At 42.0% G+C, this 121,896-nt stretch overlaps 1 protein-coding gene and 1 long non-coding RNA gene across 9 annotated transcripts; both read right to left on the minus strand.

Moving 5' to 3' along the window:
• Window positions 1-9,792: 9,792 nt before the first annotated feature.
• On the minus strand, window positions 9,793-110,066 carry LOC103048924 (protein FAM169B). 8 transcript variants are annotated; one of them, XM_088139183.1, is made up of 9 exons: window positions 109,936-110,066; window positions 97,100-97,233; window positions 93,114-93,213; window positions 85,802-85,887; window positions 80,000-80,174; window positions 73,233-73,415; window positions 70,672-70,800; window positions 66,180-66,281; window positions 9,793-13,391 (listed from the first exon to the last, which is right to left on the minus strand). In XM_088139183.1, the coding sequence occupies exons 1-8, from the start codon at window positions 109,976-109,978 to the stop codon at window positions 66,196-66,198; spliced, it is 936 nt and encodes a 311-aa protein (XP_087995309.1). In that variant the 5' UTR covers window positions 109,979-110,066; the 3' UTR covers window positions 9,793-13,391; window positions 66,180-66,195. The 8 variants fall into 8 exon arrangements, with proteins under 8 accessions (XP_087995309.1, XP_025023265.1, XP_087995308.1 ...); XM_007429516.3 differs by lacking the exon at window positions 9,793-13,391 and adding an exon at window positions 63,823-64,336 and having other exon boundaries at window positions 66,205-66,281; XM_025167494.2 differs by lacking the exons at window positions 9,793-13,391; window positions 109,936-110,066 and adding exons at window positions 63,823-64,336; window positions 109,516-109,880 and having other exon boundaries at window positions 66,205-66,281.
• A 1,149-nt stretch (window positions 110,067-111,215) lies between these two features.
• Window positions 111,216-118,346, minus strand: LOC148216142 (uncharacterized). Its single transcript, XR_015795868.1, has 3 exons — window positions 118,205-118,346; window positions 115,084-115,243; window positions 111,216-112,351 (listed from the first exon to the last, which is right to left on the minus strand). It is a non-coding gene; the product is annotated as an uncharacterized LOC148216142 (long non-coding RNA).
• Between the last annotated feature and the right edge of the window lie 3,550 nt (window positions 118,347-121,896).

Here is a 121,896-nt window from a genome sequence, read left to right on the forward strand (position 1 = left end):
AGAGGGAAGCCAAAATCTCTCTCTCTATCTATCTTGCTGAAATAAACTGAGGTGGGCTGAGGGATTCATTATGTGAAGGACACATTATCCTTTTTTATTTCTATGATTCAGCATGGTAAGTAGTCATACCTAATTGGCTTAGAACTTAGTATGATATATTAGAATGCTGAAGGATATGATGACACAGCCAAATTCCTGTGGGAGACCTGCAAGACTAATCGAAGAGCGAAGAAAAGACAAGTTTATGGAAGAATCATGGAACTTCAGACATAACGGTGGATTTCGTAGCCGCATTTCTCTGCTCAATAGATTGGCGGGTCACTCTCTTTGTGATGGAAACAAGATACCTTTCACAGGATTCCTGATTGGCTAGGATCATCTATATAATAAATCTGGCACTAAGCAGCCATTACAGAATAGCATGTATCAGTGAGGGTTTAAAGAAAAAAGTTAATATTTTCATCATTAAAGTATTTGGAGACGTACACCATAATGATGTGATTAATCTCTCTTCGAGAAACCAGACTGGATGATTTTCAGTGCAGCTGTACTTAGAAGATGCAGACAGAAGGGTGTCCTGAGACATGAACAGAAACTTACAAAGATACTACTACTTAAAGATAGAGACAGGCAGATATAACACTCCAATTTGACCTCACATTCTTATGTCTGCTTGAGACTGGATCTCACCATTGAAATATAAGAAGCTCTATACTGGATTAGGTCAAGGATCTCCCTAGTCAAGCATTCTGGGTCACACAGTAGTCAACCAGATGCACCTGAGAAGCTTATAAGCAACAGGGGAAATCTTAATGGGCAACACCAGTGTACATTAAGTGTACATTAAATACAGTGTCGTAGTTGGGATATAGGACTGGGGAGACCCAGGTTCAAGTCTCGGGTCAGTCATTCTTTGTTCCTTACACCAACCTACCTTACAGAAAAGGAGTGAAATAAATGCAGTGAATTAATAGGGAACCAATCTTTTTCACAAACTTTTAGACCAAATAAAGAAATGGTGATTGTGAATGGTGACCTTCCATCTGATGACATGCCAGAAAGCAGTATCATAATGAAAAGAAAAGAATATGTCATTCTTTGCACATCAGGAACAAAATCGCCATGCACACAGAACACTACTGTGTCAGATGGTGTTTATTCCTAATACCTCTGCAGGGATCACATTCCTATTTTGAGAAAAAAAATTGCATGCATATTAATTCTGGACAGACCAGGGTTATGTTCTTAACCAACTTTCCATTTTAAACCAGCTCTTAAATATTCTGGCATGTTCATTTTATACTGTCCAGAACCAACAGCTCCTATACAACTTCAGCATGATAAGTCGAATAATCACGTCTGCAGAGTTGATGGAAAAGATTCCAATTTATGTAAGTTCATTATCTTTTGCTTATCCCTCTTCATACAAGTAGGAGCAGGCCTCTGCCTTAAAACAAAACAAAACATTGCTTTGGATCAAAATTATAAATTAGTATCCAGAGGAATGTCTTCTGTCTTATACCAGTGTGCCCTCGGTCTACTGTACATAGGGAACTTCTCCACGTTTTCCTTTAAGCAGACACTGTTCTGTCGAGTTTTACCTGAACCAACAAAGGAGTTGCAGAAAACAGGGTGCAATTAACTGTGATTAAAAGGACTTTCCAGTTTCATAAAACATCCTGCTCAGACCCATTATAATCACTTAAATGAGAGGCAGTAAATGCTACTGCTTTGGCACAGAAACCTAGTAGCACCTGGCAAGGAAGCATGCTTGTCGTAGCCATGGTTTATCATGTGAAGTGTCTGATATATTGAAAACAGGGTGGTACAGAACCTAACCGACAGAGAAGTCCACAAAGGAGAACAAAGTCAGCAATTTTATTTGAAGCATTTACAGTTTTGGAATGTTGGACAGATGTGATATGAAAACCTCTCAAGGTTTTTATGGTTTGGCTGCATGGTTCATCCTTTTCTCCCACCATACTTTCCCAATCTGTAAATATGAATGCACAGATTTCTGCAAGGAACTAAAGAGATGTGTACTGCTTTGTCCTCTAAGCAAGTATTAATGCTAAGTCAAAAATGCTTACTTTATTTAAGAGAGATTTCAGAAAGGGTGCAGGGGGTGGGAAAGGAACAAACCTTTACAAAAAAAATATTATTCTCTTAATTTAAATTGCCCTAGCTTAATAACAGAATTTCAGAAAAGGGGTACAAACTAGAAAAAAGCTAAATATGATTTCATTTAACAGAATGCCATGGCTGATGGCACCATCTAGACCAGTGTTTCTCAACCTTGTCAACTTGAAGATGTGTGGACTTCAACTCCCAGAATTCCCCAGCCAGGCTGGCTGGGGAATTCTGGGAGTTGAAGTCCACACATCTTAAAGTTGACAAGGTTGAGAAACACTGGTCTAGACTATCTTGGCTGAACTTGAAAGACTAAGCAGAGCCAGACTGGTTAGGAAACCACCAGGAGGTCCCAGAGCTGTAAGCTAGACTGAGAAGTTGAAGAACTTCCCAGAAGATAACAGCGGCAACCCTGTACTCCAAGGAGATGTCCATGAAGTTGAGGGTCAAACTGAACTCATGTAAGTCTTCACCTGAACATGCCCCACGTATTTAACAATACCCTGCTTATACATTAAATATTGCAGTTTGGTGGCAACCTTTGGAGAATCTCTGGGACCCCACGTAAAGCTTCTAGAGACCTCATGGAATTGTGGGGCTTAACATAAATGTTTTAGTCTCCATCCTTGCAAGTGGCTTATTTAAGACAATCAGCACATCTCTCTGAAGAATGGAACTTGAATTGTTGGCAAAGTACCTCTGAAAACAACATGAGCTCCACAACTATGCAGAAGCTTTAGTCTATCACTAAAACTTTGCTCTTAATAGCCACTGACCCAAAAGCACTATCTGATCAAAAATATCCACCGATGAATGAAAGGAAGGTTAAGCTTGCAATCAACCCTGAGTGATGATATTCCCCTAATTGCTATTTGTCTTTAGGTTCAAAATCCACAATTTCCTTTTCAGTGACTGAATGTCACTTGAAATCAGATTAATGGGGAAGGGGTAGGTGAAGATTTTCTGAACCTGTTTCTTTCTTTGCATCACACCTTAATCATCTTCTGGCCTTATCCTCAAGTGAGGGGAGGGGAGGGGAAGGGAGGGGAGGGCCAGGCAGAAGTGCTAAAACTTCTCTAGCATTTCTTTAATGAGATGTGTGTTTGTGAGTGTGATATACCTATATTTTTAAAGTGTGTATATACATGTACGTATGCCTGTAAATAGATCCAGTAGTCCCAAGACTATGTGTTTCATAAATCAATACATTAATCAGCACTGCTTAACACTTTAGGGATAATAAAATATAAACAAACACAAGAAGTACACACATCCCTTCCCCAAACAGCTTTAGAAGTTCACTTAGGCAGTCCAAATTACCTTAAAGTTTTATAAGCCAGCTTTTTGAACAAGCCCTTTGTACTTATTACTGGTGACAGAGAACATTAGAACAGGTACTCAACCCTGCCTGACATCCGACCCCAATAAGGTAGAGCATGGTTATCAAGGGAAATATCGGAATCAGACCTTGTATATTACATTGAGGTCTTGCCTCCTAGAAGGGCTCCCTGAAGACTCTTCTAAGGAACGTCAATGAAATAAACAGCTAATATTGTGAGACATCTACGTACATGGCCCCGCAATATGGTGGCTTAACTGCTTGGCGGAGTAACCTTCAGTTTAGGGCTGGAGTGGGGTGGGGAGAGAGCCAAACAAATGGCTAATACTGGAAAACTTAGATGCATTTAGAGTTCTTGCTCCAGCTCTCCTCTGAAGAGGGCAACAACAGCATATATATAAGTGTCCAATATGAACGCCAAACTTGTTTCTGTTCAGACCTGGAGGTAGAATCTGTCTCACATGTGCTATTAAAATGTCCATTGTACACCCAATGGCAATCAAGCTTAACACTCCCAACTGTTAATAATTCTAACTGCTATTGTGAACGAGAGGCTGTTATCCTTATCCTGGGTGACCACTCTTCAGAAACCTCTAAGAAGGTTGCAAAATGTTTATCAATAGCTATAGCTGTTAGAAACCATCTGGTTCCTCCTCAGTGTTATTAACTGTTAGCTGCTAAATGTTTTAGGATTTTCTTGCCGTTTTCACATAGATCTTGGACTGTGTGCTGGTCTTTTATTGTGTTTGGTCTTGAATCATAAATAATTGTTGAACTTGAACTTCTCTGAAGCCTTAATTTTATCTTCAACAAACACACCAATATACATCCATTCTTACCACTGCAAGAAGTCAAGCAGTGTTAAGTCCTCCTCTTAAAGCTATCGGTGGGCTTCATTTATCTAGTGGTAGCCACAAGCAGGCATGGAAAAGCAAGAGGAGGGTCTCCAAATTGGCAGGCTTCATGGAGCAGCCCCCAGAGATGCTTTTGCATTCTTGAGAACTGGAGGCTGCTTTGCAGTTACAACCCAACTACAGGATGGAGATTAGAGGTGGGATTTGCGTCTCACAAAAAAAGAAGCTGGATCTATTGGTATCTGGAAATGACCTTGGGAGACTGGGCCCAGAGACGCTACCTAAGGAATGGTCAGATAAGTGTAGCCCACAGCTGGATAGTGGGCAGGGCAAGAGGCTCAGGAGGGACCCTCCCTAATTTCTCAGGATGTAAAGGAGACAGGGAGAATCACACTTTCAGACTTGCAAGATTCTGTTAATGTAGCTTTACAATAAAGTAGAATTAGCTTATCTGGTCGTGTTTCTTGTCTGGTCTACTTAGTAAGGCTGACACTCGGCTTTTTCACCTTTATCATGGACTACTTGTAGCCCTTGGAAGCTCCAGTGAAGAAGAAATCATCATCAGATCTATCACTCCTTCACTAGCTGATTATTGTTTCCTCCCACACTTCCATTACTCATTATGTCCATTGACTTCATTGGACATAAAACAATAGGGAAGGGAAGGGAAGGGAAGGGAAGGGAAGGGAAGGGAAGGGAAGAGAAGAGAAGAGAAGAGAAGAGAAGAGAAGAGAAGAGAAGAGAAGAGAAGAGAAGAGAAGAGAAGAGGTGATGCAGCAAATAATAAATAAAACCAACCAACCAACCAACCTAATACACCTGTAAGCTCTCACTACTTTTGTTGGAATGACAAATGCAGCATCATGGTGTCAGCTGCAAGCTCTGCATGTATCATCATAACACAAGTGGGAAAGGAGGAGGAGGAGAGACTTTCCATTATATACCATGATGCTGTTTTTGTCACTCTGACTCCCCCTGAAATAATTTTCTTTCTCTGTTCCTCAGGTAGGAAGAGGCTCTTCTGTTCTTTAAGGTCTTTATTTTTCTGTTCCTCTTCCCCTTCTCTATCATCCAAGAGCTTTTGTTCCTGTATAGCATGGCTAAAATGCCCTTTATCTGATTTTACCTGCACTGGTGGAAATGCTCTCGGCCTAATTATTTTTTCTAGTCTTCATCCCTTCCCTCCCTTGAGACACCTCAATTAGCATTCCTTTTTTTCTTTGCTGACTGTCATTTTTGGAAGCCCAAGGTGGATCTAAGTCCAACTGAAGCCATGCAGAAAATAAATGAGGCACCCATTCTTGACTCTTCAGAAGATGGTGTCCCTTTACAAACCAGTATACCTTTAATAAATGATAAATCAGCTGAAAGAGGGCCTTGTTAATGTCTCAACCCTTGAGTTGGTTGGCAGTGGCACACAGTATTCCTTCATTATTCAAAGATAAGAGCAGAGACCAGTTATCCTAAATCTGCGGCGATGTATTTCCATGCAGAGAAGACAAGTGGTGTCTGATTAACATTGCTCTGGACAAAGACAAAAATGAACTCTTGTCTTGGAAGTCTGGAGCAAAAACTCTCATTTGCCTTTCTCATAATTACATTTATAGGCAATTAGAAGAGTAACAGCACGCCAAATGAAACTTGGGTGGGTGGGGTGTCTTTAACAGTATCACTCCTCTTTCACTCTATAGCCGGCAGAGGGAAATGGAGGAGAAAAAAAAGGACAGAAGCAAAAGTAATATTTTATTCAAACTATAATTTTGAAACCACAGAGACACACATTTCAGTTTAGTGACATAGTTTTCTTCTCTGCAGCCATGCAATGGGAAAACAGAGTGTAATACTCCATGAGTCTGACTTTAAAAATACCAAAGAATGTTTTCAAGCTTTGGAAGAAGCCAACTGACCAGTTATTGTCAACTCACTTCCATCATATTGGTTGCCAGTGTAATATAAGTTAAAGATGTCACCTATAGGTAGTCAGGGGAAGGGGGGGGAGGAGGAGGAGGAGGAGGAGGAGGACGGGGGAAGGGGGGAGGGGGGAGGTGGTGACGGCAATCATCTCTATATGCCAAGTTCTCTTGTTCAATAGAAAGGCTGTGTGGCCACCTGGGCCTGGAAGGAGGAGAGGAAAATAAAGGAGTGACAGCACAGAAAGTAGGAGATATTCAGTTAGAGAAGGAAGACTACTGACCATTACCACTATGCAGAATAATTATCCTGATTTTTCCTGTCACTCCTCTTAAGCTGATGAAGAGCATTCTTTGAATTTTCAAAGAAGAATTTATCCTAGGTTCTCAATGTTATAACATGGGTTCTTTGCACATACTTATGAGGAGGTCAAGGTATCTGTGTGAATGTCCTGTTCTTCACTAGGTATCTCTCCAATGGTCCAAACCTCCTTGCATTCCCACACTTCAACAGAACCCCAAGGGAAGACATCATGAGGGAACTAGAGCGCAGTAAATTATAGGGGAGTGCTGTTTTGGGGGTGCCATGAGGTGTAGTTTTTGTTAGCATCATTTTTTTACATTTGTTACGTTGTGAACCACTCTGGATTATTGTACATAAGGTGGGTGGCCATCAATCAATCAATCTTTCCCTCTTTGGCCTTTTCAAGTCCCGAAGGAGGGCAGCCAGGGAAGTTTCACAGGGATCAAATGAAGCGTGACAAGATACTAGACCTCCACCTCTAGCTACCTTCTCTACTTCCAAAAAGAAGACAAGCTGCAAAGCACCCCCAAGAGAATTTGGAAAGCAAACCCCCATGGACCTGAGAATAAGATAAAAAGAAAGAAAACCTCTTGCATTGGGGAAGAAAACATTTGAGAAACTGAAAAGCCTCTTTGGGCATATCTTGCCAGAAGTCCCCCCCAAATCTGGAAGGTGCACTTCTAACCCCACAGGAGAACCTGGCATTGCTAAGCTGACCATCAAAACCAAAACCATCCCCCCCCATTCCAACTTCTGCAAGATTGACATGCTGAATTAGACAGGGGGGCTGTTAATAATTACCTTTTTTCTCTGTTCCTCGTGGAATGAAAGGGATTCTGCAAACAGCTGCTTAATATTTTCATACACACACAAATGACAATTTATGAGGAAGGACCTCAGCCTGCTGGAATGCTAATCGATTTGATTGATCCCTTTTTTATTAAACAAAAACCTGCTTTCTAAATAGAGCTTTTCCTAAATGCCATCTCTTATCATATGCCATATGTATGTGTACACACGCACACACTCTCTCTGTCTCTCACACATACCCCCGACACGAACTTCTTCAACCTAAGTTTGCACAGCCAGACAAACTTCAGATCTGTGGAATCTATTTTGTGATTTATGGTAACCTTGGAATCCACCAGCTGGGAGCCAGGTACAAAATAACCATACAGGTATGCAGATAGGTTATGGAATAGGGCTTCAGGGTGACTTACCATTTGGTACCCTAAAATAAATTATGTTAGGCAACATACATCATGTCCCCCCTCAACTGTCCACATGTCCCAGTGTCCAGATAGGCCACTTCACTAAGGTTAAAGCTCGTAAATCTCCAAGGGGCTAGTCACCCTAGACATGGTTCTAGCACCAGCTTGAAAAATCCATCTGCGTGTTTGTTCTATCAACTTTCATTTTGTTGTCAAAAAAGAATTTGCTGTCGACATTTCTTTCCAAGGAGAAAAACTGGGTGGAATTCTCATGGGTGAGAAGCAGCTTTCCTGCACTTAATGAGAGGATGACTAAGCAGTCACTACAGAATGTGGCCTTTCCAGGGAACTGCACCCTCCCTCTTCCCATCTTTCCATTCAGTCCCAAGGGAGGATGTTCCAGAGGGAACTGTTCCCATGAACTTCTTCAGAACGGGAAATGTAGCCAGTCAGTTATGGAAAAACAACAGCTGAAGGAGCACCTCCAGCATCTCCAATACTACAACTCAAGAACCACTACCAAGAGAAATTGGAAAGAAATTCTCAAGCATCCTGAGGTGAGGGTAGAAAAAGAGAAGCCTCTTTAACAGGGGAAGAGACTTTTCAAGAACTGCAAGGCAGATCCCAGTGCACCAATCCTTCCCATTCTGAGCAATGCCCCCATGGCAACCACAGAGCAGGCAAAGAGTGGCCCTGCTGGCCACAGCAAAGAGTTTGTTGTCAGCCCAGGAACTGGTACCTAGAACCAGAACTGAGATCACAGGATTTTTCACACAGATCAGTTCTTGATTAACATTGTTTTTCAGTTCTATAACTGAAGAAAGAAAGTAGCATTCAGAGTTTGACCTTCTTGCCAGTCTAGCGCAAATCTGCTTATGTATTTATTTAGTTATTAGATTTGTAGCTTGCCTTTCATTCAGGAGGTCAAGATGGCATACATAGAATTCTCTCCTCCTATTTTTCCCCAAAAGAACCCTGTGAGGGAGATTGGGTTGAAAGGGAGCCCCCGCCCCAAAGTTCCCTAGGGGGCTTCCATGACTGAGAGCAGACTGGGACTTGGGTCTGCATAGCACCTGTCCAGCTTCTTCGCCACTGGGCCACACCGGCTCTCATCTGCTCATGGACTTTCCTCTACCTGTAATATAGATAATTTTGAGCTTCTCACCTCAATCCAAGTCAAAGGAGATGCACTCCGCGTCTCCTAAGACGACATTCCCCTCATCAAGGCTGGTGAAAAGCTTTCAATCCATGTTAGCAACAGCTGACTCATTTCTCTAAGCAGAAGACATCATGGCCAGGCCAGCTGAGACTATCAGGAAATGAGCTGCTGATCATTTAAATTACAGGTTATGCATGATTTAAATTCTGCAGTACTATTCAACTGATCTGCCTTAGATCAACGCCGATTTAAGAGGAGAACTGGAATTCAGCAGGCCAGGGACTAGTGAAGGCAATGCTTGATAGAGAGCTATACAGATATATATGTAGTTTCTCTGTGTGTGTGTGCATACACACACACATTAATGCTGTGTATGCTTTGAAAGTGACTCAGTAGCACTTGGGAGCTCAGGCCCAAGTCCATCCCCTTTTGGCCCTTCATTAAAGTAGCCTGGCTTTTTTCAGGATCATTAAACAAGGATGCTGCTTTAAGATGTGAACTCATTCAACTTAATGCAACTCAGATAGATAGATAGATAGATAGATAGATAGATAGATAGATAGATAGATAGATAGATAGATAGATAGACAGACAGACAGACAGACAGACAGACAGACAGACAGACAGACAGACCCAGTTCAGTCATTCAATCAGAGATCCAATAGACAATCTTAGCACAATCAAACATGGCATAGCTGGGCTGCCATCTTGTGGATTACTGAGAAAGTTATGTTGTCTTACATGAGAGCGTCCCTGCATGTGAGGAAAAAGAGTATGGCTGTATTCCTACCATCCACTTAAGCAGGTTGGTTAAAGACCTAGCCATGTGAAACTTGGTTAGTGATGATCTTAGTTAGGGTAGAAAATAGATGAACTCAGTTGATGAATTAAATAAGTGATTGTATAAATAGCACAAGTGATCCCAACCTCTGAATAAAGGAGTTAGCATTTGAGAAGGCTCTCTCAAAATCAGAATCCAATGTAGGTTATAAGGCGATTTCCATAGCAGAAAGCAAACATCTGAATAATAAAAAGAAAGTCTAGGGTCTGCAGCATTTAAGAGAAAGGGGGATAAAGAGAGGTGTCTTCCCAGAGCCAAAGATTATAACTAGCCGCTGTTTTGCTGGGTGCAGTAAATCTGCTTTTACTTGTCACTTGTCAAATCTGAGACACAGAATTAAATCCTCAGCTATTTGGGACAAATGAGTGGCAGGTACCTCAGAAGAACCAGTCATTTCACGGACTATTTCAAAGACATCATACTCCACAAGCTGAATCTTAAACGCTGCCATCATTTAATGAAGTGCCATAAGAACATGTGAAAAGCACAATCTTTCACCCTCCAAACAACATCTAATCTAGCTTGGGGAAAAGGAAAGGAAACTAGAAGAAAAAGCATCAAAAGACCAATTAAATTAAAGGAGGAAGAGTTTGAAGAAGGCTGTGATACAAGAAATTAAGTTTAATAGATTGGAAGAATGCATTTTCGATGTCTGGGCTCCCAGAAGCATCTAACTGGGCAAATCTTGAAATAGGAAGGTGCTGGTGAGTCTTGGATCTGATTCTGAGCCCTACTTTTTATGACATCATCTATATTAATGTTCCTGAAGGGCGCAAGTATTTTTTGTGACTGGGGAGGTCACAAAATGCCTCTGCAAAATAACAGGAAAAAGAAAATAGAGCTGATGGGAGAGTTAAGGATGCAACATTTGGAATAATAACCCATTAATAATATTATGTATTATATAATAAATATATTTATTCTAATATAATATAAGAATAAATAATAAAATAACCAAGTGCCCGTGAGTAAGGGCTCCAGAACAAAAACCAACTTTGCTTTAAACTTAATTAAAGTTAATACGGTTGAACCAATAGTCCCTGTACATTTAATAATTTCCCCTTCGCCATAAAGGATTTCCCTTCCCTTTGCCATCACATCTTTCTAGGAAATGGTAAGCAACAGAAAACTGTTGCCAACTTTCTTTCATTATTGTCTGCAAACTGCTAGTGCCTAGAACTAGAACTGAGCAAACAACATCATGCCAGACTAAAAGCTAATAAATCCAGACATGGTTAACCTTCAGTAGAATGACCCTTGGTCCTAGTGTTTTGACAGCATCTTTTCATACACCTTCCCCATGTCATACCTTGATCCCATCCCCTCTCAGTTATCCACTTTTCCAAGCTAAACCGTCTCAAACTTTCTAGCCTTTTCTTATAAGAAACGTATTTGAACCTCCTGTTCATTCTGGTGGCCCTCTTCCAAGCTTTTCCCAACTGTGTTATGTCCTTGTTCAGATGGCCCCTTCGCTATCAATCTTGCAAGGGAATGATTCATCAAAGATGACACATTTCATGCAGAAGAAGAAAAATCATCAGGACAGAAGCTGTGTTCTCCATGACAGTTCAGGCAGTCATGAAAAGTATCGCTGGGCTTTTAAGAAGTTAAGGGAATAATCTCAGCATTTATTTATTTTGCAATATACCTGCCCCCTCCCCATCCCACACTAAATCAAGTAAAATAGCCCCCAGGTGGCAATTGGACCGAAACAGGTAACAGTTTGCTATTGAAACTCTTGGAAACGAGATTAGAACACGCTGCAGGACCCTGTCGAATTTTCTTATTCACCATGAAATCTGAAAAACTCTCAGAAGTTACTCATGGACAATTTTACAGAGTTGCATCTTCCAAAGGAATCCAACCATCTCATTTTTTATTTTTAAAAAAATGTTATTTATTTGAAAGCGGTGCTATGCCTCTTTCTCCAAAATTGCTCAAGTATATTTTTTACCAACCAAAAATTTAAAGGGGGTGGTTCAAGAAAAGTCAAGCTCATGGATTTCAAAAATGGAATGGGCTAATCCTGTGCTGTTTTCAGCACCTTCCTGCCAAGATCCCAGGCAATTATTTTATTTATATGAACAATCAAAGAGCATGATGTAATACATGAATTGCCGAAATAACCAGATAACTCTCCTGCTCTTCTTCTGAGAATATCTAGGCAGCATTTCTCATACTTTCTCTACTCCTTCTACTTTTTATGAAGATCTGAATCTTGAAGTCCTTGGTCGAGAATCTCTCTTCAGCCTGAAATGGCCTTTATATTTTCTTTTTCCTTTTACTATTTTATTATATTGTGAAATAGAAACAACCATAACTCCAAAGAACATAATAATAATAATAATACAGTGATGGTTATAGAATGAAATAACCTACATACACTAATATACAAAATAAAAAGAGATCCATATAATATCCATTTGTATCACAATGGGATTAATTCTATCCTTATACTTATCATTAAATCTAGACATGCAGAAACACATTATTTCATCTTCTCATTTTTAGACGATAAAGACTTCTCCAGAACAGATAACGGACTCATATCCTGAACCCATTCCCTTAATATTAAGAGAATAAGTTTCTTTCCATTTATATAAGATTATCTTCTTTGCTGAGCCCCACTCTCAGCTGAGCCAAAGTTCTTCATAAAATGACAAATTCCATATTTTAGGACTATCATTTAACATCACATCTAAATCTTTAAATATTATCTTTATTTCCCAAATTAAATTAACTTACTGTATGTTATGATTTGAAATGAAAATGAAAAGACTGAACAGGACTTTGTGGAAAATTACAACTGCCTCAACCTCAGTTCTTCCATCTGCAATATGGGATTAATATCATGGTTTACTAACCTGTAATAAGACAAACTATGATTATCTGTGAATAGCCTGACCACTCCAAAGTCAAAAATTTCGTGAATACCTATATTACCACACTCTTCTTCCCAAAGCTTATATGGCTCTCACAACGGTTATCTCCCTTTGGATTATAACATGTGGAGTTGCCACTGAAGAAAACAAACACACCCTCATGTGTTTAGCAAGGAAAAAGGGTTGCCTGTTCCCACTTCAGTCTTTCAACTGAAGGCCTTGCTTAGTTGCTGTCAAACATTCACCTTCTGTCCATGCGCTGCTTCTGGTGCTTATTCATGGAGGTAATGAGGCAGATCTGAAGAGGAAAGGCCTTCAACCATCTCCGTAGCAGCGGGAGCTCATTTTATCTCTACGCAGGTGAACAGCTCTACCCAAGCTGGTGAAAAAAAGGCTAGCTGATTTGTGTGCAAATATTTAGGTTCATTAGAGAGGTAAGCTTTCTACCCCAGCACGATGCACAGCCGCTCTCATTAAGGTCAGCTTCCTCTGACAATCCTTCAACTCCAAGCCTTAGGATTCACCTCATCCGTTGCTGCTGTTTTACTCCCGGCCATTTCAAGAACTCCTGAAAAAACACGGGGCGTTGGGAAGGTATCGTGTCAGGTGAAGGTGTCCAAGGGCTTCTTCGATGACTGAGAGAGGCAGTGCAGAGGCTGATGGTACCTGAGCTTCAAATGAGCCACCCCTGCAGCTCCAGGCAGCTCATAAACTCTGCTGCACCATCAAACATCTCATTTCATCCATGGCAGTAGCAGCGCCTGTCACAGCAGAAATAACAAAGGAAGCCATGTCATCTGAAAAGCCAAGAAAAGCATACAGAGTCATAAGCCTATTAGCTCCTGAATCGCCTCACTGCTTTTGGACTTAAAAAGTATTGGGGGGGGGGACTCTGAAACGTGGAGTGTTTAAGCCTTTCTAGAATGAGCCAACGCAATTTAAATATACTAACTTGGTTCCGGCCAGGTTTTCTAGAATTAGAGATGGCATCTTTCGAGCCAGGAGGTTGATAAAGGCAAGAAAAGATGCTGTTTCTGTGTGACTGTGGCGGTCCAAACATTTCAAAAGTTAGCATCAGGCAGATCTTTAAGGGAAGCGGGAAGAGGTTCATGTGGCCCGGCTCTGTGAATAAAGCAATAAAGGGGGATGTTTAAATGTCAGGGTTTATATCAACAATGCAGCGAGGCTCCATCAGAACCTCAAGACTAAATTCCAGGACTTCACAGCCAGGGGAAGAAGCAGATGTTAATGCAGATGTAGCAGCCATTAGGCATGATCTCCATACCAGGACAGAAGAGGCAAGGGTGGCTTATTGAATAAACTATGATTAAACAAGTCATGGCGAGATGCGAGCGAGGCACTAGCTGACTGGTATATGCCCTTACTTAGCTTGAAAGCAGCAGCCACCTGGGCATCAGCAGCACCATGGACAGATCCTGAAATACAACTAACTGGGTTTCATTTGTCTCTTGGGTTCTAAATATCCAGACAAGGTCCTTTCCTTGCTTATAGCAAAGTCATCAAAGTGACCATTTACTGGACAGGGATAAGCATTGCACTCTGTTTCCATTATATCCTGTTTTAGCCAATGGGATGGGTCTCTTGCCCTAACTTACTTCACAGATAAGGAAATTTCCCATATCCTTGGCATTTTCTCATAACAGAGATGTCTGGGATTCTGAAATTGTATACCCACATCCAAAGGGTCTATATTCTGTATATGTTCACAGCAGAGTGAATATTTTACTTAAGATTAAAATAGCAGGTGTCCTGTAAATCTCCAGGGAAAATCACCTTAGGTGATCCAAAACTTGCTGAGCTATCCATTAAGTAACAAGAAAGTATGCTGATCCGGAGGCAAAAGAATCTTGAAGCTGCGTAAGAATAACTTACAGGCAATCGTAGTAGTTTAGTGAGCAGAGGAAAATTATATTAGATACTGAAATGTGCTAAGGCAGGGATAGATAATATTTGGGCAATTCTTGCAAAACATCCCGAGCGCATATGATGGACATTCGTCAGCACTTTTTTTAATTAAACGGTTATGAAAAGAGCAATGCCCATGGAGCAGATAGCTTGACAGGTCCCAAGAGAAGTCTTGATGGTCACCATGTTGTTTGCCCCATGCCATATTTCAAACAAATTTCATTATCCTCCCATCAGCTCATAAACAAGATTTCTAATATTCCAAATGTTTACATTCTACTCATTCCTTAGAAGAACCACTCAGATTGGGGGCCAAATGGTGAACACAAGGACTATGAGTTTTGAGTTTACTCAGCTTGTTATGGTAGAATAAGAAGACACAGATACCTTCATTCTCTTTTAGAATCACATCCTCTGAACCAAGCATATCGTGCTGCCCAGTTTATTCCAGCACTAGAGCTGGCAGGAGACCCTATTGAAAAGAATCTAAAATGCATTATTTAGGGTGACAAAATCACCAGAACCTATGAGCAAAGAAGCCACATTTCAGAACTGTCCATTCTGGGGGACACAATTTTTAGAGCTTGGCTTTGGTATGCCATAGTGCCTGATGTCTCAGAATGGAGCCAAATAAATAAAATAAAATAAAATCTGTAATGGGCTGGGCCAACTGTTCATGATACAACGGGAAGGAGGTAGAGAGAGATTTTCTGGTGTTTGAGGCCGTGGTGTTGAGAGGCAACTTTAGAATTGTAGTCTTGGTGGGAAAGAGGTGGTTGCACTTGTTCTCCACATTTCAAGAGGGTGTATCAGCACGTGCAACACGTGAATAGGCCAGTGTGGAAGGAAAGCCTTGCAGTGGCCAGTGTGAATTCTTCTCTCCCTTTGTTTTTTCCCCTGGGGCTTTAAGGCAACCTGAAAAGACACCTGCAAGACACCTCTTTTCAAAGTATAAAAGGAAAATGCTGAGAGCAGTGGAGTGTGGGTGTGTAGGTGTGTTTGGAGGAAGATTTGTGTTGTGCCAGACAGCAGAAAGGAACAATTTGCAGCTGTCAGGGCCACTGATGGTAAAGGTGGAGCAGGCCTGGATTTCACCAAACCAACAGTGGACAAAATGAAAGGAGAAGCAGAACCCAGCAGCTTCACCACTCCAGCAGCCACGCCGAGGAACTACAGCCAGCCTTCAGCTGGTAAAGCACCTTCCTTTTCTCACCCCAGCACAGACTGAGAAACTACTAAGCCAATGCTTCTGCAGCAGTTTAGAACAACAGCTGACAGCAACAGAAGCCAACTTGAAGGTGGCTGAATGTGGCTAAAGACTTTGGTGTAAGCTCGTGCAACAAAGAAGAATAGACAATTGAGGAATAAGATGTAGACACAGATGTGAGCATAGGTATGTATAAGATTGAATAGGCATATGAATAAGTGGTAAGGTAGAAAATAAGTAAGTTTGTTCATTTTTTAAAATAAAATCCTCCCAGGGACAACACAGGGAAGGTAAAAACAGCTGCTAGTCTGTACCATTGGCAGAAAGAACCTTCCCACAGCCAGGACGACTTTTAAAAAAAGAGAGTGTGCCCGTTGCTAGTCATTTGTGACTTCATACATGAGGAGGCTTTCACACTACAGAAAAAGCAAGCTAATAACGTCCAGGTCGGAGGGAATCAGATACACAAGTACATTAATATTTTGCATGTTACAGTATATGATTGTCAATCTAGCTCCTGCAAGTATTAATGCAGCCCCACCACCTGGTAGTTATCAAATGCTATTGATGGTTATCAAAACGTTCTGCTACTTCATCATAACCCAGGATCACAGGAAGCTAACTATTTCCTGGAATTGCAGAATAGACAACATAATTATGAGACTTGTGTGGACATTCAAGATGCCATCTAGTCTCAAAGGGGGAAATGACAAACATGGAAAAGTGCTAATAATTACCAATAGGTAAAGGTGTTAAGAATTACTCACAAATAAATTGCTGAACTGACAGGTTTTTAAAATAAAAAGCTCCTAGGAAAAAGCTGAAATATTGCAAAAGGAACTCTTGCTAAAGGTAACTCCAAACATATCACGGAACGAGGCGAAAAGCAGGAAGCAAGAATTGTGGTTGAAGAAGCTGCTAGAACGAGACATGTATGGAAAATAGGGGTTAGTTAAGATGATCTATGTAAGCAGAAATATGTTAAATGTTGTTGATTGTTGCAAAATATTAGCAGAACCAGCAGTTAGAGATCCCCCTATAAGGAAAGGTCATGCTATTACTACAAGGAGTTAGGTTTGTGCAAGGTTTGTGGTGACTGTACTATAAAGTACAACAAAGTGGTTACACAAGCTTTGAGAGAGATCTCCTTGTGTCCTTTCTCTGCGCAGAATAAAGTTTGCTTCAATCTCAGCATAATTTGTTATTTGCAGCCAAGCCATTGACCTCACAAGGGTCCTTATAGGAGGGCAGAAGACATTGCTGCTTGTTTCCAACAAAAAGGATGGGTTTTTAAGAGGCCGAGACCACCCCATCAATCATTTTGGGACCAGGCAAGTTTCTTACAGTGTCCATTTTATGAACGCACTCAGCACACACTCTCAAAAGTTGAAATGTGCCAATGATCCCAAAATTGTTCTTCTCCCTGGCACTAGCAAGGAACACAACACTGATCCAACCCTATTGTGGACATTTGATTCATCCTTCATCTCCTCTTTCCAGGCACTCATATCCTCCTGCCTTCCAATTAAATCCCAAAATAAGGCATGAGATGAGAAGTCCTGACATGCAGTTTTTCCAGATCAAGAAGTGTGAACCTCCAGTGAATGTGCAGGGGAGGGGGAGAGCACTTTTTCCATAATTTGGCACCGATCAGCTCCAAGTCTCCAAGAAAAATTGCCCAAGAAAATTCTAAGGTCACCTGAGATTCAGGTTCACAATAAACTACTTCTGCTGGGGAAGAAAACTTTTGGGCAACTGGAAAGCAGATTTCAGGACAGTATGAGATATACAAGAGATTGAATTCAATTTTTCATTTTTCCATTTTGCCTTGGGCAAACCAGGTCAAGCTCTTAGGAGGGTGGAAACGAGCAGCAGAACACACAATAAAGGGCAGTCCCAGGCAAAAGGAATTATGATGATAGCATGTAAAACAACAGAAACTATCATTTCTGGTGATGAAGCCAGCCAAGGTGGTGAAGGTGCTGGACCAGAACCTCCCTTCAGCCATGGAAGCTTCCTGGGTGACTTTGGACCAGGTCAATGTACCTCACAGGGTTGTAGTTGTGAGGGAAAAAATGGGAGGAGAAGGTACTATATACCCTACCCTGAGCTCCTGAACGAAAGGGAAGATAGAAAGCAAATAAATAAACAGAATCCCAACTGAAAACAGGCACAGCATTTCATCCTAGACTTAATAGTGATAAAGCAGCACATGGTGAGAACCCAAACAGAAGCAGACAAGTTATTAAATGAAATGAATATTCTAACTAGAGCAAGGGACTTTTCAGCCTCCTAGAAAGCTTCCTCCATTTACATTCTCTCCAAATTGCAGAGAGTTATTTCTGATTGGGACGGGAGGTTGACGCAATGCAAAAAAATAAAAATCCTCATTTATCCATCATCTGTTACCCCACCAAGAAACAGAGTTCATCTAGGAAGAGCAAAAGGAGACACAATTCCTTCCTTCCCACCTGGTCTGCCTGCCCCCCACACGATTTCAGATCATATAGCAACATCTCTGAGAACACATATATTTGGGAAACCTGATAGGCGCATAACAACAACTGGGGCTCACAACAAAATGTTGTAATTCAGAGTAAGGATTTAAAAAGGGAAAAGAATCCTACAAGCATTTGTAGTATATGTAGTTCTTAAAATGCAAGACTTCGAAAGAGTAGGGATTTTCTCCCACCCACCCCGTGCCTTTTCAAGAGGAGTTTAACTCTCTTTTGCTGCAAACAAAGACAGAATTCCTGAAGTCTTCAAAAAGGAAGAGATTGCAAGTTTTTCATTTTGCCCTGTAATCTGCTCCCTGCTCTCACTATACATGACTGCAGAGGTCAGAAAATTCAGAATCAGTTTATCCTTTTGTTGGAGAGCATGGAGGGTAAGAGGATGTGGAGTGAAAAAGAATCAGAGCATGTCGAGCCTAAACCATCTCTATTGAACCATTAGCATTAGGCATCTGTAGGATTGGTGCAAAACTAAAGATTAAAGAGAATCCCAGCACACCTCAAATTAAGCTTTATAGAGGCAAGTCTTCACCAATCCAGTGACCTCCAGATGCACTGGAATTGTTCCCTTGATTTCCAGGCAATAAACTGAAATGTGAACAACCCATTTTGGTAGTGTGACCCCTGGCATATTGTGCAAAGGGCAGATCTGGACTCTACCCTGGAAAAAAGTTCCCAGTAGCTTCTTTCTAACAAGGATTTTATATAGACAGCAGAACACAGGGAGGCTGGGTCACACCCACCTTGGGCATCATATCAAATTGCAGAGTTTGAAAATGACTCCATCCATTTTCAAACACCTTTCTCAACAGTGGACCCAGACTGAAATTGTATTAGAGCCATCACCTGAAGAAGATTGAAAATGTTTTTATCAAAGTGATGCTCCAAACCTGGAAGAACAAATATATTGTCTTGATAAAGGATATTTCTCCTCCTTTAATAACATATGTAAAACAGGACAATCATTATAGTCTGGCTCAAATGACCCTTTTGAGAGGAGATGACCTTTACAGAATAAAGTTTTCTATAGCAATAGGGGACCTCTGAATATAGAATAATAGAATAACAACTAGGTGTCAAAGTTACCATGGGTTGTTTGGTGTCAACTTTAATCTCTACTGGGCAGTAATAACTTTAGAGCTTCAGAAATTTGGCTTACACCAGTTTTGAGAATTTAATACTTAATTATCTAGAACAACCAAAATGAACAATCTCAAAAATGTATAGACTACTGTTGCAATTAAAAAGAGGAGGTCCACCCCACACTTAGGATACTGATCTTGGTAAACCCATACAGGGGACAAATTAGCAGGAATGATGGAAATCGGATGGATTCATCTCAGCTCAATTCATGCAAGAATTGCAGTGGAAGATTATGCACGACTGGACTTGACTCCAGTCAGATTGGCCCATCTATATCAAAATTATCCTTCCAAATGCTGGAGGGGCTGTCAAAAAAGAATCACATTCTTTCATTTGTGGTAGTCATGTGATAAAGTTATATCCTTTTCACATTAAATTTTTGGAGTGATAAGTATCATTACTAAATAAAGAGTTGAATGCTCCCCAGAGTTAGGCTTACTATATTATTTACAGGATCTCAAGCTTAAAAATAAGGAACTTATTATCTATTTAATTTCAGCAGCTAAAATAATAATGGCCCAACATTATAATTATGCCTTCATAATGTAACAGTTGAACTGTGGATTAATAAGGCTTCCTCAATTGCTACTTTTAAAAATATCCCAAAGTTCAAATAATGAAACATCAGAAGCAGGAACCAGAATTCTATCAAATTTGGATGGATTTTATAGTTTACCTGAACAGCAACAAACTTACTATTGGTAATATTTTAGATACATGGTAAATTATCTTACTTTTTAGTAAGGTTTTTTGTTGGTATTTTCTATATCTTTTTTCTCCATGCATCATGGATTTGTGTTGTTTCGTAACTTGCCAATGTTTGTTAATCATAGTTCAATTTTTAAAAATCCAACAAGTAGCCTCTTTCCAACAAGTGCTAAAACAGGACATTTTCTTTAAGTTAAAATGGCCGGTGCCAGGAAAGAGGATCAGCTTAAAGGCAGAAAACACCAAGAGCATAGAATTAGCAAGATTTAATCTCCCTTGCCCTGGACACTGTACATCATCTCATCCTGAAAAAAGTCCCCTGGAAGTCACACCTCTAATTCTATACTAACAGCAACCTTCTGTCACCTGTTTCAGATGTGCTGAATTCAATTCTCAGAATTCCCCAATCAGCAGGACCATTTTTGAGAATGCTGGCTGTTGGTGTCCATACAAGGGCATTCATGTCAGAGGAAATGTTCTCCCTTTCACTACCACCTGATGTTGTTGCTAAGGCCTTCAGCAACTCAAGGATGGACACTCATTTCCAAGAACAGCTAGGATATATTTGGTATATCTAATACAAAGTACCTTGGTTCTGTTTTCTGTTCTAGAAGCTTTTCAATATCATTCTGTCAGCCCTTCAAGGTAAGCCACGTCTCGAAACAGACCCCACAAGAACTACTGGATATGTATTGTAGGATATCACAACAGAATCTCGAAAGCCTGGCCATTCTTCTCTCCCTCTTCTCATACCCAAGAGAATCAAGGCAGGGCAATCTTGAGTTTCTTTTTAATCCCCTCTTCTTTCTCAAGGCTGAGCTGGCATTTCTATAACCAGCTTCCCATAACTCAATATATTGTATAATCTTTCCCTCCATTTTTTTCTTCCCCCTCCCCTTTTTTCTTCTTCTTAAATATACACATACCATTCTGTTTTATTTTGCTCTTTCTTAGTTGCAGTTGGTTGGGTCATAACTATCACAATCCCAGCAAACACTAGTAGGGTTTCAGCAAGTATTAGACTCAAGATAAGTTAGCATAGCTTTACATTTTCATAGCGTTTTACAAACCCTAGCACTTCTTATCTCTTTTTATAGTTATCTTAGTTATCTGTAGCATTCAGACTATTGATCATAAAATTGATCGTCATTTTATAGGTCTCTCCCGGGTTTTAATCCCTGTACTTTGTAATTTTATATGAATAACATTATTTTTACTTTATTTTATTCTGTCAATATGATTTTTTAATTTTTATTTCTATTTTAGAGTGGCTTCATTCGTTTTATGCTGCCTACAACAGAAATAAACAAGCAAACATATATTCTTTCTCAAGGCTGAGCTGATATTTATATAACTGCTTTCACATTTATTGTTCAAGGTTATCTCTGTACACTTCCAGCACAGCAAATCAAAAGGATGCCCAGTATACATCTCTGTTCCATTTTGTTCTGGAGTGGTCCTATCACTCTGTCACTATTTTTACAGGGTTTTTTTCCCTTCAAGTCATTCTTGACTCCTGGCAATTGCCTGGACAAATCCAGTTTCTTGGCAACATCTTTGGAAATGGTTTCTCCTCGCCTTCTTCCTAGAGCTGAGAGTAAATGACTGGTCAAAACCACCCAGGTGGGTGGGTGAGGTGGGACTAGAATTCACAGTATCCTAGTTTCTAGCCCAATGCCTTTAATGCCTGGGTTCTCATTTTTACCATGAGAAATATGGAAATGAACACAGGGCTTGCACATCTGCAAGCACGTTAGCCTCACAACACAGCTTCCACGGCAAGAATGTCCAATCACAAGACACTTGTTTACCAAGGCAAACTGGTGAGATTGCTTTCCCCTTTGTTTCTAGCCCTCTGTTATGTCTCTTATTTTACCTTTGTCCTTTTTTTTCTGGACAGGTGAGCATACTTCCAAACAAAACACTGCTACCACACTCCATTTTTATTTTCTACCAATAGCTTTATGCCCCATGGAAGGTAAGAACTTCCAGGCCCAACAAGCTAAACGTATGTTCCAGATGCCATTCGAGCAACACCAGTTTAGAGAGTTTTCTCACCTGGAATCCCACTGAGCTCCAGGCAAAGTTCAGCTGCCCTTGATCTTTAGAGTTCTTGAGACCTTTACCCACAAGGAAATTTCTTACTCTTGAGTAGCTCTCTGCTTTTAAGCTCTTGTGTGAGCACATGTGTACCAGCTGGGTTCATTGGCATGCCCTAGGGTTGAGGAGTAGCTCTGATCTGCCTCCTGCATCAGCTAGGGAGATCATCATGCCTTGAAGGTCCTTGTAAAGCATTTTCTGAGGCCTGCTCCAATAATCTTCTCCAGGGGAACCAGAACCTTCTTGGCCAGCCTCAGTTAGCTACTCAGGATTTTCTGAACTGGAAACTCCTTCTTCTGCTTCAAAATAGGGCACAGCTGGAGAGGTCACAACAGTTACAGTCAGTATAATCAGAGCAAATTTTATTGTCTGGACTAAGGCTTGATTTATTCATTGTCAAATTGTCTTCCTCCCCAGACACAATGTAATGCCAACTGAAAGTACAAATGTAGCCTTCAGTCATGTGGAGCACACAGATGCTGGAGGCACGCAGTTTGGCTGAAGACTCCAGATGGCACTGGCCATTTCATTGTACTGTGAAAAGCCTCGGATGCCTGACCACGCACAGATTTGGGGGGATTATGGGCAATTCAAAACTGACTCACACAATACCCATTGCCCTTCCACAACATGAAACCAATTTTATTCTCTCTTCACAATATTATCTAGTACGAACAAATATGTGTGTGGAATGTGTGCAGAGAATGCAGGTATTATTCTGCTATTGTTCAAAGTACAAACCATCCTCTTTTTATTTAAAGATCCCTGTAGCGTATTATTAATGACAATCTAGCTAGAAAGAGATTTATTTTTTCACCCTCGAAGGTAGCTGGATGAAGGTGTGAATGCCCGTATAGCTAACCTAGGACATTTTACTGCTCAACTTTGAGTAGAAAATGGCTTTTCCTTTGTCTACCAAGTTAATGTGCATACTATCCAAGGTCAGCCAAGCTATTTTGACATGCTGAGACAAAGAATTCCTGAAGCATCTTTTTCCTACTAGAGTGCCAAAAATACAACACTAACGAAGTCAATTACTAACAATTTGCAGGCCTTTGTGATCATCCAATTTCCTCTCTGTGGCAGCCCCTTATTCTACCTGATCTCTGATAATTTACATCTCTCCACCTGTCCATACATCATCTGCTCTCATTCATGAGTTTTATGGAGTATTTGCAGCACTTCAAAAGCTGAGAAATGAGTTCAACCAAATCCTTCCCACTGTTATAAACCTACAGAGAGACTCCAGCTTGGATGGCCTTGTTTTCTTCCTCTACAGTAGAATGTGAAAGTTCATATTTGTGTACTCCTCATTTCAGAAGAGATTTGAATATTGCAACTGCCTGACACCCAGTCCAATAGGGCTTCTACCCTAGTCTCAAGCCAAATGGCATTAACCAATAAAATTGTATTCTGCCAGATATGGATATCAATAGAAAGTCAAGAAGCATCATGTTTCATAAGGCACCACCCATCACCTTCCAGATTCCACCTGGCCTTGACTCCACCTGCATCTTAGATTCCATTCAGGTCTCTTCTCCTTGGTCTGCCAGATTTCGCCAGCTTCCATCTCCCGGTCCCGGTATTGCAATCCAAGCCCACCTCCTCCTTTTGTATGTGCTTCCTCACCAGCATATACAAAACCACCATCTTGCTTGTTTTGACCTGCTAGATTCCTGACTGTAGTGAAATGCAGAGTTAACCTTAACAGGTATGCAAGAGCCATTGAGGGGAAATAAGAGATCATTCAGTCCTCAGAAAGTAGAAATCATTATTGTACGCAGCCCAGAGTCAATTTGGAGTTGGGCGGTACCTGAACTGAATAAATTAAATTAAATTAAATTAAATTACAACTCTAAATAACCCAACCTTGATTTTGTTTGGTATAAGAGGGGGCAAAGGGATACGCTGTCAAGCTTTCAGGATTCGCTTGTTGTACCCTACAACAATAGAGTTCCAGTAGTTCATGGGGTGTCTGATTCCTGACCTGTCCTACCTTGAAAGCTGACATCAGCTAATGTTTTCTCATCCAGCAAGTATTTGTGCAATCAGTTAACCATGGGAAGGAGAAGGCTAGGAGCACAACAGCAGTAAATTGGACCATTCCCAGCATATTCAAAAAATATGTAAGTGGGCAAGATATAAAATAATTGGCTGAAGTTAGGGCGACACACAGCAAAACTCCAGCTTGCTCGTGGCATCCCGGCTCACGCTGAGCAAATGACTCTTAAGCACACCACACCATGTCCCTCCTTCCACATTCACATACCCAACACATTGCAAAAAGGTAGACTCCATGCCAACCTCATCAGTGTGGCAGGGTAATAAGGTCAATGTGAAAACAACTGGAAGGCACATTTCCCAGTAAACATGTGCTGAGTGAAAACAGCCCGACCTTATGTTGTAGAATCCAAACCCATTGAGTCAATTGCCAGAAAACATGATATGACCTTTCAGATTCATTGAGCATCAGCTCCAGGAACAGGCTGCTCTGCTCTTTTCCATTCCATTGCTGCCCCTCAGGGCCTCAAGTCACCGGAAATAATAACTCGGGCCTCTAAATCTGCACTCCTTTAATGAAAAAATCTATATATACACATGGCACCCAGTTTGACCTGGTGGCAGATCCTTTTTCCTGCATGCTTAGCTCAATTTCTTTAAACTTAACCACCTTCTTGTGGGTACAGAGACATGCACACACGTAACTTGCTTTTTGTTGAATATTGCTGTACATTTCGGGGTTTCTCTTATCCTTGCCCTATGTTCCCTCTCCCCCTCTTTTTTAAACTTAATTTGGAATGTGGCAAAGGGATGAAACATTTGTTAAGGTGGATAAAGAACAGCCTTTCTCAAACAGGGCCCTCTCCTGATGCTGTGACATCAGCTTCCAGAATTCCCCAACCTGCTTGGCCATTGCTGAAAACTCCAAGTCCAAAGAGCTAGGTAAACCCCCAAGTTGGACAAGGATGAAGTGAGCAGGTTTTACCAAGTGTGAAGTACACAAGGACATAGGAACCAGCTTTATACTGCATTTGATCTTACTTAATATGTTCTAGGACTTTCTTGGTCATTTCAAGAAATGACATTTGAGGTCTTTTAAGGCCAAAGTTGGGTCTTAGAGGGGAGGGGAAGATTGTATCCTCATATGGGCCATACATATTCACCTACATGGAATCAGGGATGGAGTTACCTCATCTCTCCTTCCTCTGGAGCTGCATGCTAACCCATGGTTAGCTAAATTAATCCAATTCCTGAGTTCAAGAACACACTGAAGAAATGTTTCTCAATGATGGCAACTTCCAGATGTGAGCACTTCAACTCCCAGAATTCTCCAGACAGCATGGCCATTGCTCAGAATTCTGAGAACTGAAGTCCATACATCTGGAAATTTCCAAGAGTAAGAAATGGTACTGAACCATTAAGTAGCCACACTAGCTACATTTGCATACTTACCAAGCCATAAATTAGCCAACTTTAATTTAGTCTAGTATGGTACATAAATTCTGTTTGATTCTTTGCCTTTCTACTTTTTTTGCCCATTGGCGAACCAGGGGAGGGATAGATCACTCTTGTCAGTGTTCAGGGAAAAAATTTGAAATTTTTATTAAGTGTCTCATCCCTTGGGCTTTTATCCAAACCATTGGATACACTTCATGTTCAGGTCCTCTAGAACAAACCCCTGTTCTGCCTTATTGCGTGCCCATTTTTAAAAAAAACACAGAAAGCCTGTTTTGGAACAGTGAGATCCATTCTATTTTAGAACAGCCCTCTCCTCATAAAGACAGGAGGACCTCCGACTGATTGGTTCTTGGGTTTATTTCAATCCTCCCTAATCTTGCCCTCTCAGAAAATGTGAAGATTGCAGCTCATTAGAATTCCACAGCTGGACACCTCATGTGGAGGGCCTCTGGTTGATGGTGGCTGACCTACATAATCCAGGATCCTATTTCTCATGACACCAAGCAGGGGACTATAAAAAGCCCCACAGCTGGACTGAACATTTCCAGCAACCAATATTTAAAGGCATGTGATGTGCCTTAACCATTACCTTAGCATCCCCTTCTAAAGCTTTTCGAGGTGCTGCTGTTAAGTCAAAAATTCCATCATTCAAGCATTCACGAGGGCCCAACTCCCAGCCTTTTCCAAACACCACAGAATCAGAGTTGGAAGGAGGCATTTAGGCTGTCAAGACCAATCCTTGGCTCACTGCAGACATCCAAATTAAAACATCCTAAACAAGTGACTCTTGGCCCTCCACCTGAATTGCTAGTGTTAATAATGACAAAAAGAAAATACAAGGGCCCTAACCATATTCACTCTATTAATTTAGCTATTGTCTTTGTTCTACCCATTTTTATTTTTATTTTTTTGGTCCTGGCCTTGCCTCCCTTGGTGAGGGCAGCCCCCAGCAAAGATCAAATGCCATAAAAATATTGAGCCTCAACCTCAAAAAATATTCTGCACTCCTGAACTGTGGGGTGCATGAAGAAATCCCTTCCTTTCTTCTGTCCTGACTCTCTCAACGTCCTGCTTTAATGAATGACCCCCATTGGGTTCAGTATTATGAAAGTAGGAGACAAATATCTCTCCGCTGACTTCCTCTGTACTACAAGTCTGGCCTGGGGCCATAATAATTGCAGAATAATAGCAGCAGTAAAGACAGAATACACTCCCTGCATTAGGCCATTCTGGGACTGGGAAACACAGTATGTAGCAAATAGACAAGATGATGTCTGTCTTCTTATGCAGCCCTCTACAGCATCTCTTATCCTTGGATACCAGCAAAGAAGAAATGGAAAGTTATATACCTCTCTCTTTCCTAGAGAACACCATTCAGCGTTAGTATCCTGTGTCGTTAACCCACCGGCTAAGACATTTGACCAGGTGGCAATTAGCAGCCACATTCTACATTTCAAGTATCACCTTGATTTGGAATGTGGGAAGTCTTAGATTTTTTTTTTCCTCCCTATTTGCTTTGGTCCTCGTCTACACAGTAGATGCCCATATGTTGTCAAACACCACTTGCGTTTGTGGGAATTGTAAATCAGCATCCAAGTTAAACACAGGTCAGTTGCCCTGCAAAGACTCTCTTTACCAGATTCTGCTCTCAGTGGCTGCAGAAAAAAAATATCTAAACAAATCAGATTTAAAGAAATCAGAGGCATAACCTAGTCATGTTCATCTGTTGCAGATGGAAGTTAGAAGTCTTTCTGCAAAATGAGGAAGACTACAAAAGAATAACCAGACTTTAACACATAACATTCCTAAATTTAAGACTTGGCCTTTTCCAAACCTGCTCTGAACAACTGACTTTTATTACAGCTGGATGGAACATCTTGGCTTTTAAAAAAGCTTTTGAAAGTGAACCACAGCATTTAATTCACAGGCCACATAGAGATCCCTGATTGATGCAACATTATCTTTTTTCAATTTTGTCTTTGTTTTTTATTTTGCAAAAAATTACAAGCAAACCCCCCCCCCCATTTTGCTTCTAAAAAAAGTACAAATAAGAAACCCCAAATTGTAAAAGAAGCTGCTTCCAGCAATAGCACACCTTTAGAGGCCAATTGTTGTTGTTGTTTTTAAAAAAAGTATAGTCCTTCCTCTAAAAAAATACTTGGAAAATTAACCCTAACCCTAACCCTTGGAAAATTCAAGGACCTTCAGCTATGACTCAGCCATGCCTGTGACTCTTGACCACCCACCCAAAAATTACACTCCTAAAAGTGACTCACTTCTTCTCTAAAGCAATTGCATTCATTTGCAAGTTTGAGCAATACAGGGATTGCTCACATAACCTCACATAACATTTATTTAACTGGATGGTACAAAGATTGATGCCAGTCTGAATAGGCTACACTGAGTGAGATGGATGCACCATCCCTTTGCAGCTTCTCTGTTCTAGGTGAGTTTGCTTAAAATTACAGCCTAAACCACTGAATGCAAAAATTGTGAGTTCTCAAAATGTTCCATTTTTTAAACTTTGATTTCATAAGAAGCAACAACAACGCTAAAGAATAAGAGATTTAATACAAAAGAATTGCCTTCTCCTGGAGTTTCCAGAAAAATGGAATCTATCCTGGAAACTTTCACTTTTGCTTTATTGTATCTTGCTATGTGCTGGTCATTGACTGAAATAAAATAGCTTTGTTTCTCTTGAATTACAAAAGGCAATTTTCCCTACTGATACTTCGGTTAGAAAGGCAAGGAGTTGGCAGAAGTTCAACACTATACCACTGCTTGAATTACTGCACCACTGAGCCAAAGAATTTACCCCAAGCCAAAATTAGTTGGATGAAATACGGTGTGCCAGTTAATTGGCAGAATTAAGAGGAGATTTTCAGTGGCGTGCTTCCTACTGTATCCTTCCTCCCTCACAGATCTGGAAGTGGAGTGGGATTCTCATTCAGGCTTTGTGCAAAGCATCTCAGTTCCACAGAACTTCTGTGGTGGGAAAACGTGAGCATGTTGTTGGAGAACAGGTTGGGCAAAACTTACTTAGAATAAAAAAACAAGAATAAGAAAGAGTGGAAGGAGCACGACTAAAGCTAAAAATTGTATCATGTTGTCCTTCCACATTTTCATACCATCACTTCCAACTGGTACCACCAGAAGTTAGCAAAAAGTTGTTTGGGAATCCTCAAAAAGCAATCTTCCAAGCATGTTGCTGCAAGGATTGATTGACTAATTATGTGAAATCAAATAGTTTTCAACTCCTAGTGACCACATAGATAGATCATACTCTGGTTTCTCTTCAGATTGTCTGTCATAGATAGATCTTCTCCATGACGATCTGCCCTAATCTGGTCTTACAGGTCTCCCAATGGTGTACCCGTCCCCACTGTAACTGAGTCTATTCACCTTGTTGCTGATCCTCCTCTTCTTCTCTTTTCTTCCAACTTTCCCAGGGAGGGAGGGAGATATTAGCAGCTGGAGGGAATAGAGTTGAGGAAGTGCTTTGGGGTTAGGGTTAGGGATTCTGAAACTTAGAACCTCCACCCAATCTTTTATTTAGATCTTGGACAAATTATTTGTCTTTTCACTTCCACTTCTTGTTTTTCCTTGTTTGTAACTAACTGTTGTTGGGTTCTTTGTAGCTGCCACAAGAGAAAGGAATTCTTCTGGGCAAAATTTTCACAGAGTCTTCTTTAACAAAATTTGTTGAAATGAAAGATATAGGATTACAGGAGTTCAGCAACTGAATTATTCCCAATTTATTCCCCCAAAACTTTAGGGTGGAGTCTTTCTTAATTCTTTTCTTTCCTACAAATCAGCAAAAAGCCAGTTCTTTTCACTAATAACTTATTATGCCACTTGCCAGTCTAGGCATCCACATATACAACATCCACAATTTCCCAACCAGTGTGGCCATTGCCACAAATTCTGAAAATTGAAACCTACAAATCCGGAGAGAGATGAGGGTGGGGAAGGCTTTTCTCTGCTAAGTTCTCATTTATGAAGTTTTGATGGGGTGTTTTCTCTCTCCCTCTCCCTCAGTCAAATATATACATATGTATGTATGTATGTATGTATGTATGTATGTATGTAAAGGTAAAGTCTCCTTGACATCAGGCTTGACTCCAGGTGACTTCATGACCTTCTCAGCCAGGCCTAACCCTGGTATTTTCTGGAGATCTCCCATCCAAATACTAACCCTGCTTAGCTTTTGAGCCCAGACAAAGTCAGCAAGACATAAGTATTTGAACAGCCTTTACTTAAGGTGGAAATTTTTAAGAAGGGGGGGGAGTCAAAACAACAAAAATCCATTGACCCCATGGTCGCAGCCCACAGCCTGTTGATGCAATTACTACTTGACCTCAACTACATCTTTCTTGTCACAAGGTTAGGGGATGGAAGAAACTGCTAGTATCTGTCCCAGAGGACCAAGTTGGTTTGGATCCTATAGCTGGTAAACTCTCTGGTGTTGCAAGAAATATTGTCATGCAAAAACCAAGGAGGCAAATAACAAAAATGCTCATTAAGGAGTCCTCCTGTATATTTGAAAGAAAAATTGAAGGCATTTTACTAAATTGGGAATTCTGATGGAAAGAGGAAACTGGTTACAGCTCATAAGCATTAACTTCACTCCATAAACAGCTTAATGTCTGTGAGTTTTGACATAATTGCTGATTTCCTCTGCTGATTTCAAACACCGTCTCTGCGTTAATCCAATTTCATGCCCAGAAAGCAAGCAGAACAGCACAGAACATCTTCCTTAACCTTGCAATATTATTAATTATTGCCTCATATTGGGACTTTCAGCACGGAGCAAACAGGTTTTTACGTAGAAATAATCTGTCTCGGAAGGAGGGGCTGATTTCTCCAGCTTGATTCCCAACAGATCTCCAAATAATCTGTTTTCACAAAGACTTTCCCTCATGACCCAAGAATTCAGTGGGAGGCCTCTACTGGTCTCACACAACCACTTTGGAAGGAGATGGCAATTTGTTCCCTTAATTGCAATAGGGTGGTTTCCCTTTCGCATCATTTTAACAGATTTTATTCCTTCTCAAGCTTAGGGCATTTGGTCAGGTTTCCCAGCGATTTTCTGCAAACAGAGATCCCTTAACTCATTAAAAAAATAGATTAATTGACCGGTTCAGAAAGATGCCGCAGGCCTCAATAAACTTTACAAAGGGTACGTTTCAATACCAGTGGGCTCAGCAGGACCTTGAGAAGTAAGCCAGCATAATCTTTTCCCAACATTAAGAAACTTTTGAATATATACAGTATATATACACAAACACAGACACATTCATACCACTTTCTGGCATCTTGCAGTACCACTCAACCACTTGCTCTTCACACTGCCAGCAAATCTGGCAAATCTTCCAGTAAACATTGCACATGCATGGTGGACCTGTGAAAAAGTAAAGAAATTTTGGGTGCAAATTCATACAATAATGCAAAAGATATTGCAGATTAACATTAACCTGAAATCAGAACTATTGCTATTGGGTTTTATGGATGATTAACTAGAAAAGAAATATGGGAAATTAATATTGAATATGGTAACTGCAGCTAGATTATTGTATGCACAAAGATGGAAGAATAGTGAAATACCCACAGTAGAAGATTGGATTATAAAATTGACAGAGCTTGTGGAAATGGCAAAGTTGACCAGTTTGGTCAGGGAAAAAAATATATAAAGACTTTTTTGAAAGACTGGAAACCTTATAAGTGTAAGGTTTGCCCCGTTCGACAGAGAAACTCTCGTGACACGTGTGGTTCACAAGGAAGGTTTACTCATGCGTAACGTAGTAGTCACAAGCAAAGCCAGGACTGGCTTGGTACAATTGCATCACTTGTTATATTCCCCCCTTCCCGCGCTTTTTCCCGCCTCATGATCGCGTTGCAGCTGTGGACTATTGGGCCCCCCAATGTCCCCCTTGATTGTTCATGATGGCAGGGTCGGTCAGAGTCCATTGTCCTTGATTGCCAGTCCCCCTCCGGCTGGGTTGATTCCTCCCCGTTACGTGCAAGCCCGCGGGTTCTGTGCTGCGTTGCGATCTTGTTTCGCTGCCTGCGGCCCCATTCATTGCTTGCTCGCGCCGTTATCAGTTTATAGTTAAAAGCTTCCGCTGCGGTTTTCCGGTTTGGCTGGGCGCAGGTGGCCCGTTAACTAGCGGCGCTTTCAGTTCCTCTTTTCCCCGCTAGCTACCGCCGGTGGATTCCGCGTGGTCTGGCTGCAAGCTTCCCTGAAGCCCCGTGCTTCCCTGAAGCCCCGTGCTGACCGAACCTGACATACCGCCCCCCTGAAGACAATTCCCCCCCCCCGGCTCTATTTCGGCTTCCCGGGGTATTTCTTGTAAAAGTCCCGCACTAGGTCCGGTGCCCTTATGTGGGTTTTACTCACCCATTCGCTGTGGGACTTGGGGAAATGTTTCCATTGCACTAGGAGCTGGGTCTGCCCCTTGTGCCTCCGGGCGTCCAGTATCTGGTTGATCTCGAAATGCTGCTCCCCCCCGACCATGATGGGTGGTGGCACTCCCTCTGTCTTGTGCCAGGCGTTCCCCGGCTGGTGCAGCTTTAGCAGGCTGCAATGAAACACCGGGTGGATCTTTCCGAGGCTTTTCGGGAGCGTCAGCCTGACGGTTACTGGATTGATGACCTCTGCAATGGGGAACGGCCCCACAAACCTCGGGCTGAGTTTTTTCGATGCCTGGTGCGTATTTAGGTTTTTGGTTGACAGATACACCTGGTCCCCCACTTTCCACGGCTCCTCGGGGAGCCTCTTGTGGTCCGCGTGTTTCTTGTAGTCGGCCTTGGCTCTTTGCAATGCCGCGTGCGCCGCTCGCCAGGTCGCGTCGATTTGGGCGAACCAGGCGTCCAGGGAGTTGATCTGGGATTCCGGCTGAGGCAGCTCCGGCATGGGGACGAAGTCTCTCCCGGTGGCTCCTTTGAACGGAGAGAACCCGGTACTCTTGTGGACGGCGTTGTTGTATGCCACTTCCGCGAATGGTAGTAGCTCTGCCCAATCGTCCTGTTGGTGCCCCACATAGCAGCGCAGGTACTGTTCGAGCCCCCCGTTCAGGCGTTCCGTGGCTCCGTCCGTCTGCGGATGCGCCGCGGAAGAAAGGGCTTGTTTCGTCCCCACCCGCTTCAGGAACTCCCTCCAGAACCGCGCGATGAAGTTGCCGCCCCGATCGCTGATGACCCGTCGGGGCGCGCCGTGGAGCCGGTAAACATGTTGCACGAACAGTCTTGCCAACCCCTCTGCTGTGGGGACTCGCCGGCACGCTACAAAGTGCGCTTGTTTAGAGAATAAGTCCGTAACCACCCAAATGGCGGTCTTCCGCTTACTCTCCGGGAGCTCTACTATGAAGTCCATGGCGACCTCTTGCCATGGGCCGTCGGGTTCCGCTACCGACTGGAGTAGCCCTCTAGGTTTGCCTTTGGCCCCTTTCGCCGTCGCGCACACCGGGCAACCCCCCGAGTACGCCTCCACGTCCTTACGGAGCGTGGGCCACCAAAATTGCCGCCGGATTAAGTGGAGCGTCTTTACGAAGCCGTAATGCCCTGCGCTCCGGCTGTCGTGGGCTCTTTCCATGACCTCCCATCGGCAACCCTCGGGCACGTACAGCTTTCCTTCGTGCCACCACAACCCCTCTTGGCTGGTTAGCGCCTCTCGGTTCTGCCTGAGCCAAGCGTCCCGCTCCGCCGCCTCCGCGAACCCTTGCCTTACTTCAGGCGCCGCGTCCCGTCGCTCCCCCTTGGTCTGGCTTCGGGTCACCGCCTTTGCAGCCAGTCTGCTGGCAGGGATGATGGAGTCCACGATCTCCTCCTGTAGGCTGGCATGCTGGGGCATGCGAGACAGTCCATCTGCTAGGAAGTTGCGCTTCCCGGGGATGTGTTTTAGTGTGAACCTGAACCTCCCGAAGTACTGGGACCACCGCGCCTGTTTGGGGGATAGCTTACGCGGGGTCTTCAGGGCCTTGAGGTTCTTATGGTCCGTCCACACCTCGAACGGTTCAGCTGCCCCCTCCAGTAGATGCCTCCACGTGGCCAGTGCCCACTTGACTGCGTACACCTCTTTCTCCCACACCATCCACCTTCTCTCCGTCTCGGTGAATTTGCGGGAGGCGTAGGCGCATGGGTGGATGGCCCCCTCCGGGCTGGGCTGGAGCAGGACTGCCCCCGTTGCCACGTCTGACGCATCTACTTGGATTATAAACCGCCGATCTGGGTCAGGATGGCGCAGGATCGGCTCCGCAGTGAATCGCCGTTTTAGCTCCTCAAACGCCCCCTGGCATTCTGCAGTCCACGCAAGTGCCATGCTGGGCTTGGGGGGGTTCCCAGTGCCCTTGGTCTTCAGCAGGTCGGTTAGGGGAAGGGCGATTTGGGCGAAGTTCGGGATAAACTGTCTATAGAAGTTCGCAAACCCTAGGAAGCTTTGGAGTTGCCTCCGGGTTCGCGGCGCTTCCCAGCCCAGGACATCCTTCACTTTCGCCGGGTCCATCTCAATTCCCCGGCTGGATATTCGGTAGCCGAGGTAGTCTAGTTGCTCTCGATGGGACTCGCATTTCGATAGCTTCGCGTACAGCTGTGCCTTCAGCAGTCTCTGGAGCACCGTGCACACCAGGCTCACGTGCTCCACCAGGGTTTCGGTGTAGATGAGGATGTCGTCCAGGTAGACCAGGACGCCCCAATAGAGTAGGTCGTGCAGCACCTCATTTATTAGCTGCATAAATATCCCCGGGGCCCCTTTTAATCCGAACGGCATCACAGAAAACTGGTAGCTTCCGAGCGGCGTGTTGAACGCCGTCTTCCACTCATCTTTTGCGCGGATCCTGACTCTGAAGTAAGCTTCGCGCAAGTCCAGTTTTGTGAACACCCTCCCCTTAGACAGATGTGACATCAAGTCCTTCATCAGGGGGAGGGGGTATTTGTACTCCGTGCTGATTGCGTTCAGCCCCCGGTAGTCCACGCACATTCGAAGCGAGCCATCCTTCTTCTCCCGGAATAGTACCGGGGCCGCTAATGGCGACTTCGCGGGTTGGATGAACCCCCGTGCCAGGTTCTTGTCTATGAACTCCCGCAGAGCCCCCATTTCTCTCCTTGACAGGGAGTACATTTTCGGCTTAGGCAGGGTCGCCCCTGGCTCTAACTCGATGGCGCAATCACTGGGCCGGTGTGGTGGGAGCTGGTCGGACTCCTTCTCCCCGAATGCTGCCGCCAGGTCTCGATACTGCCTCGGGATTCCGCCGCCCGTCGTGGGTTCCCCGGGCCCGGCTTCTCTCTTTGCGGTTGTCTCGCCAGTCGCCGCTGCCTCCCCACGCCTCGGGATCGTTGCGGGTCTCCGGGGTCCCGGCGCTGCTGCTGCTGCTGCTGCTGCCGGCTGGGTCTCAGGCTCCGTCTGCTCTCGCCCCGTCTCCCGGTGTCCCGGACCCTCCACTTGCCCGTCTGTGGTTGCGGCCGCACCCGTCTCCACGGCTCGGTCCCCTCGGCTCCCGCACTTCGCCGGCCTGTCGACCCCGAACCGCACTGCCTCCGCCGTCCAGTCGACCCGTGGGTTCCGTCGTCGTAGCCACGCCAAGCCGAGTACCACCGCGTAGTCGGCCACCGGGACCACCACCAATCTCAGTTCTTCCCGGTGACTCCCGATCGTCATCTGGACCGGCTCGGTGTAATACTGAGCTGCCCCCCTGCTGCCAGCGTGCCGTCTAGCTGGCTGAATGCAATGGGCTCCCGGAGGCGCCTCAGCTGTAGTCCGAGCCCCGAGACCACAGCTGGGTGCATCAAGCAGTGGGTGCAGCCTGAATCCAGTAGCGCCCGCAGCTGTGCCTCCCCTCCGGATCTCACCCCCCGGATGTGTATTCTCACCCGGAACGGAGGGCAGTCCTCATCTCCTATTGGGTCCGCGCGCCTCGACTCCTCTGCTCGCACTGGGACGCCGTTCAGTGCGAGCGCGCCTCATTTCCCGTCGGCTCCGAGTCCTCTCCGGAGGACGCCGTCTCCGGGGTCGACCACCCCCCGCGTCCTTTCTCGGTCACCGCCGCCACTGCCCCCTTCCGCGGTCGGTCGCCGGCCCTTTTCCCGGTCGCACGCGGGGGCTTGACTTCAGGCCATGGTGGGGCTCCTTCCCGCTCCGTCGGGCACTGCGCCGCTCGGTGGCCTCTGCCTCCGCACCGGAAGCACAGGTTCGGGGCTCTGGTCGCCTCTCGCACCCCGGTGGACTGCCGCCGACTGCTCCGCCTTTCCTCGGGGGTTCTCTCCTCGGCTGGTCCCTCGTCTGATCCCGTTGCCTCGCGCTCTGTTGGATCTGCCGCCACGCCGATTCCGCCGTTCCGGCCAGCCAGATCCAATCTTTCACTGTGGACGGGTCATCCCGCCCCAGTGCCCGCTCCAGGATCTCTGGATTGAGCCCCCTCTTAAAATACTTCACCCTCAGGGACTCCGGCCAGTCCGTGAGCTTCTCTGCCAATCTCCGGAACTCCAGGGCGTACTCTGATACCGACTTGCCCCGCTGTCTGAACTGCAGGATGTCGTCCTCCGCCCGCTTGGTGCTCAATGTGTCCTCGAATCTGTCCCGGAGCGCCTGCATGAAGTCCGGGAAACTCCGTAGTTCCGCCGCGTTGGCATCGTATAGTCCGATCACCCAGCTAGCTGCTTGACCATCTAGCAGCTCGGCCACGTAGGATACTCTATCCTCGTCCCTAGCGAATAGGTGACCACCCCTCTGCATGAACCCCCTAACGTGCGTCAAAAAGTGCGGCAGCTGTTCAGGGTCCCCTGAGAACTTCCCAGTGATACCTCGAAGTCTCAGGGCGTCTGCCGCCCGTCGGTCCACCGACCGGGGCGTCGTGGGCGGTGCCGGCTGAGGTGCCGGACCGCCACCCCTGTTGCTCGCCCCCTCGCTCACCGCAGGTGGTCCCACTCTCTGTAGCAGGGTCTGGAGCATTGCCTCCATGGCGTCTAGGCGCCGCTCGACTCTCTCCTCTAGTCGGGCGAACTTCTCGTCCCACTCGCGGTTCCGGGACCCTGAACCTCGGGTCATCGTGACGCCTGAACCGTCTGGCCCTTGGTTCACGCCCATCGACCACCGCTCGGCTGGAGGGCGCCCGGTCCTGGCCGCTGTCCCGTCGCTCCCAGGTGGCTCCAACCGTCCCTCCTCGAGCCTGGGTTCCTCGTGCTCCAGCTGACCCACGGATTCCTCGTCGCTGGTCATGCCTGTATTGGAAAAGGAAACGCTCCTCGGTGGTACCGGGTAGCGCTAACGGTGAGTCCTGGCTTTATGTAAGGTTTGCCCCGTTCGACAGAGAAACTCTCGTGACACGTGTGGTTCACAAAGAAGGTTTACTCATGCGTAACGTAGTAGTCACAAGCAAAGCCAGGACTGGCTTGGTACAATTGCATCACTTGTTATATTCCCCCCCTTCCCGCGCTTTTTCCCGCCCCGCGATCACGTTGCAGCTGCGGATATTTGGCCCCCAATAATCCCCCTTGATTGTTCATGATGGCAGGATCGGTCAGGGTCCATTGTCCTTGATTGCCAGTCCCCCTCCGGCTGGGTTGGTTCCTCCCCGTTACGTGCAAGCCCGCGGGTTCTGTGCTGCGTTGCGATCTTGTTTCGCTGCCTGCGGCCCCGTTCATTGCTGGCTCGCGCCGTTATCAGTTTATAGTTAAAAGCTTCCGCTGCGGTTTTCCGGTTTGGCTGGGCGCAGGTGGCCCGTTAATTAGCGGCGCTTTCGGTTCCTCTTTTCCCCGCTAGCTACCGCCGGTGGATTCTGCGTGGTCTGGCTGCAAGCTTCCCTGAAGCCCCGTGCTGACCGAACCTGACAATAAGGACTTTTTGTTGAAAGAAGAAAAGACTGAATTGATGATTTATGGATTTGGGGACTAAAAAGGATTAAAGTGGGGGGGGGAAGAGTAAGATGGCAAGTACTCAATCGAAAGAAGGGTAGAAGTCAAAATTCTACGTTTTCTTTATTTTTTCATTTCTTTTCTTTTTTTTTCTCTTTCCTTTAATCTTTTATACTATTTATACTTTTATGGTATTCAAAAATTCTAATAATACATAAAGAGTAAACATCGCACACGATAAGATAGAAAACTACAAAAGATTCCCCCAGGTTGGACTGAGCTCAGTCCAGCTCAAGACAAGCACGAGGGTATAAGAGGCAGGAAGCCAAGCATACTCTTGGCCCTTGCTCCAAACTCCACAGTCCTACCAGGCTGGCCTTTAGAGGAGTTCGATGCCTGTTCTGCTTCTACAGACATAGATGTCTCAATGCAATGGGAAAATCCTTCAACATTCCCAAATCTCTGGTGGCAATCAGGGTTCAAGCAAAGAACAACAAAAGTCTTCTTCAGACATCCCAGTGGGGGGGGAGGGGAGTTTAGTCAGAACTTTGGAGGGATGAAGGGGTGAAGCTTAGTAGGGGCTTTGAAGGTGGGGCTAGTACACACACACACACACACCTCCCTGCCTGATCAGGAATAGCATTTGGTTCTTCTCATGGTGAGGAGCCTCAGATTCTAGATGTAAGGATGGAGCCAGAAAGTTGGGAAATGAAGAACTTGGGAACAGACAGGTCTGCTTTATAAACACAGGCTAGGTGCAACCAGCTGGCCAGCCAGACTGAGAAATGAACTGTAAGCAGTTTTAACAAAAGGGCAGGAGAAAGAGATTTAAACCTTGAGGCATACTAGTCTTCTAACCTTTGCAGAAGTTGATCTGTGTTGTAACTAAAGTCGCTTGTATCTGCCATGAGGTATCTTACCTACTGAAGCTGAGTCCTTGATTTCCTGGGGGAGACCGCTGAGTTCCTAGAAGGCTAAAAAAATCACTGCAGCTCTCTAGATGTGGCTGGACTACAACTCACAACTCCAGCCAGCACAGCCCACCATGAGGGCAACTGAAAGTTGTAGCGCAGGTCTAGATCAAGGTATCACATGAGCCACTCAGAGATGCAGCTCAGTGCTAGAAATATTCTAATTTAGATTTTTCTTCTCTCTTTCTCCATTTTATCAATGCTTACTTTTTAGTAATTCCTGAAAATTGCTAGCAAAATTATAATTTAGGGCCTTCTAATTCAACACAGAGGCTCTCTAATACAGAGGCTCTCTAAGGTGATGGCTTTGTTCTTAGACATGTTTAACTGTGGTGCACTTAACCACATTTTACCCAATGGACTCGATTTTCTGCATTTGTACAACAAACTAAACCATAAACAAACCTCACAGTGTAGGCAAATAAAATATGCTTATCCAAAATGGGACTGAATGAAGCTTTTTATTTCTTCGCTTAAGATGCTTTTATGTTTCCAGGCAAACACATCTCAAAGTGCTTTACAAGATGATTATAAAATCATCCCCCCCCCCCCAAAAAACCATTTAAAAAATAGAAAAACAGATGCATAAAAAAACAGGGGAGGGGGAAGCAGAATCATTTGTGCTCTGTTCACCCAAGATGCTTAACCAGGTCAGCTAAAAACTCAGAAGCTACATTCAAAACCAATGTGCTTTCTTGTGGCTTATGATTCAAAGTCTCATGCAAACCCCAAGAAACGGTCATTTCAGTAACCTAGTTATGCATGTTATGTGAATGCAAACACACAGAGACTGCAAAATGACACTTGGTTAATCTGCAGATGCAACCCGACTGCTTTATGTATGAATGTAGCATCCAGCTGTGTCAAGATTGTCCCTGACAAACATCTGCCCAGGTTTTAGCTTTGACTAGGATTTCAAAGAAGAGTTATATTCCCATAACTGGAATCCTAGTCTTATTTGTTCAAACTGAAAATAAGTGGGTAAGAAAGCTCTTTATGTAAGCCTAGATAACAACTAGGCAAGTATCCTTTGGGGCCGGGGCCAAAAAAGTTTCAAGGGCCAGGTTGCGTTCATGGGCAATCAGTTGCTGATGACTGTCCAACATGTATAAGCATGCAAGTAGCCATTCTTTCAGAGGAAAGCAAGCTTTCTTCATGGAAATCAGCATGATCCTCTGTTAGCCAATGAATCAGATTTATAGATACCTGTCACTTTTCCTGTTGCTTTCTTAATCAGATGTCACCCAAAGGCGTCAGTGTAATTAGGGATGAGATATGGAGGTTGGGGAGAGGGAAGAAAATGTCACAACCCCTCGCTCGTCATTGTAATGCCTTGTTCTGTGATCGCCACTTAAGCGCTCTGTTCTTCCGGTAACATGACATTTGCTAAAGACAAAACCTCCTTCACAATCCTCTGCAGTCCCATATACAGTGTCGCCATGAAAGCTCAACAAAAGGCCGTATTTATCCCCAGGGATGCTGCAGTGTACTAATATGACATTTTGTCACAAATTAATTTCAAGCCGTGGTAATATCCTTGACTTGAAAGAGGAGGTGGATACTGAAAGGTGATTCCGAGGACTAAGCAACTTGTCGTTTCGCTCGTCTGAGCCAAAATACCTGCTGATTGGCCAACAGCAAGAACAGAATGAAAACTTTTCCTATAGTTTTCCTACTGAAAACCAACTTTTCCTATGGATTGGTTGAATTAGAACCAAAGATCCTGGTTCGGTAGAGCTTGGGTGAAATGTCCTTTTGATTCCAAAGGTGTCCATCCAATTTGGCTGGAACTGAAGCCACTGAGAGAGAAGGGTATGTCTATACCAAACTCTTACAACCATATCTCCTACATGGCATTATTCAGAACACCAGACAATAAAAGTTCCACAAAAAAGTAACTATGATTTATGGTGTGTTGCCTCCTGTCCATCAAATCAGCTTTTTTTCTGTATCATCTGGAGTCAGTGAATGGCTCTACTTTATGCCGCATGTGACCAGTGGTAAAGATAAAATCCCTCAAGTCAAGTCTGACTCTTGGCTACTTCATGGACACATCCATAGTTTTTTCTGGCAACAATGTGGAAGTGGTTAGCTCTTGTTCCTTTGACTTCCCACTCTAGCCTTCAGCCCTGGAGTTCCCTCTCATCCAAGGACTAACCAGGCCCAATCTTATTTAGCTTCCAAGCCAAGCTGTCACCTGTTGAAACCAGATACATCTATCCAAATGCACATGGCTCTAAAAGCTCTCTTGTCCTCTTGCCCATGACAATAAGAAACAGAGCATGAGAGAAATCAAAAGGCATAGACACCAAACCCAGAACTGATAAAACATACCTTATTGCCTGCATCTTACTCTCTCTGGCTGCTACAACCAACTTGAAAAACAAAGCAAAACAAATTTTTGTAATGTCATTCAGGCATCCAACTCCTACCTTCCTACTGTATTTCCACTGTATCTAAAATGAGACCAAAGTAGATTATTTCTACCCACTACATGGAAGGCCCACTAGAACCTAGGCCAGTTTCAACATCACTTTCTAAATGTAGGACCTCTGACCTCCAGAGCACATTCTCCACTGAAATATGGCCCTGAATGAGCCAGGATGAAAATAAAGTAGAAATACATCCAAAAATTTCCTGAACATTCAGGAAGGGGGATGAGAAAAGAAGCCATTAATAACTAAAAAAAGAGTAACACACATTGCACTAGGCCATTGTCAGCCTTCCCAGGTAGACCAGACAGGAAACACAACCAGATGAGTAATTCTACTTTATGGTAAGGCTACATTAACAGAATTTTGCAAGTCTGAAAGTACAATTCTCCCCATATCCTTTACACCCCGAGAAATTAGGGAGGGTCTCTTCTAAGCCTCTTACCGTGCCCATCATGCAGCTGCAGGCTATGCTGCTTCTTATCTGTCTGTTCCCTAGGCAGCATCTCTAGTGCCGGTCTCCCAAAGTCATTTCCACACACCATTACAGCCATAAATTATGTTTTCAAAACCTCAGTGGCAGAGTTCATACAACAAGCAAAACCAAGACCAAATAAAACACCTTATGCTTTACTGTAGTGTGATGTGCAAACCCACTTCAGTAGCCTTCATACGTATATCAGAATTGTTCCAGTATTGGAAACTTGGAGAAAAGGGCAGTAGGAAAGATGTGCATAAGGCCAATTAATGAATTTATTGGAGATTTGAGAACTGAATACAGATTTTCCAACTCCTATTCTGACACTTTACTATCCTAAATAAGAATGGCCAACACTCAGTTCGCTGTTGATCACAGAGTTGGAAGAGACCACAGAGGTCACCTGCTTCAACCCTCTGCTTGGTGCAAGACAACCCTTTAGATATCTGAAGATTATTTCAAATCTTCCTTCACTTCCCTCATTTGCAGACTGAACATACTAAGTTCCTTTCACCATTCTTCATAGGTCTTGGTTTTTAGACTGTTCTTGGGAACCTTACACCAGTTTGCCAATGTCTTTAGCCTGGCTTAGGACTGGACACAATATTCCAGGTCAATAATCCTTATTATCAATACAGTGAGCAGAGCCAATGTGGTATAAGGTACTGGACTGGGACCTGGTCAAGTCAACTCTCAGCCATGGAGGTTCACTGGATGATGTTGGGCCAATCACATAATCCAACCTACCTCACTGAGGAGCAGTGTGGGGGGGGGGGACTAGATTGAGGGTATGTAGTCTACCCCACCTTGAGGTCTTGGAGAAAACATGGAGTATGCTTCTAGCAAATGCATGAATGAATAACCCACCCAATCCTATGAGTACAGATCCTTGAGAAGAGCCTTCCCCAGTCTGTAGAAATAGTTCAAACTCCTACATGGAGTGGGCATTCCTATGGACCAATATATCTGGGAGGCCCCAAGTTGGAAAAGTCAAGTAGACAAATAACGATCAAAAGGCATTTTCAAGAATGTATTGGCCCATCCCTTCCAAACATTAGCACGTGCATAAACTATGACCCCCAACCTATACAGAATTGACATCAGTCTGAAAGAGATTCCACAACTGTGTGTGCACATGGGATTCCCTGCAAGACATCAGAATTCAGATCAACTCTCCATACATGCCAACAAAATGGTGCTAATTACGTGTTGGATACACACACATACAAACACACACACACACACTAGTACAGAGCTTCCTGGCATGTTCTTGGAAGCCCATTCGTGGACTCTGTACGCAGCTGGAGGGATCCCAAAGTCAACCAAGCATTTGGTGCATTCCCATCCTTGTTTCCCCCAGGTTGAAGTACCTCTAGTGCTCCGAGGGGGATCCACTGCTCAGAAAGAGATTCTCAGAAAGAGATTCTCCTTAATATAAAGTTCCCCCACACAACATCAAGTGTGCACGTTTAATTTCTTCTCAGCTGAATTCCTTGGGTGGCCTTCATTGGTATCGGTAAAGAATGTACAAGTATATTTCTGGGGCAACCAAAATACCCTTGCAACGAGAAATTAATTGCCAAGAATGGTTAATATGACAGGAGAGTACATAAAACCCTATTATATTTCTTTGAGATTCTATTCAGTAGTGTATACTATTGCTACATTCAAAGGCCAGGGCGATCTCCCAGGGTAAATTGCTACATTAGTTTGACATTTCTGGCTCCAATTAACCTTACATTTGAGCTATTTTCTGAGAGTTTTTTTTTCCTTGTCTGAATTTGTGAGAAGGTTATACGTTCACTCTCCCCAATGCCATTACAATTGCTGATATACAGGCTGGAGGATAAGCAAGAGAGATCTTTCTGTACTCACCCCAGGTAAAGGTGCTAAATCTTGTATTTGTATAAAATGGAGCTGGACCTATTATATTATGCGCACACAGAGACGGTGCTGAAAACATCACCCATGCTTTTTGACCTCCCCCACAACGCCCTTGTAATGTGGCTGGCAATTCAACCCAGGAAAGGGTGTTAATTTTTTTTTGCCAACAGGGCTGAATCTATTTTACTATACATATCACTTTTGAAAGTGGCTGCCACGTGCTTCGTTCTCTACCAAACCCCTACATAATAACCTAGTCTATTAATTCCAGTGAAAGTTGTTAAATCTTGTGTTTTCCATAAAGGCATCTTGATCTATATTATTGGATACGAATGGCTGCTGCTGAAAACACTTCAGCTTTCCTTACTGACACACTTGTAACATCCCAGACAATTTATGTAGGAATTACTGTTACAACACAGAACATTTCATGCCCACTAAAGCGGTAGTGACAGATGAGAAAATCTGTCAATTTCAATTTCTCTCCATTTCTCCATTTGGTAAGTATCTTAAGTTAATGTTGTTGCCATTAAAATGTATATATATTTTCATGCGCATTCCTTCCAGCCCATGCATTTTTGTGCAATTTAGCCTACTGAGCATGTTTTTCCAAACAAACCTCCCTAATATACTGCATTTCTGTAACTTGTTTTAAAGCAATTTATGTATTTTTGTAAGGACATTATTATAAAGCATGGGGAAGATTATTGGCAAACTGCATTACAAAATTCAGAGAAGTGCAAATTCTTCATTAGTGGCATTTTAGCAACTGAAGTATAGATCTATTGTGTGTGTGTGTGCATGCACACATGGGCATGTGCCTAAGAAAAAGCACACGATTCTCAATGACATAATAATACTCAGGGAGAGGGGGAAAGCCCAGGGTTCAGCTTCTTATTTCCAGTGTCTAAGATTACAACTTCCATAAGCTACAGCCTTCATGGATCTTCTGAGTAAGAATGGTTGGAATTGTGATCAAACACATCTAGAAAGGATCAAGAGGAGAAAGATCTATGTAAACCATACTATGTAGACAGATAGTTTGAGAGCTGGCCTAAAGTAATTTCATAAGTTGTTAAGTAATAAAAGTAAAGTCTCAACTGAGTTGACCTCCATTTCTGATGACTTCATGGACCTATCCATGGGCTTTTCTTGGCAACATCTATGTGGTCACTAAGAGTCAACAATGACTTGATGGCATATCACCAGTTAATTAATTTCTTGGTAACAATACAGAAATGGTTTGTCACTGCCTCCTTCTGGAATATTTTTCAACTTTCTAGTTTAATTTATAGTCTCAGACTTGCAGATAGTCTCCCATCCAGATACTAGTCTGTCCTGGTCCTGCTTAGATTCCAAGTCCAGTTGAAGTCAGCCAAACTCGGCCACCTGCTAAAACAAAGTTGCCATATAACTGCAACTTCAGCAATAGACTTCGACCTTATCAGCTGACCATAGACAATTGAAGAAGAAGTAACTTGAAGCAGTCTATGTTTAACCTCCACAATTGCCAATGCATTTCACCAATTGGTAAAATTAGTAAAATGGCAAAGATCTCAAAAAGATTTTAGCAATTTCACTCTTGAAATATCAGAAGATTTGGGGTGGAAACAATCCACATTTAATTGTGTTGATTTTTATTTAACGTTGGAATCCTGCCAACTACAATGGTGTTGGGAGACCACACATGGCTGACTTTTGTAAAAATCAGTAATCCTTCCCACTGAATTTTGAAGAAGTTTGTTTGCAGAGCTTAAAGTCAAGATAAACCCTACAATTTCTCTTCTCTGATGAGGAACACACACACACACACACACAAAGTTTTCTGCACAATATAGTTGGCATGAATTCCTTTGAGTCCCCATGCATTGAAAGTTGTATCATTTATTAGGCCATCTAAAAATTACCTTTACAACTAAAAATATGTTAGACTGTTAAAGAAAAGAATGAGAAAGGAACACTGAAATTTAGATCAGCAAGGAGGGGATTAGTCTTAAGGGGGGAAAAAAACTTCTACATTCCTTAACACCCAAAAAAGCATTCTATTTTTCAGCTGAAGGATAATTTTTTACATAATTACAGCTCTGAAATTTTAATTGTACCTTCCTTGGACAAGACTCTAGGGGGAAAGAAGAAAACAGGAGGAAGGTATGTATTTATTACCTGCAATTATATGGTATAAAACCAATTATTTTTGTTTAGGGAAATTTTGCAGAACTATTTACTGTATTTCTTGCTTTTGATTTCCACTCAGGATCATTCAGAGGACAATCAATCAATCAATCAATCTAAGCAATCAGAGGACAATCAATCAATCCAGCAATTAATCTAAGCATTCTGTGCTTTTGACCAGGGCCAACTTTAGGCTATGCCCGAGTAGACCCTGGCCTAGGGTGCCAAAGCCTAGAGGGTACCAACACTGGCCCTCCTTCCAGATCATCTTAAAAATGCAAATTTTCACATTGTTGGGAGGTGCCATCATCAATGTGGGCAGCGGTGCTAAAGACCCTTGAGCCAGCCCTGGTTTTGACCTTGCTAGCAAAACTTTAATGTGTGAATTCAATTGGACAAGACTTTGCCAGAAGTGCTCTTGGATTTACTTCTTGACTTTTACTATGTTTCCAGAATTAAACACCAGAAAGGGGAAGCCCTTGTATGGATGGGAATCTTTAATCACAAGATTTGATAGAGTTCAACGTTTCTTAAAAAGGAACCCCCAAATGTGGTACAAGCCAGCAAGATGATAAAGGTCAGCTTCAAACAGAGAAGCTAAACTCCACCCATAAAGAAAGGTATTTATGCAATTTAGCACAAATAAAAAGAGTTCTAATTAGTACAGTACAGGAAATAGACTTTTTACTTCTAGTTTAGCTCTGTTTAGTAATACAAAACTTACACCGGCTTCCATATTCAGTGGGGTCTCTCTTCCACACAAGCTAAAGGGTGTACATTTGTGAGAAGCTGTAAGAACGAAGTCTTCATAATTAATGTATTTTCCCCACATTTTTTCATTTTCTGTGGCCTTATAGCATTTTTATCACGTCCTCTGTGCACTTATGTGGGCCACCTGAATCAATTTACTAACAAACTATTAGAGGCTTTTGTAAGCCATGAATTAGCTTCAGCTAGAGTTATGCCATTGTCATCACTTGGTCTGCGCTTTTGCTCATTAAGAATCAGCACTTCCTTAACTTGCTAGCAGGGGCTAGAAAAATTGACCACAAAGCCTTCGTAGGCTGACCACAAACACTCTACACGTGGACTAGCTGGCAGATTGTTGCTCTGACACCTTGCTAAAGAAGTTTTGTACGTGAGCCCATTGCTGGAATAAAGAAGAGACGTGGCACTCAGCTCCAGCTGCGGTTAGACGTGTCCGGACAAGGGTCTGGAGGTGAACCAAAGTTTATCATGAGCATGCTAAAAAGCACACCCAGAGGTGGAAATCTCATATGCTGATATTCCCCCCCCCACTGGACTATTATGGGATAGAATGCTTTTGTGTGCATGTCTAAGATGTGTACCAATCAGCTTATTACTTCCTTGCTTAAACTATAAAAGATGGTTTGGGCTTCTTGAAGGGACGCTCGATTTGGACTTGGGTCCCAAGGGTATCTCTTCGCTTCTGCGCAGAAGTAAGGTGTCGGAATCCACTTTCCTCGACTCTGCGTGATTTATCGGCTCATCGCACCGGGTGAAAACAAACCCAGTGTTGGGTTGGGCCAACACTTACATAAAACACACCCACCCAAGTCACAACTTAATTATATGATTTATTATTTCTTAAATGATGGATGTAGAGTTATAGCCCTAATGAATCTAATAACTCTCCTCGATCCAGAAACATTAAAAGAATATGCATGAATAATGAAAATCCTTGCCTCCCTTCCTGAAAGAATGCCATACACTTTCGGTTTCACTTTAATTTTCACCAGAAAAAGGGAAAATAGCTCAGCATAGGGAGGGGAGGTTTAAAAACCACCTTGATCATAAATCAGCCCAGATATAAATTTCAAAAACATTGCAACAGCACACAAGGTGGGAAAAGATCACTTCCTATTCCAGAGAATGAAGACGACTTGAGATCAATGAGGCAATGGATCAGAATACGAGTCGGCCAACGTGCTGGGTTAAGTTTCAAAGGAGGGAAAACAAAATTGCTGAGAAACTACAAGCATTCTGAAGGACAGAATACATAGGAGATGATTCAAAATGGAACACCAGTTCTGGAATGGGGAGAAATTAGCACACATCTGAACGCAGACCTTTTTCATTTCTGATTTTCAACCCAATATACAAACCAAAACTCAGTTATCCTTCAAGTTTCACACCTTTCTGACTTTTGCAATATAGAAAAAGTATTTGCAAAATGAGTATAGGCAAGGTTTCCAGCAAAAACGTGCACACTAGGGGAAGGGTATGAAAAAACACAGACTGAAGTGAAGATCTCACATGGGCACAGCCGTGGAATGAGCTACATTTACAAACAGAAAAGTGAGAAACTAAGAGAAACCAAAATTGACAAATTTATCCATCCCGGCACCGGACTGAAACCAAAGAACAGAATGTTGCGTGAAAAGAAGAGTCTTTGAAATGCAAAGCAAAGATCAGATTAATGGCTGCTTCCAGAATACCTGAGAGAGAAAACATTCAACTTTCGGGGAAGAAACAGCGAACTGAAGATGCCTCTGCTAAAAGCAGAGCCAATGACTGCAGTGGAATGAAGAACCGGGGAATAGACCAGCTCTTCGTAATTCCTCTCTGAACAAGGAGAGGACCTGAGATCACCCACAAGTGCTCCATACGGTTGTTCCTTCCAAGGAGACCACAAGACAGCAATCTCTGGTGGGTTTAGAGCTCTGGAAGATGAGGGAATAGCCATCTTGCTGAAACCACGGTTGGTGCCTTTAAGGACACTGGGTTCACATGCTTCCTTTTCTAATCACTTTTGGAAATTGCATGTTAACTGCTTTTTAGCTATTAGAAACCTTTGGATCGACAAGTTTTACAGCACCCAGTGAGTCTCCTTCAATCCTTAGTGAAAGAAGTTTGAAATACAAGTTTAAGGACATAAATTTGGAGGGGGGGTGGAATAAACATCGAAAGGATGATTAGAACTTTGATTTTGAGGATCCAGATGGATTTGAAATCAGATTCTGAAATTAATTATAAAAATCCTTCCTGTGGGGAAATGCTTTTGTTTTGAATGCTTTAAAAAAAATGATAGGATGGGACTTTGAAGGTTGGACACTAGAGGGAACCAGAAGAAACTAAAGATTATAATTAAAAGAGAAGAACATTTAAATTCGACTTACAAATACAGAATGAAGCAAAATATTTTAACATTGGACATATTGAAGGGTATTTTTGAACAACGGACCCAGAAGTTAATTTTAAGAGTGTCTGCCTCTATAAATAGACTGTGTTTAAAAGATGTTATGGAACAAGTTTTACCTGACAAGATTGAGACTGATCTGAAAGTGGATTTAAAAAAGACAGGCTACAAGAATGATATGGAAAAAGATGCTACACTGGACATACAAAAGAAACCGGCTGATGTCTTAATAATTAAAAGGGATATACAAATAACAAACCAAGAGAGTAACCTGGGTAATTTTCCTATACTGGATTTACAAAACAGCCTTGTTAAAGGCTTTGAAGAATTTTGTGAGAAGGGACAAATAAAAAATGAAAAGAAATCAAGTTCTAGGAAGGGACTAAAGATCAAGATTGTTGGAAGTAAAATCAAGGAATATAAAGTTGGTTTATTTGATCAAGGTAACCCTTAATGAACTTTTGCTGACATCAGGCCTGAAATGACAAGTTTTTATGGATTTATTTATAGATAAGAGATAGGATTAAGCATGAAACTGAGCAAACTCATGGAGGCAGTGAAGGACAGGAAGGCCTGGCGCAATATGGTTCATGGGGTCACGAAGAGTCGGACACGACTTAACGATTGAACAACAACAAAGAGATAGGATACAGGAAGAGATCATTTGTTGTATGTTAAGAGAAGGTGATAAGTTACTAAAATTGTTTATACTTGTGATGAAGGGGGAAGTCATTTCTTTATATATTTCTTTTCTTTTTCTTTACTATATTGTTTTTTTTCTTTTCTGTTTTCTATTTTTTCTTTTCTGCACCTTCTATTTTTCTTCTTATTCTTTTTTTAGTTTGTATTAGATTGTATTGTTGCAATTGTAATTTTTAATAAAATTTCTAATAAAAAAAGAATACTTGAGGGAGAAAATAGAATTTAGTCAGATTCCATACAATTTCCAGATTGTAAAATTCCTACATTATCCATTGTTTTCAGGAAATACCCGCTTTCTCGTTTTTTAACTTTTCCCTTTTCATTTTATTTTCCTCAACCTCCTTTCTGTTTTCACCTTAGCTGTGTTTTGAGTGTGCCCCACTAATGTAATAAGATAGTGCTAGAAATGACAGAACAGGTTGTCCTTAAGAAAAATAAAAATGCTTATTTCGGGCAAATGCAGATCTCTGATTCCCCTGAATATTCAGGGGGAGAGAAAGAAGCAAATCTGAAAATAAGGCAGGAAAGGATGTCGATTCTTAAGGTGATTTAACAATTCTGTCTGTTTTTCTACAGGTTAGGGCTATTGATCACAGAATCCGAAGGGCCTGATGTATGATCAATACATTATGACCCACGCCACTTCTACCATCATCTATAAGAACTGGAAACCAGCAGAAAAGAAAAGGAAAGGGGGAATAAATTTGGCATAACACTTCTATTAGGAATGATAGAAATGGCTACTCAAAACTTGGGGTCATTTCAATTCCCTGCCATGTACCCACTCTAAGATTCAAAGAGGCGTATTCGTCACCACTCCAAAGACTCAAACGTTTTAATTATGCCTTTTTACTATACTAAGAAATAGGACAGGGGCCTAATTAGCTGTGAGAACACTTGACAGGTATGTTTAAAACTGATTTTGTTCTGATCACACAGACCAAGAAGGGTTGGCTCTTTTTTTTATTAATGCTTAACAGAAAAAAGGATTCTCTGACCCACCCATATATATCAGACAGAGGCAAAGGTCTTCTTAATGATGGCACCACGATTGCAATCCCATTGCTGATTTGCCACCCTTCCTATTTTGGAAAGAAATTCTCCAGCAAAGATAAAATACACTGGAATCGGGGTTTAAGAAACATCTAGTTCATATATCTTGTTTAGTTTATGGTTGCTTAATTTTCTTGGACCCAGTACAGAAGCAGTTTGCCTTATTTGAGGAGGTCTTCCTTCCTTCCTTTCATGTACTAATCTAGCCTACGGTCCTGGGGGACAAATAAAACTAGTTCTACTGATGCTGGTGGTATAGCCTGGTTTTTCCAGGGATTCCCTAGTCTTTTGTCCAAGTCCTAACCAGCTCTGACCCAGCTTAGCTTTCTCCAGATGAACCATGGTCAGAGCTAATCAGCTTTTACAGAATAAATCACAATTGCACACAACTTATTGTATCATGATTGTGTCTCCCAATCCTGCACAACAGAGTGCTACTAATATTAACCTGTGGCAATTGCTTACTTCCAACACTCTCAAGTATCAGTCCAATCTGGACAAGTTGGAAGACTGGGCTAAGAGAAACAAGATGTCCTTCAACAAGGAAAAATGTAAGGTATTACCTTCAGGGAGGAAAAATATAGGGCATATATGCAAGGTTTATGGCTTGAAAGCACTGTGTCAGAGAAGGACTTGACTGTGGTCATTGACCACACACTGAACCTGGCCCAACTGTGGGAGCCAGCTGATAGAAGGGTAGCAAAGTTTTAGGCTGCATCAGAAGATGCACTGTATCATAGAGGTGTGAAGTCCTTATTCCCTTTACTCTGCACAGGTGAGACCACATCTGGAGTGTTGTATATGATGCTGGGCATTACATCTCCAGGATATCGCTCCTGGAGATGTGATCACTCCTGGCCTTCCGTAGGGCTTTGAAGACCTGGTTCTGCCACTTGGCCTGGGGTGGGGAGGGAATACCTCAAGCATGGGGATGGCTAGCCCCATAGAGGCCTGCTGTCTTCAACCCCAGATTTTTCATCTTCTTGGACTCTCCTTCCCCTTTTTCAGAAATGCTTTTAAACTGATGTTTTATGTATTTATATATATTTATGTTTTTAATGTTCGGTGTGAGTCGCCCAGAGTTCCCCCATTGGGGGGAGATGGGGGGGGTGAGAAATGTGATAGATGGATGGGTGGATGGATGGATGGACGGACAAGTTAGAAAAAATGTAAAGGACAATGACAAAAGATGATACATGGACTTGAAGAACTTGGGACATTCAATCTAGAGGAAAAATGATTGAGGAGAGACACGGCAGCTATGTTCAAGTATATAAAGGGAAGCCACAGAGAAGATGGTCAGGAATTATTTTTCATGGCCACGAAACTAGGAGCAGAAATAACGGGTTTAAGTTGTAGCTACAAATAGTTTGTTTACATATAAAACTTGCTGATGTTTAAGATCTGCGCAACAGTGAAAACGTCCACCTACAGAGGTTCTGGGTTGTCCGTCCCTGCTTCTTCTGGATCTCTTAAGGGCGTTTGTCTGGCAACTGGGAGAAAGTAGGTAGATTCTTTGACCTGCAGAAGGGCCCATGAGAGACCCAGATCATTTACTACTGTGGTGGTGTATGTTCTTCCTCACACCCCACCTTGTCATTGTTATCCTGTTTCCCCAGTGGATGCAAAGGAGTAATTCTTGGGGCAAAGCCATATTATTGCCATCTCAGGATCTGACCGTGCTTCTGCCAAATCTATCTCCTTGCCCTTTGCCTGACATTTTGCAAAGGTGCAACCAGAGAAAAGGCCAAGGAGACATGAAAATCTACAAGGAAATAGAGAAAACTGAATTTTCTCACACAGAGCAGCTACCACGATGCATTTCATTTCCCCACAACATCCAGGCATTAATTTCATACTTTCATTGCTCCATCCTCACTGTCGGTCCAGCTCTGAAGCAGTCTAGACCAAAGTATTTAGCGCAAGCAAAACACTATATAACACATATGCTTCCAACACACATACACACAGTCTTCTGAAATTGAAAGCATCTTTCAAGTCTCTATTGTGTCAGTGCCAATTGTGCAACAAACATGGATCGACAATGCTGAGATGTTTACAGTCCTTATTCAATAAACTATCAAATGACTGGGATCTCTGATTTCCTCTAGGGCTAAAGAGACACTGAAGACAGAGAATCCAAGTAAATCCAAGTAAATGTGTGTGTTCCTTTTTGTTAGCAAAGCTTTTTTTTCCCCAGACATCCTTATTTCCCAGTCCTGGGATGAGAGAACATGAGAGTCTTTAGGCCTCTTATCATGTTCCTTATTCATGTATCAAGATATAAAGAGCTCTTCCTTGAGGTGAAGAACTTTCACACTCTTGGATAGCTATTCTTCTACTCCATCCTCTTACTATGAGGGCATCCAGCCCTCATAGCAGATATTTTCATATTTTGCATAGTTCTATGCCTGCCCTCTCCAGGTGAGGAATGACACCTTTACTGAGCCTCCCCAAGCTTCCAAAATTAGCAAGCTCCTGGCTCTTCCAACATCCCACAGAGCACTCACATTTTTGTGTTTTTACATTCTCCCCTCAGCAACACTTGCAGGAAGATACGAGACTCCTCCAATCAATGACACTGCTAGGAAGGATACTCCATGTGCTATTGAATTGTCTCTGTAGGGACATCTGTAGAATCTTGACAGCCCATCGTACAACAACACGGCCATTTCTCCAGAGGATTTTTATTTAAATCATCTGCTTGCAGATAAAGATCCTAAAAGTACACAGCAAGTAGAAAATGTGACCTGTGGCATGCTGAACATGGCACTGTCACGTGGAAAAGAACAAGGTCTAGTCTAGAGTGATAGGAATTATTTCCATTGCTTTTATGAAATCTTACATTTTTGACATGGGTCTGCAATCTCCATGAAGTGACTGTTCCACCAATGGATAAATAACTTTATCTTTTAAGTATTATAATATTTTAGTAGTTCAGTAATTCTGTTACAGCATCAGAGTAGCTTACTGTTTTAGTGTCTGATACTTGAGTATTCTGCATGCATAATACTGCTTTAGTATCTGATACTTTTATATGTATGGTAATTGAGCAATTTAGGAATTTAACTTTCATGTATTTTAGATTATTTTCTCCATTTACAGTATATTATATTTTAGTTTAGTTTTATCTTAATCCTTGTACTCTCTTTAATTTTCTTGGGAACCCTGTACCTTTCTATAAAATTGTCCACCGTTTGGGGTAGAGACTTCAGTAAAGGTGGTTAATTGCAAAAAACCACTTTCAGAAGCAAATAACAAAGTGTGAATTTCAGTAAGAGGAAGAATGGGCCATTATTCAAATCAGGGCATCTGCATTCAGCTACAAACTCAAAGCAGAAACCATGCAAAATCATGGTTTACTCAGTAAATCCTGAATGGCTGAGTTAATACAAGATGTTAGTCCCAGGTGAACCACCAGCGGGGTGTATGTGGTACCCCAGCACCCCTCTGCAGTCCCCCAAATTCTCTGAGATCACGCAATCAAAACTCAGTTGCAAAATGGCTAAATTTTGACTGTGCAATTCCCCAGTGATATAAGGGGAGGGGAGACCATGCACAGATCCAATGCTTCCAGTCCCATCCTTCAATTGCTCCCCAGCCCCCCCCCCCCAAATGCTCCCACAGTGTATCACGGTTCTTTTTTAAACCATGACCAATTAGACTGACCCAGACTCCAGAGCACAGGACCCTACACCAGGTGGTTCTTTATATTTCCCTATATAAGATATATAGAGATGTTTTATGATGCAATCAAAGATATAAAAGTGAGATGTGAAACTTACAAACCTGGTAGGTAGGTAACCTTTTATTGTGGTCTTCAACCAACATCTACTTTTTCTTGTAACTGTAAGCATATTTATTCATTTACTACCTAACTTTCTCAGGCTCCAACTGCAGTTGACTTGCTGTGGTTTACTAGCATGAAATATATATTTCAGGAAAGCAATAAAATAACCCAACTGTATAAATCATCCTCCCTTGGAACTGCAGCATTGCGACCAACATCTGTAAAGGCTCTACAAAAAGTGCATTCTTGAGTTGCCAAATATCTTACAATCATGAGCCCCCCAAACAAATGCATATTTACCTGCTTATCTAACTAAAATCCCAAAACATATTTCACTGTACTGATTTAAATATTTACAGACCACTTTCATTCATGTTGATGAACAGAAGACAAGTAAATGGCTTGAGTCACGCATTATCCTATATCACGATGTGGCTTCTCTGCTCTTGGTTTATGGTGTTACATAAATTGCCCCACTGAATCTTGTTATGCTTTGAGTATTACATGAACACAGACAATTGTAGTTTAAGGGTAAAGAAACCATGGCTTGGTGCTGTATATGAGCCATGTCATTCTGTGTAAGTAGGTCCATGCAAATTATATAGGTTCACTATGGCTAAAAGTAATTGCAGACAGCAGAACATTGTTCTTCTAAGATAACACTGTTCTATTAACACATCCCATTGCTTCTTCTAACTTGCTGTGATCTACACTAGTGAGTAGCATTTTTCCATAGTTTTGAGCAGGAGTTTTTCCTCGTCCTATACAAGGGTTCTCCAAAGTGGCCAATATTGACTTCCAAGGGTCAATGGGACTGTCCAAGGAGGGTGGTGGTTATTATTTGTAGTACTATTAATTAAAGTAGTATTTATTAAATTATTTTCATATAATAAATATTTGGGGTCGATGAACCATCTGAAACTTCCTAAACTTCATGAAGGGGCCAATGAGCTGAAGAGTTTGGGGACCCCTGTCCTATACAGAAATGCTGAAGAAAAAAATCTGGAGCATCTTGCATGCAAGATCCACGTGCTACCACCGAGTTTTGGATAGCAAATGACACTTCCAGTCACAGTGCCTAGCTTTCAAAGCTGATTGAATTGCATCACAGATACACTGACGCTGTTTTCTTGGGAACAGTACGAGAGAGGTTTGCCACTGCTTTCATCCATGATTTTAGAAAAATTTACAATGTAGCCTATGGCCTGGGGATTGCCTAGTTGTCTCCCATCCAATTACTAGCTCCAACTCTGCTTAGCTTTTGGAGATCAGTCAAGGTAAGCTGGATGCCGCCACCAGCTGTAACATAGATATCTAGCTATGATAAATCTCATTATTCAAGATCCACCACAAGTATCTTCAGAACCTTGAATTTAATTAGAGTTATAGAACTTTATAACCGACTCTTCAGGTGCAGAGACATCACTAAGCATCTGCCTGGTTGCAGTGTCTACCTTTGATCACCAGGTGCTATGCAGAAGCTAGAAAAATAAAAACACCTTTGAGTGGTGAATGTTGTTTTATTTAATGTGTTTAAGACCTGTTTAATATACTGTGCGAGGTTCAAAAAAGAAAACACGCTCTTGGAAGCAAAGAGGAAAAGTTCACGGCCTGTGTTTGGGGTGAATTTGGGAAAGGAAATTAAATAAATTCAAATGAAGTACAATACCGTCACCTTGTGGCCAAGATAAAAAAAGGTTCATCCTTTTCCTACACATTTAATGGTGGGAGAGATCAACGCTTTCAGGATGAGGAATCTTTTCTAGCTAATGAACGTGTGATCCTGCCTGATCCAAGGTCACATTAAATTAATACCATCTTCAAAGCTTTTTCTCATAATGCAATTAATGATTTGACACCGTATCATGCCAAGGACTGAGGTCTTAAAAACCTTTCAGAGTTTTGACCCATTTCGTTTTGATTTTCAGAATAACTTCAGAGCAAAATGGTTCTCCTCCTGTCTATCCTGAACCAACCACCCCATTTTTATAGTTCCCTACTAATAAGTTTTAGATTAATTATCCATCTAGTGGCTTATTCTACTTTAAATTACTAGATTGGATGTAACGTAGATGTTTGTGCTCATGCTGTTTGGCTGATTAGCAGACCTGATGAACTTATAAGCCATGGCAGCTCGGTTTATAAGATCATTAATTACGAAGGTTCCACCACATTGAACTCCAGATACACTTGCATTTTTTTTTCCTTTTCTTTTTTTGAGATTCACAAAAGCTTACTAATCCACTGTCCTCAGTTCCCCAGATCAGAAGCATTTATTCTTCCCTGAAACTACTTAATGGTTGACTAGATCTTTGCTAACAATCAGGATGTCTTAGAAGACTAATAAAGTCTTTGGCGAGTCCTAGACTCACTTCTGTCAACGATTATCTAATTCTTCCAGCACAAGTGACCCATCCAGTGATCCTAAATTACATTCCTTAATTGGTGAGAAAAGGGCATGGGGGGTGGGGGAAAGCTGATGTAACACACTGGGTCCAACCATCCAGCAACTAACTATAATCTCTCCCATTTCAAAATGAGGCCAAATATTTATTGGGTTTCATCGGCCCAGGGTGTTTTTCCCTTGAAGATCAAGGCAGGATGGGTCTCATTTAGCCAAACCTAATCAAGCTGAATTAGATCAAGATCTAAGGGGTATGTTGTAAAAATGTACCCTCCGTTGTAGGCATTTAACAATCTGGGAAGAGTGATCTTTGATCAAATAAAGAACTGTTTGAGAATTATTTGCTCCCATGAGAACCTGGGAAGCTACTGAAACCTTTATTGGAGATGAATAAACTGTCCTGCCAAAGTTATGGGACAACCTGAAATAGGGCTCTCGCTCTTATAGCATCACTTTCCAAGGAGGTCTACCTATTAATCAGGTCCAGTCTTAGATGCCATCATTCTCGGTATGATCACTTGAGGCCTCAGCCAACCCCAAATGCCAATGGCAGCCTCATGGACCTGCAACCCTAAATTTCACTAGAGCCCATTTCCATTTAACATAATAAAGCAAAGCCTCCCTCGCATCAAGATTAACTCTTGTTTCCTCTCAACAACATCCAAGTAAATTATCATTTGCTTCTGGGATGTTTTGTCATGGAATTTTGTCAAAGTAAGGAGCACAACACTGAGGAAAAGAACCATGTTTATTGCAATGATTTTTGGGTGCCTGCTTTAGAAGAAAGAGGGACCCCGAACAATGGGAAAGCAAAAAGTGTTATAAAAGTTGAAGGTGACAAAGTGGGAAATCCTAGGGATCTGACTGGCCAGTTTGGGGAAGCTGGGCAGGTCCTTGTCCATGTACCTGGGGTGAGTTCATGTGATGGAATGGAATTATGAAGGCCAGGCTCAGGGAGATAAACATTTTCTTAGCTCGCCAGAACCGCGTGGGAGGAACAAGAGGATGAGACTGGCACTTCCCTGAGGAGTTCACACTGTTGTGGCTGGAGGACTTTGGGAACTGGGGTTTTAGTCTGGGAAGATTCTTGCTAGAGGTTGTAGCTAATAAACATAGCTGGACTGAATTGGCATTGTCTCTTGGAGTTCCTTGGACTAGGCCTGACAGTTCTATTAGGCAAAATGCGCCTCCCAGGAGGGCAGCAGAGCTGGAGAAGCCCGTCAGGGAGACAAAATGTTGAGGTCATCAGCTGATAAGAAGATGGGAAGTTGGGGTTTCTCTCAGTTGCAATTTCTTTGTAAAGATTGCCCTTGGGTTGGTGGGAAAGTTTCTATTCTTTGGTCTAGATGGGATGGGATGGGATGGGATGGGATGGGATGGGATGGGATGGGATGGGATGGGATGGGATGGGAGGGAGCTTTGTCTGGGGTAGTGGGGGGGGTCAATTTGGGCCTGATGGGATTCGGCAAAGGGAGGAACTGGGTTTGACCTTAGTCATATCCAAAAATGTTTGGGGAGGGGAAGCACTGCAGTCTCCATTTTGTCTGTCAGGTTTATCTTTCCCACTACAATTCCCCCCTTCCGCTGCTTCTAGCAGCCATCTTTAAGTTTATCTGAAGGGTTGGCGTCTTCTGAGGAACAGTCTTCCAGACTGAGTCAATGCAGGTGAGGAAAGAACATGTAGGAAAAGCAGCCCAGTGCCCATGGAGAAGGGATCTAGCAAATTACTGTCTTGTCTCATGTTCTTCCAACTTCATCAGCCAAGCTGAAGTTGGCTACAGCCTGCTGTAGTCCTATTCTACTCGAACACTGTACTGAATGGGCAGGCAAGCCCCAGCCCCCATATTCCCCAATATCTAGCTGCACCTGAGTTTCAGTCCACATTCAAGCCAGCTGAGGATCACCTAAGCAAGCTCTTCTATCAAGTAAGAAAAGGTATGGACTTTCTAAACCAAGAGAAGATGCTAACCAGGGCTTAGAGGAGAAATGGGGTCCATTCCGTCTCTCCAGCAAAATCAGAATTAAGCGGCTAGAATCTCTATGGACCCAGCCATAATTCCACTGATAATTGAGACAGAGAGAAATCTACTGGAGGAAGTACCTATCTCTGAGAGGAGAGATTAAAACATTCAGGTAGAAAGGAGGAATTTAGCTCTGGCCTTGAGGAGGAGGAAGCGGAAGGGAAACAGTTGCTTACCCTGGGAAAGTAGAAGGCAAGGGAAAGAGACTCAGAACAGCCCTGCCTTTGTCCTCAAAAAGGAGACAGTGAAGGTTTTGGACAGATTCAAAATTCTCTTAATTTTATTTATTTTTCAAATTTGTCACCACACATCTCACTGCAGAGCAACTCTGGGCAGTTTACAGTAAAAAGAACAAATATGAATTAAAACAGAATAAATATGAATTAAAATACATTACAAGAAGACTTCCTACTGTTCCTAATATACCTGCAACAATAAAGATTCTTGGAATCCAGGGTGTTAACCTGGCCAACACTGAAGAGCTGACTTCAGTCTTGAAGGTGAGTCTCTTTCTCACGCTTTCTATTTTCCCAGAGCTAAGCAACCAGTTCCTCTCTCCCTCCTCCTTCTCCAAGCCAGAACTGCAATTGCATACAATGAATGTTTTATTTTGATTATGTGTTCCTGACAGTCCCATGCTGGTAAGAAGTGATTCTTGCTGGTCAGAAGACCAAAGATGGGTAATGTTTAGGTTGATGGGAGCTGCAAATCCATCTCCAAGAGCTGCAAGGGTGTGGGGTGGTGGGGGGTGGGGGGTGAAGCAGCAATATCACTGAAGGAGTAAATCCCTCTCTGTAATGGGCACAAGGAATAACCTTAAGGAACAGGAGGAATAGCTGCTATGAAGATTATTGAGACTTGCAAGAATGATGTCAGCCCTTGAAGGTAGACCAGACTAGGAAACCAAAGTCATGACTGCTAATACTACTTTTAACATAAAGTTACGGTAACCAAATCTTGCAAGTCTCAATGTGCTTCCCCACTCCCTCCCTTTATCTTTGTGAGAACTAGGGAGGGTCTTGTCTGACGTGTTTTCTCAAATTACATTTCTGCCCTGGACTCAGGTTTCTCTGAGCATTGATGCTCTTCCTCCTGTTCCTCAAGGTTATTCCTTCTTCCCCTTCCACTTGTTAAGAAATCTTTTGTTTAAAAAACAATAAAATGTGTTACATATATCAGAAAGATAACATATCTATTTTGCTTCATATTATCTAAAAACAAACCAACCAACCTGGAAAAAAAGAAAAAAACCTACGGGCAAATTTGGGCTGTGTGTTCCTGATGTAATCAGAGGAGTTACACAAGTCCTCTGACGCAAGAGTATTGGCACCCAGCAACTGGTTCAAGTCATCCGTCAGGCTCTAGCATGGAAACAATTATCAAGTTTAATATTGGCCATCAATTAAGAGAAAGATTTTGCTTTTGTGTTGTCAGAAACTTGCAACATCCACAGTCAGACTTGGCTCCTGCAAAGGACAGTCCATCTTACCTACCAAGCCAGCCTTCAATTTCTTGTGCTTGACCATCCAGGACAGATTCTCCTTCCTGGAAGAGCTGCTGGTGTCTCAGAGACCTGGAGCCAGTTGAGTTCTCCAGGGACACAAATTCTGATTGTCTTCTCTTCTTCTCATGGGGATTGTGGAGGCCCAATGAGCAGAAGTACTTGTGAAAGCGCTATGGCTTCCCCTGAGCAAAAACATTAAAATAAAGATATCTGTGTGCTCCAAACATGGATCACGGGATGACAATACATAGCTGGAAATCCCAGATTCCTTCTAGCTTCCTTCCCTGGAGCTAGGGGGGAAAAAAAAGCAAGCATGCCAACAGATGGGTAGAAAAACAGCACAAAGGAATAAAGAGGAGGAAAGGGGTGGGCAATTGATCCAAACCCCAGGACTGTGAGATTCCAGAGAATCCTTTCTCCACCACCTGGGATTCAGGCAGAGGTTGATAGATTCAGATTCTCTCCCGATTAAGTGATTCACCCAATGTTTCAAAAGCCAAAAGATAATGCTGTGCCGAATTTCTAAACGGTGAATTAGCCAGTCTAAATAATCCTGTTAGGCGGCAGCTTTATATTTCAGGAAGGGGGTGAGCACCTCCTTCGTCCTTTTGCAGAGGTGGTTTAAACTTGGATGGAGATGCCGTGGGTCTGGATTCTCCAAAAGCATCATGGAACTAATGCTGTTAACAGGTCAGTCAGTCTGAAGGGAGGGCCAGCCTCTGCTTTCCTGCAGAGAAGGAAGGAAGGAAGGAAGGAAGGAAGGAAGGAAGGAAGGAAGGAAGAAAGGAAGGAAGGAAGGAAGGAAGGAAGGAAGGAAGGAAGGAAGGAAGGAAGGAAGGAAGGAAGGGAGGGAGGGAGGGAGGGAGGGAGGGAGGGAGGGAGGGAGGGAAATATTTCCTACAGCCCTTTTACTGTGTTTCGGTCATCTGAGCAACCAGCCCACAAGGGGAAAACATATGCAAGGACTCCACGGTTAGAGACCATAAAGGAATTTCCTGTAATTTATTTCATGCTATGTACAAAAGGGTCAAGGTGAAATGTTGCAGGAGGTCATAACACGGTTGGTTTGGTTTAGCATTTTGCCACTGTGGCTTGTTAACCTTGATTTATAAGAGAGGTAAGGAGGAGTCTTATCACTGTGGCTTATTTGGCAAATCTTGGTTAAAAAAATTGGTTGACTAGGATCCAGGATCCCAGTCAAGGGATTTGTTTGGTCTGTGTCTCACACAATACATTAGCCCAACCATTGTAGTTGCTCAGCCATGTTTACCATGTAGCATTATGTGTGAACCCAGCCTTTGTTGCTTGCTTGATAAACTGTGGTTAAAATCATAGCTTTATGAGAGCCAAGAACACAGCCACCCGCATTTGTGCATGTGCACAACGAAGATAGGTTTGTTAACCAGAGTAATCATCAGGGAGGAGCTTTTGGGCCAGGTGTCTGAGCGTAAAAAAGGGCCAGGCTTTGATCACATGGTTGTGGCTGTCATCTTGACTCTTTTGATCTCTGCGGACACCCCTGCTTTGGGGACTCTTGAGTTCTGGCTCAGCCACTATCAAGGGAGAAGATTTTCCCCATTCCCTCCATCCTTCTGAGGGCCACCAAGTCTCAGAAGCTGAACCCACTTCCGGGCATCCGAGGACCTCTTATACTTACCCAGAAAAGAAAAATAGTTCCCCCCACCACGCACCAATAATTTAAATTTAACCTGCAGAGGAAAGGGAAAGTCATCTGAGATGAACTGAGAATACTAAAAGAGGAGGCTCCCATTCCCCCACCATTTAATCTTTCATTCAGAGTAGTCTTTCTTTCATCTTAAATTTAGGGCAATTCTTTTTCTGGAGAACTACAGTATCTATTTTCCCTGAAGTCTGGTAGGATGAGGAGTCACCAAGATCTGGATTTCAGAGCCTGGAAATGCAAAATCCATGACCCCTCTATTAGTAATGCCCTCACTCTGCAAGACTCAACACCAAAAGCAGAGTGTGTGTGTGTGTGTGTGTGTGTGTGTGTGAGAGAGAGAGAGAGAGAGAGAAATTAATAACTTCATGAAACTCAATGCCAATCACGCAAAGCCCACTTCTATTTCTGAGCGCCTGGAGTTGGGTGGCTTCCAAAATCTGTATCCTCAGCTGGCAGAGGAGCAACCCTGCCAATTTTCTTTCTGCAGGGCATCACTTCTGCTCCCTTTGCTTGCAGACCATGTCTGCAATTTCACCTTAAATCCTCAACAACACAACCCTTGGTAGCTGGAGCCTCTCAGAAGTAAACTGAACCTGATTAGTAAATATCAGGGACAAGGGTTGTTCCCCTCCTTGCTCGTGTCGGCACTAAAAAGTTATAAAAAAAAAAAAAGAAGAGCAACATGTACAACAGTTCATGTTTGAACCTCTGCCAGTCAGAGCTCTAGGGCACAGATGCAGTGATTAAGCTGGGCGGTGGCACCACCTCGTGGTGTTATCGAATCATAGCAAAACAAGACATTCACACAAAACAGAATGAAGGTCTTACAAGGACAGGAGTAGCAGGTGAGGGAAAAGAGGGTCAAAAGGTGAGAGAACTGGTGCCTTACTTACACACAAATTGCTTTATGCGACTCCCTCGATGCTGTGTTGACATCTGCCCCACAATTTCTAAGCAGCATTTATTTCTATCTTTGCAACACTGTGGATTTCTTCCCTTACTCGGTGCTGTCGTTACACTTATCTTATTGTTGGAAATGACAGAAGGACCTACTGCTCTTTTCTATGACATCTCTTCCCATCACCCTGAAGCCTCTCTGCCAAACCACTCTTTTTGGTCTGAAAAAGGCTCAGAAGAAGTTTCCACGGAAGTGTGGGAAGCCAGAGGGGTGCAGACCTTTGGAGAGGGGACTGAATGGGATACGACCTATCCTGTAATTCCAAGAACAACACGTTCCATTTCATCCAAATTCGTTTCTCCTTGCAAAGAAATCTGGAAAGCAAATTCTCTTTCAGAAGTGGCAGAAAAAATGCAGCCTTTGCTACAGCACTACTTCCATTTACTTGCAGTTCTCAAGGACATAACCCAGTGCAGCAAACACCTAAACACAACCGCACCTACGTGAAGACTAATATGCCCCCATCACCAGGACATAAATGCGCCTGTATCTGATTAGCCAAAGCAGAGCAAAATAAAATGCTTACTTCCCCCCCAAGCCCCCAAAAAACCCAAGATGACATGGAAGCTTCCAGAAAGAAAATGTTCCGGTTCCAGGAGAACCATCGAAGAATGTTCTTGAAGTTGAGTTCCCTCCAAGAAAACAAGTGTATGAGCTGACAACCTAAACCAGTGTTTCTCAACTTGGCAACTTTAAGATGTGTGGACTTCAACTCCCAGAATTCCCTAGCCAGCAACTGGGAGTTGAAGTGCACACATCTTCAAGTTGCCAAGGTTGAGAAACACTGATCTAAACCAAGGAGACTTTTTTAAAAAGGGGGGGGGAAATCCAGAAAAGGGTCAGACACTTTCCCTTTCAGGATACAGAAACCTGTTTTTTTCCTATTTCCATGAACTATGCAATTTCTCATCTCCAGTTAAAATGTTAATTCTCGCACAGGCAGAGAAACTCGCACGTTTGCTTCTAAAGGAAAGAATACATTTCAGTTCTTCTGGGATGATTGGATAACATCAGAAATTAAAAGGAGAGTTTGCTTTGGGATTTAAAAGAAAAAAACCTCCAAGAACTTCACTGTAGGCATTCTTTTTAAATACTCTTAAAAATAGTTTATTCCATGAATCACCATCAGAAGAAAAATGCACATGTATATAATATTTCTGAATGCGAACACTGCTCATTCAGCCTTTACAACAGCTTGGTAGAACAGGTCATTTTCATGGAACCTATGTCACAAAAGCAAGACCAAAGAAGAGTATCGTAGCCTAAATACTTCCATCGATGAAGAAATATCCATTAGGGATTTTCTGATTCACTCTCCGATCCTCAGCGTTCTTGTGCCCCACTCCTTCTCACGTCCTGTTTTGCTTCTGCCGTTTGCAAAAATTAGGACATTGTTCTAAAGTGCTTGGAAACACTCCCTTCAGCTGGTTCCCCTCTGCTCATTCTTTTCTTCAAATCTTTTCGTTCTTCAGCTTTCAACTGAACCAGGGGTTCATCACTGCGAGGAGATGATTCCCGGGCCTCTCCGCTGTCATCAAAACAGGCCCTGGCTTCATCTGGCAGTGCTCCAAGAGGCAGAATGCAGCCAACTCTCTTAAATGAAAACAGATGCAGATCTGTGCATTAGAAATCATAGAAACACCTAACAAAAAACCTCCGATTGATGATCATTTTAATCCACTCAGGTCACGGTCTGGGTGGGGCAGGGCACAAGAGATAATCGTCTTCATGAAGTCATACAAGATGAGTTTGAGGAAAGGCATTTGTAAAGAATTTTTTCACTTATATTCCCGACTTTAGCATAGGGTAACGCTTCATAGGCGTGTAAAACAAGCCAAAACATCCGAGGATCTTTTTAAAAAATGTACAGACATGCAAATGTTTGTGTATTTGTGAATGGAAACCTAGAGATTGGTCCTGGTTAAGAAGAGGATTCTAGCTGGCCAGACATTTTATGGTTGCATGGTGATCAATGAAATAGCTTTTTCTTTTACAGGTACCTGCTGGTGCTGGGGGCTTTCCTCTAGACTTCAGGGCCAGGTGCCTTGCGCCAGTAAACCCGGCAATTGGCCACTGTTATAAAGATGTCATAACTCTTGCTGGAGATTCCTAGATCCCCCAAAGAACGACAGTTCCTGTGATGGAATGGGAGGGTGACCTTGGAAGATGGGGGGGAAGAGATGCTGCCTAGGGAACGATCAGATAAAAGAGAAAGCAGTCCACAACAGAGCAATGGCCAGAGAAAGAAACTTAGGAAGGACCTGCCCTAACTACTCAGGAGGTAAATAAGGAGGACAGGAGATTCATACTTTGAGACTTGCAAGACTGATGTCAGCCCTCCCAGGTAAACCAGACAGGAAACATGAGTAGATGAACTAATTCTACTTTACTGTAAGGCTACATGAACAGAATCTTGCAAGTCTTAAAGTACAAATCTCCTGCCCTATTTACTCCCTGAGTAGTTAGGTTGGGTCTTCCTTAAGTTTCTTTCTCTGGTTGTGACTCTGTTGCAGACTCCCTTCTCTTTTATCTGATTGTTCCCTAGGCAGCATCTCTTCCCCCCATCTTTCAAGGTCACCCTCACATTCCATCACAGTTCCTTAACTAGCAACCATGATCGTTAAGCTCATCTCCATCTGCCACTGTCATCAAGCAGAGATTTAAAATGGGCACTACTGTTCAAAAAGGGCATTGAAAAGCTGGCGCAAACTCAGAGGAAGGCTATGAAGATGGTAAAGGCTCTGGAAGCCAAGTCCTATGAAGAATGGTTAAAGGATCTGGGTATTTTTAGCCTACAGAAAACTCGGGGGAGTTATGATAGAAGTCTTCAGATAGCCGAACAGTCACACAGAAGGAGGAGCAAACTTATTCTCCATTGACCCAGAGGGCAGAACCACCACCAGTGGGTTTAAACTAGAAGGAAGGAGGTTTCAGAATGGACATCAGGTGGCTCTTCCTGACCGCATGAGCCAGCAGAACAGTCTACCACATGAAGCGCTGAACAGTTCTTTGCTGGTGGTCTTCAGACATAACCTGGATGGTCATCTGCCAGAGATTCTGCACTGGATCCTGCATTAATCAGGGGGTTGGACTCAGTGACCTCGAAAGTACCTTTTAATTCTATGATTCTATGAATAATCCCAAACTTTGCTCTGAAAGCGGCCCCAAAGATGCTTTGCAACTGACAAAGGCTAGAATTTAGTTAAGAGCAGAAGGGGAAATACATCATGGCATTGGGTGGAGTTTGGAGAACCACACAAAAAATCCACCTATTGTTCATAGTTCTCAATAAAAAGAATACAGTTTTAACTGTCATAGACATCTGTCACCCGGTATTTACTAACTAAGCTTATAAATCAATTGCCTATCACTGAGGAGGCATCTGTCACTGCTGGCATAGCCCCCCCCCCCGATCAAATAATCTGGAGCACGTTACACAGGCACCGATTTTATCAGCTCACTGTATTCATCCGTCCTTCCTCCAATTGCTCTGCTTCACCATCTTGAGACTTTGGCATACAACAGCTTACGTCCGCATCTAGAAGAGACATTCCATATATTGCTTACGTGCAATTACTCCCAATTCTGATACCCCACCCATTTTGTTCCACGCAGGAACGCCAGTGAGCGAAAGAATCTCCACTGATCAACTCTCAAGTAAGGTATTGCCGCTTTTAAGGAAATGTGTTGGCTGTAAAAAAAAAAAAAAAAAAAAGGATCCTGATTTAGGGCTAGTTTGGGCCTGTCAACAGTTCAGGCCAGCTGACTTAGCCATTTGCCTTCCGGATCTCAACTTTTAAGATGTCCTGCAAGGAATTTCCCCTGCAACTCCTCATCCCATTTATGGAATTAGTGAATATCTTCCTAATTCCAAAAAGATTGGCAAGTGGCTAGAGAACCATCAGCCCCACTGGCTTGGTGATGTTTAAACTCTCACATGGAAGATTACTGAGAAATGTATATTGCTTATACAAGTTTATGGGGTTAATTCACACCTTTATTTTTAAGTGAACGGACAATTACAAATCAATGAATAAAATTTCATTGAGTGTCCATCTCAGGTTAACTTTTGGTGTAGTATACGAGATATGTATATTTGTCAACGCTTTTCATTTTTGCACAAAACAAACCATCACAAATTGGCTTTTGGTTCTGAAACTACAGAATGCTAGGCATTGCGTTTTAAAGATATAACAGGAGAAGGAAAAGTTGGACTTCCATAAGACTGCAGTCTATCTTCTATGTCGAATCACCATGTCCTATAAACCTATTCAAGGTTCCAGCTAGAGCACCAGATGTTCCTCCAGAATATTAAAAACCAGAGGTGCAAAGCCTCAAAACCACGTTGGACTCTGAAGACACGGGGTGCAGTCTTCCAAAATTTTCCCCAAACAGTCATTTTTAATGCGACAGAACTGTTCTATACATAAATGGACCGTAATTACAGTATATTGCTCCATCTTCACTGAACTTAAATATAAATTAAATCAGATTTAATTTTTGGCTTGGCTTAACCTAATCTTTGGGGAGTATTTCCCCTGGATTAAATAATATTATTTAATTTATTTATTATTATAGTCGAAGTAGCTTCTCTTTCCCACAATAATTTTTCAACTGATAGCGGGCATGTCCCTGGAAACAATGAAGATGTCCTGCTTTTACGGGACCCCTTTTAAAATTATGTTTTCTTTTGATTCACAAACGTAAATCCCCAGGTTTACGGGGGGAAAAAAACTTTGGTTTTTAGCTGTCCTGCTTCCAACTGCTAAATTTTGAGGTTCCTAAGCTTGACTTATACTTAGCGATATAACGTATACATGTTAGAAGGTATATAAATATTTCTAATCTTTCTTCAATAGTTAAGTATGTTTGAATTGCAATTATGGGGTAAGTATTAACAGAGCACATTTAATGTGTTTAAATATTATATTCTGACAAATTCAAACACTTTTGGAATACTTATAAGCATTTTTAGATATATATCCTTTTTGCACTATTTATATTCTAAACAGGAGAAAGGGAGAATGAAGGTACTGAAAACTGGTTGTATTTCTGTAAACTTAAGTTATAAATATTCCCTTAAATACAAATATTCCCTTAAATACCAATTCTCTTAGATACCAATTACAAATGTTACTAATAGCCCACTGTAGTACGCCTATATCTGCATAGGGATTCACGACACATGCATGACATTATCATGCAAATGACATGAACTATGTAATGTGTGTGAGCTGCTTCACATCATTCACATGATGACAGTGCGATGTGCAAACGATGGCTTCCACCAGACGCTTTGGGGTATATGATTTCATAGCTGAACACTTTTGTGTTAAGCTTGGCTTTTATCTATTCTGCATGCTCAACTTGATCGTTTCTATGTACTACGCTAGCTTTTAAAACCACATGCTTCCAGAAATGGAAGAGTTTCCACAAACAAATCTAAGTGGAAAATCTAATTCCACTCCATATGATTATTCTATAATTGTCGCTGTTCGCCTGCCTGCTCAACCCTGCCAAGCTCACTGCAACAAGAGCCCCTGATTCTAAGTAAACAAATTTACGAGTACACCCTGCAAATATTTCCCATGGCCAGTTGTAGATATCTGCCACTAGATGACACTAGTGATGCAACACACAAAACTACATTTACGTAAGGGGGGGAGGGGAGGTTTTGGGAAATCAGTCTCTACAGGTAGTCCTCAACTTGCGACCACAATTGGGCCCGGAATTTCTGTCGCTAAGTGATGCAGCTGTTAGTGCACTGCTTAGCGACGGCAGTTCCGGTAGTCCCAGTTGTGGTCGTTAGGCCGGGACAGCACTGTTGTTAGGCCAGGACCTCTTGCTTTTCCTGCCCTGCTCACTCGCCTTCGCTTCAACTCCCCCAACCCACCTATCTCAGTAGCTAAGAAGCTGCCTTGGCTTGCAGCAAGACGTGGATTTTTGTGTGTGTTTGTTTTTATTCCGCTCCCTTGTTTTATTGTTGCTGTTTTTTTAAACAGGTTTCTTGTTTCAACAGCAAGTGATTTTATCAGAGGGCAAAAAGTGAAACTGTTAAGTCCTTAAAGAAGAAGACAACCACATAATCCAAAATGGGAAGAGTCTAAGGGAATCCCATATGAAATCACTCTGGGAAACGTACTGGCTGTTTCTGAAACGTCAAAACAACAGGCTAAAGCTGAATTATCTGAATCTTCTATCCCTGAAGGGAAGTGAATAAGTATCAGACTCAAGGCAGCCTTTGCATAGCTAATAGCTAAATAGCTAAAGTGATCACACAGAGAGCCAGTTTGGTGTAGTGGTTAAAGGCAGGAGTTAAATTCACCAAGAGTCAAGATGGACTCCAAAAATGGGTAATAATTTTTTCCAGTAACTAGAGCATCTGTGAAGTTTGCAAGTACAAATAGTCCTCATTTAGTGACCATTTACAGTTACGACAGTGACAAAAAGTAACATTACAACCAATCCTCGCATTGATGACCTTCGCAGGTCTGTAAAGCAAAGGAAAGCTGAAGTCAGATCATAAATAGCTGTTGTGGTTTCACTTAGCAACCAAGTGGCCAGTCCCAATTGGGGTCACTAAATGACCCTGTATCCATCTTTATCTAGCCAACCAACCCAATAAAAATACTGTTTGGGAAAGGTAAGGCTGAAAAAGATGCTCCAAGATGTATTCAAAAAGAGGGGTTTTTTTCCCTAAAGCTTATGCCAACAGGTACTGCAGATCGATTGGAGTACAAAGAAGAAGAAATCAGAATTTAAATATACGCCTATATTATTTTTAGGGGTGTTTTTCTTTTTTTACATTTATAAACAATATAGTGGAGATGTTGGCATTAAGCTCAAAAGTTTTTACTTCTTTTTATATCATAAAAATAACTCAATACACTCTGTTTGGCATCTTTTACTAGTGTTATACTGTATTGAGCAATAATTGTATAACCTCAGTAATTATATGTTCATTCACAAATAATCTTTTTTGAAAATTCACTTTTGTTTTAAATAAAAGGATAACAAGACTTAAAAAAAAAAACACAGAGCACTGTTGATGAACCTTGTAAAAGAGGAAAATGAATATATATCTCTATATCTGTATATGCTGTATTATTGCTAAATAAAGTTTTAACAGTTAAAAAAAGAGATATTTAAAAACAAACAAAAAAAACTATTCCTTGGACAGTAATGTTTTAAACACCTATATTTGGGAGGCTGTATTAAGAAAGCTATAAAGGAAGACAAATGCAGATCAGTAGATAGATATAGATATAGATATAGATATAGATATAGATATATAGATATAGATATATCTGTATATGTATATATATATATGTATGTATATGTATATGTATATGTATATATATCCATTTTAAAAAGTGATAGATCAGGGTTTTCCCTCTAATTCATCTCATTCTTATGCTTAGAGAAGTTTTAAATGCAAATTTTAGCACTCTGTGAGTCAGGCAATCATACAGAGATTGCGGTTCAAGATCAGTTCATACATAGTCCCTGTTTAGCAATCCCAATTGGGACCAGCAACTCAGTTGTTAAGCGAAGTAGTCACTAAGTGAAACCACGACTGTGTTTATGATCTGACTTCAACTTTCCTTTGCTTTACAGACCTGTGAAGGTCATAAATGCAAGGATTGGTCACAACATTCCTTTTTCGTCACTGTTGTAACTTGAACGGTCCCTAAACGAGGCAGTCACTAAATAAGGACTACCTATATTCTCTTTCCTCGCAAAAAGGACCAGAACCTGATCAGGGGAACAGATAGATATGCAACTACAGTAGTGAAAAAAATTTCTGCCAATTTCCCAGGAAATGATTTATTGCTCAAACACTCTCAGGAGGCCCTCCGCAATTTTACTTTCAATTGTTAAGGATATAAATGAACAGATGTGCCAAAAATCATTGTTCTTCAACTCACTTTTTGGAAAGGTTTGTTCCAGCTGGATTTTTAGCCAGATATTAACCCGCTGGGTCCAGTCCCCTGGTGCTTCCACTTCCCACAGCCGAGATCGCTCCTTTGGGTAAATCTCCAAGAACCTTTGACAAACTAAATAGGGAACAGCAGGAATGCAAAAAGTAATGATGTACAAATTCTCGCTACCTCCAACATGTGCTCTTCCAATCTCTCCACCTGGAGTTATTTATTGCTTACTACCCATAGGATCACAATAGTCTCTTCTGTAGGCATTAAACATGGGAACAATATTTCAAAGGCAACATGTTAAACCAGCTGTGTTGACCACACATTTTTGCAAATGCAAAAGTATTTCACAATATTTCACTTCTTACATTCTTCTTCACAGCCACCACCTAACCATTCCATTCAGTAATTTTCAGTCATTAGTACTTAAATGATAGAATCATGCAGAAGGCACAAGTTTAGATGATGCAGAATAAAAGTTGCATGGACTTTTATGGAACTCATCTTCCTCCTTTAGATGGTATTCGTTCTTTGCTTCAAAAGGGGCAAGGTAACCCTGTTGCTTTCAGGGCATTCCTCATTATTATGCTGTCTGGGACCAAGAGCAAAGTTCTGCCCAGTGGTGCCAGGGAACTCAGCAAGATTTTCAGTGATCCTACCAAGGGGCACACGCCAAGAAGAGTCTCTAACGGACTCCAAAATTGTACTGACAATCATATAGCACACAAATCCAGGATGTTCCATTTTTTAGGGGATAAGCAGAATAGCAGAATTGGGACAAGCAGTTCATATGGACTTGCCCTGCTCCAACGAGAGTTTAGGAGACACGCAGGGAGAAATTATCATTTTGTGTATGGAACTGACCCCTCCCACAACAACTTGAGCATTTTATTTCACTTCATTTATATCTGCCTTTGGAGCAGGCTGTAAGAATGTGGTCTGATGAATGTTTGTCTGTGACTTCTAAGGTTTCTTGCATAACATTTACTAACAACATTTGGAAGCAGTGAAAAATCCTGTCTGGAAGATTTGATTTATGTCTTCCGGTCAACCATAAGTTTTTCTTCACAACAGCATCTGGGCCCCCCTTTTTTTAAAAAAAGTGATTTATCTAAGTAGACATTGCACAGCTGTTTATAAGAAGATGACCCTCCACAGGTATGACTGACGTCACGCATTATTCCAACAAGAATAAGTTAAGAAGGATTGCATTGGCTTAATTAAAGACAGCACTGAGCGTTTGATGCTTAGGAATGAACGCCATCTTAATTATCTATCTGCCGCACTCAAAATGCATATATTAAGCCCCCCCCCCATCCTCCAATTCTTGGAGCCCATGCCCTGCAATGAATGGCGTATCAAGCTTCAAGAATTGCTAGTCATCCCAGAGGGTAACAGATTGTTTACAACAACATTACTTCTTGGTCTATTGGCTAAGATCAAGTGTAGATTGTTTACAACAAATGTAATGAGATATCAGGCTTATGAGTCAAAACCTAATTTCTCAAAACGTTTGTGTCCCCTGTGAAGAAACATCTTTCTTCCTAACCTATTCAAGGGCCCTGGCAGCATTTTTTAAATTTTTCATCCCGGCTTTCAGACTAAGGTCTTTTAAGTTGTGCATTTACATTATGCTATACACGCTTAAAATCATAAAGCCATATGCCTACAAATGTGATTGGGGAGCTTTACACTACTTCATATCTCACCACCCTTTCCCCATCTGGTTGGCCACATTGTGCGTCCTCCCACCACTTGTGCCCTTTAATTGAAGCAACAGCTTCAGAGTGACAGAACCAGGAATGAAGCCGGAACCGCAATCTATAGGATCCAACTCAGAGAACCTGGAGTTGTTTCAAAAACTAAAACACCACATCAGTACCTGTCTGGATACAGGACGGAACCTTTTACCTAAGCAGAGGAACGGTCCCTGGAAGGATCCCTGCTGGGTCCAGGTGTGGCGTGACCAGCTGCCGTTGGGGCGCATGATGGGGCGCTCTAGCAAGCTCGGAAGTGAACAGGCAGCAAAGGAGAGAGGAACAGCAAAGGGCAGAAGTACTCCTAGGGAGTCTCCAAGCCTTGAAATTGAGGGTGTTTGTGTTGCAAAAATCATCATAGTCGTATATAATACGTTTTTCAGTGGCATTAGTTCTCTGATGTGATGGGATTCTGCATGTCCGAAAAAAGTTAAACAGTAAGTTTGAAAGTGGGAACTTGAAATTAAATATTGCAGTGTGGAATGTTCCTATTCAAGGTGCATGCAAGCAAGCGATTTTAGCATTTTTGCTCCAAAACTTGGCCATTTTGCCACTGAGTTTTAGTGGATTTTACAGTTCTTCAGGGACAGCAAACGGGATTCGGAAGAGGCGTAAGAGGCCTGTAGGCTGCCCACTGTGGCCTATTCTGGCCAGAGCTACCTCTGTTGGTTTCTTTCCCAGCCCCCCGTGAAAATGCCAAATATTTATCTTGGGTCTGTTTGCATGGGCAGCTGTGATCCTTGCCCGTATGCATTTGTGATCTTTAAACTCTACTCCTTCTACTGAACCCTAAAACCTTACCTTTCTCCATTTCAGCAGAAAGAGGGCAGCTGAGTCCCAAGGCATCCTCAGATGGAAAAGACTGGCAAAAATCCTGAAGCATTTGTATCCCAAGTCCACATCTTCTAAACTTCCTTCGGACAAACATGGTGTCTAACACAGGGAGCATGTAACACTGGCTGGTGTGTCCGTCACACAAATTTCCTGCAAGCAGAACACAAAGCAGCCCAGAAGGACAGCATATCTTCAAGGGAGCTCATGAACAGTTTCTTGCGGTATGAATCTCCATCTTGTGGCTGAAACACGTGGCCCACTTTTTGGACCTTTTCATTTGTTCCTCATCCTGTTTTTGGTCATCTCTTGCCTGATTCAAAGTTCTGGAGAACTCAGGATTTCCTCTCCACAGATCTTGAGGGTCGGACGAGAACCAACAGGTAGAAGCTTTATAGAGGAAGATCCAATTGTGAAATAAGGAGGAATGAGACCTCTTAAGCAGTGGAAAAGACTGTTTCCTGTTTCTATCTATTTATCTATCCATACCCAGTTAGTCCTGACTCCTGGCAACTGCTTAGACAAGTCCATACTACCTTCTCTTGGCAGCATTTTCAGAAGTGCTCTGCCCTTGCCTTCTTCTTAGGGCTGAGAGAGTGTGACTGGCTTTGTAGCTAAGGCAGGACTAGAACTCCCGTTTTCCTGCTCCAAGTCCAGCATTTTAACTGCTAAACCACACTGATTCTTGTTTGTAGGTATTCAAACAAAGGCTGGACAGCCATTTGCCTAGGATGGTATCAGGATTCCTATGGCAGTTGGAGCAGAAGACATCCAATGTCCCTCCCAACTGTCTGATTCTGTGATCTTTTTGTGCTGTTTTGGTTGGTCTTAAGTGTCTCATCTACACACACATATAGGATCTTTCTCCTATTCATTATGGAATCCTATTTTCAGGCTTCATGCGAGCATGGAAAATAAGATGCACCTGTATAAGGAATCCACTCATTAAAATGTATCTGACTCTTAAAATAGGTTGGCTTCTCTTACTCCAACCGTGTTTTGGAAGGTGCTGCCCCACAGAGAAACACACAACTGATCCCCCACAATTTGTGACCTTTCAAGCTTGCTCACTGTCCTTTAGCTACACTATTATGGCCCCTCAGTTCTTTGCACCCTTCTGTTTTTGGTGCCTCCTGGAGAAAACAGGAAGAATCACAAACCATGGCACTGAGCTCCCTGAATTATAAAGTCTGCACCACTGGCTAAAACAGGCTCTTGATTTAGAGAAGGAGTCCTGAGGTCTTGGAGAAGCGAGCTCTCATTTCCTTCCCTGATCTCATCAGCAGATTATCAGACTTACTCATTGCCCAACCACGAACAGTATGTTTTTGCTGTTACATTTACAAGGGCAGCCCACTTCTTCAACGGTCCAAGAATTTTGCAGCATAAGGCACCTCTTTGGGTGGGTCTCATTGCTCTCTGATTACTCAGACAGTTGGAGCATATGGACAGAGCTAAGAAAAGCATAAGGCCCATGATCAGCCGAGAAACCCAACACAAGTTGGACTGCCTGGCAGCCCAAGAGAGATGTCAGATTCTGGCCACAGGATACCATTCATTTTGGGAAGCTGACAGAGTCTGTGCTATGAGGTCCAGCGTGGCCTTAAAAGGGGATTGCATGAGTGCTGTAGCCCCATTCCACATCAACCCTGTCACGGTCAACACAACCAGCCTTTTACCATCTCAACCATTCATTTGATGCAGCCTTGCCCCAACAAAGCAAGAACCACCACTAAATTCCCAAAATGAGATTGGTAAGTGAAAGGGCCACTACAGACAGCGAAATATGGGGTCACTGAAGGACGTGCGCAAACAACTGATAAATACAAATCAGGAAGACAAAGGTGTAACAAAACTAAATGGACTCACACAGAAGACACTTTCTTTTGAACATCTAGAAGCAAAGTCCTCTTGTTTCTAAGAACCAGATAACTTAGATTGCAATCTCAGGCCACATCCACCAGATGAAAACAGAAATGCAACGAAAAGTAGGCAGATAATATATTTGCAAAAAAACAAAAAACAAAACCTCATAGAAAGTAAAATGTAGGACAACTGGACATTTAACTATTACATTTGAGATACTATCCTAACGGCTTAACCCCAATGCAACTTGGGAATGATTCATGATTACGTCCACAATAATCTCAAAACTGATTCCACCATGTCTTTCCATTGCATATTAATAATTAAAACAAAGAATAAGAACACAGAGCACAGTAAATGGTCATTGTTCTGTCTAGCTCAGAATTAACTGCCAACACACCAGGGCCTTTCCCAGACTGGCATGAAGATGCTGGGGATCGAACAAGGAAACCCCTGAATGGAACTTGCATATTCGGTGTTCTTTCTAGTTACTAAGGTTTAAGAAAAACAAAGGTATTCAATTACCTGAGCATTTATACATTTGCTACATGCTTCTGCATTTTTAACAGTTCAGTGTCTATGAGACAGCTCGAATTGCATACAGTCCACACACTTGCAAGCCTTAGTCCATCTTCCCTTTCGCATTACTTTCCAAAGTACACCTCAAAGCATACATGATTTCATGCCACTTCAAAACGAAACCCACAACGTGTTATCTGAGCAGCCCGAAATGGGCCTTCTGGTGAAGGTGAGAAAGAAAACGGACAACCCATGAAGGAACCTTCCACAGAACGGTGGGAAACTCTTGTTTGAATCTGGCTCGTTCTTGTCCTCTTTCTAAAAGCATAATTTTAGAAATTGTTTTGGAATTGGCAGAAATAACTTTTTAGCTGCAGAGAAAGAATGGAAGGAACCTCTATGCCTGGAAGAAGCTGGGAAACCAGTTTGTCAAATCAAACGCAAACAAAGGGGAAGGTATTTGCCATATTGGCATGGTCCTGAACCTTCACTGAAAGCAAACATAATTCTATGAAATGGAATAGCTCTTGGAGACTTAGGGGGAGGGAAGTACTCACATATATGCAGAGGGTCAAGTTGGTCAAAACTGAGAAATCCAATCAACGGAGGTCATCTCTATAATACCCTTGTTTTCTATTCGGGAGACGCCTGGCACAGTTACATGCTTTGTTATCGCACTTTGCTTGACGGGGGTGTTTGCTAAGGCCATGCCAAAAAAAATAAAAAAATCTCCTCCATTTTTCCTCTACCATTTTCCCTTACATTTGATGAAAGAAAATTTGTTTGTGAAATTTCTTTCAGAGGAGAAGAGCATTTTGATGGAAATCTCATAGGTAAAGCACGTTGTTGAATTCATTTATTGGTGCCACGGCCCATAGCGTCAGCACCTCACCTTTCACTGGACAACCTGCTATCCAGCAGTTTACAGCAGTGTTTCTCAACCTTGACAGCTTTAAGCTGCGTGGACTTCAACTCCCAGAATTCCCCACTTAAAGTTTAAAGTGGCCAAAGTTGAGAAACACTGGTCTACAGCCTCCCTGGCTCTTCATACTTCTTCTCAATCCTAAGAGAAACCATGAGAAAGCCCCTTCCCAAGGTACTTTTTTAGAACAAGGGACCTGGGCATCCAGGTAGGGTTCCATGTGATGGAAAGATGTCACAGAAAAGAAGCTAGCATATTTTTTGCCCCCACCAACAAAAGCATAACATCTCCATCAAGAGAATTTGATTACCTGAGATTAAGGTAGAAAAACAGAAGCTTCTTCCACAAGGGAAGACATTTTTTGAGAAACAGCAAGGCAGATTTTGATATAACACTGGCATCCACCTTCCCTCCCTATACGGTACAGGTAATCCTCATTTACTGGCTGCCTCGTTCAGTGACCGTTTGAAGTTACGACAGTGCTGAAACAGTAACTTTACAACCAATGCCCACATTTACAATCTTCACAGCATCCCTCAGTCATGTGATCACCATTACAGTCAGTACGCATTGTCCTGTACTTGACCTGCTGTTTTTCTCCCCCCGCCCCGAGTGGAGGGATTGGAGGGGAAGGGATTACAAGAGAGTAAGCTGGCATACAATGGGAAACACACCTGCACCAGCACATTGCTTTTGATGTGTATTCCCCATCGTATGCCTCTCCAATGAATGTGAATACAAACATTAATTCCCTTCTTGCTAATTATCCCAGCCCTGGGGTAAGCATTCCAAAGGGCAGGGGAGTGGGGGGAAGGGAAGCACAGTCGTGGTCACGTGATTTCCCACTTAGCGACTGCCTTGCTTAGTGATGGAGTCACAATTGTGGTTGCTAAACAAGGACTACCTGTTAATGCATAAGGTAAGTCTATAACATCTGGGATTCAAAAATTTGAACCACCACTAGATGGTAGCCCAGAGTTCCTTTTCTGTATCTTGGCTGCGACCCATCCTTTTGCAGCCCAGGTATGGCGGCTTCAGATAAAGGGATGGGGTGGGGGGCAGGATCCTGGCCACTGACCACATACTGCAGGACTCCAGGACTCATTTATCTGGGATTAGGGAGAAAGTGTGCAATTCCCCCTTCTGTGGGGCCCAGACTGGAGAAAAGCCAGAGACTGTCAATCATCTTTCACTACGTACGGCTGCTAGGAGGGCTGGACGGCAGCATTAGAGACGGAGCAAAATCACGTCTGTCCGTCCCCAACACGTGAAGCCCTGGTATTGTTCTTTCAATAGAAATGCCTCAGTGGTCACGGGCGAAGGCCAAGACAGGAAAACTCAAGGGAGGCCAAAGAAAGATGCCCTTGTCGAGTTCACTCCCCGGGACCCCTTAATCTGTTTGGTTAGGCTGAACGACTAACCTATACGCCAGAGGAGTGGTAAACAGCAATTACAAGAGCAGAGAAAGGAGACAGCCATTAACGCTCTTGAAACATCCAACAGCCCGGGAAAACTCCTACCCCAGCCTGCCCCACATCTGAAGAACCCTAACCCAACAAAATTGCACATTCCAGCCAGTTCCCTCATTAACAAGCTGGCTTGGCAGATGCTGGCCTGGAGAGACCTCTGGCAAAGAGTGCCCGGGTCGAGCAGGAGAGAGCAGGCCTGGCTGCCAGGGGCCCAAAGTCAACCCATGGTGGGGTTTTGTGTATGCATGCCGACACCAAAGCCGTAGGAAGAGAGCAGAATCTCTGGCTTCGACGCAAATTACAGGCAGGCACGGCTTGGCCTACAGCAGGCGTTCATTTCATTAAATTATATGCCGAGTTTTGCAAAACAGTCATTTTTTGAAAAAATGTGTGCGCGAGACCAAGGAGGAGGACAGAAAGATGAGGCTGTGTCTGCCATGTGACTGGAACCCAGAAGTCATGTTTTGCTACAGGAAGCTGATGGGAAATTCGAAGCATCAAAGAAACCTTTCTAGGTAGTGGAAGAAAAAGCCTTTAAAAGAGCCACAGTACTAGCTCAGCACGCTTAGGGAGGACAGCATGGCTCAGCACCTCTGGATGCAGACAGTCCAAGGCAGTTCCCGGAAAAACCCCTGCAAAAAAACTGCTTTAGACCTTATCCACTCTCAAGCATAGCTGGGTTCATCCATCCATCCATCCATCCATCCATCCATCCATCCATCCATCCATCCATCCATTTACTTGATTTATCTAGCCGCCCACCTCACTTTTATGTGACTCTAGGGGGCTTCCAATAAAACAAATAAAAACACAAAATATGTAATATAAAATAAAATAAAAATAAGAACCAGCCAGGGACCATCTAATCCATCCTCCATACAACCAGGAGACAGGCTCTAACCCACGCCCAGGGCTCCAGGCTCGAGCACAAAGCCAGGTTTTTAAGGCCTTACAAAAGGCCAAAAGGGACGGAGCCAATCTAATCTCAGGGGGAAGGATGTTCCAAAGGGCAGGTGCCGTGGCAGAAATAGTTACAGATTTCCTTAAACCATGGTCCCTTTCACCATAGTTTAGTGAGTGAATCACAGCTAAGTTCAAATGGAATGCTAAACCATAAGCCAGGCTTTATAAACTGCAACAGCTGGGGTTCATACCACCTTTAAACCAAAACCAAACGGCTTAGACAGGCAGTCTATAAATGAACTCGACTGAATATGGTGCATTGCAATTTCCTTCACTCCTATAATGCTAAGGGGTTGGATAGAAAAGAGGGTATTGTTGGTGGTCTAAAATGTGAAGCACATTAGTAAGTTCTGGATTAGTGTCTTAGGCAAACCCAGGCACCGTGATTATTCAAGCAACTATGGCTTAAGTGAGATGCGTGATATATGCTTTAGAGAAATCAATTGGTGAATAGGCAATTTACCTGACTGACATTGACACGAGCCATTTTGTCACTGAGCTATCAATATAAGGACAGAGGAAGGCAACCTTTGGGGGCTGCAGATTATTCTGGAATTCTGAGAGGAAATGGTGGGTATACAGGGAGTCCTTGTTTAGCAACTGCCTCGTACAGTGACCATTCACAGTTACAACGGGGATGAAAAAATAACTTTGCAACCAATCCTCACATTTACGACCTTCGCAGGTCTGCAAAGCAAAAGAAAGCTGAAGTTGTGGTTTCACTTAGTGACCGCTTTGCTTAATGACCAAGTGGCTGGTCCCAACTGTGGTTGCTAAACGAGGACTACCTGTATTCACAAGCCAGACACATGGCTGTCACAGTGGGCAGGGCCTACCACAATAAACCCACTGACCTCAAAGCGAAACAACCCCATAGATGCCCTCCACCATCCCATCCATTCAGCCAAGATAGGATTATCTCAACTAGTCTGGTCCTTTTTGCTTCTTGTTTTCTTAAGCATGCTTAGAGATGGGAAGAGTCCTCAATGTAGACATACCTTTTTTTTTGATGGTATAAAAAGCAGCAGCTTCTCCACTTCGCCAGAATATTTTGGAATGTTCCTTCTTAGGATGAGGAACAAATACTGTATTGTGAGTCAAGCTCCCCTCTAACATGCCAAAAATGATGCAGTTGAGGACAAAGAGAACAATTCTCTCTTGAAATGTTTGGACCTTGAAAGAGAAATGAGATGAGGAGACATAAGAGACTGCAAAGAATAATTCAATATTATTTTTAAGAAGATAAACGATGTGACTTCAATATATCTATGGTGAGGTTCATTGGTTGGTTAAAAACAACATGCATTTGCATGAAAACACTGGGTTTGCACAGAAGATATTTCCAGCAGGACAACATGGCTGAAAAACAAAGTTTCTATTGAGAGAACTGGAAAATATCCATCTGCTAGGAAAGGCAGAAACAAGATATTCAGTGCAAACAAATGTGCCTTATTGTTACATGGCTCCTCCACAGACTAGATTGACTCTGTTGGGTCAATCCATTGAGAAATGTTGGAATTGGCTGGTGGGGCAATCAATACTGTTCCCCTCCATCATCTTGAATTGTACATAGTCTTTTTATATAGAATTGTTATTAGTTAATTTTAATATGGATATTTATATTTTTACTGTTTTGGATTTTAATTGCGAGCCACCCAGAGTCACCCTCTGAGGGAGACGGGCGGCATATAAACAAACAAACGTGTGAAATAAGGGCACAGGCCCACTCCTCCACTGAACTACATGAAAATTAAAACAAACATCCTGCAGAAAATCCCTAAAAACAAAACGTACTCTGTGAAATAAATGCAATACATGTTTAAATGATGCAAAACAAAAAGCATTTGTAAATGGCTCGGTGAGGAAGACCTTGTGCCAAAGGGTAATAAGACTGATTCTTCCCAACAGATGGTCAATCAAGTTGCACTGACAGTTCTGCTATTATTGCTAATGGAATAACTTTGTTATCCAATTTCCTCTTCCATGACCTGCTAAAGGGGCAAAATGGACATAAAAACAGGAAAGAAGAAAACTAGCAGGCAGATAAAAACAAGGCTGAGGAATATCGCCCGTAATTACAACATCCTCGAAATGGGAACGCATAGTGAACGAAAGAGCTTTCAGAAAGGTGCATTCAATGCATTTTGACACACACGTGTACATACATACGTATCATTCTTGAGGTATTACAGCCATATGATACAGCTCTCCTAGGAAGTATAAACATAAAATCATTTTCCAACTTCTTCTGAGGTCAGAGCGATTGAAACAAAAAGGGGGACATTCATGATCTCATGAGTTGGCGGTTTTTGTTTTTTAAGTTGACCAGAACTATGTTGGGGGCAGAAGTTGACTTCTTGATCATATCCCATTTCTACAAAGAGGAAAGAGGGCAGAAAGTCAGCCCCTTCAATTGTACTGTTTTGCTCTGCAACGTGTAATAGCAGAAGGGACTGGGTGGGGAAGGATAGAAACTTCAGTGGCATCAGCTGGCTGGCTGATCCTTGTCCTGAAATTTCCCTGATAATAAACTTGAATTAATGACATAAACAGTGATTCATCAACTAACAATTCTGTTGGCAGCCGTAGGAAATATGTATTTCAACCATCTGCAGAAAATTCCAAGCAGTGATCTTTCAGAGATCGATGGTGAGTCAACTTAAGGAGGCATAATTTGGAGACGACAGGATCTGCCCTTGACCATCTGATGGTCTAAAACAGTGTTTCTCAACCTTGGCAACTTGAAGATGTGTGGACTTCAACTCCAGAATTCTGGGAGTTGAAGTCCACACATTTTCAAGTTGCCAAGGTTGAGAAACACTGGTCTAAAATCTTCAGTGAAGTCAGGACAAATAAGGAGGTAAAACCAGGGCAAAAACATACATACATTCATCACTCTGTTCCCTTTAGTGGAAAGCAATGGTATGCAGAGTGAGGAAAAGGAATAAAAAATAGTATGAAAAATAAAGGCATGCGCCAAGAAAAGGAAACATGGCCAAAGCTAGATTGTGCCCGCGCCATTTCCTACACTTCTCCATACTTTCTGTCCTTGCAAACCATCCTTGCTTCTTTCACCTCCATACACCACTGCAGACATTGCCTTTCGTTCTTTGATTTCTCAACTCTTTTTGAGGATCCCATCATTCCATCCAACCAAGACTTTCTCACTCCCTTGGTCTTTCATTTCCTCTTGACTCATTTACTCTCTATATTTGTTTTTATAATGTGATCCTCTTTCACTCTTTCTACAGGTCCAAACCACTGCAAGCACAAAAAGACACCTTTTGTACTGATTACTCCCTTTTGTATTCAATTCACATTCATTCAGCACCCATTCATTGTTCACCTCATCTCTTAAGTATCCCATTTCCAATATTTTCAACCTATTTTTTCTCCTGGCATACCCAATTCTCACTTGCATGTAACAAACTGGATAGAAGCACACTCTTACAGACAGCCATTTCCACTTCTTTCGACAAACATTCAATCCTTGCAATAGACCACTCAACATTCACCATTTTTATTCCATAATTTGCACTTTTTCAGATTTCTCCATCCATTTTCCATCTTTTATGGAAAATGTACATTCCAAGGTACACATATTCAATCTAGTTGCTCCAGTTTTTCACTGTGAGCTCCACTCCAGTTTTTCACTCAGTTTTCCCTGTCAAGCACAATAATCTTGGTTTTCAAGACATTCATTTTCAAATTCATACTCTTCAATGCATCATTCAACCTATTTAATTTCCTATAAAAGCATAGGAATTGGCTTTGTACATGGTAACAGCTACAAGAATCCCATATGCTTTTCAGTGGAATCTTCTTCCTAAGGCTGAGAGGGAGGGACTGGCCCAAGGTCACCCAGCTGCCTTTATGCCCAAGGCAGGACTAGAACTCAGTCTCCCGATTTCTAGCCTAGTGCCTTCACCACTACACCAAACTGGCTCTCTATTCACTATCATATAGTTCCTTTAAATCACCAAACATAAAATACATGTTGTGTTTCATATTTGTATATTTTTCAGTGACCTGAAGAGCAAAACTCTTTGCACGCCCTAGCCATGCACAAAGCCATACTGTATGTGCCCAACTGTCACTGTCACTTTTCACTGTCACTTCGACTCTGAATCAGAATTTGCCAACCCCCTTCCCAGGTACATTTAATAAACTAATCCTCCCACAGATTTTGTGTTCACTCTTACTAATTTTCCCTTTGCAATGGAGGACAATAATTGCATTCTTTCATTTGTCAGTCATCCCACAGGTTAAGCAAGCCACACAACCATTCCATTAGAAAACCACATCTACAGTTTAACATTTCTCCAATTAAACCATTTACACCTTCAACCACACCAATTTTTAATGGTCTCAGTAACATTTAAAACATTCATTCCCATTCTACTCTTCAATATATCAGTACCTTTTTTATAAAATGTCTAAAATACTTCTAGTATTCCCTCACTTTAGTGTAAGCACAAATTGGGTTATCACCTTTACTTTTCATTCATTTCACTCTGCTGGGGTTCTCTGTTTGCCCTTCTCATCGACTTCCAAAACATTTTTTAAAAATTAATTCCATCAAGATCATTCGGCATTTTAATCTCAACCATTCCTTGAGGCTTTCTGTCTATGTTCTCTGCAACTGTCTTTTTCTCTTTGTACACATTACACAGCATCTCTTTCCATCCTCATTTTTTTCAACACACTTTCTCTCATATAATTTTATAATTTTTTCCTCTCCACAATCTTTTTTCACTTCATCATTCCACCAAATAGCCTTTTCCACACTTCTCATTATTGTAACTCCACACACTTCTGTGGCACTCGGTGACATCATTTCCATGGTCTTCCAAGCAGTTTCCACAACCTGCATATACTTTCTCTTCATTCTGTTGAGAGATTAATCTAATTCTTTTCCAGTCAGGACTAGTATAAATGTTGGATTTCCATTTTTCTTTTGCTTCTTTTCTTTCCTTCCATTTTTTCCCAAAATTTACTTTTGATGTTACAAAAAAAGAGATCAGTGCAACATTCAGAATGTCTCATATAACTTTACAGTATATCCTTCATGAATCCTCTTAATCTTTCATCATAATCTAATTGATCTTACTTTCAGGTTTATAGTCATTCTTTTGACACATGTACATATAAATATACTTAATCCACATATTGGAAACAAACAGATCTTCTCCCAAGCAGTCTCTATTTCATTCATTCTTAGGTCCTCAAATGGGCAATCACTTTTTCTGAATCTTCCTCTCTTGTTCCCACTCATCCATTCATTCATGCCACCTAGCAGAATAAGTATTTTTCCTCTAGATCATTCAGAATGATCCAATTTTTCCCCCAATTCGTATCTCTTCTTCCATTATCACCATTCACTGGGGTATTACCTGCAATTCTTACCAACCTATGGAATCCTACTTTCACAGGCACCCATAACCACCTAGATGATACCAATTCATATTTATTGACACACATTTTAGCCCTTCATTCATAATCACATGTACCCCTTCACTTCTCTGCATATATTCAATCAACTCCACTCCACAAGATCAAATCACCTTTATTCAGGTCTATTATATCCTTCCCCTTTCTCTTAGTTTCACAGATACACAACAGATTTATTTTTCTTTTATTTCATTCATTCATGCTCTTTATCATCTACCTCTTCTTCCATTCCAAGTCACAGTCTTCCATTCGCCATGCTTGTCACCAGATGGGCCCACAGACACTGACCCCCATTAGCTATCATTGCTTTGGTCAGTCAAGGCTTTTGCATAATACGTTTTAGTAAGAAACAAAAAGTGTAGCCAAGATTATCAGCATTAGTCATGCTCATGCCAAATGCACATTCCCTGTTAACGGTACGGACAGTCCCAGCACTTGTTAGTTTTGATGCATTTTGCCAGGTTGCCACAAACACAACCAAAGCCCACTTTTACCCCAAGCATTTTTATATGTTGATCTCTGTAGAAATACACATCAGAATTTACAATACAGAACATTAATCAGCAGAAATAATGCTGAGTCATTATAGCTGAAAAGAAGCTGATGAAAGATGATGATGAAATATGTATACTAGGATGATGCAATGTACGTTCCTATTGGTCATTGGATGTATAAATGTACATTTGTATCTGTATACTTTCTCGATTTCTCTCACGCTCGCTATTCTACATTGAACTTGGATTGGATACTATTATACTGACTGACTGGACCGCTGTGGAACTGCTGTATGCTGTTCGTCGGAGGACTTCTGTATGTTGCTGTATGTATGTATGTAGACACTGTATGTATGTATGTAGACACTGAAAACTAATTATTGTGTCTGAGTACTTTCTTCAGCTAGGACCTGAGGACATAGTGGACAGATTCCTGCTTTAACCAAGCAAATCTTGACATTATACTGTTCTATGAAAGCTAGGATCTCTTAATCCAGAGACTACCTTGCAAGCCAGCATACATTGCCACATTCCAACTAGGCCATATAAGGAGGGTAATGAAATAACACACTAAAGAGTATATTTGATAACAAACTCAAATTAAAAACTGTAATTGTAAACTCAAGAACAATATTTATTTTAATTTAAAATGAATTAACACTAGATTAAATTAGTTCAATTCAATTAATATGATTATTCCATTTATTTAATAGCTTCCTGCTCTTGTCACATTAAGAATTACAATTTGCTAGCAGTTTTGTAGAAGCTTCTGGGGCCACAACCATAGTTTTTGGAGGCAGCATGCAACCTTGGGATCCCAGCTTATGTACTTATGGCTTAAAGTAATGTTTTCACCTGCATCAGACCTTCCCGGGAAGGGTCAGACGTCTTTACTACATCTTCAGTAAGCCACCAAGAGTTGTTCAAATAAATTGCTAACACTATTAAAAAAAGGGGGGAAGAAAGAATGAATGAATGAACGAACGAAGCAAGGAATTTCTATTTAAATAAGACTGTCCCAATGGTACCATAAGCTCATAAATTTTTGGAAACTTGTCTGTATTTCTTGCCATGCATTATGAGTTTCACATTCCTTCAAGCAATAAAACATTTTTCTCCCACAATTTTTAGCAGCAGTGGAATTATGAAGTCTTGAGAGAAAGAGGAGAAAAGTGTTAACACATGTAATCCTACTGCAATCCAATCTATACAAAAGAATGTGCAAGTTTGGCTTTTCTACAACTGTTCATCAGGAAAGATTTCACAAAAAAACCAGAGACTTTCATTTTCATTCTATACAGAAGGATAAAGAGGCATCTCTGTGTTTATACCCACTTCCAATCCTTAGGACACTGGTTGAATGATGTGTACATTATTTAACCATATCTCCCCCACAAGTCCCTGTTCCTCAAAAAGCAGCAGGAAGAAAAACTTACATCTAGAAGATCCATTTTTGAGTTTCAACAAACCTCCAAAGAAGAGAATTGTAAATGTAAGGGACAGACACTGAATTCTTACACTTTAAGATCAATTAGAATGAATCTCTTAAGTACATTAGCTAGCACAGACTTTCCCAAGCAGACACCTTCCCAAAAAGCCATCTTGCAGTTTCCATCATCCACTACCAGCATTTAGCCCAAACCTTCTAGAAGATACCAGCATGTGAAGGCTGCATTAAATGATGCACTTCGGAGACTGTTCTGAATGGATCTTACCATTTTAGTGGAAAGCAGAGATGATAAGTAAACTCACTACTTCCTCTAGATCATTTAGGGCTGGGATGTCCTACTTTTTGGGATCAAGAGTGACCCTGTCCTTTGAGAAGCATATCAGGCATGCTGGACTCCCCCAAATAGGTCTTGGTGGTAAATCACAGATTGCCAGATGCTTCACAGCTTTACTCAGCCCCCTCTGCTGGACTTGGATGAAGTCTCTGAGACTTGGCTTCACCAAATAAGAATCCTTATTGTAGTCAAGAATGGAGACATACAAAAGGGTTGATTGCCCCCAACATTTGATGCAAATGTTGCTTATACCTATAGGAGATTAAACCCGTTTCTTTCTCCTGCCCTTCCCTTAATCCAACAAATTGTTGGCATGGTGGTTGGTGCCCTTGATGTTGAGAAACTGAGGTTGTTTACAAAGCTGCCATTTTGACCTGAGGACCACCAGATATCAACGCAACCCTCACCCCAAGGATCACATACTAACATAATTGGAACTGGCCAGGACCCAAAAAGAGAGAGCTGGCTTTGAATAAAAACATATTTTGACTGAACTAAGATGAAGAGCAACTATTAATGTGATTGCTTTCTTATATTCAGTAACTTCTTTTTCTGCACTTCTAAAAATCACAATTGACCAGCCAATTTTTAGGAACGCCCTGGAGATCACACAGAAAAGTTTTGGAAAGGGGCACATTGTACGTGTTCCCAGGCCTTGGATTGTTTTCCCGATTTAGGGCAATAAATTACCACACTTTGAAATTAATTCAAAAGACAATAGGGAAATATTTCTACAAACACAACACATCAAAGAAAGAGTAAAGCTGCCAAGAAACAACAAAAGGGATCGGCTGTTACAGGATATGTATTATGCGTACACGGGGCAGAATTATAGAATAGCATGCAAAATGGGGAAAGAGGTGCATTTCAAATGATAAAAGTCAGTTATCAATTATCCTCCTCTTTTTTAAAACATTTATGCTTCCAGAAATAACTCTAATCTGCGTAGATCAGCCTGGCTTCTCTTCACTGGCTCCCAAAGGAGCTGATAAAGCAACAGCGATGGCTCCATTAATCTATATTTCAAATAAATTACAAAGGTGTGCGCCAAAAACGTGTTCTGTGCACATGGTGGGGGAAAAAAGCACCCAAGTGAAGTTGTAAGAGTACAGCTAGTCCTTGTTCCTTACACCATGGAGAGTGGGATGTACAGAATTTCAAATGGTGCCCTTTGCAATGTGCGCGCAGCTTTCCCAAATACAATCAACCCACGCTATCTTCATGTTACAGGCACGGGCAAGGAGGGAGCAAGGAGCAGGTATGCTGGGATGAAAGGAACTCCACATCCACGAGAAGCTTAAAGAAACTGAAAAATCAGTGGAACAATTTGGTTTTCTTACTGTGTTGTTCCATAATTCAGAAAGAGAGAGACAAAGAGAGAAGTTGAGTGAAATCAGCATAACAGATCAACTGTCACATTGTAGTAATTAGCTCCTGGCTTTTATACATCCTTTCCTTATGGCAGGAGGAAGAGGAGGAGGAGACCCCTCAAGATTGCTCAGGAAGCTATTTTCACTATAATATAATGGATCCCTGCCACGGGGGTTTTGTGAATCATCATCTGCATATTCCTCCTTCACTTACTGTTATTCTGAATGCAAAACACATTGATGCTCCAGGTTCTCAAACCAACAAGATGCATTACATTACAACCACCTAACTCCGCATCAAGAACTGCCTCACCAGCGACACGTAAGCTCTCTCAGAAGCACATCTAAAATTGTAACACCTGAATCGCTGAGTCTTTGCGAACACTAGCATCCAACAGGTAGACTTACCAGCCAGATCTAGGAGCCAAAGAAAGAGTCAAGCTTTAGCTCAGCACTGGCTGAAACAGTGGTGAGAAACATCCTGTCTGGAGACCACACATGGTCCTTAAGAGTCCACAAGGACAGCTTACCATGGGGGTCATGCCCTTTCCACTCTGCAAATCCAACACTCAGCTCTGAGACTGAAGGGGGAAAGCAGGATTATGCTGTAGAGGATAATGTGTGGAGATGACCTTCTTGGCATCAGCTGTCATCTGTGGTCACCATTTTCCCCAATAAAATCACGTCCCCACACACCTGAATGATACCAGAACCTCATGACAGCAAACTACTACAGACTGACTACAAAAAGAAAAGTTGGGGCGTGTCTAAAGTAGACACTGAAACTCTTAACAGCATCCTCCAAGTAGGGTATGATGTGGCGGAAATGGAGTAAGAGGGGAGAAATCTGCAAGGAGCATGGTGGAATCAAAAAACCTTAAGGTTCAAAAAGGCCGCTCAGGAATCTTCCAGGGGTTGGTTTTATCTCCAACTGCCGTCGAACAGATGGCACAGGAAATCAGGGGACTTATATAATGGCTGATTCTTGCCTCATGACCTTGAGGCAAGGACCATTATATAAGCACAACTAGGCTTCCAAGCTTTTGTTATTGTAGCCTCTCTCAATAAGGCAGAATTCAGTTCTTCCATGGGAGTCTGTTTCCTGATCTGGTTTAGCGCTGACATCCATCTTGCAAGCCTGACTGTGCCTTTCCTCCCCTCCCTCCCAAATCCCAGTGAATCAAAGAAAATCCTGCTGGAGTCTTTCCCAAATACTACCTTGCTTCCCAGGGCTTAAGAAATGCTTCAGCCCTCTCTGCTTATATAACTGCTCCTGCCCGTTTCCTCAAGGCCATCTCCCTGATTCTCTGCCCGGAAAGAAGGAGAGAAAGAAAAGTGGGATTCTAATATTGCACCAAGCCATGCTACTTTTGATCAGGTTGACTGGAAAAGCTCCAACGGTCAGGCTCAAACCCCCCATGCCACAGATCCCCATTTTTAAACCAGAGTAGATCAAACTCCGATACACCATTAGCTTAACTCTTTGCACTAGCTTAGCACCATTTCTGAAAAGCCACACCTGAATTTATTTTCTCACCAATGTTAAGAGATGGATCCAGCTAGCCTTTATTTTCCTATTCAATAAAAAACAGCCATGGAAAGGATAATTTTTTATTACCAATCACACGGACTGCAAAATTCTACACCTTTCATAATTCAGTGGAGAGCTATTATAATACATGGTGTTCCAGCAAACTACAATAAAAACTTTTTGTAACCACTACGTTAAAAAGTTGGTTTTTTCCTTATTTATATCAGATTGATATCAAGAAACAGCACGTTCTTTTCTTCCATTTCCCAAGTCATTACCATATTACAATCACAATCAGGCTAAAGGAAAATGTTAATCTTAAAGCTTCTAGTCAGGGAGATAATAAAATAAATGGAGAAAGGCTGTTACTGGCTCTCTGTGTTCCTAAATTAAAAGTGGCAAATCATCACTGAGATCAGTTAAAGAGGTTCTGTAATGAACAGCACATTATATATTGGATTACACATTAAAATTCAAAAGTACATACAGAATTATAAGATAAAATACCAAGAGTCTAATGTTCTCTTGGCTTCCTTCCGCTACTTACAAATTCCTAGGCAGATAAAAAGTAATTTCTCTTGAAAAGCAGTGATGTGGGAACGGAGGAGGAAAGTTTAAACATGCTTCTTTAAAGTTAAGAATTCTTAAATAAACTTCACAGGGTACAGGAACATTTATAAAGCACATACATGATAACCCCAGCAGTGCTGAAGTTTTGGTAAACCGCCTTTTTGCATATATCAGAAATATAGCCGTGTTTCGGCACCGGCAAATTGAAAGAGAAAACATGCTGTTCTTTTTAATCTTCATCTGTATTAACAATTTCAATGTCTGCATAATGTGCAATGTTAGTTAACATGGCTGCACCTTCGCCCTATCTTTCAAGATTCTTGAACCATTGATTGAAGCTTACCTGAGGCTACGTGGATGGCTCAAATCTAGGGTGGCTAGATTTGTTAGCCTGAACTAGGCAAATGAACGATATCAGACCTTTCTCTGTTATTCTGTATTCTGAACATGGAAAAAATCCCAAGATTTTACATTAAGCTGCAGAACACTCGGAGCGTGTTCTATCCTCTAAGTGGAGAACAATGGGTCAAGTCATGGGTCCGTTTCTTTGTTTGAGATACTAGCAAATCTCAAATTCTTCAAACGCCCCTTTTCCTGGGAAGGAGAGCATTCTAAGCAAAGCTCTGGATTGCAACCATTCACCCATCTGAGATCCTGAGAAGACCCCTGTGGCTCCCACGTTGCCCAGAGATGTTCTTGCAAATAAAAAAGGAGGCCATTGTTCTGCTTTGTAGCATACCAGCTTATCAACAACCCCAACCAGTTTCTACGGATACCCTGGTTTTCCCATAGTGCTTATATTCAGCATATTCTCTACAGCACTGTTTCTCAAGCTTGGGAACTTTAAGATGTGTGGACTTCAACTCCCAGAATTCCCCAGCCAGCCATGCTGGCTGGGGAATTCTGGGAGTTGAAGTCCACACATCTTAAAGTTCCCAAGCTTGAGAAGCACTGCTCTACAGGGTAGAAAACTTGCAGCACTCCAAGCCATCTCCAATCAATTTTGGTTAAAAATTATGGGCACAAGTTCCTGCCTTTCTGAGACGGAAATGTGTGAAAGATCAGGTAGAAGACCTAAAATTGCCATCATCATCATCATCTTTTTTTTTTTTTTTTTAATACAAAGCAATCGATTCTTCCCCCAAGCCCAGGAAAATTTTTGAAATTCTAGCTCCATCTATGTATGCTGGTTTCCCAATCATCGTGGTCCTCAGACCCCACTCCAAAACCAGTGTGGCTCCTGTGCATCAAGAGATCCCTCTGGTGGGGCTGAGGTGCAAAACTGCATTGGAAAGCTTAGGAGATCGCGTATTGATATGGAAGTAAAAAGATCTGAAACGAGGCACCGAAAAAAGATCCAGGGAAATCATTGCAGAGGAAGCATTTCTTAATCACAGCAACAACAACAACAAGCCTATGATGAAGTTTCTGTGTGTGGGTATGGATGCCTGTAGCTACTAGAGAAGGGTTTTGCCTTTGGAGAACCACAACACGCCAAATCAGATATTGGGCTATACTTAGGAAACTCAACACAATGGATGTCTATTTACAAACATACTTTTTCCTTCTGCTTGTAAAGCAAGGCTGGATTTTATTCTCCTTGGGGGGAAAATCTTGAAGAATGTCCAAAGTGGTGGTTCATAGTACTGAAGGTCTTTAGCTACATCATAAGGAACCTTAAATTTTGCAAAATGGTGCTAAGAAGTAGCCTAGTTTTAACAAGTCTGTGGGCCAGTCTTCCCTGGCCTGGGGGGCCTCCAAGAAGTGCTGAACTTCCATAATTTCCAGCCCAGACTTTGGAAAGTACCAGGTTTTTGGGTGCGGAAAGCTTCCTTATCCAAAAGCAAGAGCAGGATCTGGGATACATCAAGCTCAGTTTTATTACTGCGCTGGCAGTAGCATTGTTGGCACAGATACCACAGCTATAATATAAACAGTCATTCTAATCACATTCTAGAGATGGACCACGGGCCTAGTTTCAGGACCTCAAAATTTGGGAGACCTTGAATAACCCAAAAAGCAACCCTTAAAAAGGTCAAGGCAGGCAAGAGCTGGCACAGGAGGTCCTGAGGCAGCTTAGACCTGAATATTCTATGGAAAGTTATACAGTAGTCCTCATTTAGCGACCACAATTGGGACTGGCAACTCAGTCTTTAAGCAAAGTAGCCACTAAGTGAAACCGCGTGCTTACGATCTTACTTCACCTATCCTTTGCTTTACAGACCTGTGAAGGTCATAAATATAAGGATTGGTCATAAAGTTACTTTTTCATCACTGTCATAACTGCACACAGTCACTAAATGAGGCAGACGCTAAATGAGGACTACCTGTAAAACCATCTTACATTGTTCTACGGATACAGCCAACTCACACTTCGACTTTGGAGCCTCACATAGCCAAAAGAGCACCATCCGCTTATGAAAAAAGCTTAGTGAAATTCCAGAGTTTATGGAAACAGGAAAAAAAGATATGGGAAAAAACTTAGGTCTTGGAAGAGAAATATTAAGGAGTCCACCAATGCCCAGAGAAGCTGAGTTGGTACGGAGAGTTGAGAAAAAAGAGAAAACGTAGAGGAAGAGAAACAGAATGAAATGCCTGTCGAAGAGGCCCTCCCAGCTCACTTCAATTCTGACCCCTCCATGCCACAACGCATTATTGTAAGACCTATTTGCTGTTTGGTCACAGAAAATCCTGGAGTACTGAAAATGTAATTTTGACGAGCAGGAGCAGACAGGTTTTGTGGAAGCACCTTCTCCTATCTAGTAGCCAGGTTATATTCATCTTCCATTCTTCCTCTAAGCTCAGAGTAGCTTGTATATAATTCCCAAATGGTTTTCCATATGCCCACAACCCAGGTGCCTTCAGAACCATGCTGAAAGAAAAGAGAAGAGAAAAAAAATCTATTTACTGACCTCTGTTTTTATCTTGGGGATCAGTTAATACCAGGAGTGTGCATTTACTGTCATCTCTGTACAGAGGAAGGAAACTCATTGACGACGTCTCCAGTTTCATCTGTAATCAAAGAGCTTATTTACATTCATGTTCTCCAAGTATGCCAGTTACAAAAAACCAAAAATAATAATAATTAAAAAAAAACAGGAAATCTCTAATGAACAGCAATGCTATTTAAATGTGGGCTTTTGTATCAGATGCATTTTTAGACTGACATTAAAACTAGCTTTTCCGGCTGGCGTACAATGGTTTAGAAGGCAACCATATGAACCGCTGAATGTGGAATTCGATTATGCAGACCGCCCCAATGCTCCAAGTAGGGGAGACGGTGCATCGCTACGGCATCAGATAGGGATTTCAGAAAACGGTGGCTGTGTTGGTTTTGGTAACTATCTAGAGCTGTTAAAGGAGTGGGCAGGACGTCCATTCTCTAAACAAATAAACAAATTACACGTTCTAGTATTCGGATGTTATGAGGAGCAGTGTCTGAAGAGGGAGGGAGGGAAAGATGGTATAAAAGAGACGAGAGAGAAAGTGAGAGAAGGAGGGAGGGAGGGGAAAGTTGGTGTAAAAGAGATGACAGAGAAAGTGAACAAATAAACAAATTACACATTCTAGTATTCAGATGTTATGAGGAGCAGTGTCTGAAGAGGGAGGGAGGGAGGGAGGAGATGGTGTAAAGAGACGAGAGAGAAAGTCAGAGAGAGAAAGATGGAGGAAGGAGGGAAGGGAAAGATGGTGTAAAAGAGACGAGAGAGAAAGTCAGAGAGAGAAAGATGGAGGAAGGAGGGAAGGGAAAGATGGTGTAAAAGAGACGAGAGAGAAAGTCAGAGAGAGAAAGATGGAGGAAGGAGGGAAGGGAAAGATGGTATAAAAGATGAGAAAGTGAACAAATAAACAAATTACACATTCTAGTATTCAGATGTTATGAGGAGCAATGTCTGAAGAGGGAGGGAGGGAAGGAAGGAAGGGAAAGATGGTGTAAAAGATGAGAGAGAAAGAGAGAGAGAAAGAGGAAGGGAGGGAGGGAGGATTACCACAGCTGGTTCTCATAAGAGAAAACCATGGTTTTCTTGTGTTAGTGCTGGACTTAACCAATGCATGTGAAAAACTTTCAGTACCTTAAAACTTGATATACAATGGTACCATGAGAAAAATCTTCTTTATTTTCTTCTTTCAGCACTTTTTTCCCAAATAACTTTATTAGATTTTTAATATAAAAAGATAAAAACTAACAAGAACGAGTAATTAATATAGAAAGCAGAGAAGAGAAAAAGTTAAAGAATGAAAAAGAAAACAAGGTCCAAAATGCAGAAAGAAAAAGAAACACAAAAGAAAAATGACTCCCGACTTTCTTTTACAACAGATATAAGTATAAAGTTGCTTTAAGCTCTTACTCTAAGTTTACAACATAACTCATTTTTTTCTGTTGTTTATTATTATTTCTAATCATCAAATCCATATATCATGATTTCATTTTTTTTCTGTTTCATGCAAAAAGTCCAAAAGGGTTCCCAACCAGCATTAAAATTAATCAATGTCTTTTCTCTAATCAAAGCTATCAATTTTGCCATATCAGCCAGCTCCATCAACTTCACCATCCATTCTTCCATTGTAGGTAACGTCAAATCTTTCCACCATTTGCATATAAAAGTCTCGTTGGTTTTACCATATATAAAAACAAAGTTCCATGGTTTTTTCCCAATGGTTCATCCATCAGTTGCAAAATAAATATTTCTGGTTTCGATTTGTGTGTTAGTGTTTAAGGTCTTCTGGATTAATATATGTATTTGAGTCCAGAATGTTTTAGCTTTTTTACATGTCCTCCCAACATGATAAAAAGTCCTCTCTTGTGGTTCATTCCTCTTGTTGTTCATTCTTTCAGCTCTCGTTCAATTTATTAAAGAGAATTAGTTTTCAAAATAACTTTCAAAGGAGAAGAGAAATTCAGTGAAAGTCTCCTAGAAGGAGTATGGTGCTCCTGCGCTCCTTTAGTTACAAAGAGGTAATATGGGATTGTCTTGACTTTTATAGTGGAAACCTCTCCAGCCACCTATAGCTTTTCTACCTTCAATTCCATCTCAACCCAAAACAACCTTGTTCCTCCTCTCAGGGTTTTTTTGTTAAGATTGGGAAGAGTAGACAGCTAGGAAACGATGGAAAGACCTCCCAGAGAAGAAACAAGAAGCAATCTCTTCCAGGAATAAAGCCATCTCAAGGGACAACTGCAGGACTGCACTTCTGTCTGTTCTGCCTCTGAGATTCCAAGCTTCATATTTTCATCATAATCTAATTTTAATTCAGACAGACTTCAAGTGCCTAGACAAATGGGGCTCCTTAATGCCATGACTGCTTCAATAGGGCTCCATCTGCAGATACCATCTCTCTGCTCCCCACCCTAAGTGCAGCAGGAAGTCAAAATAATATTTACGTTCCAACTGTCAACCACGGAAATCAAGAAATTTTGGAATCAAGGGCAAAACGGCACCCTCAGGTCACCCTCTTACGTCTTATCACTGAAAGGTTTGCAAGGTCACTTAGTTCTTCCCACCTCCAAGCCCCCGCTGGGCACCAGACGGATGCCAACGCTCAACCCTCTTCTGTGATTTCCAAGCCCCCTTTCCTGGTTGGGTTTAGCCTGGGAAGCAACTGTGCTTCTCGGACACCAGGGGGCAATAAAATTGTATTTTGTGCCAGACCGACTCTTCTCTCTGGCTATGCAAAACCCCATCTCAGCCATTGCTGGCTTTTTCTTCTTCTTGGAAATCACTGCAAACTCTACTCCAAAATTGCACAAAGCCAGATTTCAACTTGCTGTTCTATTGCTCCCATTCAGGAGCATCGGCCACTTACTGAAGCCTTTTCTGGCCTGGCACGTCAGAGAAATGTATGAAGCAGAAATCTGCACTCCAAAAGGAGACCCAAAGGATGAGGAATGGGAGATGGACATATAGACAACATCTACCCCCAGCTGGGAATAGCTTGCGCTGCAGAGATAATCTGCAAGCATTTTTATCTCTTCTCCATCAAGCCTTTTGGGTTCACATTTTCCATAACAACATGATACACACTCAAAAACTCGACTTGCTGGAATCAAAAAGCCCCTCTGGTACCAAAAGGAAATCAACTGTATCCAAGTGGTCAAAGATCATACAGTAAGAACTTTCTATTTACAATGCAAATTCTTCTCCCAGATCGGAGTCCAAACCAAAGAAGGACTTCAGTCATAGCTATGGGCTTGCATGCATTCTGGATAATTGCTCAAGTTTTTCACCAAGCAGACATGTTTCCCACTTGACAAATCAAAATGCTTTGGAAAATATCTCTCCAACTCCATTTCAAAACAGGCTCCTCGCCCAGCAGAGCACCAATGAAAAGTCCCCTGGGTCACACCAAACTACTTACACAGAACTCAGCCACTTGTGATTAATTCAACAAATCATGGCCTACTGTGGCAGATTAATCAGATCTCTGCCATTGACAGCCACTGCAAGCAGTATGGCTGGTACAAATAATGGGCTATTATCTTATCTTGGACAACAGCAACAATATCGCTGACGTTCTGCTGTTCCACACCACTGCATTGAAGGGCTATCCACCCAGCAGAAAACTATACCAGCATGAAATTTGCTGTCCCCATCACCAACCACCATCTGACTTCCACTGCCTCTGTTCCCGGCCACTGCCTATTTCTTTCCAAAGTAATAAATGACATGGTATTTTACATTTGAGGTTACCCTTGGATGATGCTGATGTCAACGTTGATCTGCCCCACCAACGTGGTTGGTGATAAGATGTGGGACAAGGAGTGAGGAGACCCAAAAGGTCATTGGGTGACCTAGGGGCAGCCTCAGCCCAATCTATCTCGCAGGGTTGCTGTGGTGGAGGAACACAGGAAGAGGGATACTACGGACGCTTTGATATATGAAAAATACAGTAGACTTACATTCTCTTGGCCTGGAACAGAGAAATGCTCTGCAGCTAATGATGCTTCCTCTATACGTTTTGCATGATTCTTGTGAGGCCCTGTTTCCAGAATGTCCAAGTTTTCATCTTTAATATCCATTGGAAAAACACAATCTGGGAGAAGGAAGAATATGAAGGGTCAACCTTGATACAGATTACTCAAATCCTGACCACCAAAGGGGCCTGCAGTGTGGGCAAAAAAGTCAAGATGGCAGCTGCAATGGCATGATCAAACCCCCATCCTTTTTTATATGCAAAATGCACTATCGGCATCAAATTCTACAGCCAGTTATCGATCCTGCCTTTTGAGGAAACTGCACCAACAATTTTTCTCAATGTTCCTTTAGATATTGATTCCCAAACATCAATGCTACTGATCGCTGAGATTAGGACATGTAATCAGTGAGTTGTTCAGATGCGTTAAAAATTTAAAAATCCCTTGTTAGATGCGTTAAAAATTTAAAAATCCCTTGTTAGATTAGGCATCAGACTTAGCATGCTAACTTGGCTAACTTAGCATGCTAGCATGGCTAGCACAACATGCTAACTTTGGTTAATATTAACCATGGTTTGTAACCTAGCACATTGTGCAAACACAGTGGCTTTTATGGCTGGATGTATTGTGTGAGCCCAGAAAATGAGTTAATTCAGTCACCAGGTTACATATGCTACATGCATACAAAATAGTTACGTAACTACAGATGACAAATCTCTTTTCACAAGCTCACCTCCATCATAGGAACTGGGAGCTTATGGCCTCCCAGATGTTGGAATGAAACCCTGACCACCAGCCATGTAGACTTTGGGTGGACGTTGACAACAGCAATACATGGAGACCACAAGTTACCAACTCTTATGGCAGCTATGAGACAGACAGACAGACAGACAATCGCTGAATTATTTTAAAAACCCAAACTACCGTCCCACAGTGAAATGCAACTGATAAACTATTAAAACTCAACCTATTACCATTTGAGATGCAGTATCTTTACTCCTCTCTATATTCAAGACTTGGCCCCATCAGGGATACCAGAAATGTCTCCTTCAACGTCTACCTCAGAAAGGCAAACAATGGGAATTAAAGTATACAAAGTGAAAGCAAAACCACAGAAACCATTTTTGTCTCACTGCAGTGGCTGAGAAATCACATCAATTTGAAGTTTAAAGGAAGGTTAGCAAACATGTCTACCTCCTTTTGAATGTTGTAGGAGAACCACAAGAATAACAAGTACTGTAGTTCAAGCTAGGTCTCTCTCTCCCCCCCCCTTTTTTTTTTTGCCTTTGAGTCAATGTTGACTCCTGGTGATCGCCTGGACAAGTCTCTGCAGTTTTCTTGGCAAGGGCTTTTCACAAGTGCCAAGGCCTCCTTCCTAGGGCTGAGAGGTCACCCAGCTGGCTTCATGCCTAAGGCAGGGACGAGAACTCATGGTCCTCTGGTTTCTACCCTGGTGCCTTCACCACACCACCAAACCGGCTCTCCGGTCTCTTCTTAGGTCTCTACATAAGCAAAACATGGAAAGCTTCCAGCGCTTGAAGTGGCTAAACAAATCTGAGAGCCACTGTATTCAAATATATCCCACTTACTGCAAAATTTCTCCTTGGGTTTTCAAAGTCATAATCTTCCAGCCAAGACAAAGATCTACTAGCCCTCACATGATGTAACCCACCACTGGAAATGCAAGATTGTCAACTTGGAATTACAGCATTCTCATTCTCTGGATGACCATCACAATAGTTTACAGATCTGGATGGCCTGAAGTGGCAATATTTATTCAGCAATTTTTTATAGGGCCCCAAGACCAAGACTCTGGCTTCTCCCTTGTGATTCAGGATGATTTGTAACAAAATGGCAAACTCTATTACATATATGAAGCACTAAGTAACCTATTTTGTTGGTGCAACTCCTAACATGGTAGTGTCTGCTGCCCTCAACCACAGAGATTTTCTTTTACTCAATGACACCATTTGAAGGAGATGACCACTGCAAACTGATTTAGCTATGAATATTCCAGCCTACCCACCACCGCCACCGCCACCAAAGAGCACAATTTCAACCACCGAGAATAGGTTACAGTGTTGTCTCAACGGAGCATGAATGCTGAGTCCTCGGTCATCTCCAAGAATGGTTTTCCTCTTTCTTCAATGCTTGTGTCAGAACAAGCCAGAGGAAAGTTATAGAAGATTTACCGGTGAACTGAACTCTAGGTGTGCAGTCAGGTGCATTTAGATGGCACAGTTGCTATCTACAATGGGATAGCCACCAACATAGCTCGGGACTCCTCCTTTCATTATTGTTTTTAGCTGCCTGTATTATCCAAATGTGGGGGATGCTTCTTCAGACCAGAACAAGCCAAAGCAGGAAATCCATAGTTATGTTTCCCTGCTTGATTTGTTCCAGCCAGAAGAAATTATCACACAAGATTCAGATGACACAGCCATCTAAAAACAAATGGTGGGTGGATGGTGGGTGACTATCAAGTTACGAAGGAGCAGCCCAGGGCATGTTCACAACAAAGCCAAAGTCAGAAGCCGCCATGTCACTGAAATCTATCCACTGGCTTGAATGAACAGTTAAAATTCAGTTTACCAATTAAAAATTATTTGAAAATACATGTTTTCCCATAGACAGGTAGGGAGAAGATCATGGTGCTGAGAAAGCACACGGATGAAGAGTTAGATGTCTCCTCCTTAACCGTTCCCTTATTCTCAATCATCCCTACTTCAAGATTTTCCAGATTTAAAACTGGCTGCCAGATGGAGCCTCCTTTGAGCTGAGTTCAATTTCTGGAGACTTCATGGACATTTCCATGCAGTTTTTTGGCAGCAACATGGAAGTGGTTTGCCAATACAGTAAACCCTCAACTTAACCCACCAATAGGGGAAAGGGATGTCCGTTAAAGCAGAAAGCCCATTAAATTCAAATGGGATTTTACACGCTTAGATTTCATTATCATATGCGTTCCAGCAATAGGATTTTATGCATGCTTATTTTATACATCTCATGCATTCCATGCATGGGTAAAAATGGGAATGGGATTTTACCCATGCATATATTACCTATTCTATCCAAGCATAGAATGGCAAATGGGATTTTCCAGATGTGTGAAAGCATACAGTGTATGACCAGATTTCCTCCCGTGCATTCAAAATCCACAGGATGAGCTCCATTAATTTGGAGGTTTACTGTACCTCTCTCCCTCCTCTTTTTTTTTTTTAACCTCCCAGTCTAGTCCACAGCCGTAAGATTTCTATGCATGTACTAACCAGACCTGGCTCTCCTTTAGCTTTTCAAGATCAGCCAAGGTCAGCTAGGAACTTCCACCTAGCAGTGTTCCAGATTAGCTGCTGGTCTACAGCTACATCCATTTGCTAGACTTTGCCCAGCACTACCTAGAAGGACGGGCATCAGAATGACTTCCTTCTTAAGCCTACAGCTTTTGAGCACAGTTGCGTAGCCAGAATGGTGGTCAGAAGACCTCAAACTGAAACCCTACGGTCTCCAAGGTTCTCATTACAGTTGTTGTTTCGATTCCCTCACAAAACAAAAACCAACTCTTGGTATCTTCCTTGGACAGAGAGATAGAAAGACTGTAAATGGCTCTCTTCAAAGCCTGTCAAATAACTATATAAGGGAAAGGGTACCCGTTCTACATGAGGAAAAGAAAGGAGACATCATTATTACTCAGTGCGCTGACATATTTCTGAGTGGAGGAATGCCCTGTAGGATTAACAGCAATCTTATTTTTAACATCTTTATGCACAGATTGAAGTTGACAAGGCACGCGCTTCCATGAACAGCAAGATACAAAGCGTTCCACACAGCACACTGTATTCTTTCCCAGTAATGCTTGAATCCTAGATATAGCATCTCTCACCCTCATAAAAACTCTGCCAAGAATTCAAAATTCACTTTAAATTCCAGAGACGTCCAGTGAACAAGTCTTCTCTACAATCATTCATTTGAACGAACCCAACAATGAGCCATCTACCTAAAAAGATGGAAAAACATCACAGGGCCAAACCTTAACCAGAACTATCTTTTATTTTTAATTCTTGCCAGCTAATATCTTCAGTGTATAGCCCCACCCAAAAACCCAAGAATTTCATTCATGTTTTATTGAAGCCAGCTTCCTTTTGCAGGGGAATCTAGCTGGACTGAAGCAAAAAATTACAGCTCTGTTGGTTGTTAGGGGGGGAAAAAATCTTGTATCTGTATTAGTGACATACATTTATTTACTTTTAAATCTAGGCGTCAGAATTGTGCAGCACTTCCAGCTTTCTCAAATGTAAGACGGGAGATTAATCTACCTATTGGACTTCTGTTTAAAAGAGTTGCAAGGGGAAAAAAACGTAGCATAGCCACGCTATTTTCATATTTATGCTATCTTTATAAACTGATGTATTTTGTTGAGGCAGACCAACACTTGTTCTCGCTTCATCTATCAGCCAGACAAGAGGGGAGGCGTTCCAGCAAGTACAAAGTAAAAACTTGTGAAAAATGGTCAGCATTACTCTTCTACTTGCTACTTTCTACAAAGGGGTCCCTTCTCTCCCCCCCCCAGGAGCTGGAGAGTCCAAAACATTACTGAATTTAAACAGCTGGATTGCATTAAAAAAAAAAAGCTATTCTCCCTAGTGATATAGAAAGAGGATATTCTGTTGGAAAGTTACAATAAGCCCACACCGGTGTGATTTTAAAAAACAACAAACTTATAGAAAGATGATTAACAAAGGGTGGGGGGTGGAGGTAGAGTTGTAAAACATGAAACTAGAGGGGTGGTCTTCTGCCACCAAAGAAAAGGTACCATATAGCCATCCGGTGAGTAAATTTAGAACAAGAGGCCGCCTGGGTTGGAGAGATTCCAGACATTCGAGCTCTTGCATTTCTGCAAAGCTGAGAGAGACTCTGCCATCTTAAATAACCCAAGTTGGTAAACAAGGTCAGGACGGGACTGGACGTCACATGTCCCGATTCTGCAGCCGCAATGTCAACAAAGATCTTGGCCAGTAGATAGCAGCCTTGGCTCCGTTTTACACAGAGCCATTAGCTCCGTTCACGCTGGCGAGGAAAGGCTCCTGTTTAATGCAAAGGAAATAACGTGCATTTTTTTACGGCACTGGGCACCCTCTCGATCTTTTCTGTTACCAAGGGCAAGGAAAAGGAAGGAAAAATCCCTCCATCAGATCATTCAAAATTGATTTCTCCTAACTAAAGTTTACAGAAAACCTCGATAAAAGCGGGTTTCAGTTTAAAATGGGACCTCTGCAGCTAGTTCACTGGTTTTCATCGGAGCAGAATATTTGGCTGCCTGGCGTAGAAAGTAGAAACGTGCCTCAGCTGTATACTCACAACTCAAGGTTGACAGCACCCCAGGACAGATGTGATTTTGCTCCCGGCAGCAGAAATGACCTGAAACGGTTCATCTCCGTCCCTCCCACCATCAAAGTGCAGGAATCGTAAATGAGTAACTAAACATTCGCTGCCTTTTCATGACACCCCAAACCAGCTGCCCTGTCCTGCGTGCGAACAGGACCCGCTCGGCAGACAATGGGATCTGCAAGTCATGCTTTGGGTACACATTGTCTACCAATCAATTTTCTTCGAAAAATCTGTTAAGCACCTGCCGTAGAACAGCCACATTTCAACAATGTTGTGGTTGAAAATTGCAAATCAGAACACGTCCTGAAAAACAGGATGGGCTGAGACCTATACGGCACGCTTGGTGAGATAGTTATTAAACAAAACTAGGGGAAAAAAAATATGCTATGTGAAATGTTATATGCTGCTTAAGGATCTCCAAAGACATTTTTTCAGTAGTAAAAAGTAGCTGAAATTAAATTTTTGCTCAGGGTAAAAATCAAGGTGATGAAGAACATCATCATGTTCTTGAATAGTGTGGGTTTAAACATGACATTTAATTACTGGTATATTTAGAAATTATTTTAATCGGAATAGTTGTAAATATTTTAAGCCATGGAGCTCAACAATATATACTTCATTTACCCTAGATTGTAAGGGGAAAATAAACTGTGTTAAGGTGGTCTCAAATCTTCAAGCATGAATAGATGGGCTTCTTAGACATAACTACTTGAAAAAATTAAAGTCAGTTACAGAAATCAGTTCATTTCTAATTTGACAGATGGTGGGCAACCTCTAGTTACCCAATTTCATTTGTACTATATTAATAATTAGATTATGTGCCATCAAGTCGGTGTTGACTCTTAGCAACTATGCAGATAGATCTTCTCTAGGAAGGCTGGTTGATCCTTCAGGTCTTCCAACGGTGCACCCATCACCTCTGTAACTAAGTCCATCCACCTTGCTTTTGGTCATCCTCTTCTCTTTCCTTCCACCTTTCCCAGCATTACAGACCTCTCCTGAAACCACATCTTTGCTTAATATATCTGAATTAATAATTAGGCCACTAATTAAGCTACATGCTACATGATATGTATAGCATGCAGCTACCCCCGTTCGTTTGCTTACAGTATGAGGGCAGTCCTGCTCCTATCTGGGCACCCTCCCAAGGTGTACACATCAACCTAGAAATCTCAGCAATGATGAAGTTTGCTATAAAGTTGTGGGAATTGACATCCATACATCAGAAGGTTCCCAGCTCAGGAAGGACTATTTTACAAGATGATCTCTCAAAGCCATGTTGATTCTGCAATTATTCTAGCCCCTGGTAGGAGAGGGCATCAACAGAGCTTGTTTTTCTTCTAATTCCTGGCCAGAAGAAAGACTAAAACATGCCGCCAGAGTTTTCCTAGTTCCTACTTTCAGAGGCTCTATTTTAATTTTTAGATATTTCAGGGCCCCGGGTTTTGTAGGCATAGCAAAGTTATCTCTGAAATAGATGCTTTCCATTTTCTAAAAAGTATATTAGGCTTGGGGGCTACAGATCGCCCATCCCTATCCTAGGGATACACAAGTTACACATTATCACACCAGTGATATTGCAAGAAAAATCATGTTTACAACTCATGTTCTCATTGGAGAACGGTTAATAAGCTTCCAGCCAATCTCTGGGATGTTCTAGAATACACCCAAAAAAACCCCACCGCATTGCTAAGCATTACATTTCCAACCATTTTCATGGAGTCAGTGGAAAAAGTAAGAAAAAAAAATTGTCACCCTCCCCTAACAGCTGTAGAAGATGGGAGAGGTAATCTGGAGGGCCCTGGGTTGAGATTCAGCTGTCAAATGGGGATATGCCAAATGACTAGCCACACAGTATCCTTGACACACAAAAAGCCAACTACATTTTAGCCTACCACGTGGTTCCAACCCAGCCCGTGTGGTTATATCAACACAGAAATGCGACGAACGTGATTAAAACCATGGGGATATAAAAAGCTACACCACCAAGCATTTGTAGCATGTCTTTCCCTGTCCTGAAGTGAAATTCTGCCTGTTCAAAACCGCAGGCTTAGATTTCATCACCATCAAGATAGCCTGGGCTGAAGCAAAGTCAGAAATATTCTACAACCCAAAGAATGTATTTTTTTTTCAATGCCACAAATACAAGCCAACAAAAGCCAAGTGGCTTTGAAGTGAAATCCCACAAGGAAAAACAAAGTGGCTGTAAACAATCACGACAGTGATCTGTCAGTCTCCCCGTAAGGCAGATTTCTTTTAAGAACTGACCATAGGTTATTATACAAGCAAAATTACAGTGCGTGTTGCATCTCCCAAGCAGGAGAAGGTTCAACAGCCAGGAGCCACTCCTGGAGACGGGGGGGGGGTGCGTTGAAAGATGAGAGATGATGCTACAACACAGGGAAGAGACGCATAATTTTCTGAATGGGTGGCTTTCAGAGGTATCATGGGGGATGTGAAAGTTTTTCTTAAGGTTTTAAACCATGTTTCAGAGCACTCCCACAAGAAGATTCTGCACCAGTTGGAAAGCCTTTGTGGGCTTCAGTGTGCCCATGAGGATAGTGGCGTTGGAGAAATGAAATGAAGTATTTCTGCCTCTGCCACGCAGGAGTTCAAAGGACCATACAGTGTTTTTATTTTTATTTTTTTATTTATTAAATTTCTCACCTGCCCATCTCCCCCCAATGGGGGAACTCTGGGTGACTCACGACAAACATTAAAAACATAAATATATATAATTTTAGGTGCTGTGGCTCTGCTTCTCTTTGGAAGGAACTCTCATTTCACCTTTTCTCCTAGCTGCTAAGGTCCAGGTCCTATGAGGGCAATGCCAGCTTGACAGCTTTGCAGCTCTCCCTGGGTAGCACAGAGCAAAGGAGGTGGGTGAAACTGACAAGTATTTTGCCAATGTCTTCCTTGCTTTGGAGAAGTCAGATTGGCATAAAAAATACCAGACCTTGTATGTTTGCTTGCTTTCCAGGGGTGGGGGGGTAACTGTAGGACTTGCAACAGCTCAGAGCGAGTCTCTGCTTTTCACTCCCTCTTTTCTGCATTTCAACTCAGCAGAAGTGATGACAATCACAGACTGGCATGCATAACGCTGCTTCTGAGGGTCTGGGGAAAGAAAAGGTGGCAGCATTGGCAGCATAGGAGTGTCTTAAAGCTTAACAAATAGATTTTCTCTACAACTTGCCTAAAAATTGGCTACCAATTTTTTGTAGTCTGCTGCTAAACTCTGGTGGTGCCACCAGAGCTTCACAGCTGCCAGTCACCAAACTCTGCTATAAAAGAACCACAAAGTCATTCTCAGAGTGTGGATCTTCAAAGAGCCAAGGCATCAACTTCCCAACAAGGAAACATCAACAGGCTAAGGGAAGGTCTGCAGAAATACAGACAGTAGTCCTCAGGTCATGTCGGTTCATTCAGCAACTGTTCAAAATTACAACAGCACTGAATGAGGGAGACTTATGACTGGTCCTCGGAGTTCTGGCCGTCACAGCATCCCTGAGGTCATGTGATCATGATTTCCGACATTCCCTGCTGGCTTCCCACAAGCAAAGTCAATGAGGAAGCCAGCAGGAAGTCGGAAGTCATAGTCACACTTCCTCGGAAGGTCCTCGCTTAATGACAGCAACCAGGACTGCTCAAAATGCTGTCACTAAGCAACACGGTCCTATGACATCATGCTTTATGACCATGTTGCTTAGAGACAGCCATTCCAGTCCCAACTGTCGTTGTAAGCCGAGGACTGCCTGTATAAACATTCCAGTAAAACAGACTTCAAAAGGAAGATGGGCAAAATATAGTGAGCACCAGGTATATTCACCAGTGATGGAATTCTATATATATAAATAATATGTTGCTTAGCAGTCCTTCAAATATGGAAAGGCCTGATTTGCACAAAGAAGATATTTAAGGAAAGTTTATGTGACTTAATAACCCTATAGCAGTATTTTTTTTAAAATATATAATTTTTATTAAAGAAAATTTTTACAAAGTTAAAAGATAAACACAAAGTTAAAAGATAAACACACACACACACACACACACACACACACATATATATATATATGAGTGAGAAAGAGAAAGAGAAAAGAGTGTTGAAAACAATAGAAAGAAAAAGGGGGAAAATACTTAAAGAAGCAACTTCTGATCTTCTTTACAACAGTTAGACATACTGTCAGGATCTACGCAAGCTAGAAACCATAGTTTCATACTTAATACCATTTGCCCTCTTCGAAATTAAATAACATCGTTCCCTTCTTCACATATACAGCTCTTTCTAATCAGTAAAGCCAGAAATCACCCATTCATTTTTATCCATTTTCAGCAAAAAGTCCATAAAGGGTTTCCAGTCTTTCATAAAAGTAGTTTTGTTCCCTCCCTAATCAAACAAGTCAATTAAGCCACCTAGAGCAGTGTTTCTCAACCTTGGTCACTTGAAGATGGGTGGACTTCAGCTCCCAGAATTCCCCAGCCAGCATGGCTGGCTGGGGAATTCTGGGAGCTGAAGTCCACCCATCTTCAAGTGGCCATGGTTGAGAAACACTGCCCTATAGCAAAGCAATTCTGTGACTCACTCAGAGCATATATATCCAGGGTGTGGGAAACTTCTTTTCCATGACGAATATCAAAATGGCCCAGAGGAATCTGTTTCAATGGGCAAAATAAATCTTATAGATCCTTTTCAAGGTCTTCCAGCCAAGAACAAAAGACGCTAAATACTTCTGAATCATAATTTAGCCATCAACTGGCCCTCAAGTTGGTTTTAATTTTAACACTTCCTTATTAGGAAAGCTGTTTCACGCAAATCATGAACACCGTCTCCAAGAATAATACCACATATTAAAAGAAGCGACAGATTAAAAAAAATTAAAATTTCAAATTAAGTTGGAATGAATCCAGCATGGCTGATTTCACTGGAATTCCAGCGAATTTATGTAACTCTTTGGCTGCATAAAACAGGTTGTAGGGACACCAAACTATCTTTACAAAGTAAACACTACAGTTGCAGTTCATTTTGTAAAATAAATCCAGCCGAGGAAAAAAATGCTGTTATTGCCCAGAGTAAAACAATAACAAGCAGTAATACAAACGACAAATCTGATCAGATCGAAAACGCCAAGTACCAAAAAAGAGGAATCAAAAATACAATTTCGATACACTATTAATGGTCAGATTATCATGGAAAAATTCATACTGGTGTTTTTACTTTTCAGCATGGGGCGAAGAGTACAAAACAGATACAGTCAATCAGTACAAGAAGTAAAGGCTAGATTCATGATGATACTACCCAGAATTTAGATTTTTTTTTTTTTTACAGCTTGCTAAGCCAGAAACCAACCGCTGTGATATGAAAACAGGGTTTACGGCTTACCGTACATTGTGTACCCCGCCGATTGTGATTCCTTCAATGAACAAATAAACCACGATTTAATACCATATGTGAACTCAGTCATTAAACAGGAAATGTGAAGTCGGTTCCAGATCCAGTTCAGGGGCCCAAAGTTTATTATTTATTTATTTAATTAATTAATTAAATTTATCCCCGCCCATCTCCCCCCAATGGTTCAAATCAAATTAAGAATTTTCTTGAATCCATCTGGCAAAAAAGTAGAATCCAAAAGAATCAAAGGAAAGGAAAACATCGCCATCCCCAGTCCTATTCGCAGACCAGTGTTTTTCAACCTTGGCAACTTTAAGGTACGTGGACTTCAACTCCCAGAATTCCCCAGCCAGCATGGCTGGCTAGGGAATTCTGGGAGTTGAAGTCCACGCATCTTAAAGTTGCCAAGGTTGAAAAACCCTGTTGTCGACAGAACTAGAATGTTTACTGTTACTTCTATGCACCTCAGTTAATTATAACGTTGCTTTAATACCCTGTTTTTTTAACAAGAATAAAATTCATTGTTGCAATCAAAAAAGGGAGAAAGAGCTTTGATTGTACAGGATTGACAAGCCTTCAAAACATGATTAAGTAGGAAATGGCAAAGAGGGGAAAGGAATTATTACCAGCCGGACTTAAGGAAACGAAAACAAGACAAGCCGAAGTTTGCTTTCAGAGCAAAAATTGTTTCAAGTTCGCATAAACCATGTTGCATCTTTAGGCTTCAGATGGACTGAAGGGGAGGCAAACAGGCTAAACGCACAGCCCATTCGAAAGCATTGCGTTTCTAAACAGCATCTGTTACAAACTAATAAACATAACTTAAAAGGACACAGACCTTTAATTGTTACCAAATGTGGACTTACTCAAAAACGCTGCAAGGCCATCTCTTACCAAAAGCCTCAGGAGAAGCCACAAGAATCCCATGAATTTTTAGGGTTTTATTTGTACAACCGCCCCACTCCCCACCCCCACCCCAAAAAACATGGAGCTATTTTCTGCAAATTCTATAAAAATTCTTCACAGGAAAAAATAAGAATATCAACGCTCCTTGCCATCTGTGGTTGGCAATATGGTCTGGGTAAGATTGGTCGCCGAACTACAGTGTTCTAACTTGCACCTCCAAAATGTTGCCTTTGCAACTAAACAGAAGCTTGTGGCAAGATTTACACATCTCCATAAACCAGATTTGTTTTCAGCTTTGCTGAATAAGCCTTAATTTGTGGACTTCAAGCAATGGACGAAGCCATAAACCCAAGATGACAAACCACATTTGCCAGGGTTACAAATCAGGCTAAGACTTGGTTTACTTAGCGAAAGTAAATAAACCACAATGATCTGGGTTCAAATACGCTACCTCGCCATTTAGAAAGCCCAGGAGTTAGATTCGCTCAGCATCCTATTATATCCTAACCCTACGATAGCTTAGTGTATAAACCCTGATTTTATCAACTTCTTTAAAGCCTTGGTATATGCTTCCCATTAAAAAAAATCTCAAGGACAATTTATAACAACGGATTTGGAGGAAGAAAGAATGAGGCGCGCAACAGCCCTGCGCGCACAACCCTCCAAGGCCAAACCACCCCCCTGTGGCTTAGCGCGACGGCCTCTTCATGCCTTAACGTGCAACCTGGCTTCCGTGGCTTTGATTTGGCCACGGTGGCTTGCTCCTCGTGGTTTCGGCCCGGGCAAGGCGGCCGCAGGTGTTTGGAGAACCGCGCCCAGCTCTGCGCTCAGGGCCGGCTCGCTCCGCGCCGGCGGAAGGGGCCCCTGCCTGCAAAGCCAGAGCTGAGCCCCCAGCTTCGCCCCGGGGGCCCCTCCTCGGCGGGGCTGCAGAGCGACTGCGGGGCACGGCAGCGCCCGCGAGGTGCACTTTCCGGGCTCCAAGCGGGTGCCCGCTCGACTTCCCAGCCCGGGGACGTCTCACCGGGCCCCGCTTGGCTTCCAGCCCAGCCCCTTCCCGGAGCCCCGGGGCACTGCAGAAGGAAGGGCTGCACTCTGCGCATGGCCAGAGGCCTCCCCTTGCCCTGCGCCCTTTCCGGCTCCTTACCGGCGCCGCCTCTCCCCGCGCGCAGCCGAGAGGGCGCTGCCATCCCCCTGACCGCCGCTGCTGCCGCCTCCTCTGCCTCCTCCGCCCTTCCTGCCCGCCCTCCGGGCTGCTCGGGAGCCGCCCCCGGCCCGCCCCCGCGCAACGGGGGAAGGAGCTGAGCCGCCCCGCTTACGTGCGCCCAACCCATAAATCCTGGTGTGCAAGTTAGGGCCATGCACCACCGTTTGTGCACCCTCTGGCTGAACTCCAACACGGGTTGACGAAGCACAGCAGCTGGATCCACTCAGCCCCCGGGCTTGTAAATCATGGTTTGCAAACTGCAGTTGGCTCACCCCACTTGCTAAGCTGGAAATCATGGTTTACAAACCGTAGCCCGGTGGCATAACTTCTTTAGCCATGGACAATAGTTTGCAAACAGCTGTGACTGGATTCATACAGAGCGGTCAGCCCTAAGTCATGACTGAAAAACTTGGGCACATTCCCATTAGTAAGCCATAAATCGTGGCTGATAAAAGCCATAAGCAAAAGTGGGGTTTGCAGAACATACAGTGCCAGAACCAAACACCCAGCCACGTCTTCTCTGTAGTTTTGGAGAGGGCATTAATAACTGATTTGGCTGCAGATGCTACAGAATGCAATGCTTATTTGACCGTTCATAGGCCTGTATGTAGTAAGCAATCACTGTTGATGAATTTAACAAGGGCTTATGTGTGTGTTTGCACACGCGTGGGCGTGCACACACCTGAGTCCTTCAGGTACAGGGTCCTTTTATGAGCTTTGTGGCTCATAAAAGTGATGTCCTGTGGATTGTTGCTCTCCCACTTTATCAAAGTTGCAATTTGTTGCTGGCAGTATAACTTTATGGAAGTCAATGACCGCCTACGACCGAAGGATATCAAACTGCATAAAAAGCACAACACGTTTTTACATAGTTATAAAACCCTAAAATTAAGACAATATTTTCCTGTGCAAGCAAGGGCAGCTGTAAGCAGCTCGGCCGCTCATCTCAAGATACCAAGGTGCAACATAGAGCAAACATGATTATCCTCCAAACAGGCGCAAGCCGAGTTACAAGACGGGGTGCAAGTTGCTATCAAAAGTGCATCAGAGGGACTGCGGGCTACAGCATCAGGTTCCTCGCATCCTAGGGGCAAGTCTGCCCTGCAAATCTTGGTTAGGTTGACATTATGCTTTTCCTCCCAAAACGATACTGCAGGAGAGGTCAGTCTGAGAGAGTGCAACTGCCCCAGAGCTTCTGCAGAGGAGGGTGGATTAAACCAAGGTCCTCCTCCTTAACTACTAAAGGGACTATAACACAACATGGAAAAAGGTATGCAAATAAGACAGGAGCCTGTTGAGATCTTAAGCAACCAATATTGTTCATTATAGTAACTGAGGAACTAGAATAGGGTTTCTCAACCTCAGCAACTTGGAGATGTGTGGACTTCAACTCCCAGGATTCCCCAGCCAGCTATGCTGAAGTCCACACATCTTCAAGCTGCCGAGGTTGAGAAACAGTGAGTGAAACTGACTAGCTGAACAAGGGTGCGGGAAATGAAATGATTGAAATTGACAAATACTGAGAAACTGACAAAAACTCCATTCAACATCCCTTATTGTCTGCAGGATCCCACAGTCCTGAAGGGCTAGCTGGTAGAGAAAGACGCCCGCTGACCCGCTTACAGAGCAGAACTAATATGGAATTGTGCATACGGTCTCCCTCTTCTTCTCCAGATGAAATGGTCGAGGTCTGCTTTCCACTCCTGTCCCTGGTGGGAAGCCTAGAGAGAATTCGGTTTCTAAAAGAGGGGTGGGAGAGGTGATGGATATGAAAGGAGCTCAGGAAACATAACGCGGATGGAGAGGGCAAGAGAGAAACCGCTGCAGATGCGTCTGGTGAATGACCGGAACAGAGCATGCTGGCTGGGGAATTCTGGGAGTTGAAGTCCACACCTCTTAAAGTTGCCAAATGTGACAAGCACTGCTTTAAAGGAAGAAGACTACTTTTAGTCCAATACACATAGTGACAACATAGGGTTGTTTAACTCATGGGCTGAGCATGAGATGAGAGTAGTATAACTGAGAGGAAAGGTCGGGGTTGTCAGGATGGGAGGATGCTGGGATAAATTACAAGTGGAGACAAGCCCTAAGATTATGGCCCTTTCTGTGCTTTCCTACTGGATAGACCTTCTCCATGACTGTCTGTCCCTAACCTGGTCCTTCAGGTCTCCCAACAGTGCACCTGTTGCCACTATGAGTCTCTCCACCTTGCTGCTGGTCGCCCTCTTCTCTTTCCTTCCACCTTTCCCAGCATCAGAGCGTTCTCCAGAGAGCAGGGTCTTCACATAGCTGGCTGGGGAATCCTGGGAGTTGAAGTGCACACATCTTCACGTTGCTGAGGTTGAGAAACACTGAACTAGAAGAAGATGAAATAAAACCATCTGCGTTTAAGGATGGCTAATGCAGCCAGACTCTGTCCTTATTCCTACCCAGGAACTGATTTTTCCCTTCTACTCCCTACCTACTTTTATTTCTCACTGAGATCAGGTAACTGATAATGACTGTAATGTAGTAGGCGCAGGGGAAAGATCAATCCCTTTCTCATAAACTTGTTTGCCTCCTCCCAGACTCGGTTGATCTACAGCTTCCCCCCTTGAAGTACGGCCCGTGTTATCGCAGCTGGCAAATATGCATTGTAAAAACCACGTACCTTATAGGGAAAAGCATTTAGTGGGGGGTTGTAAAAAAAAGCAATCAGATGGAAGAGATGCAGCTTGTAAACGTTCAGTCTGAGCAGGAAAATGGGTATTAATCACATTATCACAGAAAATCAATTGTCCTTTCGAGACACACATCCCTCTATTTCTAACAGCAGGACTTGCCAGAATACACAGGAAGCTGTAATTTAGCAATACAGGAAGAATCAACTGCCTGCTGGTGCTTCAAATATATATGTGTGTGTTGGTGTGTCTATACGTGTGTCTATATATACCTGTCTATATGCGTGTGTGTGTGTGTGTATATATAGTGGTGGTACAAGAACTAAAACTTCATTTCGCTGACATTTCATTGAAATTATTAGGATGAATTTATTGTGTGATTTGATTGCATACGAGTAGGTTATATTCCAGAAGTGTACTGCAAATTATGGTAATTGTATTTTGTCAAATGCCTAGTGGCATAAAAACATTTGGAAGGAAGGAAGGAAGGAAGGAAGGAAGGAAGGAAGGAAGGAAGGAAGGAAGGAAGGAAGGAAGGAAGGAAGGAAGGAAGGAAGGAAACTTAAGCGTTAATATCTTCACTCCCCAGCCATGCATTTAATAATGTTCCCCATTTGTCACATTAAAAATGACCATGGGGTGACTTTTGGACTATTCGGGAGCTGGCATTCCCCAGGGGCCCCTGGCGTGTTTCGTGATTTAGTTTATATTTTACAGAAATTACACTATATTTTAGTAGGCTATCTTTTCTTTTTTTATTATAATTAGCAAACATTATCAAGTAACTAAATTAACATAAATCCAAGATGCATGGAGAAAAACGATATAGAAGATACCAAAAAATATCCACTAAAAAGTACAATAAGTAAAGAGACAGATATCGTACATGTACAAATTTACCAGATAGATAGGTAGAAAGATAGTATTACCATGTTATGGTCAATTACTATTAGCCAAACCATAAAATCCTTCGAAATTTGGTAGAATTGGGGTCTCTGCCTATGACGACTCATTATTTTAAGTTTGTCTGTGATATTTCTAATGTGGCCATTGAAGAGCCCTTGTTCATCCACATCTCAATTGTTACATTATCTAGAGTTTTTCAATGTTGGGCAATTATTATTTTAGCTGCTAAAATGAAATAGATAATAAGCTCCTTATTTTTAAGCTTCAGATTTGGTCCTGTAAATAAATACAGTAAACCCAACTCTGGGGAGCATTCAGTTTTTTATTTAGTAATGATACTTATCCCCTCAAAAAGGATATAACTTTATCACATGACTACCACAAATGAAAGAATGTGATTCTTTTTTGACAACCCCTCCAGCATTTGGAAGGATAATTTTGATATAGATGGGCCAATCTGACTGGAGTCAAGTCCAGTCGTGCATAATCTTCCACTGCAATTCTTGCATGAATTGAGCTGAGGTGAATCCATCCGATTTCCATCATTCCTGCTAATTTGTCCCCTGTATGGGTTTACCAAGATCAGTGTCCCAAGCGTGGGGTGGACCTCCTCTTTCCAATTTTTTTCCAATATTTTCAATATCCCAAGCATAGGGTGGATCTCCGATTACTAACTGCAATACTGGCCTATACATTTTTGAGATTGTTCTTTTTGGTTGTTCTACATAGTTAAGTATTAAATTCTCACAATCGGTATAAAGCCGTGTTGCTGAAGCTCTAACATTCCTATTGCCCAAAATTATGACTCTACTCCATCATAACTGGGGAACGCCAGGTTAGAATTCATCTCGAGATCCCTCTCTGCTAATCCTGACTTTCAGTACCCCCCACCTGTCCTCCTTTCTCCTTCAGCTGCTTCACCTGTTTTTCCTGGAAAAGTCCAGCAGTTTTGCCTACAATCACTGCTTTTTCCTAGGGAAGAGACCAGTACCCTTTTCGCTCCCCTCTGGGGCATTTCCACTTCTTCCAGACCAGTGCTTCTCAGTGTTGGCAGCTTTCAGATGGGTGGGCTTCAACTTGCTGGCTGGGGAATTCTGGGAGTTGAAGTCCACCCAACTGAAAGCTGCCAACGCTGAGAAACACTGGTCCAGACTTTCAGATTCCTGCTGTTTTGCTCAGCAGCATCGGTTCTTTGTTTGCTGCTGCTTGTGACTTTCTTTCTTTCTTTCTTTCTTTCTTTCTTTCTTTCTTTCTTTCTTTCTTTCTTTCTTTCTTTCTTTCTTTCTTTTTCTTCCTTCCTTCCTTCCTTCCTTCCTTCCTTCCTTCCTTCCTTCCTTCCTCTCCCTCTCTCTCTCTCTCTCTCTCTCTCTCTCTCTCTCCCTCCCTCCCTCCCTCCCTCTCTTTCTTTCTTTCTTTCTTTCTTTCTTTCTTTCTTTCTTTCTTTCTTTCTTTCTTTCTTTCTTTCTTTCTTTCTTTCTTTCTTAGACCTTTTCCTTTTGGGAAATGCAAGAAGGCTGTTTACCTGATTAAAATTTCCTTTCTCGGTCCTCAGAGTTGGCCCCTGTCTGTGTGAAACTCTTACAGAAACAGCGTTTTGTCACTATTGAGGCTGGTCTCAAAACGTTAAGCAGGGTCAGACCCGGTGAAGAGACTGTCAGGAAATCCTGGGCTTGTAGGCTACGCTGGGAAGTGGGAAAAACAATTGTTAGGAGAAGACAATTACACTTCCGTTGTCAAGAGAACTTCATGGACATATTCACAAGGTCACCGGGAGCTCACCTTGAGCAAGATTTTCCTTTTTCCCTCTTCCTTTATTAGCTTTTGCAGTCATGACGCTGCTTATTCCAGTTGGTGCAGAAAGGCACAGAACTGATCTTGGAGAAACTATGCAGAGATTATTACAACAACCTGTACAAAAACATGCTTTAAGTCCAGGAAACAAAGAAAACCTTAGAAGAACCTCAGACTGGTCCTGCTCTAATTCTCTGGGGTATGAGAGGGAGGGAAGGGAAAACACAGTCAGGCTTTCAGATTCTGTTATGACGCCTGTTTCAATAGAGTCCTATTCTTTCTCACTGAGTCCATTTCATGACCTGGCCTATCTCAAAGGGCCATCATTAGTTTTGAAAGCCTGACAGCATTTTCTCTTCCCTCCATTTTGTAATGGGCTGTGGGAAGGACCTTGGGAGACAGGAGGAAGAGCCACAGACTGGACAATCGTCATGCAAAAGATATCTCAGCCCACAGAAGGAAAAGGGGAATGGGAAGCATCGCAGAAGGGACCCTCCCTAGTTCTCTAAAAAGTACAGGCAGTCCTCGTTTAATGACCTCTCTTTCAGTGATCATTTGAACTTACGATGGTGCTGAACGAGTGCTACTTACGATTGCTCCTTGTACTTACAGCGGTCGCAGCGTCCTGCAGTCATGTGATTGCCATTTGCGGCCTCCTTTGCTACTTTCCAACAAGCAAAAACAATGGGGAAGTCGGCAGTAGGTCGCCAATGGCAACCACGTGACATCGCATTTAATGACTTTGCGGGATTCACTTAACAATGGCAACTGGAAGTGCTGGAACTTTCCGTTGCTAAGTGGCGCAGTCCCATGACCTCGTGCTTTACAACCACGTTGCTTAGTGATGGAAATTCCAGTCCCAATTACTGTCATTAAGTGAGGGCTACCTGTAAAAGACTTGCAAGACTCTGTTACAGTAACCTTAAAATAAAGGTAGTGTTAGTACTCATGGTTTGTGCTCCTTGTCTGGACTCCCTTGAAGGGCTGACATCAGTCTTGCAAGTCTGAAAGCACTTCTCCCTTCCTTTTCTTTTCCTTTCCAGAAAACTAGGGAGGGTCCCTTCTGAAATGCTTCCCTTTTCCTTTTGTGGGCTGAGATACCTTTTGCATGACAGTTGTCTAGGCTGTGGCTCTTCCTCCTGTCTCCCAAGGTCATTCTCACATCCCATTACACTCTTACACCAAAGAGAGTCAAGGGAGTGTCCCTTTAAGTTTCTTTCTAACGTCTTCTTTCCCGGGGCTTAATTCATGTTTTGCTAACTGCTGTCACGTTCCTTCTCCTAGATCACTCTATGACTCTCCACAGTCACATAGAGGGCATCTTCTGTCCTAACTGACAGAGTAGCCAAGTTCTTGCCTTCCAGGGTGATGTGTGGCTGTCTTTGTTAAAGAACTAGGCATCTAGCTGATGGAATGGTTAGGAAGCATCATTTTTTGCTTGTCCTGATAGATATTTTTGCTGTGTTTTCCATACACCCATGTTTTTTATATCTCTGACTTTTGCATCTTGTTTTGCATGTTAAAATGGTGAAGGATAATGGGATAGCAGATATCTGGTAACCCACCGTAAAATACAAAGCTAGTAGTAGTTTACTGGAGGGACCCTTTCACCTTTCCACTGTCCATGTCCACAATTTCACTTTTAAGAAATCTTAACTACACACCTCAATTTTTCCTTTCTCTTTCCTTTCTTCAGCAAGCAATATGGAACAGCCAGGAAAATATACTGTTACCTTCCTTGCAAATTTTAACAGTTTCTTCAAAGTTTAATACTATTTGGGATGGTACAGAGAATCAAAAATATCCATAAACTGAACAAGAAAATTGTAAGGGGATAGGACAACATCTACTATTATTACTAATAATAATAACAACAGTAATAATAATTTATTACATTTTATGCCGCCTGACTCTCAATGACTCATTCCTTTCCTCCTGTACAAAGTTAGAAAACTTAAGTATGTCACGCAAAAGCAATTTTTTAAAAATTTCAGTATGTGACAGTAAATAGAAAAACGTTAACACGATGACCCATTTTCCTATACATTTGTAAACTGATTTCTAAGCTAGTCTCTAAGAATTAATAACGTAGGCTCTGTCAGAATAAAATGGTTTCTATCGAGCTAGATGTGAGTTATAAATTCTAAAGGTAAAATACAGAGTCCTATTTTAGTAATTCGGGACTACTGTGCAGCAGAAATATCGCTTATTTCTAATTGTCTTAAAGCTAGATTTAAAATCAGTAGCTAAGAAGAATAGGGTCAAGCCATTCGGTGTTGAGAAGGCAGAATGCACAACGAGCTATGTAACCAAGATGCCAGGGACTTGCATAATTAAAATTACAGTATCTCCCTTCCTGTGAAACCAGTCCCTGTTTCGTAAAGTCTTTTTAGACTGACCAATAGGAAGAGGGACATTTTGGAACAGATGGTTAAAGAATAAAATATGGGCAGCTGTAATCAACTGTGCTACCAAATAATGAGAGAGTGAGTTGTTGCTGTCCGGAACTGAAAGGTTAATTTGGGAATCCATGTTAAATCGGTCTGAATACGAACATGGTGGTTGTCATAGGTAAAGTTTTATGGGGGGAAAATTGTCTTCTTTTAGCCAGTATGGAATTGTCTGCTCTTTAGCACACGCGTTTTGCAGAAAGCTTCTAGCACATAGACCTCTTCCTATTTCCAAATGGAAAATAACTCACTCTTGCAACCTGCTGAGAAAATCAGATGCTATCTCAGAGGGATTTTAAAAAATAGCATGCATGCTATTCTTTATCTATATGCTTCTGAAAGTATCGGTTGACATATTTTTCTGCCCTAAGCCTATAGCCCCTAGGTTGAAGGACTTCTTACCTTTAAGAAACTACAGAGCAATCCTGTCTCCCAGTTCTGAATCAGGGTCCAGAATGATAGCAATTTCATGTCAAATTTCACCTTTTCAGTTTTACAAACGTGAGATTTTACAGAAAAGATGAAACAAGAGACAGGGTATTATCACACTGACACTTGAATGAATGAGTATGCATATATAGTATTTATAGAACGATGAAGGGGGCATGTGACTGAAGTCAGATTTGACAGCTTTTCATTGCCAGTTCTGCTTAATGCTGAATTACAGTTGTAGACAGAACCTATCCGAAAGATACTGAGCTTTCAAAAGTTCGAAGCAATGCCTCTCCACCCAGTTGCTCTATGCTTTATATTATTGTTTTTATAATAACTTTATTAAATTTTAAAAACAGAAAGAGAAAAACTAATGAGCTAATAATTAAGGAAATTAATAGGAGAAAAGAAAGAGTAAAGAAAAAGAGAACAGAAGTACAGAGAAAGGAAGGAAGGAAGGAAGGAAGGAAGGAAGGAAGGAAGGAAGGAAGGAAGGAAGGAAGGAAGGAAGGAAGGAAGGGAAAGAAAGAAAGAAAGAAAGAAAGAAAGAAAGAAAGAAAGAAAGAAAGAAAGAAAGAAAGAAAGAAAGAAAAAGAGAAATTAAAAAGAAGAATGCCTTCCAACTTCTTTTACAGCAGATATAAGTAAGACATACATTAAACTCTTCCTCTAGGATTACAATTTAACTTTCATTTTTTTTCTATAATCTATTAATTTTACTAATCATCAAATCCATATATCATAATTTTTTTTCCTGTTTCTGCAAAAAGTCCAAAAGGGACTTCCAATTAGCATTAAAATTAGTCAGTTTCTTTTTTCTAATCAAAGCTGTCAATTTTGACATCTCAGCCAGCTCTATCAGCTTTACCGTCCGTTCTTCCATCGTAGGTAATATCGAGTCTTTCCACGTTTGAGCATATAAAAGTCTCACTGCTGTTACCATACATAAAAACAAAGATCCATGAGATTTTTCCAATTGTTTATCCATCAGCCCCAAAAGAAATGTCTCTGGTTTTGACTATATATTAATCTTCAAAATCTTCTGAATTAATATATGTATTTGAGTCCAAAATTTCTTAGCTTTATTAGATGTCCACTAAAGATGATAAAAAGTCCCTTCTTGTTGTTCATGTTTCCAACATATATTTGAAATCCCTTTGTACATTTCTGACAATATTTCTGGTGACAGATACCATTGATACATTATTTTATAAAAATTCTCTTTAAGATTATAACATAATGTAAATTTCAACCCTTTCATCCACATATTTTCCCATTGCTCCATTTGTTTATTATACCCAAGATTTTAGCCCATTTTACCATACAATCTTTAACTTGTTTATCTTCTGTTTCAGATCTCAACAAAACTTTATACATTTTAGCAATAAGATGTTCATCATTAGTACATAACTCAGTTTCAAATACAGTTTTATCATGTTCAAAACCTTATATCCTTTTATCAACTTTAAATCTTTCTACTAATTGTACATGTGAAAACCCTTGACACATATATCCTTCTGATATCAAGTTTGATTCTATTTTAAATTTTCCCTGGTGTAATCTAAAATGCCATCATAAGTTAGCCATTTCTGCTTAATTACCATTTCTTTTCTATAATATGCTTCTTGTGGTGATAGCCATGAAATGTATTTTTGGACACAATTTAGATTTATATCTATTCTAAATTCTCAAAATGGCATGTCTAATGAAGTGGTTTGTGAAATCTACATTAGCCTTAACTTTGTCACCATAAATAGCCATGCCACACAGTTGCTCTATGCTGAGTTACTGTCATAACTTAACATAGGAGCATGTGTGTGAATTGTGGAATTGTTTTCCACTGTATATATATTTTAAATATTTTTATTAATCCATCTTCAAACAAACATACATGAAACAGACATACACAACCAGTAAACACATACAACAGACAACAGACAATAAGCAACTTATACAAGTAAAGACATAAAGGAAGCAAAAAATAATAATCTATCTGTAATTACAGTGATATCCCAAGTTCACCTGATTTTGTAAGTCTTTAAAAGAGGAAACTAAACTAACCCTAAACTAAATTTTTGGACAGGCTTGGTGAATTTTGAAAGATTCTTTTTTCCTCGTTTCCACTAAAGACGACTGACACAGGTCTGAGATGCCATCGCATCAAAGGGAACCTGAATTTTGCTGTTTTCAATAAAGGCACAATAGAAGATTATTAGGGGATTAGTTAAAATAACTGCAAAAGAGAGAGAGCAAGTTCAGAGATTTAACTAGCTAGGACTTGTGAGGTGGGGGGGGGGGAGAATCAAAAGCCATTTAGGTTTTCTGTAGGGCTAGCAAAGGGGCCATTAATTTCAATAACCAGCCAAAACATAGTCACAGAACAGTGCTTGGCAAACGCTTAAGAGAGAGAACGTGTAGGTACAAATCCAAAGAGATAAAAAAGGAATTGCATCAACCGGAAAGCTTTTCCCGCCCCCCCCCCCCCGATTTTTATTTCTCAAACAGCTAGCACAAGATAGCTTTGAATTGAGGGGGTTTGCAGTATAAAGAAATCACACCAGGCATTCTTTTCGTTTCTTGCTTTTTCTTAAACAAAGCAACGAGGTGTAAACATTCAGAATATACCATTAGGACATTTTTCAGCTAAAGCAGTTTCTTATGGATCTACTGAATCAGTCTTCCAGTTTTACAATAACGTATTAAGCATATTCAGAGTTTTGGACGGTTTTTCCGATCTTGGTTCTTAAAAAAAACTGAATTTTCCAAAGCTGGAGATTCCTGGTTCTGTTCCCTCATCCCACCATCCCACACAGAAGCTGAGCAAATAACAGGTCTATCAGCATGTTTAGGGTTAGGATATCTGAATGCCTTTTAGATTTAACGACTAGGATTTTAACTGCTTTAAAAAAAAATCTGACTTTTTCCCATACAGTTGGGTGTCATCACAACAACAGAACCGTTTTGCTTCTGTATACAATATTCTGTATATTTATGTCAGTCTCATTTTCAGACTATGTGTCCTTATGTGCTGACAGTAGCACATTATGTGTATGAAAGAGAAATCTCTGGATTGGAAAAGATGAGTGAAAATGCAAAGAGGAAACAACAGAATCCTGGACATGTTTCATGGATATAGACTATTACTGGCTAAGGACCAGGATGAGTGAGGAAGATTGCAACTAATGAAATATCGTTGAAGTGGACATATGGATGGTGTAGCTGTTTCGCTTGCAGGCACGCCTGTTTAATTAGAAATGCTCTTATTCTGGATATGGTTTCACTTGTGGCAGAATCTTTTCTCGTTTTAACACCTAATATGATTTGGGCCAGTTTGATCTCTGTGTCGGCTTCAAGACTCCAATACTGTACACGACTTGTTCTGATGAAGTCACTTCTCTAGATAGCACTTCACCCTTAGCAGAGGGTTTCTTATGACAGTTGCAGGCGACATATTTAAAAAAAGACAGCTCTCAGCTTGATGTTTATGCTGTCTTGTATGACCCAGCTCTAGCGGGGTAATTTCTATCCCCAATCTTGTTTTCCCTGGGGGAGAAAATGCACTCTTTTAGTTGGTGAAAAAGTTTCAACGTCATCCTATGTGTTTCATTAAATATTGCGGCTTTCTTTTTAATGCAGCTTTGGAAAGTGGCAGAAGGAACACT

This window comes from Python bivittatus, unplaced genomic scaffold, assembly GCF_059951505.1.
Source record: "Python bivittatus isolate LINGU-HERP-01145 unplaced genomic scaffold, Pbiv_v1 ctg000210_np1212, whole genome shotgun sequence".
Taxonomy (NCBI): Eukaryota; Metazoa; Chordata; class Lepidosauria; order Squamata; family Pythonidae; genus Python; species Python bivittatus.

Bases quoted from the DNA above. Each gene is read 5' to 3' on its own strand.
- LOC103048924 (XM_007429516.3), bottom strand. From the start codon at position 109,978: ATGGCAGCGCCCTCTCGGCTGCGCGCGGGGAGAGGCGGCGCCG. The intron at 97,234-109,935 runs GTAAGGAGCCGG...TCCTTCTCCCAG, and splicing joins CGCGGGGAGAGGCGGCGCCG to ATTGTGTTTTTCCAATGGAT. The intron at 66,282-70,671 runs GTGAGTTGAAGA...TGTCTCTTCTAG, and splicing joins GGAACAAACCTTTCCAAAAA to ATGCGGACGTAAGCTGTTGT.